Genomic DNA, 142,628 nt, shown 5'->3' on the forward strand with positions numbered 1-142,628 from the left:
AAGGGCATTCAGCCTAATCAGAATCTGGTCAGGGGATGAATAGAAAAACTGCTTTTTGCACTCAATAGGGACACTTAAAATATCTTATGATGCCTTAGGACTTACTAATGCACCCATGACCTTTCAGCATGTAATTAAAGATGTCTTTTGAGATATGATAGACCACTATCTGGTTGCCTGCTTAGATGACATCCAGATTTACTCTGAAGACCAGCCTATGCACAACCAGCATGCGCACGAGGTCCAAAAAGGCTCTGTCAACAAAGTCTGTGTGCTAAGCTGGAGAAATGCATCTACAGTCAGCCCACTGTGGAAATTCTTAGGTTACATTCTCTCTGCCGAGGAGTCTTTATGAAATCTGCAGAAGGTAGAAGCGGTTTGAAAGTGGGCAACACCATGAAGCAATTGGGAAATTCAGTGCTTCATTGGGTTTGCGAATTTCTGTAAACTCTGTATACGAGACTACCCCCAAATCCTGGCCCTTATAACTTCTCTGTGGGAAAACCCGCCCAGGTCTCTTGGACACAAGAAGCACAAGAAGCCTTCACTCATCTAAAGGCAGGGTTCACCTTCACGCCCATCCTCACGCATCCTGACCCAAGTCAGCTGTTTATCCTGGAAACCAATACTTCCACCATCGCCATTGGGGTAGTGCGGTCCCAAAATCAGGGCCTCAACAAAGAAGTTCATCCTTGTGCATATTCCCGCAAGCTCACTCCTGCCAAGTACAATTATGAAATGTCAGACAAGGAGCTACTTGCCATCAAAGTGGCTTTTGAGACCTGGAGGCATTATCTTGAAGGAGCCAGCCACCCAGTTCATGTGTTCACTGATCACAAAACTCTAGATTATCTGTGCTCTGCGAAAGCTTTAACCCAATAACAGCTACACTGGGTTCTCTTTAAAAGGAGTCTTAAAAAATCTAGTTTGGATAACACAGATGCCTATTTTAGCCTGTTGGACTATTGGAATACACTGATGGGAGATATGCTATCATCTGCCTAACTCCTCATGAGAAGATGTCTAAAAGCCAGATTGCAGACTTCATCATAGTTGTTGCAACCTAAGCGGATTCAAGGAGACACACAAACTAGCCTAAAATTGAGACAAGCAAAGCTATTTCTTTGATAAAGGTGCAAAGCCTTTATCACCACTGGAAAATCCAGAGACTGTTTGTATTTGGCATAAAGGAGCATGGAAACCAGCAAAGGTGACAGACCAACACACTGCTCCAAGATCTTATCTTGTTGAGACAAAGGAAGGAGATCTCTGTAGGAAGAACAGAAAGGATTTGATGAGCACTAAAATAAATAAAAGAAACGTGCAGAAAGGGAATGGAAACATGGAACAAATAGAAACTGTGTCAACATCCAACTCAGAAATGCAAGCAATGCCAGACCAGTTTACTGAATCTCTGAGTCTCAAGTGGTCAGATCAAATTCAGGAAGAAGAAAAAAAAAAGGGGGGGGGGGGGAGGAAACACACTGATACTATTATCTCTAAATGCAGAATGATAGGAAAACCTGCTAGATAAAGAGACTAATTGTTCTAGACTCTTTAAGGATTCAGAGTAGAGTTATGGATGCTAAATTAAATTGATATATTTAAGTAAAAAAGTTGAAGTTCAGTTAAATTGTATGTCTTTATTTAAAAAATAAAGGAAGATGTAACGATATTAGGAACTATTAGGAACCAAAGTTACCCACACTGTTGTGGGGGGCGGAATCGTAGTGAGCATTATTAGCAGAAGCATGTGGCTAAGGCACTTGGAGCCAGGCAGGTAGCTGTATGGTTTGACTTGGTAAGTAAATTGTTTACTGTTACTTAAAAAATCTCCAATATCTTTTTGTATGTTATAATAGTAACTTGGCAGTAGCTCTTACACAAGCTGAATAATCACAGTAGGCTTCCCACCTCATTTGGGCTTTTATCAGTATGTCTGAAGTAGATGACCCAGTACAATTTCTAAAGAACTTTTACAGCACTTCTAGAGAGAGAGAAAAATTTTCAAGGAATCCTAAAATGAGGGGCTTTTCTGTCTTTATCTCCATTACCTGCAATGGGAATGGAGGATGTTCAGTTTCACACAGGATCAGGTCTTATGCTTTCTGTAAATCCTGGCAAGTCCTTGCTTGGTTCCCGAATCACTCTTTTTCATGTGTTAATGAATATTGTAGTTTATTACTGATTGATATAATAAATGATGCAGTGACCAAGCAGAGGATGCTTTTGAAATGGAGTCAGAGGGGTTGCGTGTGTCTTAAGTGAAAGCAAAATGTGGCTCAGTTACTACAAACTTGTGTTTCTCCCAGGCCCTCTGAAACCACAGTGATGGGCATGGTATAAGAACCTGAATAGAAGTGTGATTGGGGGTGCTGCAGGGTGCTCCTGCCTAGTGGTCACAGTTCACTACAGTGGCCGTTATGCCTAGTAGCGGTAGTCCAAGGAGGCGTCAGTCCCGCCTAGTGGCACTAGTTCAAGGTGGTGGCAGTCCCGCCTTGTGGCTGCCGTTTGGGTGGGAGCAGGGGAGCCCAGGCCTGCCTTTTTCCACCGGGTTCCGACTCATGGCCCTGTGAGGCTGACTCTGCTGCTCACCTGTGTTCGTGTGATGTGCAGCTTCCTGTCAGCTTCCCTGGGTTACTTTGTGCTCCAGTCCACCTCCCATCTGGTTGCTGCCGGACTCTGGAGGATGTCGCCTTCAGGCTTTTGGTCCTTGTCCCCTCCAATGGGTGCTGTGGCTCCTTTCGCTTACCGTCTCGATACTGGCTCTACTCTGGTCCTTCCTGGGAGCTCCCAGGTATGTCCTGCTCCCTGGCTCACCAGCTCCAGATTGAGCTGCCTGACTGGCTTTTAGACCCCAAATCCCCCCCAGCCTCCGCAACACAGCCTTCACAACGTCTTCTGGCAAAGAGTTCCACAGGTTGACTGTGCGTTATGTGAAAAAATACTTCCTTTTGTTTGTTTTAAACCTGCTGCCCATTAATTTCATTTGGTGATCCTTAGTTCTTGTGTTCTGAGAAGGAGTAAATAACACTTCCTTATTTACTTTCTCCACACCAGTCATGCTTTTATAGACTTCAATCATATCCCCCCTTAGTTGTCTCTTTTCCAAGCTGAAAAGTCCCAGGCTTATTAATCTCTCCTCATATGGAAGCCGTTCCATATCCCTAACCATTTTTGTTGCCCTTTTCTCAACCTTTTCCAATTCCAATATATCTTTTTTGAGATGGGGCGACCAGAACTACACACAGTATTCCAGATGTGGGTGTACCATGGATTTATGTAGAGGCAATATGATATTTTCTGTGTTATTGTCTATCCCTTTCATAATGATTCCCAACATTTTGTTCGCTTTTTTGACTGCCGCTGTACATTGAGTGGATGTTTTCAGAGAACTATCCACAATGACTCCAAGATCTCTTTCTTGAGTGGTAATAGCTAATTTAGACCCCGTCATTTTATATGTATAGTTGGCATTATGTTTTCCAATGTGCATTACTTTGCATTTATCAACATTGAATTTCATCTTCCATTTTGTTGCCCAGTCACCCAACCATACAACACAATTTCATAACTTCATATGCACTAATGATATACGTATTTAGATAGAACAGTGACTTTCAGCAGATCCTAATCTTTCCCGATACCTTACATGGCATGCTTTATATGCAAGATCACAATTATATATAAATGAGGAATATGGGGGTTACAAAGCAGTCCCCCAAGGAATAGAGTGTCACAGTAGGTCTCTATCCTGCTACAAGGGGGCACTAGCAGACAAAGGCCCCCATATTATGCATTGCAGTTGCAAAACAGAAGGGTCATATTGTGCCCGGTCCTTTCATAGGTGCACAAGATGGTGGGATGACACAAGAAGTGCCCCGCACTGTCCAGCAGAGATCTTCATAACTCCCTAGCTAGTAAGTAGGCCCTTCATATAGCAGCTCCTGTCTGCATTCCAAAGGGAAGTTGTTTATTTTTCAATCCAGCCAAGCTCTTGTGTTCCCTACTGCCTCAGGTAGATACTTACTGACAAAACCCCAAGTTTTATTGATGTGTTGATACCATATTAAAAAATATGAGAAATAAAGTGATTTTTGTCTATTAAAGAATTGTTTCCATTCATTGCTTCCCAAGGGCAGGATTTCTACTGTAAGCAGAGGTTAGGAGTGTGGTGGGGAGTTGAGTGGTTTTGGCAGGTCCCTCACACAAATCCAGATCACCACAGGAACCTCCCCAAGAACTACTTGGAGATGGATACACTCACATGTCAATGCAGAATAGGAACACTGGGCACATGCAGGTCTCTAGACTTGGGCCTGAGCCTATGATGCACAACTGAGCAGTTCTGAGATTGTCCAGAAGATGGCAGGGGTGTGCACATACGCTCTCTCTCCCTGGCTCATGCAACCCTAGTTAGACAGAGTTCATCCTCAAGTGGCTGGGGGTCACTCAGCGGTAGGGTGACCAGACAGCAAATGTGAAAAATCAGGACAGGGGTGGGGGTAATAGGAGCCTAGATAAGAAAAAGACCCAAAAATCAGGACTGTCCCTATAAAATCGGGACATCTGGTCACCCTACTCAAAGGAATTAACCACGTCATCTCTCTCTGCTTTTTTCAGAGTAGCAGGCGTGTTAGTCTGTATTCGCAGAAAGAAAAGGAGTACTAGTGGCACCTTAGAGACTAACCAGTTTATTTGAGCATAAGCTTTCGTGAGCTACAGCTCACTTCATCGGATGCATTCAGTGGAAAATACAGTGGGGAGATTTATATACACACAGAACATGAAAAAATGGGTGTTACCATACACACTGTAAGGAGAGTGATCACTTAAGATGAGCTATTACCAGCAGGAGAGCGGGGGGTGGGGGGGGGGAGGGGGAGAAAACTTTTTGTAGTGATAATCAAGGTGGGCCATTTCCAGCAGTTAACAGGAACGTCCGAGGAGCGGTGGGGGAAATAAACATGGGGAAATAGTTTTACTTTGTGTAATGACACATCCATTCCCAGTCTCTATTCAAGCCTAAGTTAATTGTATCCAGTCTGCAAATTAATTCCAATTCAGTAGTCTCTCCTTGGAGTCTGTTTTTGAAGTCTTTTTGTTCTAATATTGCAACCTTTAGGTCTGAAATCGAGTGACCAGTGAGATTGAAGTGTTCTCCGACTGGTTTATGAATGTTATAATTCTTGACATCTGATTTGTGTCCATTTATTCTTTTACGTAGAGACTGTCCAGTTTGACCAATGTACATGGCAGAGGGGCATTGCTGGCACATGATGGCATATATCACATTGGTAGATGTGCAGGTGAACGAGCCTCTGATAGTGTGGCTGATGTGATTAGGCCCTATGATGGTGTCCCCCGCATAGATATGTGGGCATAATTGGCAACGGGCTTTGTTGCAAGGATAGGTTCCTGGGTTAGTGGTTCTGTTGTGTGGTGTGTTGTTGCTGGTGAGTATTTGCTTCAGGTTAGGGGGCTGTCTGTAGGCAAGGACTGGCCTGTCTCCCAAGATTTGTGAGAGTGATGGGTCGTCCTTCAGGATAGGTTGTAGATCCTTGATGATGCGCTGGAGAGGTTTTAGTTGGGGGCTGAAGGTGATGACTAGTGGCATTCTGTTATTATCTTTGTTGGGCCTGTCCTGTAGCAGGTGACTTCTGGGTACTCTCCTGGCTCTGTCAATCTGTTTCTTCACTTCAGCAGGTGGGTATTGTAGTTGTAAGAATGCTTGATAGAGATCTTGTAGGTGTTTGTCTCTGTCTGAGGGGTTGGAGCAAATGCGGTTGTATCGCAGAGCTTGGCTGTAGATGATGGATCGTGTGGTGTGGTCTGGGTGAAAGCTGGAGGCATGTAGGTAGGAATAGTGGTCAGTAGGTTTCCGGTACAGGGTGGTGTTTATGTGACCATCGCTTATTAGCACGGTAGTGTCCAGGAAGTGGATCTCTTGTGTGGACTGGTCCAGGCTGAGGTTGATATTGGGATGGAAATTGTTGAAATCATGGTGGAATTCCTCAACGGCTTCTTTTCCACGGGTCCAGATGATGAAGATGTAGCGCAAGTAGAGTAGGGGTGTTAGGGGATAAGAGCTAAGGAAGCGTTGTTCTAAGTCAGCCATAAAAATGTTGGCATACTGTGGGGCCATGCGGGTACCCATAGCAGTGCCACTGATTTGAAGGTATACATTGTCCCTAAATGTGAAATAGTTATGGGTGAGGACAAAGTCACAAAGTTCAGCCACCAGGTTTGCTGTGACATTATCGGGGATACTGTTCCTGATGGCTTGTAGTCCATCTTTGTGTGGAATGTTGGTGTAGAGGGCTTCTACATCCATAGTGGCCAGGATGGTGTTTTCAGGAAGATCACCCGTGGATTGTAGTTTCCTCAGGAATTCAGTGGTGTCTCGAAGATAGCTAGGAGTGCTGGTAGCGTAGGGCCTGAGGAGGGAGTCTACATAGCCAGACAATCCTGCTGTCAGGGTGCCAATGCCTGAGATGATGGGGCGCCCAGGATTTCCAGGTTTATGGATCTTGGGTAGTAGATAGAATGCCCCAGGTCGGGGTTCCAGGGGTGTGTCTGTGCAGGTTTGTTCTTGTGCTTTTTCAGGGAGTTTCTTGAGCAAATGCTGTAGTTTCTTTTGGTAACCCTCAGTGGGATCAGAGGGTAATGGCTTGTAGAAAGTGGTGTTGGAGAGCTGCCTAGCAGCCTCTTGTTCATATTCCGACCTATTCATGATGACGACAGCACCTCCTTTGTCAGCCTTTTTGATTATGATGTCAGAGTTGTTTCTGAGGCTGTGGATGGCATTGTGTTCTGCACGGCTGAGGTTATGGGCAAGTGATGCTGCTTTTCCACAATTTCAGCCCGTGCACGTCGGCGGAAGCACTCTATGTAGAAGTCCAGTCTGTTGTTTCGACCTTCAGGAGGAGTCCACCTAGAATCCTTCTTTTTGTAGTGTTGGTAGGAAGGTCTCTGTGGATTAGTATGTTGTTCAGAGGTGTGTTGGAAATATTCCTTGAGTCGGAGACGTCGAAAATAGGATTCTAGGTCACCACAGAACTATCATGTGTATCATGTATCATGTTCATGGGGGTGGAGGGGCAGAAGGAGAGGCCCCAAGATAGGACAGATTCTTCTGCTGGGCTAAGAGTATAGTTGGATAGATTAACAATATTGCTGGCTGGGTTGAGGGGACCATTGCTGTGGCCTTTTGTGGCATGTAGTAGTTTAGATAGTTTAGTGTCCTTTTTCTTTTGTAGAGAAGCAAAGTGTGTGTTGTAAATGGCTTGTCTAGTTTTTGTAAAGTCCAGCCACGAGGAAGTTTGTGTGGAAGGTTGTTTTTTTATGAGAGTATCCAGTTTTGAGAGCTCATTCCTAATCTTTCCCTGTTTGCTGTAGAGGATGTTGATCCGGTGGTTCCGCATTTTCTCTGAGAGCATGTGGCACAAGCTGTCAGCATAGTCTGTGTGGTATGTAGATTGTAATGGATTTTTTACCTTCAGTCCTTTTGATACGATGTCCATCTGTTTGCATTTGGAAAGGAAGATGATGTCTGTCTGTATCTGTACGAGTTTTTTCATGAAGTTGCCTTTGTTTCCCCATCAGTTAAAGTGTATAATCCTTACTTGCCTCTCAGGGAAACGGGGAAGCTAAATTCATGAGTGTTTATAAAGCACTTTGAGACCCTGGGATGAAATGGGGTCAGATACCAGTGTGATGGGCATGTGAGGTTACCATGAACTTTAAAAGTGCAAAGTCTCATATAAGATGCTAAATAGCAATATTTAGTTGATTGAGAGTCCAGGGCCACATTCTTCACCTCAGCTACAGCGGTGTGAATGTGGAACAACCCCACCAACCTCAGTGAAGTTGTTCTGGATTTACACTGACTGGGTTTGTAAAGGCACCACTCAATGCAGCAAAAACAAGCCTACTCTCAGGACTGCAGGCTAGGAACTTGCTGCTTTATTAAATGCACGCCCCCTAACACAGCTGGGGGAAACTCCCACTAACTAACCAATGATGGGTAGGGGTTGAGCATGGCTCCATCCCCTAAAACTCTGAGTAACCCAATTAACCCCTTGATGACCGTGTTACTACAGTTGGTGTAAGGGGAGAGCAGAAACTGGTCCCCATTTTTTCAATTTAATTGAACTCACAGGTAATATTCTCTTCCTCTTGTGCTCTGTGGCCCCAATTCATCCATCCAATTCAGTGGAGAGGAACTTGGGTGAATTTAATCCTCTGACATGTTAACTTCATTGAGCTTAGCCTATTAAACACCAGAGGGAATAGCTGACATGGCAAGCCTGCGCTGAAAGAGACGCCAAGTTTCTGCAGTCCTTCCAGCATATTCCCCATGCTGCTACAAGCCACTTGGCTGGCATTTGAAAAGCGACTTTTCCAGGCCTGTCTTCTCCAGCAGCACTCGGGGCAAGTATTTGACTATGGCCTCCTCTCTCCTACTGTAAATCTCACTGAGGGGGGAAAAGAGAGCAGCATTGTTTCCTTACTGAAAGAGACCAGATGACAGCGCAAGGGATACACACCAGCCCACCACTTACCACTGTCTCAGCTGTTGGCTCCTGACAGACAGAAGCATGTGGTTTCTAAAAATACCCTCCTAAAGAAAATATGTGCTCTTTCCAATGGGAGAGGGTTAATTAGACACTGTGGTCATAACATATACAAATGCTTTCAGCTTGGGGAAATAATTCCAACGTGTTTTTCAGACAGGCGTATCCTAATGAAGCAAACAGTGCTGGTCACACGGTACCAGCCCCTTTGATTTCCGGGCTTACAACTATATTAAGTAAAAAGCTCCCTCCACAAGTGGAAAATGGTACAGCCTCATGTAGGTGGGTGTGATGGGGACCATCTATTTCTAGGATTGGTCCTGTGGCAACCCAAAGGTGCTGAAAAAGCAGGAGTGACAAGGGACCTGGCTCACAGTGGGACACCTGCGTTGCAAGCCCAGTTTCCCTGACATGACACCCAGGGAGATGGAGACGGTAGAAGTGTTCACTTCGGAAGGCAAAGGCAGGGGGTTGAAGGCAGCCAAGGAATTCTGGGCTGGAGATGTCATCTTTGCGGAGCCAGCCTACGCCGCAGTAGTTTTTGACAGGTAAGAGAGAAGTTATTACACAGCAAAAAGCCAATCTGTGCTTCTTGTGAAGCCTGATCTGGCTGCGGTCGGTGAAGGCTTCCTTAGAGTCTGGATAGCATCAAGAAAGGCTGAGAATCGCAGTCAGCAGCGCTCCACTGTGAGTCATTCTGTGGAGATGCAGCTCACAGCGGCTGTCCTCTTGCTATGATGGGATAGTCAGTCTGCTTGCCTGTTTTAAATACAGTGTGCCTGCTTCTGGGACATGATCTTGGAAGGTGCTCAGTGCCTTTAGCTTCCACTGAGAGCAGAGGGAGTGGAGGGAGCTCAGCGCCTCTCAAGATTGGTCCCCAGCAAATTATTCAAGTGGATTGCAGTGTGCAAGCTGCGATTCTAGTTACAATGGGCCTCTAACTGATTTTGTTATAGGAGGCTTCCACTATATACTGTATGATGCGGGTACAATATGCCATTGTGCTTTGTTTTCACATATAACCCCTTTGACTATATACATAGAGAGGGCACTAATGCTGAAAGTCAGTAGATACATTCATGCCACTGACAGTTTGTAATAACTTGAGATTCTTTCATCCTGTGCCCCTTTAAAACCCATTGCCCCCAAACAAATAGCCTAATACATGGAATTTGGCAGCATTTGGCCTGCTTTAAAATGGTGTTATACTCGTCAGTGGATGAATTAATGGCCTGGGCTGGTGCAGTCATCTTTGAGAGGAGAGATCAGATTTCTGTAACTTTCCTGCAATATTGATGAAACCTGAAAGTGAATCCTGATGAAGATGCATTTTCCAGTGATGTCACTTGTTGTGCGCTTCTTATTTTTACATGAATAATATTTGATCAACTTCTCTTGTGGATGTGGACATTGAGGGCTAGATCTGCAAAGGGATATAGGCACCTAACTGCCATGTTAGGCACCTAAGTCCAAAATGTAGATCCTCACAACCACTGCTCAGATGCCGCCTCCCACAGTAGGTGCCAATTTTTGCTGCTAAAGTCCCTTAGGCACCTACATTCCCACCAGTGGCCATGCAAAAAGCTTCCTGATTCCTGGCACCAAGTGTCTAGCTCGTGCTTAAGCCCCAGTGGGATCCTCAAACTAGGCATTTCTCCTGCCTATGTGGCCTGTGGGGTCTGGTCCCTGGGCATTTTCAGATGCCTCCTAAGAGCACAGCAGATCAGATGCAGTGGGCCAGGGGCTAGTTGAGATGTGGGAGGCTTAGGTTCAAATCCCCTTTGCAAGGACTTGTACCCATGTCTCCAATTCCTATGTGAGTGCCGTAAGCCTTGGGCTAAAGGTCATTCTGGCCTGGGGGTTTCTCAGTCTCTCCTGGTGAAGCTGTTCCACTTTGTATGAAATCCTTAAATACTCAGCAGGGCAGGAACTGGAAGCTGGTTCTCCCAGGTGAGTGCCCTAAACACTGGCCAGCAGAGTCATTCTCACTCTTTCTCTGGCCCCATGAATATGAGATAATAGAGTTACTCTGGATTTGACATCAGTGAAATTACTCCACATTTGTATTGGTGTAACTGAGAGCAGCATTTGGCCCAAAGTTCTTAAATATGAAACTAACCTTCAGCTGCTGTTTTTCATTCTGCACTTAGGAAGAGTCTAAACTTTCCTCAAGTGCAGCACAAAAATGAATTCTGGCATTGAATTTTGCTCAAAACTGCCATTCATTTCAGTGAGGGTTCTGCACATGAAATAAAGGTAGAATGTGATCTTTCCTATTAAAGCTTTCCACGAACAAATGGTTTCTTTGAATGAGGTCACGGGTAGCATCTAACCTTTCACTGTGCTTTTTAACTCTCGTCATCTGGGATATTTTAAATCACTCACTTGAAGTGAATTTGCTTGGCAGCTCCATGTCGCCTGACATGAAAATTACGTATTGAATGGAAAGAGTAGAAAAGAAATGTGTGGAGTTGTTCGTGTTTGCATCTTTTCACTCCTTCTTTCCCTGCCTTTGCAGTATCAGTGGGAGAACATGTCTATGAACCTAGCACAATGACAATGTAGAGGTTGAGGCCCAGATCCACAAAAGGATTTAGGCGCTAATTCCCTGAGAGAGGCGGGGCTTAGGCCACACCCTCTCCTTGGCATCTGCTATTGGTTAGCTCTGCTCAGCATGCTGGTTGTTGTGGATTTCATTCTTAGGCACCTATCTCTCCCCATTCATTGTATAGAAAGTCTGGGAGTCTAACTCAGGACTGTGGATTCCACTGGGTGGCAAGACGTCTCAAAGTTAGATGCTGCAACACTGAGCATTGCGATACCTTATCCCTTTGTGGATTTAGTCCCTAGGTTTTATTTTGCATTTTAACATGTCATTGCAAGAGCTGCTGTTTTAAAATGTAACTGCAAATGTAACACCGACAGATCCCGGCTGTCGGCGGGTGAGAGCAAACCTGGGACCTCTGAAGCTAAATGCATGAGCCTCTACTGCATGAGCTAAAAGCTACATAGCCCTTAGCTAAGGCTGTAGAGCAGACTCATTAATCTCTCTCTAAGTGGTCTCGGTGCCAGTAGATGGGACAGAACACCATACCCAGGCGGTGTGTGGGTTACACAAACATAACTGTACTTGAATTATGCCTAAATACCACAGTGGGTAGTGCTATATAAATGCCCAAATAGATTAGACTGACAGACTATGGGCGCAATTCTGCTCCTGTGACTAGGCCAGATTCTGCCCCCCGTTACATTGGCCCTGATCCAGATCCCATCAAAGTCAATAGGGCTCTTTCCACTGACTTCAGTGGGCGTTCGGCCAGGCCCATTGAGTAACTTACTCTGCAATTAGTCCCACTGGAATCAATGGATCTAATTGTGGAACAGGTAGTACTCACTAAGAGTTGGGGTGGCAGTACCTGGCCTATTGAACTCAGTGGAAAAATGGAAGCACGATAGGATTAAGAGGTGATTTTATAGTGATTTGCTCCTAAGCATGGTCGTTTGATGCCTGTTAATCATTCTGGCCAAAGCTGAACTAGGCTGGGTCTGATGGATCCTTATAATGAACTTTTTTTAAAAAAATAAGCAGCAGGCTAATTAAAATATCTCTGGAAGAATGTTTTGTCTCAGGCAGAGACAGCAGTAGCTTGAACAGAATGTTCTAATCATATCTTTAAAATAAAATGGTTTTATTTAGTTAGGGTTTTTTTTAAAATATGTTCCTAGTAAATGGACACTGCCCATTGAGACGAGTCTTAAAGATTGTAGCTGCCTTGCAGACTCCTCTAGAAATGGATGGTTATGATTATACACTGTTCTTGGAGTACTGTTCTTGGGAGCCAGTTATGCTCATGTTAAAGGCCTAAACCTTCTTCAGTCGGCTCTTTGCATACAGATCCGTATCTCTATGATGAGCCCCTTTGACTACAGCGAAGCTACTCCACTTTACACCAGCTGAGGTCAGGCCCTTAGATTGTTTTCTTTGACAAGAAAAGGCTGCTTGGTCTCTTGCAGCTAAGGATCTCAAAGATCTTCACAAGCCCTCATTGATTTGCACAGCGCCTTGTCAAGGTAGGTATTATCCTATCAATGCTCCATTTATTCTACATTGTTCTATCTACTGAACACAGCAAGCCACATCCCCACATGGTGTAAATTGCCATAACCTATGTCTGTGTATGCCAGCTGGGGATCGGGACCAATATACGGAGCTTTGCAGGCTTATGTGTGGAAGCAGTGTGTAAGGCGGGGGCGGGCAAACTTTTTGGCCTGAGGGCTGCATCCGGTTTCTGAAATTGTATGGAGGGCCGGTTAGGGGAGGCTGTGCCTCCCCAAACAGCCAGGCATGGCCCGGCCCCCGCACCCTATCTGACTGCCCCGCTTCTTGCCCCTTGATGACCCCCGCTGTTCCCCTGCCCCATCCTCCCCCCCCCCCCGCTCTCGGTCTAACTGCCCTCTGCCGCCCCATCCAACCCCCCGCCCCCTTCCTGACTGCCCTTCTGGGACCCCTGCCCCATCCAACAACCCCTTCTCCCTGACCTCCCCAGGACCCTTTGCCCCTAACTGCTCCCAACTGCCCCCCCACCCCATTCAACCCCCCCTCCTTCCTGACTGGCCCCCCCCCGGGACCCCTGCCCCATCAACCATCCCTGTCTCCTGACCACCCCCCGCCGCCCCATCCAACCCCTCCTCTCCTTCCTGACTGCCCCCTGGAACCCCTGCCCCCATTCAACCCCCGTTTCCTCCCCTCTGACCACCCCGACCCCTATCCATGCCCCGACCACCCCGGAACTCCCCTGCCCTCTATCCAACCCCCCCCCCGTGCCCCTTTACTGCGCTGTCTGTGGAGCACCAGTGGAGGGCAGCGCAGCTGCACCATGACAGGAAGCTGTGCCACGCCGCGCCGCCCAGAGCACTGGGTCAGGCCGGGCTCTGCAGCCCTGCCGCCCAGAGCATTGCGCAGCGTGGCTGCGGGGGAGGGGAAACAGCCTCCTGGGCCAGGAGCTCCGGGACCGGGCAGGACGGTCCCGCGCGCCGGACGTGGCCCGTGGACCATAGTTTGCCCACCTCTGGTGTAAGGCATTTGTATAAAAGTCTTGTGTCTACACTAGATTATTTTTCTTAACATTTCCTACCCTTGCTGCTACCAGTTCAGCTCCCCCTGTGCTAATGACTGTGGGGGGCTATGTGCTAGTGTAAACAGGCTACCTGTTTTGCCAGCATGTTTATCTTCCAGGTAAGGCCCATGACTGGGGGTGTGAATTGCCAGTGAAAGTCCTGTCAAAAGAAACTTTCCATTTTCTTCCCTTCCCCCCAACACCCCACCCCCCCAGCAACTCCTTTTTTATTTTTTGAAAAATGATCCTTGGAAAATTTCAGTTATTATTGGGACCCTACCCCCCCCAAGTTGTTTTCAGTGTAAGCAGAACATAGTAATCTCTAGCTATACAGCAGTATATTTATAGTCAGACTCCGGGGGCAGCTGTTTCAAAGCCTTGCAGGTTTTGAAATAATAGTTTAAAAAAATCAGTTCTATAAATAATTCCAAAATTGCCCCCTCCCCTCAAAAATGTTATCTGGATGCAATAGCTTATACAGCCTGTAGCAAGGGACTAGACTTTACGTTTGCAATGGGACGGATTTCCTAACCTAACAGACCTTTTCCTTCCCGAACCTCTATCCACAGAGCAACAGTCCATCTAGTCTACTCTGTTTCTAAAAGTATTTTAGAGCAAAGACGATCCCCTTCTGCCTCTGTATGATGCACCAAACTGTGCTATATTATACCAAAGAAAGACATTTTCCCCTAATCCCAGCTGGTGAGTGGTTCACCCCCTTGTTATTTGTATTACAGTACTGCTTAGAGGTCCCAGCTGAGCCCAGGGCCCCATTGTCAGGTAATGGGCAGATGCATAGTAAGAGATACTACTTCACTGCTCCAAAGAGTTTACAATCTAAATAGACCTGGCAGAAAAAGGAAGAGTTGTTATCCCCATCTTACAGAAGGGGAGCTGAACCAAGCCACAGAGGATTAAGCAATTTGTGTAAATTCCGATGAGAGGTCGAAGTGGCTCACTTAAAGTAGTTGTTGCTCAGGTGGCTGTCATTGGGTCCTTAGAGCATATCGGTAAAGTTCAGCCCTCAACTACATACATGTGACTGCTCCCAGTGAGTTGACTAGCTTTGCATAAGTGAAGGATAATAGAGTTCAAAATTCCTCTTGCATTTTCATAGAATCATAGAATATCAGGGTTGGAAGGGACCTCAGGAGTCCAGCTCCCTGCTCAAAGCAGGACCAATCCCCAACTAAATCTTCCCAGCCAGGGCTTTGTCAAGCCTGACCTTAAAAACTTCGAAGGAAGGAGATTCCACCACTTCCCTAGGTAACGCATTCCAGTGCTTCACCACCCTCCTAGTGAAAAAGTTTTTCCTAATATCCAACCTAAACCTCCCCCACTGCAACTTGAGACCATTACTCCTTGTTCTGTCATCTGCTACCACTGAGAACAGTCTAGATCCATCCTCTTTGGAACCCCCTTTCAGGTAGTTGAAAGCAGCTATCAAATCCCCCCTCACTCTTCTCTTCCGCAGACTAAACAATCCCAGTTCCTTCAGCCTCTCCTCATAAGTCATGTGTTCCAGTCCCCTAATCATTTTTGTTGCCCTCCGCTGAACGTTTTCCAATTTTTCACATCTTTCTTGTAGTGTGGGGCCCAAAACTGGACACAGTACTCCAGATGAGGCCTCACCAATGTCGAATAGCGGGGAACGATCACGTCCCTCAATCTGCTGGCAATGCCCCACTTATACATCCCAAAATGCCATTGGCCTTCTTAGCAACAAGGGCACACTGTTGACTCATATCCAGCTTCTCGTCCACTGTAAGCCCTCGGTCCTTTTCTGCAGAACTGCTGCCGAGCCATTCAGTCCCTAGTCTGTAGCAGTGCATGGGATTCTTCCATCCTAAGTGCAGGACTCTGCACTTGTCCTTGTTGAACCTCATCAGATTTCTTTTGTCCCAATCCTCTCATTTGTCTAGGTCCCTCTGTTTCCTATCCCTATCCTCCAGCGTATCTACCTCTCCTCACAGTTTAGTATCATCTGCAAACTTGCTGAGGGTGCAATCCACGCCATCCTCCAGATCATTAATGAAGATATTGAACAAAACCGGCCCCAGGACTGACCCTTGGGGCACTCCGCTAGATACCGGCTGCCAACTAGACATGGAGCCATTGATCACTACCTGTTGAGCCCAACGATCTAGCCAGCTTTCTATCCACCTTATAGTCCATTCATCCAGCCCATACTTTAACTTACTGGCAAGAATACTGTGGGAGACTGTGTCAAAAGCTTTGCTAAAGTCAAGGAATGACATGTCCCCTGCTTTCCCCTCATCCACAGAGCCAGCTGTCTCATCATAGAAGGCAATTAGGTTAGTCAGGCATGACTTGCCCTTGGTGATTCCATGCTGACTGTTCCTGATCACTTTCCTCTCCTCTAAGTGCTTCAAAATTGATTCCTTGAGGACCTGCTCCATGATTTTTCCAGGGACTGAGGTGAGGCTGACTTGCCTGTAGTTCCCTGAATCCTCCTCCTTCCCTTTTTTAAAGATGGGCACTACATTAGCCTTTTTCCAGTTGTCCAGAACCTCTCCCGATCGCCATGAGTTTTCAGAGATAATGGCCAATGGCTCTGCTATCACAGCCGCCAACTCCTTTAGTACTCTCGGAAGCAGCGCATCCGGCCCCATGGACTTGTGCTCGTCCAGCTTTTCTAAATAGTCCCGAACCACTTCTTTCTCCACAGAGGGCTGGTCACCTCCTCCCCATGCTGTGCTGCCCAGTGCAGCAGTCTGGGAGCTGACCTTGTTCGTGAAGACAGAGACTTAAAAAGCATTGAGTACATTAGCTTTCTCCACATCCTCTGTCACTAGGTTGCCTCCCTCATTCAGTAAGGGGCCCACACTTTCCTTGACTTTCTTCTTGTTGCTAACATACCTGAAGAAACCTTTTTGTTACTCTTAACATCTCTTGCTAGCTGCAACTCCAAGTTTGGTTTGGCCTTCCTGATTTCAGTCCTGCATGCCCGAGCAATATTTTTATACTCTTCCCTGGTCATTTGTCCAGTCTTCCACTTCTTGTAAGCTTCTTTTTTGTGTTTAAGATCAGCAAGGATTTCACTGTTAAGCCAAGCTGGTCGTCTGCCATATTTACTATTCTTTCTACACATCGGGATGGTTTGTCCCTGTAACCTCAATAAGGATTCTTTAAAATACAGCCAGCTCTCCTGGACTCTTTCCACAAGACCTAGGCTGCTGCTTCACTTCCTGTCTTTAAAACCTGGTTTTGTTGTGCATTGTTTAAAAGGCTGCTGTGCTCCTCCCCAGAGGTGGCTGCTTTTCAGCAATGAGTGAAATGCTCCCTGTACATGTTGCATGTCAGTTTTGCTTTGGAATCCTAGTCTCTAAGGTGCCACTAGTACTCCTTTTCCTTCTGCACAGAGATACTATTAATGTGAGATCAAAACCTTTACTACTTCTTCGAGTAGTGTCCCTGTGGGTGCTCCACTTTAGGTGTCTGTGTGCCCCTGCACCACTAACTGGAGATTTTTGGTAGCAGTGTCCTGTTGAACCCGGGGAATGTGCTCTCCCTCCCTCCCTCCTGGTCTGCCTGGAGGCTATTTAGCACTGACCAAAGGAGCAGTTGTCCCTTCCTTATCTGTGTCATTAGCATAAGTAGTGTTTTGTTTTGTTACCTTTGTTCTCCCTAAAAGTACTCAGGCTAGTGTTTTGTTTTATTTTATTTTATTCCTTTGGTTTAAAAAGAAAAGAGAAAAAGGAAAAGAACTTCACTTTCCTTCCCAGTCTGGGGGCATTTCCCCCCCACCCCACCCCGTCCCCAGGCATCTAGTAGACTCATAATTATTTCTTTTTCAGTTAAAAAAAATAAAATAACATAAAGTCGATGTTCTTCTGCATATTCCTCCCTGCTAAAGGATGACAACCCCCTGCCCAGGGGCTTGCCTGGCTCTCTCTGCTCCAAGCGGTGCCTCTCCTGCCGGGGTCAGTCCCTGCAATGGCCAGACACTCACAGTGCCTGGGAGACTCTCACAGAAGTGCTTTACCTGCCATATCTAAAACTGCAGCCTCACAGGAGCTGGGAGCTGAAGTAAAAATTCCTCCCTATGGAGAAAACACTTCAGTCTGCAGGGGACTCTGGTGGGTGTTGACCCCAGATCATCCCCGGAGCCTTCACTTCAAAAGGGGTCGAGTGGTGAACACGAGAAGAGAGAGAGAGAGAGAGAGAGAGAAAGAAGAAGAAGCCACCAGCAGACTCCCCCTGGAAAGGCTCCTCTGAGCAACTGGTCAGCCAGAGAGCTGTTCCCCAGTGCGGTCATCTCGGCACCGACGCCCAAGCAACTGGCCAGCCAGAGGGGTGTTCCCCAGTGCGGCCATCTCGGCACTGATCCTGGAGCAACTGGCCAACCAGAGGGGTGTTCCCCAGTGCGGCCATCTCAGCCCCGACCCCCGAGCAACTGGCCAGCCAGAGGGGTGTTCCCCAGTGCGGCCATCTCGGCACTGATCCTGGAGCAACTGGCCAGCCAGAGGGCTGTTCCCCAGTGCGGCCATCTCGGCACTGATCCTGGAGTAACTGGCCAGCCAGAGGGCTGTTCCCCAGTGCGGCCATCTCGGCCCCGACCTCTGAGCAACTGGCCAGCCAGAGGGGTGTTCCCCAGTGTGGCCATCTTGGCCCCGACCCCCGAGCAACTGGCCAGCCAGAGGGGTGTTCCCCAGTGCAGCCATCTCGGCCTCGACCTCTGAGCACCTGGCCAGCCAGAGGGGTGTTCCCCAGTGTGGCCATCTCAGCACTGATCCTGGAGCAACTGGCCAGCCAGAGGGCTGTTCCACAGTGCGGCCATCTCGGCCCTGACCTCTGAGCAACTGGCCAGCCAGAGGGGTGTTCCCCAGTGCGGCCATCTCAGCACTGATCCTGGAGCAACTGGCCAGCCAGAGGGCTGTTCCACAGTGCAGCCATCTCGGCCCCGACCTCTGAGCAACTGGCCAGCCAGAGGGGTGTTCCCCAGTGCGGCCATCTCGGCCCCGACCCCCAAGCAACTGGCCAGCCAGAGGGGTGTTCCCCAGTGCGGCCATCTCGGCCCCAACCCCCAAGCAACTGGCCAGCCAGAGGGCTGTTCCCCAGTGCGGCCATCTCGGCCCCAATCTCTGAGCAACTGGCCAGCCAGAGGGGTGTTCCCCAGTGTGGCCGTCTTGGCCCCGACCCCCGAGCAACTGGCCAGCCAGAGGGGTGTTCCCCAGTGCAGCCATCTCGGCCTCGACCTCTGAGCAACTGGCCAGCCAGAGGGGTGTTCCCCAGTGCGGCCATCTCAGCACTGATCCTGGAGCAACTGGCCAGCCAGAGGGCTGTTCCACAGTGCGGCCATCTCGGCCCTGACCTCTGAGCAACTGGCCAGCCAGAGGGGTGTTCCCCAGTGCGGCCATCTCAGCACTGATCCTGGAGCAACTGGCCAGCCAGAGGGGTGTTCCCCAGTGCGGCCATCTCAGCACTGATCCTGGAGCAACTGGCCAGCCAGAGGGCTGTTCCACAGTGCAGCCATCTCGGCCCCGACCTCTGAGCAACTGGCCAGCCAGAGGGGTGTTCCCCAGTGTGGCCATCTCGGCCCCGACCCCCAAGCAACTGGCCAGCCAGAGGGGTGTTCCCCAGTGCGGCCATCTCGGCCCCGACCCCCAAGCAACTGGCCAGCCAGAGGGCTGTTCCACAGTGCGGCCATCTCGGCCCCGACCCCCAAGCAACTGGCCAGCCAGAGGGGTGTTCCCCAGTGCGGCCATCTAGGCACCGACCCCCGAGCAACTGGCCAGCCAGAGGGGTGTTCCCCAGTGCAGCCATCTCAGTAGGACAATACCAGCAGAGGAACCTCCTGCTGTGAGCTTGTTTGGCACCCAAGCTCTGGAAGCTGAAACCTGAGAAGGGGCTTCCTGCCGTGAACTCTGCCCTGCTCTGAGCTCAGCTCTCTGCACCGACTGGGGCTTCTGTGAGCTCTGTGCTGCTCTGAGCTCTATTCTGGGCAACTACTGCACCGAGAGGGCACAGTTACCATAACATCTCTAAAAGAGTGGCACAGAGAAGCCCTGCTGTCAGTTCTGCTTCGCACTGAGACACCAGAGGCTTCCACCATCATGCTCTGAGGCAACGGTACTGGTACCGTCCCCTAAGGAGAGGGGACAGTTACCGTACCATCTCTCATCCCCTCCTCAGACGTTCTTGTTAAACCCTGGATTTGTGCTGGAAATGGCCCAACTTGATTATCATACACATTGAAAGGAGTGTGATCACTTTAGATAAGCTATTACCAGCGGGAGAGTGAGGTGGGGGGAGAGAAAACCTTTTGTAGTGGTAAACACCCATTTTTTCCTGGTTTGTGCGTATAAAAAGATCTTCTGTGCTTTCCACAGGATGCATCCGATGAAGTGAGCTGTAGCTCACAAAAGCTTATGCTCAGATAAATTGGTTAGTCTCTAAGGTGCCACAAGTACTCCTTTTCTTTTTGCGAATACAGACTAACATGGCTGTTACTCTGAAACCCATCTCTAAAAGAGCGGCATAGAGAAACCCTTTGGTACCAGATGCAACAAAACTCCCACCTAGGAAGTGTTCTGCACCTTCCCAACCATTGATACCGACTACAGACACTCCTCTGGGGTTCCGGATGAGCCCATGGTAACACAGGTACTCTGATACTCTGGAGACCTACGGCCTCAGTACCCCGGGAGAGACAATTACCACACCGTCTCTAAAAAAGTGGCACCAACAAACTTTTTGTACTGGGCAAAACTCTCATTTAGGGAGTGCTCTGCCCAAATATTGGTACTGACAACGTACCATGGACCCTCCTCTGTGGTACCAAATGAACCCATGGTACTGCATGAGCTCTGGTACCCTGGAGACTTGATGATTCGGGAAGAACCACAATCCCCATTACTTGGTACCAGGACCCTGGTATCGAGCACATCCCAGCACCCAGAATCGCTCTTAGCACTGGACTGTATACTGCCAGTACCCCAGTCAGCGGCACCGTTACCCACTGACCAATCTGACGCTGGCCAAGAGAATATCATTCCCTGGCCCCTCAAGGTGGCCCACCACCACACTACAAGGGTCATCCCCAATTCCATCACGCCAACTGCCTGTGCCTGCCTTCCTGCCTCTCCCTCCCAAGGCCATATTGTAACTCTTCGGGTATATACACACACATGGTGTGTGTCTCCGGTGTCTCTCAGGGAGAGTCCACCAGATGGTTTGCTACAGCCTGGCACCTGAGCCAGGGCAGGAGAAAGCTTTTAGAGAACAGAAAAGAAGGGGGAAGGGGAAAAACAAACAAACAAACAAACAGAAACAAAAAAACCACACCTGAAGAGGTAGCTTCCTCTTCAGCACACTTCTCCTCATCTCTCCCAGATGAGACTGTGCTGCCCACCCCTCATCACTAGGTGAAGATTTAAGAACTTTCTGGATCTTACCAAGAGGGTGGCAGATGAGCTGCAGATTCCCTTGCAGGAGGTGGCAGATACACATCACAAGTTGGTGGAAATTCTGCACACTACCTTCTCATCTAGAACTGTCCTCCCAATTAATGAGCTAATTCTAGATCCTACCAAAATCATCTGGCAGATCCAGCCTCTATCGCACCAACCAGTAACAGAGTGTAAACAAAAACAACCCTACATCTCTACCCAAAGAGGCAGACTTTGTTTTCAAAATCCGCAACCCAACTCCATCATAGTGGATGTGGTTAATGCATGAAGCAAGCAACATAATGCCAAGTCAACTCCATATGATCAGGCTTCACAGGATGGCATATTCATCAACAACTTTACTCTTTAGAGTCATAAATTACCAAACTGTCATGGCCAAAACAATTTTGTTAATCTTGGGAAACCCAGGATGTTTCTGAAACATTACTGGAAACACAAAAAGAACAGATTCAGACCATTCTTAGAGAAGGTCAGTTAATAGCCAGACCGGTCCTAGAGACACCACTGGATGTAGCTGTTACAGCTGCCCGCCAAGTCTCCATGACAGTGGTACTGACGTGGGTTGTGGTATTTTTTTTTGTTTGCTCTACCTCTCTAGATTGCCCAAAGAGCTACAGACTTCCAATTTGAAGGGTCAAACTCTTTGCGGAGAAGACAGATTTTTCTCTCCACATCCTGAAGGATTCTCAGACTGCACTACATTCCTTAGGAATCTACACTGTGGAACAGAAGAGAAGATATGCCTCTCAACCACACCACAGATCACAATCTTCTCAATACTCACCATCTCTGTGCTGTTATGAGCCACAGTGTAAGAGGCCCAGGGCTCAAAAGTGAGAACAGTCTGCACCCCAGTCCATGACCTCTCAAACTGCCTCTTATAAGCACTTTGATGAGCTGGCCGGGGGCCTGAACAATGATATCTTACAGCATCAGCTGCCATCTATACACCTGTCACGCCACTCAAAAGTCACCTTACCTTACTTCACAGCAGTTAGGACCAGCTCTAGAGCAAAGAGATTGATTTCTAGCCCTGAACTTACAGGGTGCCTATTTCCATATCTCAATACAACCATCGTACAGGAGATTTCCTACTGCTTACCTTTGAGGCGGGATCATTATAGGTACAGACTGGTCCACACAGGGTAGTCTCCAAGGTTCACTTTATTGTAGTGGCATACTAACCCCGGTACAGTGACTGGACTTTATCAGCACCAACCTGATGCAGTACAAGCGAGAGTGCTCCTCTCACTACTCACATTCACCACCCGGAGACACGTCTCCCTAATATGCTGGGGAGCTCACATACACAACAACAAGGTTCAGGACAAATGGCCTTCCACAGAAATGACCTTCCATATCACTCTTTTGGGGCTAGGGGCTGTCAGGAGTGCCTGTGCACAAACTCTGCCTTTCATCAAAAACAACACACAAAGGTTATGATGGACTTAATGTGACCTGTATGTTTTGTATAAACTGCCAAGGAGCTGCCAGATCTCCCTCCCTCTGCAAGACAGCATTCAAACTTTGGAATTGATGCACCCATCACAATGTGCTCATCTCAGCTGTCTGTCCTCAAGGGATACAGAACGGTATAACAAACAGTCTCAGCTGGAATTTTCTCACGACAATGAGAGTATACGGAATTCACAGGTGCTTCAAGATATAGCCACCCTTTGGGGAAACATTCACTGGCAGTTGCCCTCATTTTCTCAGCGGACAGGGCCCCCTTGTATGTCTTTTCCCAGTTTCCTACCCTATCCAAGATTCTGTTGAAAATTCAACGAAACAAAGCAAGAGTTATTGTGATTGCCCCTCTTGACTATGACAAGTCTGCCTCCCTTACCTGATGCAGATGGCAATATGCCCTCCTGTTCCTCTGACGTCAGCCCATTCCTCACCCGCTCTCTCAAAACAATGGGCTGACCCTTCACCCCAACCCATGGGTCCTCTGTCTCCAGGCGTGGATCTTTCTTTGTTCCAAGGCTTAGAGGCAGAATGCTCTGACAAGCTGAAACACATGTTGCAACACAACCACAAGTTGACCCTTCCACATACCTATCTACAAAATGGGAACGACTCCCAAGTTTGTACCATTCCCAACGGACAGACCCAACCTCATCTTTCCTCCCTCTGATTTTGCATTACATTTTAAACTCTCACTCAGCTCCCTTAAGGTACATCTCATGGCAAACATGGCTTCCCACTTGGAGTTTGCTCAACCACTAATGCGTAGACTCTTTAAGGGCATTGGGACTCTTTTTCCCCATGTGACACCACCCGCTCCAGCCTGGGACTTTAATCTAGTTCTCAGGCTTGGACTAGACCTCCCTTTGAGTCCAGGGCAACTTGTTCTCTCTTACACCTGTCCATGACGACAGCACTTCTAATTGCCCATCACCTCAGCTAGGCTCATAGGAGAAATAGCGGCCCTGATGGCACACCCATCATTCACGGCCTTTGTCTTTAAAATAAATAAATAAATAAAATAAAAAATAACAACTCTAAGGCCATATCCCACGTTCCTCCCTACTTTTTTGCACTTTCCATATGAATCAACAGATCCATCTCCCTGTTTTCCCCCAAAACCACATTGTGACAACTGGGAGACAATTGTGCATATAATAGATATTAGAAGGACATTAGCATTCTACTTGGACAGGACTAAGGACTTCAGGAAATCCCCTAAACTCTTCCTTTCGTCCACAGAAAGATCCAAAAGCTCTTGATATCTCCTCAAAGACTATCCAAACGGGTCTCTAGTTGCATTAATCACTTAGCAAGGGCACAGCTTGCTTCCGTCCATATGCACTCCATGAGATCAGTTCCTACCTCAGTCACATTCCATAGGGATACCCCTATCTCCCCAATCTATAGAGCAAGGATTGGGGCCTCTGTCCATACTTTCACAGAACATTATGCGATCACTGCAGATTTGGCCGCTGACACCATCTTCGATTCCACAGTACTCTCTGTAGTAAAAGACTCCACTCCGAAGTCCCAGCCTTCAGTGGAGGGTACTGCTCTGGAGTCACCTAAAGTGGAGTACCCATAGGGACACTACTCGAAGAAGAAGAGGAAGTTACTCACCTTGTGCAGTAACAATGGTTCTTCGAGATGTGTGTCCCTATCGGTGCTCCACAACCCACCCTCCTCCCCTCTACTTCGGAGTTCTCTATAGGGCTCTGTGGTAGAGAAGGAAGTGAGGGGGGTTCATCCGTGCAGTGCTAAATAGACTCAAGGCAAACCACGAGGGAGGGAGAGCACATGCGCGGGCTCAATGGGACACTGCTACCGAAAGTCTCCGATTAGAGGTGCAGGGGCACACAGATACCTAAAGTGGAGCACCCATAGGGGGACACATCTTGAAGAACCATCGTTACTGCACAAGGTGAGTAACTTCCTCTTTCTTCCTGCTCTCATGGGGGGGAGGGGGAGACCCCCAACAGCCATAGGTCAGCGGTTCTGCTGCAGCACATCCTCCAGAAAACCTTCCTTTGCTTTGACGGGTACACTGTTTACAAACCCTTTTCAGCTGCTGTCTACATGTGTGCAGCAAGATGGCTCCCCTTAACGACAGTGGGGAGGAACCCTCCATTCCCAGGCATTATCTCTCTCGTTGCTTCCCAGTACAGTACACTTGTGTGTTTTTATCAGTCCTGTGGCTCTTTGCTGCCTTACAAGGAGCGTAATCTCTGCTGCACCTTTCTGCCCCCATGACTTGACAGCTGACAGAACACAGTCTTGCATTTCTGACCAGCACCCATTCTGCCGTTTGACTCAAGAGAGCAGGCCACTGCTCCTGCTATTAGCATGGAACCTGCTGGCCAGCCTGCCTATTGTTAGCATTCCAGCATGCCTGATCATTGTCATCCTACAAGCCACTGTTTAACATGGGACTTTACACTCTGTCTATAATCTTGTTTGTAATTGTCGCTTAATAAAGCTCTGTTTGTGTTGCAAAACCTTGGGTGAAGGGAGCAAGGCATATGTCGTTAGCAGCGCAGGTAGCAATGCTAGACGAATTAGAGCTGGGCTGGCCTTTCCCTTTTAAGTAGCGAGGAAGGATGGCTGTGTGGGTAAGGCACTGGACAAGGCCTCTGAAGCTCTGGGTTGAAGTCTCAGCTCTGGCACAGACCTCCCATGCATATGGCACTTTAGAGACTAACCAATTTATTTGAGCATAAGCTTTCGTGAGCTACAGCTCACTTCATCGGATAAATTGGTTAGTCTCTAAGGTGCCACAAGTACTCCTTTTCTTTTTGCGAACACAGACTAACACGGCTGCTACTCTGAAACCTCCCATGCATAGTTTCTCTCAGCCTCGGTTTCCCATTTGCAAAAGGTGGGTGATAATCATAGGACTGGAAGGGACCTGGAGAGGTCATCTAGTCCAGTCCCCTGCACTCATGGCAGCACTAATAAATAATGCTTCCTTTGCCTGTCTTGTCTATTTAGATTGTGAGCTATGTGGAGCAAGGATTCTCCCTTCTAGGTGCATCACTGTGCCTACCTAGCACAATAATGCATTGCTTGAGGCCTTTGGCTGGTAGGTTAGACCTTGTTACGCTTATTTGGATTCTCTTGTACTCAATAAGACACTCTTAGACTTATTTACACCCACTGACCACTGTCTAAGCAAAAGCTGTGCACAGGCTAGCCTACCTGAACTAGTTTGAACTCAGCTGGTGCAGGTAACAACAGCATTGAAGAAGGCTCAGTGTGAGCTTCAGTGTGAGCAGTACAAGCTCGACATGGCCCGTCAGTACGTACTCAGTTTGCTAGCCTAGGCTGTGCTATATTCATTGCCTTTGTTACCAGTGCTAACCAGGTTCAAGCTAGCACGGGCAGGCTAGCCTGTGCACATAGACAGCCTAAGTTTCCAGTTCATTCATGGTATAACTGTATCAGAGACTGGGGTTGAAGGATCCTGAAGGTTCTGGGGCTTACGGCAGAGGAGAGAAATGGCTTCCCCTTTTTTCCAAACAAACAAGTGACCAGGAAAGGCAGCTATATGGATGAAAGTTGTAGAGTTAGGTGCATTATGGGTGGACTTCTGCCTCCCTCTGAAGTATCTGACATTGGGCACAATCAAAGAAAGGATAGTGTGCTACTGGCACTTCCCATGTGTTTTATGAGAGACACAAATGAAGCCTTTATGCACTTGGAGAGGAAAGTCTAAATCTCACCCTTTGAAGTGTAAACTACAGAGTAGTAAACTACAGAGCCAGCTGGCTGCACCTGTTGTGTCCTCTGGATATAAATGTCCCTTGCATTTCAAGTGAACTTTCTGGGGACAGCTGGTTCTTCTGAGAAACCTGCCATCGCCAGCCAGTCTGCATGAAAGAGGAAGGTGTTCTAAAGAGCAAACACAAGGGTATAAAATCCTCTTGAAATGTGTGGCACATAAGCTAGAGAGGTTATTCGTTACCTTTTAGGTTTAATAGTAGGCTGGTGATGAGCATATGAAGACATCAGTGTCAAGTTCTAAATTGCTAACCTTTCAATTTGCCAAAGTGCACTTGATTCATTACTAACATCCTATCATGGTTATTAATGCTAGTCGCCTGGCTGCATTTGGCTAATATTACAGTCTGTCACCTAAAATCCTACCTGCGGTCAGTAATTTTGCAGTTTTTCAGAATTCTTCTTTATTTCCTGGCCTCAGCTATGGTTTAATGTTGCTTGTATACTGCTAGACAGCTGACACATTGGATCCCACTTCAGTGATAGGTAAACAGATTCCTATGTGTATATATGGTTTTATTCAGGAGAAAGCAAAGTTAGCTCCTTTTTAGTGCCTGATTTTGCTGCCATGGAACCAATGGACAAACTTCCAGTGATTTCACTGGGAGCACAGTCAAGTCAGTGTGAGGCAACATTTCAATCATTACATATATAGGACCTGATCCTGCATATCCTTACCCTGAGTAGTACTTGTGATGCTGGAGGACCAGGTGCCAGCTCATGCCGAAGCCCTGGGTTAATTCACTTGTGTGTTAGTATAGATCAAAGTAATTGTTAAATGTAGAAGAGTGCATTTGGTGTTTAAACTTCTTGAAAACTAATGGGATGTTAGTTGCATTGTTTTCACTTATCTGTATCCTGTTATACTATAATAGCAAACGTTTACATTGTGCATATCCCATAACGAAATAACCCATCAAACAGGAAGAGGCCTTGTGGAATACAAATGATGAAATTTAACAGAAAAGTGCTAATTTCAAAGCAAGAGGTCATTGTGTGTAATGATCGGAGGCAGGGCCGGTGCAAGGATCTTTTGTGCCCTAGGTGAAACTTCGACCTTGCACCCGCCACCCCCCAGCCCTGCGGCAGCTCCCTGCCCCCCCTTGCCCTGAGGCACCCCCCCTGCAGCAGCTCCCCGCCGCCCCCTCCCTGTCTCCCTCCCTCCCTCCCCTCGGCCCGGGGAGCCGTGTGGCAACTCCCTGCTGCCCGCTCTCTCTCTCCCTCCCTCCCCTTGGCCCGGGGAGCCGTGTGCGGCAGCTCCCCGCCACAGCTCACCTCTGCTCCACCTCCTCCCCGAGCATGCCGTCGCTTCTCCCGTCTCCCAGGCTTGCGGCGCCGATCAGCTGTTTGGCGCGCAAGCCTGGGAGGGAGAGAAGCAGAGCGGGGCAGTGTGCGCAGGGGAGGAGGCAGAGCAGAGGTGAGCTGGGGCAGGGAGCGGTTCTCCTGTGCGCCACCCCACCCCACCCCTGTTACTTGCTGCAGGTGGCCCTCCCTGCGCCCCCCTGCCCCAGCTCACCTCTGCTCCACCGCCTCCCCAGAGCGCGCTTTTGGCCGCCCCCAACCATTTGGCGCCCTAGGCGACCGCCTAGTTCACCTAATGGTTGCACCGGCCCTGATCGGAGGTCAAAGACTCTAAATGAGTTCCTCACTCTCTGTCCTCAAAGGAAAAGCCCATGTGGGTACTGACACTGTCAGCTTGTTTTCTGTGAGTATGGATTCAAAGCAGGATCTCTGGAACTGTTCAGACTCTTACAGAGAAATGTACTAGATGCAAACTGGAGATCCCCACAGATAATCGGGGTACCCTGAAAGACATTTGGGAAACTGGCAGTTTATTACATCACTGCCACCATTTGAAATGACAAACCATGACTCACCTGTGAATATAACCTCTCAATAACTCTCACTTCCTTAGCTAATAGACCTTTAGTTAGTTTACTGTAGAATTGGCTGCTAGTGTAAGATCTTTGGTGTAAAATCTGGAGTACCAATTGATCTAGGGTAAGTAACCAGTCTCTTGGGACTGGGAGCAACCTGATGTGGTGTGATTTTTGGTGTAAGTGACTTTTCATCATAAAGTCCTCTTTGTCTGGGTGGGAGAATGAGAGCGCCTCACAACCTTTAATATCTTTATTTGTCCTCACAGCACCCCTTTGATGCAGGGCACTACACCCGCAGCTTCCCTGCTATTGTCGTTTGGCAGCTAGATCAAAACAAGCTCAGGTCGGTTCATGCGTGCTCTGATTACCGTGTAGACCTCTTCTTAGGGTACATCTACACTGCAGCCAGGGCAGTGAATAGCAGCTTGGATACAGGTACCCACACTTCTTTAATCTAGTAGCTCACTGAAAGTAGTAGTGAGGACACAGCGGTGTGAGCTGCTGACCCTCCCCCTCCTCCTCTTCCTCCAGGCATGTGCTCGCTTGTGCAGCTCACGCTGCAGCATGCTCGCTGCTATTTTTAGCAAGCTAGCGAGATGGAAGCTAGTGCAGGTAATTGCCCATCACGCACCTGGCTGCAGCGTAGATGTACCCTAGATGATTCACCCAGGGTCACGCAGGACAGAGAACTGAACCCATGACTCTAAAGTCCCAGGCTAGGACCTGAACCACTGGATCCTTCCTCCAGCTGTCCCTAAGCTTGTGGTCAATGTCTATTTCTACCTATTGTCAGCATCATGGCAGAGAGGCCATTACTGTTTTACCCATTTGGTGCCATACCCACTTCACATTACAGACTTTTTTTTTTAATTAGTGCTTTCATGTTTTCAGTTCCTGCCAGACCGAGGGTGAACTGGATTAAAAAAGTGCATTTGTTTTTCTTATTCCTACACCATAAGTTATATGCTGTGTTTCAGGTGGAACAGTCGGTAAGGTTTCTAGGACATTTTCCTTGTTTCCCAATCCGACCTATGTGCTGGAAACTCTCAGGCTCCTAATATTTCTTTATGCAAAGGATCATGTCTGCAATGCACCCTAACAGTCACAAACCTGTTTTTCCAGGAGTTAGACATGCTCTTAGAGGAAAGGAAAATGACGCGGTAAACATTAGCCAGGTAGATGGAGGGAGCTACAATTGTGACAAGGATTAATTGCAGAGAGAACATGGTAAATGCTTTGTAAACAATGGTAGTCAGTCATATGGTAACAAGCTGTACCGTTCCCATGGATTGTCCTAAGAGTGTGCACTTTACTCGGACAGGCCCCAATTCAGCAAGGTACATGAGCTAACTTTAAGCATATGAGTGGCCCCTTTGATTTCTGTGAGACAGCTTACATACCTAACCGGTGAAGCAGAGCTGTAGCCATCCATTAGAAGGCAGTGGCGCATATCAACGCTAGCCATCTGGTTACAAATATCTCCAGGTGATTTATTGCTATCCAGTGCTGTTGCCATGTGTCTATGGTGGCGGGTGGGTTACGGACGGCTTATGCCCTAGGCAAGTTCTCTGTCTCAGCCCATCCAGTAGAGTTGCCACCTATGCAGGTTTTTCCCAGTATTGTCCCCTTTTTGGCGGTAGCTTTCCTCAGAAATCTGTAAGGATGCTCAGTAAACACTGTCCCGTTTTATGGTCCCAGGATCATCCCAGATGTCCCCCTTTTTTGTACCTCAGAGGTGACCAGTTCTTAATTTGTGCCGGGGCTTGCCAGGGCTGAGCCCTGACACCTCTAGGCTTGGCAGCTCATAGTCCTGGCTCCTCTGCGCTTCCCGTGTCAGTTATGAAAGTAAAAAAACTGCTTGAGCCCGGGTACCTCTTTCATTAGAAATTAGGCACTGGAGGTGGCAACCGTACCTCTCAATTAAAATGGGAGATAGAAACTGGTATCCCCAACGGGGTGCCCAAAATCAGGACCCTCCCAACTATTGTGGGAGACAGAACAGCTCTGGCTGGGGCCTTTGGGTACTATCTTGTGTAGAGGGAGCCAGGGAGCCCCATGATACGTATCGCTGGGGTGTGTGAAGGTGGCAGAAATGTCCCAGTGGACAGAGCAAGCACGCCTGTCTGTCAAAATAGATTTGCTAGCAGCAGCCCCTTATGGGAGACGTGTAGAATCATAGTAATCACTTTCATGAATTCATGGCTGAGGGAGGGTGAATCAGTGGGGAGGGAGGAAGGAGAGGGAATAAGTGGGGGGTGGGGACTGGCTGGGGCAGCACTCCTAGGTTTTAAACCTCAGGTTGGCAGCTTTTCATTCGACACACAGGGGAAAAAAATTTGGGAACATTGGTGAGTGTGTGAGTGTCTTTACCTGCTTCCAGGGAGAGTTGGAGAGAGTGAGGGGGGGAGTTCTCACCTCCTGCCTCCCACTCCTCTTTGTTCCCAGTGCACTGAGGGATTTAGGCCTGCCTGTCCCACCCCTGCCATTGCATGGGGGCGAGAGGGGGTGAAAATTTGTGCTTCTCTCTTGCCTGTGAGAAATGCCCCCCATGGAGCCACAGAGAGCTTGGCAGCTGCGTTCTCACGCAGGTTTGAGCTCAGTATAATTTGTTGAATTCAGAGGAGTTACTCTTGAGTTACACCAGTGTAAAGAGGTCAGGATCAGGTCCTCTGCACTGACTGTGGCAGTTTTTTTCTGGTTCTGCTGAGTGACAGACTCACTAAAACAATGAAGAGTCCTTGTGGCACCTTAGAGACTAACAAATATATTTGGACATAAGCTTTCATGGACTATAACCCACTTCGGCTATAGTCCATGAAAGCTTATGCCCAAATAAATTTGTTAATCTCTAAAGTGCCACAAGGACTCCTCGTTGTTTTTGCTGATACAGACTAACATGGCTACCCCTCTAAAGACTCACTAAATGAATTTTTAGAGGGAAATTCTCAGTGGACAGGCAGCTAATGTTTTAACAAGGGCCTACCAGGAAAACAGTGTCCCTTTAGCAATGATGATACGAACCAGGAGTGCATATGCTGAAGACAGGAAGATTGGAGGACTGGGGAATGCATCCATTTGTTCTCTCTTTTAAACAAAAAGCTCTCTCATACTTATAGCCCAGGAAAGAGGCAACAGAACTTGGCAAAGACATTGATATTAACTGCACTTTGCTTGAAATGTTTATCCTTCCTTCCCGATAGGCATGTGGAATATATTGCTCAGCATTATTCAGTTTATTGGGTGTGATGACCTCATGGGGCTGGTGTGATGGGTTCGGTCACAGAGACCCCCTTGGGACTGTCACCTGATGTGCTGAAATTACTCTGAGCCCATTTTCCCTGCCAGCTTGGGACTCCAGAGCCCTGCCTTGTTGAGCCAGACACGCAAACCTGCTGCAGCACAGACTCAGGGTCTGGACCATGCTCCCAAAGCTGCAGACTTTAACTAAAATCAGCTCCTCATGTTACCTACTTCCAGCACCCAGACACCCAGCTCCCAGTGGGATCCAAAACCCAACTAAATCTGTTTTACTCCGTATAAAGCTTATACAGGGTAGACTCATAAATTGTCCGCCCTCTATAACACTGATAGAGAGAGATGCACAGTTTTTTGCTTCCTCAGGTATTATATACTGTATGTTATATATATATATATATATATATATATTACTCTGGGTATATTAATAAACAAAAGTGATTTTATTAAGTATAAAAAGTAGGATTTAAGTGGTTTCAAGTAATAACAGACAGAACAAAGTAAGTCACCAAGCAAAATAAAACAAAACATGCAAGTCTAAGCCTAATACATTAAGAAACTGATTTCAGGTAATATCTCACCCTCAGAGATGTTCCAATAAGCTTTTTTCACAGACTAGACTCCTTCCTAGTTTGGGCCCAATCCTTTCCCCGGGTACAGTACTTGTTAGTTCCAGCAGACATCTTAGGTGGTAAACAGGGGTTTTCTAATGACTGGGATTCTTTGTCCTGCTCCACCCCCTTTAATAGCTTTGGCACAAGGCGGGAATCTTTTGTCTCTCTCGGTCCCCACCCCTCCTTCTAAATGGAAAAGTACCAGATTTAAGATGGATTCCAGTGTCATGTGACATAGTCACATGTCACTGTAAAACCTCATTCTTCATTACCCATGGGCTGGCCCACACATACTCAGGAAGGCTTGCAGGTAAATAAACTATTTACAACCAATTGTCCTAGTCAATGGGAGCCATCAAGATTCTAAACCACCATTAATGGTCCACCCTTTGCATAATTACAATAGGACCTCAGAGTTATACTTCATATTCCTAGTTTCAGATACAAGAATGATACATTCATACAAATAGGATGAATATATTCAGTAGGTTATAAGCTTTGTAATTATACCTTAAAAGAGCCCTTTTGCATAAAAAAAAGGAGTACTTGTGGCACCTTAGAGACTAACCAATTTATCTGAGCATGAGCTTTCGTGAGCTACAGCTCACTTCATCGGATGCATCCGATGAAGTGAGCTGTAGCTCACGAAAGCTCATGCTCAAATAAATTGGTTAGTCTCTAAGGTGCCACAAGTACTCCTTTTCTTTTTGCGAATACAGACTAACACGGCTGTTACTCTGAAACCTTTTGCATAAAGCATATTCCAGTTACATCATATTCACACTCATAAGCATATTTCCATAAAACATATGGACTGCAACGTCACAGTTGGGACTTAGGCTATCCTCCCAGGGAACATCTCCATGGAGCCAGGGACAAGCTGGGAAGTTTGGATTGGGAACCGATGGACTTTTCCTGGGTGCTGACTGCCATCTCCTTTTGTCTTTTTAGCCTTACTCACCTGGTCTGCCACACCTGCTTTAAAAGGCAGGAGAAGCTCCACCGCTGTGGTCAGTGTAAGTTTGCCCACTACTGTGATCGAACCTGCCAGAAGGATGCCTGGCTGAACCACAAACATGAGTGCTCTGCCATCAAGGCGCATGGGAAAGCGCCCAATGAAAACATCAGGTGAGAGGGCGAGAGTGCTGATTTTGGTCTGGTTCTTGAGTAGGCCTGAAGAATGTAGGCTTGAGAGGGGCCTTCCCTTCTATGGTTTGGAAATCAAGATAGAGCCTAAATCAGATCTAGGCAGGAGTGATGCCTCCACAAAGAGCTGGTGACAAAGAGCTAGGAAGAGCCCAAGGATCATAGCCCTAGGCCAAAACCAGTACCGGGTTTACAATGGCAACAATGGCTCCATCGTGCTGGGCCCACACTCATATGTTTGCCAGGCAGGAGTGCTGGAAGCTCCCTAGAAGTGTGTGCGCGGGGGGGGGGCCACCGGTGCCTGGACTGTGACCCTGCCCCCCCACTGGCTCCACCCTTCCCCCCAAGGCCGTGCCTGCGCTTCGCTCCAAGGCCTCATCCCCATTCAGCCTCTTCCCAAGGCCCTGCCTTTGCTCCATCTCTTCCCACTCCCATTCTGCCTCTTCCCTGAGGCCCTACTTGCCGCTCGCTCCTCTCCACCCCTCCCTACCTGTCGTTTGCCCTTAAGGTAGGGAAAAAGTGGGAGGGCATTGCTTCCCACTTTTAAAGGTGACCCCTGACGCCCCTGTTCCAGCGCCCCTGTTGCCAGGTGTCCGGGTTTCGACTGGAAAGTCCAGTCAAAAAGCAGACCTGGTAGCGTCCAGTCAGCAGAGCTGACTGGACACTAAAAGTTCGGTTACAGGAGTAACCACAATCAGCCTCCCCGCCAGGAGGGCAGGAAGAGCAGCTGCTGCTGCTTGGAGGAGCTGCAGCTCAGTTGGAGAGAGAGAATTGGCTCCCAAGAACCCGGCTCTGGTGGAGAGAAGTAGGTACTGGCTCTGCGCCACTCTGGGGGGATCCTGTCTCTCCCACCCCCACCCTCCCGCCGCCCTGCTATGCATGTCCCCAGCCCCTGCCTCATTCTGGGGACAGACCCCTCCTTCTGCCCCACAGTGCTTGCTCCCAGCCCCTGCCTCACTAAAGGGACTGAGCCCCTTCCCACTCCATGGGGGCCCACAAATATGTTTGGTGCCAAGCCCACAAAAGGTTAAAACAGACTTACAGGGTGTCACTCCATCCTCTGCCTACCAAGTCCCTACCTTTCTGTGTCTTGCTATTATTTGTACCACTGTGGTTCCTAGCATCCTTAGTCACAGACCAGGACCCCACCCCTAAGAGCTTACAATCGAAGTATGAGGCAAGGAACAACAGGGAGATATAGGCAGACCAACTGGAGAGCGCAAGGAAACAATGAGACAAGATTGGTCAGCAGGATAGGCTGCATCTGCTCCCAAAGCATCACTCTTAGCAGAGCCTACCAAGCCAAACCCAGCCTGAATGGTTTGGTCAGGTGAGGAAATGTGGAGAGAGATCCAAGCAGAAATTTCACTTGTGTCCAACTGGACACACTGATTTTGATTCCTGTCTGAATCCTGGAGGCCAAATCCCAAGGTCAGTGATTTATTTGTGAAAGTCCTGGGTGACGGGAAGCCACAAGAACGTTTCAAAGACTAGGGGAAATAGCGTAATGTAGTATATAAAATATGGCTGTGAATTGGTGAGTGTGTGCACCACTGCCCTTTAGAGCAGTGGTCTCCAACCTTCTTACGCCCAAGATCACTTTTTGAATTTAAGGGCAACCCAGCATCTACCCTGCCCCCTTCCCTGAGACCCTGCCCCTTCCCCAAAGCCCCACCCCGCTCACTCCACCCCCCACCCCCATCTCTCACTCTCCCCCACCCTCACTCACTTTCACTGGGCTGGGGCAGAGGGTTGGGGTTCTGGAGGGGGTGTGAGCTCTGGGCTGGGGCCGAGGGGTTTGCGGTGTGGGAGGAGGCTCTGGGCAGAGCCTGGGGCAGGGAGTTGGGGTGCAGGAGGGGGCTCTGGGCTGCGGCAGAGTGTTGGGGTGCAGGAGGGGATTCGGGGTGCTGGCTCTGAGAGGGGGCTCAGGGCTGGGGGTTGGGGTGCGGCCTCCTGCCAGGCGGCACTTACCTCGGGCGGCTCCCGGGCGGTGGTGCAGCAAGGCTAAGGCAGGCTCCCTGCCTGCCTTGGCCCTATGCTGCTCCCGGAAGGGGCCAACGCACCCCTGCGGTCCCTGGGTGGGCGGGCGGGCAGGCAGGGGGCATGTGGCTCTGCGCACTGCCCCTCTCTGCAGGGGCTGTGCTTGCAGGCAGGACAGTGTGCGGAGACCCCTGCCCCCTGGGGCTGTGGGGGTGCGGGGCCAGAGCAGGCAGGGAACTTGCCTTAGCGGCAGCAGGCAGCCCCGCTGCACCACTGGAGATTGCGATCTACTGGGAGTCTCGAGGATTGACCAGTCGATCGCAATCGACCGGTTGGTGACCACTGCTCTAGTGTATGGAATCAGAACTGCTCACTTGTGTGTCCTAGATTCTACACTGGATAGAGCAATAGGAGATTCCCTTTTAGCTCAAGTGGTAGGGGCCTGTGATTTTTGGAGCAGGCAGATCAGAGTTATTATTATTTATTATTTGTATCGTGCTAGCACCCAGAAGCCCTCATCCTGGACCAGAACCCCATTGTGCTAGGCACTGTACAAACATAGACCGTCCCTGCCCCAAGGGACTTACAGTCTCCATCCCTGCTGTCTCTGTGAAGGTCTGAATGGCTGTGGCATGCAGCATGGTGAGGATCATTGGCAGCTAAAGGTCCGTCTACAATACACAGTGGAGGAGAATGCAAAACAAAGAATTAGTCAGCCTCCTTCCCCTCTCAGACCATTTCCTCACTCGTCCCTAGAAGGAGTTGAGCCCTCAGAGGTGCACATGGCTGAGTGTGCTTTGCATTGCATCATGCTGTACTGACCGCACACAGTGTTTCAGCTGGCAGGCGAGGGCCACCAAGGAAAGGAGACAGAAGGAGTTTCTGAAGGCGCTCTGGGAAGGGGTTATGCTCTGTGTACTGCATCACCCAGAGGGATAGTATGGGGAGAGTCCCTTTTCTCCCTTCCCCACTGAAGTTGGAAACACCTCTGCTGTGACTCTCAGGTCTTGGCTTGCCCCATGCACTGCCCACCTGCCATTTGCTGCCCCGGGTGTTTGAATTCAGCACGTAAACATGCTGGGCCTTACAGAGTGTCTCGGGTAACGTAGTGCAGTAGTATAACCCACTAATTCAAGGAGGATATGAGTTGTTACAGCCCCCAGCTTGGGAGCTGGGCTCTAGCTCAAACTGTATCAGCTCGTGCTTGTAGCTGTGGAGGCCCCCGGTGTGTTGGCTAAGAGGGTGGCTGTCACAGAAGCACACTGTATTCGAACACTGGGCAGCTGAGTCCAGCCTGACCCCAACTGAATCCCTGTCCTCACTTTTCTCCAGCAGTCGGGCCTCCTGCGATGGAACTGTGGCTTGAAGTTCTGTTGGGCCCTGGACTCTGCGTGTGATCTGCCGTTGCTTGGAAGGGTTTTGGGGGCCTTTGAGGCCTAGGGCCTCTTGGGAGATGGACCTGTAGTACCATCTGACCCTGACCGTATACCACTCTGTGTTTGTTTTGTATTGTGTCACACTATTGTACCCATACATGCTCTTTGGGGCAAGGAACTGTTATTTGTCCAACCCCAAACACCTACTGAACAGTGCTGTGTATGCTTCCAGCCCTGTATAAATAACACAGCAGAGGAGTGGAAAATCCATTCATTGCTTGGGAAGCTACTGAATATTTGGAGCTGGGGGGACAGACAGCTTCGAGCGGTGAGGGGATCTGGGAATAGCTTTGGCCTTTCATTTGCCCACTCCAAATAAATTGGGGAATCTGCTGGTAGCCCTAAGGAAGGTATGTCTAAAAGCCGTTCCTTCCAACAGCAAAGTTGACAACTCTCGCCATCCAGAAAATAACAAACATCTCTACAATGAAGGAAGTTAATCTCCCCTTAAAATATGAAGTTAAAAGGCAGGTTGGCTTTCGCTAGGACATGGAATTGCCACCTGCTTTCCCTGGGTTTAATCTTTGTCTCACTGTAGAGTTTCTTCACTTATCAGGCTAGCTATTAATAGCCTCTGTATAAAAATAAACCTTTGTGATACATGAGACTGAAAGGTATTGTTAGCTAGTGGCAAACATAGCTCCAGGGGTTAGCAATCACTCAGACGGCGCTGGCATTGGAGTGTGTGTTGCCAACCACCAGTGTGGGTGTTCAGCCTGCAGGACAAGCAGAGGAAGGGTGGAGACTGCATTGCCACTTTTAAACTAACTTGTTAACAGTCGCACTCTGCACATCGTCCACCCACGGGGCCTGAGGAGCTTAGGGTGTATTATCCTTCGATGGCTCCACTCCACAGGGGGATCCCCCTTCATGAGGGGTCCACTAGGCAGCCACTAGCTGTGGGAGTTCTGTCAGGCCTTCCATGCTGCCAGGGGTGGTGCTGGAGTCCCAGAGGATACACATAGAGTGGAGAGTGGGTGTGGTGAATAAGAAGGTGCCATTTCTCAGCTTAATGACTCTGTAGAGGAAGGATTGACTAATGGTTAGAGTGAGGGCTGGAGACCCAGGTTCAATTCCCTGCTCTGCCCTGGACATTCTCTGTGATTTTGGACAAGTCACTTAGTCTGTTTCAGTTCCCCATCTGTAAAATGGGGGTAGTAGCACCCACTCCCTACCCTTGGAGGATGTATACATTAAACAGTGTGAGGTGCTCAGATACCCAGGTGATGAGAGCCAGGTGAGCACAGTAACTATAGTCACAAGTTGATACATTTCATACCATATTTTAAAAATGAAAAAATTACTGAACTCCCTGGTTTAAAAGTTTCGTGCTTTACACAACTAGAGAGGGGACACGAATAACAGAAAAGTGTCATCACTGTTCTGGTTTAAGACTTTGCATTGTTTTCCTTCGGTGCTTTGAAGGCCGTGTTCAGTTATATTGGTAGCTACCTGCAAAGGGAGCCAGGAGCCATTGAATGAACTAATTCCAGATGAGAATCCTCAAGGCCAAATCCTACCCCTGCTTTGCCCTAGTGCAGTGTGATGCCTCCATTCGGTCCCTGCCGCCTTGCTGGGCCTGGGTTTGATTGTCTGTGGATTGCGCTAGCACACTGGAGTTTCCTAACATGCTTCTGTATTGGCCAGGCTGGCAGCCCGCATCATGTGGAGGATAGAGAGAGAGGGAGGTGGCCTTACGGAGGGCTGCTTGGTCTCCATCGACGACTTGCAGAACCACGTGGAGAACTTTGGAGAAGAGGAGAAGAAAGAGCTGAGGGCCGACGTGGAGAGTTTCCTCAACTTCTGGCCCCCACAGAGTCAGCAGTTTGGCATGCAGTACATCTCTCATATATTCGGAGTGGTATGTCAGCCTCCCGGGAGAACAAAGCGAGAGCTATTTATAATGCTCAAGGACAAGGGCTATGCTGAGTTCACAAAGAAGGTTGAAAATGAGCCTTCTGCCATTGACTCCTGCAGCCAATTAGTTCATTTTATCATCCATTTATCATTGTGCTATGTGGTGTTCTGGTCAATGCATATGCTATTGCATATATAATCAGTGTATGCTAAATAGATTTAAATTGTAGGATTATAGAAGTATAAGGCTGACAAGTATTTAGGAGTGATGAGTGTGTATTAGATACATAAGTAAAGCATGGCTGGAATGCAAGTCCTACAGGTTGAGGCCTGTAAGATTTTTGTTTAGCCAAACTAGGCCATAGACTTAAGAACACTTGACATGAGTGGATGACCTTGGAATAACCCTATGTCAGTAAGGTCACAAGATTACTGAAAAAGATGTGCCAATAGTTAACATTATGGAAACTTAGATGGCAATAAACTGCAAGTTGTCCAAGATCATGAGACACCTGATTGTAACATCATGGAATGTCCTGTCCTGACCGCAGGGTCCATGTTATGTGTAGCTGCTATGAGAATAAGAGGAACTAAGAAACAACCTATGTAAAACGGGCCACCCCAGTATTCACAGGGTGTGGATGTATAGATAAGGAAAAGAGAGTTGAAACCCTCATGCATATGCATAAGCTGTTAGGTGTGGTCAGAACACCATTTCCCAGTAAAGTAGTTTGCTCTTTTCACCAGAGGCTCTCCAGACCCTTTACAAACAGTGAGGAGCTTCCCCCAATACCAGAATTCCTATGTGACATGGAGCAAGTCATTTAGTCTCTCTTTGCCTCAGTTCCTCATTTGTAAATGGGGAATGAGGCGCAGAGAGTCCAAGTGACTTGCCCAGTGGTAAACTGTGCTCTGCTTGGTGTAGCAGAGAGGCAGGCCTCAGCATAGGCGCTGACACTGTGGGTGCTCCGGGGCTGGATCACCCAAGGAAAAAAAACAGTGGGTGCTCAGCACCCACCGGTGGCCCTGTCGATCAGCTCCTCCCCCTCCCTCCCAGCACCTCCCACCTGCCGCGGATCAGCTGTTCAGCAGTGGGCAGGAGGCACTGGGAGGGAGGGGGCAGAGCAAGGGAGGGGCGCACTCCAAGGAGGAGGCAGAAGGAGGTGGGGTGGTGGCAGAGTGGGGGTGGGAAGAGGCAGGGTGGGCTGGGGACCTATCAGGGGCGGGAAGAGGCGGGGTGGCGGTGGGGTAGGGACAGGAAGAGGTGGGGTGGGGTGGGGCCTTGGGGGAAGGGTTGGAGTGGGGGCAGGACCTGGGGCAGAGCAGAGGTCGAGCAGACCCGTGGAAATGAGAAAGTCGGTGCCTGTGGGCCTCAGTGAACCAGTTATGGCTCTGATTCTCTGCCTGGCCCTGGTACTGGTGAGAGTTGACATGAGGATGCTGTAACATACACCAGTGGGCAACAGTCCCAAAGAACCATCGCCAACTGAGGCTAGATGCATAGAGTGTGCTCCAGTGATTCCTTCTCCCTGCACCAGGGGCTGATGGGAGGGTTGCATAGGAATTGGCTATGCTGACTCTCAGTTTGCTGGGGGAATCCCCAGCTAGGGGGATGCAGCCAGTCTCTGCTCCGTCTGTGCTGCTCCAGCAGAGGGAACGTGTCCAATGGGTCAGTGGCAGAGCCAGGAATTACAGAGTCCAGACTCGCTCACCTCTGCTAAATGCTAGACTATGCTCTGCTAGTCCTTGGCTGGAGGATAGGGTCAGGGAGGCCAGGAAAGGAAATAAAACAGATTGTAGTTGAGTGAATTATTTCCTAGTGAACAGTTCATTTGACAGATTTCCGCTCCTTTTCTGTCTCTGAATTGTCTGAGAACACCTTATGTTTTTTTTGGTTTCAGAGTAGCAGCCGTGTTAGTCTGTATTCACAAAAAGAAAAGGGGGACTTGTGGCACCTTAGAGACTAACAAATTTATTTGAGCATAAGTTTTCTTGAGCTACAGCTCACTTCATCGGATGCATTCAGTGAAAAATACAGTGGGGAGATTTATATACACAGAGAACATGAAACAATGGGTGTTATCATACACACTGTAAGGAGAGTGATCACTTAAGATAAGCTAATACCAGCGAGAGAGCGGGGAGGTGAGGGGACACATGGGGAAGAAAACCTTTTGTAGTGATAATCAAGGTGGGCCGTTTCCAGCAGTTGACAAGAACGTCTGTGTTTTTTTGTTACTGAAATTAGTCCCTGAATAATGACTGCAAATAGTTCTCAGTTTGTTGGTCATTTGGGAGTTGCCAGGATGCGATAGGCGAAAGCCATTACAAATGGTGTTATTTTTATTTGGATGCATAGGTCACGTGACAATGTTGTGTTCTCAGATTGGGTGAGGGTGGCCTGTAGAATTAGGTTGACACAGATACTCTCACAAATTTGGAATTTGCTTCCTGTGACTATTCTGCACAAATTGCTTAAAAGTCCCTTTCCCCATGAGACTCGTTTGCTGGAATATTTGCAAAAAGTGAACACAAAAGGGGCTTGAACACGCTCAAAGCAACAACATTTAAAAATGGGAATAAATATTAGCAGTGTTTTGCAATATTTGCTCTGCTCTGCTCATTAGATCATGCAGTCTATCTGCTAGAGTTCTGCATTGTGAACTTTCTCTTGCTTTTTCCAGGCTAAAGGATGCTGTTTCTAGCACTCCGTGTGTGTATCTCTCCCTTGTTCCCAAAATTTGAAGACCACGCCCCTATGCCTAGAGCACAGAAAATACACATTTTATGAAGAATCCGTGGAAAATATTCTAAAATCTAGGGTGCTATTTGGGCCTCAGTGAAGTCAATGGCAAAACACCCGTTGAATTCAATAAGGCCAAGATTTCACCATTATTTTCCTCCACTGACACTTTTTTTGCCTATGTTTTGCGGCCTAGATAAACTGCAATGGCTTCACCCTGAGTGACCAAAGGGGACTGCAGGCTGTTGGCGTGGGCGTCTTCCCCAATCTCTGCCTGGTGAACCATGACTGCTGGCCTAACTGCACTGTCATATTCAACAACGGCAAGTGAGTACATTTCCATTCTAAGGGACAGGGGGGAGACGTCGGCCCCAATGCTTGACTCATTTCCCAGAGTTGGTTCCAAGCCTCGCATTGTGCACCTCGGGAAAATCCCTTGGTTTCCTCTTTTTCTGGCTTGTTTGTGGAAAACAAAATATTAGACGCAGGAAAGCCAGACCCCTTAGTGGCGAGCTGCTGCTTTTTCTGTCTTTTGTTGTTGTTGTTCTTATTGTTTTTTGGTGCACAAAACAAATACGCAAAAGACACCTAGAAGGCTTGGTCCAAACCCATTGAAGCCAGTGTTTCAATTGATTTTAGTGGGCTTTGGATCAGGCCCATAACACTCAAATGGAGTAAAATAGTAACAAGACATATGGGTTACACTTTATATTAAGGTTCCACTTAGAAATAATTTACAGTTAATGGATGATTATGGTAAAGCAATTGTTATAAGAGTCCAGGTCAATAGGTTGCTTAGAACTGTGGCTTGTAACCACTTATAATACCTTGATGAGTTTATAACCATCTATAACACAACATACTCATGTGGCTGGCATGCTTATAATATCTAGTAATCATTTATTAACCCTTAATAAACCATTTATAAATGGAACCTTAATATAAATTGTGACTGACGTATGTGAGCTGAGACCCCCATGCAAATATGGTGCTGAGCACCCACAATTCCTCCTGAGGTTACTTAAAGATAACAGCTGAGGCTGAAAGGGATTGTGCAAGTTAGAGTGGAAAACACAGCACCAGCAGACCAGTTGGACAGGGCTGGTAGGTTGCCAGCTGCCAGAACATTTGTCTAGCCAAGTCAAAGGGGGGGGTGTGTGTGTGTGTTCAGCACCTCTTGGGATCATGCCCGCAGATTTTAACATACAAGGAAGGCCAGATCCTCAGCTGGTGTGAATGGGCATTGCTCCACTGACTTATACTGACTTATGCTAAATTACACTAGCTGGGGATCTGGCACACAGTGTATAAATCTGAGCAAAAACTGCTGTCACTTTAATTAAAATAAGAAAACCTCAGAACATCTGTATTGTTCGTAGGGTTTGTCACAACTTGTTCTCACAAAAACTAAATGTTGGGCCTAAATCAACCCAACAGTGTCCTCTTAATTATCTTCCTCGTGCACCGAAACAAGGAGCTTTAGGGGTGCCAGGAATCGGATTGAAACCCTCGCAGCATCTACCGACCATTCAAGCTTCTACGCCCACCAGTGGGGAATAAGAAAAGAGCAGGAAACTGCTTTGTAACTGTTAGATTTGGAGAGATAGGGCCTGATCCAAAGACTCTCATGTCAATGGGAGTCTTTTAATTGATTTCAGTGGGCTTTGGATCAGACATATGTCATGGCGATGGGACCTTATAAGAACCTAGATAGATAGCGAAGTAGTGAGGTCAACAACTCTCACATCTGATCTTGGCTCTTTGGCAGCTATGTAGGGGAGTTATTGATAGTTTTGTTTGTTTGGCAGTATGTTTATTTTAAGTGTATGCCCTTAGACACATTCTGTTACTGAATTTAAACCATTTGGTTATTTTTTTAAAAAGGCATTTCAGTTCACTTTCAATAGGCACTGCACACCAGGCCTGGGTTACTTGCAGTGCTATCTGTCATGTCAAGTGTTTGCCTTCAAAAGATGGAGACCATTTTGAGCTGCATTCTCATCTCAGATGTGTGGCAAACACTGGCTTATTTCTTTAGGACTCCACTACTGTGCATATACCCCACATACTCCCCCGTGAATGAGGGTACATGCATTGTTTCTTTAATCTGTGGCAGGAAGAGGGCTGGGGATGTTCTGAGGCAGACACTCTCCAGGGAAACAAAGAAAGAGTAGATTTCAGGACAACACTGTTTCCCTGCTCCTAATAAATGTCCTTGTTCAAGAAAGTGACTCCTTCTGTGATTATATGCCATTGCCACATGACACGGCTGTAGAGACCTGGGCTGCACGCTGCAGATCTACCTAGGGCCTGGGCTGCAGGAACTTTTCCTCTCTGCCCCCAGGATGGCAGTGGAGGTTCTCTACGCTTGCTACTCCAGCCAGAGCAGTAGGACCAGCTTCCATACAGCCCTCTCCATTCGGAGGGATGGCCCAAGAATCCATGGGACAACTGATCCCCTCACCCTGATCCAAAATGCTGACTGTGCAGCCATGGGCAAGGACTCCTTCTGGAGCTGGCCTCTGCAACGCACAGGGGAAGTGCACTTGCCCCATGGGCTCACCAGAGCCTGCCCCTCTGTACTGTGGCATAAGTGAGGTTCTGCCGCAGACAAGGTCTCCTGGGCTCCCATACTCCGGGCTGTGCTGAGGAAGGAGTTGCTCCAAAATGTGCGAGCACACTGGCAATCCGTTACATAGACACACACATCAACGCCCACCACATGTCTGAGCTTAGAATCTGCTCCTTTGCTTTGAACATTGCTGTTTCTCATGTGTCCTGAGGCCTATTACTATTTTAGTTCTAAATTTCCAGGGCCCTGTGTGGAGTGAGTTGGAGGTCTCAGTTCAATGCTTAGGAAACCAGTGTTCATATGGCAAACCAAGGGACACTACAGCTGGCAGCTTCAGCTGAGTTTCAGAATTAACTTCCCTGGAAAATGTGGAGGGTTTTTCTCCATGAAAAGCCATACATTTAAGATGGTTTAAATCATGACTTTCCAGATGATATATTATCTGGTTAGTTACTGCTCTCCCAAATCCCTTCTCAAAGAAAATGTCCCAGACACTGGTATTCTCCAGATCTCTATGCACAGTTTCCCCCCGCAATGAATTTACCAAGACTTGCAAAGTGGGTAAACACGTGAACAAATATCATGTTCAGGACATCTGCTGACCACTTGCGGGAGTCAGGAAGGACACTCTCCACCCCTCTTGCAATTGGCCAGGTGCTTTATGGCAGTTTCTTGTCTTCCTCTGAAACCCGAAATAGGTAATGGGGCCTGCTCCCATAAAAGTCAATGGGTATTTTGCCATTATTTTTAATGAGGCCGATCAGATATGATCATTTCTATGTTTCTAATGACTGGGGCTGATTTTCCTTTCACGCTGGTTTTAAGCCAGTGCATATCTATTGGTGTCAATGGAGTGATTCATGATTTATGGAAAAAAAAATCCGATCCATTCTTTTCATAATGTTGCGAAACATGAGTCTCTCTCATCCCCAGTGACTAAGGTTATCCATATATGCCCAGTTCCTTGCAGATAACACCTGTCGGTGGCTAAACTAACTGCAAACAGAGCTGATTTCCCCTTGACACTCACATGCACTCTTGTGCAGAATGCTCCTTAAGTCACAGTGCCAGGACAGCTGCCAGCTGAAATTGCCCCGGGCCTAGGGTGACCAGATGAAATGGACAAAATATCGAGACACATGGGGGGAGCAAAAAAAAAAAAAAAAAAAGTGGCCGGAGCCTCCAAAGCCGCAATATTGGGACAAATGGCATCCCGACCTTGCATCAGTCGGGACGCGAGACAAAGAACTAAAAATCGGGACAGTCCTGACGTCCGGTCAACCTACCCGGGCCACCTATGGCAGATTTGGTTACAGCTGCTGTATAGTGACAGCAGAGAGCTACATCGCTTCAGACTCCACCCTGCAACTGGATACGCATCTGTCTCTGGGGCCTCTGTATGTCCCCCGGACCGTGAGCAATGAATGTGCCATATACTGTATGTGCTGATTCCATTTTGCTTGTGTCGTACGTGTACCTGTGTAAACTGCAGATGTTTGTTTTGTCTTTCAGTCATGAGGCTGTAAGATCAATGTTCCACACACAGATGAGGTGGGTTGGTGTTGTAAGCATAATCCTTCCCCTTTGACTTTCCCCTCTGACCCTGTGTAAACTAAAAGCCACAAGTGACAATGATGAGGCTTGAAGTTGCCTCGGTTTGTGAATAGTTTCACTCTCCCCACTGTCGGAATGTAAATGTTTTTTCACCCCCCATGTGTAAAGCCCCACTAAACCCGAAGCCTCCCTTTGTAACCTCTGCATTTTGTAGTAGATTAAAATAAAAGCTGACATTATTCAGTATGCTCAGACCTGCCACTTGTTAATGCCCTCTCTGTCTCCTCATTCCTTCCTTCCCCTGCCCTCCTTCTGTATTTGCCTTCTGCACTCTTCACTCCTGTTCTCTCAACTACAGCAAGGGCATGAAAGTCCAACAAGGCCTCGCTAACCTTGCCCAGCCCCAAATAATTGCAATAAAACCTGGTTTATTATGAGATGAGAAGTGATTGCATTACTGACAAACTAAATACTCTGTGTTTCTTTGTAACAAAGAGTTCCCTCTGGATGCACTGATTACAGTGGCAACACACTGAGATTTAGATGTCATCCATTTTTACCTTTACAGTTGTTCTTGTTATGCCTTTTTATGATGCCACTGTTAGCTGTTCAAAATATTTTTCTGTGTGGTGTTTTAAAAGGATTTTTAAAGGTGCATTTTGTTTTTTAAATTCTCTGGTTACCTCATTGCACTTGATATATTGCAATCTGTTTAGTTTAAAGGGACACTGTTGTCTTAACCAGGGCTTTGGAGCTGTGCTCCGGCTCCGCTCCAGCTCCAGGCAAAAACCTGCAGCTCCACTGCTCTGGAGCTGCTCCGTGGGCTCTGCTCCAAAGCCCTGGTCTTAACATATAGGATCCAGAATCTCAACATATGTAAACCAGCATAGCTCCATTGGCTTCAATAGGATCTGCATGCAAAACAAGCAGGCGATGCATTGTCATAAATTAGAACAGAAATATTTTAAAATGATTTTCACCATTAATGTTGTTTGTTTCCTCAATGTATTTCCATGAAAATAGACTAGTGAGTTTCATGTTTGTTTACAGACATTATATCTGGTCAACTTCACTTTCTGGCTGTTTTGTGTCAGCACACTGGGGCAATGCTCCAGGTATAAACACTGCAAGTTCATTGGAATTTTGGCGGAAGAAGGGAAGGTCATGGGAGCAGTTTTGTTGATCTTAAAGTCTTGTAAAAACCTTGTTTTGAGCCCTTATCAAGCAGACAGTGTCCCTGTAACTGTATAGTTCCAAACAATTCCTTGTATTTCTTTTTTCCCCCAAAATGTTGCCAGTTCCTTCTATGGTACGGCTGGCTGGTTAAAAATATCTAAACCTCTACTGTGCTTGGGCTGCCAAAGCACCATCAGAGTTCAAAAGCTTGATTTTGTTTCTCTAAGTTTATGAAAGGCCCTAGATAAGGCCCCACTAAGTCTGAAAAGGGATGTGCATATATGTAAACCTTCACCATGGATACTGTACCTCATGCATTTTTCTCCTTAGACTCACAGCTGGTTGCATCTTACTCTATGTATATGTAGTACTTTCTCATGACATAACTAATAGCTGTCCTTTTTGACGGCATGTTCAGTGGTGAGTCTAGTCTGAAAGAGCCTGCTGATATAATCTAATGCCAACAGGTGGTCAGGGCCAGCCTCACAGGATGAGTAACTTAGGTAGCAGCCCTAGAATTTTATGGCTGAGAGATTCAAGATGGCAACCCCTGCATAGTTATGGTCAAACATAGTTATCCTCTGCAAATTTTCATCCTCTTGGAAAAATGCAGTAATGAAAATCACTGAAGTAGATTTGCTCCATCCCTTGAAAATTCTCCAGGTATGCTTTTGGCTGTATTTGCCTTAGGTGCCACTGTTTAAATGAAAGTGAGGAGTTCTCATATGACCTACCCTGTTCTACTGAAGTCAGTGGGAATTTTGCTATTGACTTCAATAGGAGCAGGCTCAAATCTTTACTAAAAGAGGATAACTGTTTGAATTGTTTCAGTTCCCACGGCCCCACCTTCCTCCCGCTCAGGTTTGGTGTGCTGCTCCATTTAGCTCTGCCGTTTACAAACTAATTTAATTACGGCTGCTCTCAAGGCAGTGAACACTCCCGATAGTGCTTTATCCTGCTCTGACAGCTGGGGGTTCTCTGGACATGATTTGCTGAAGAATAGACTTCATTCGCTACAGATCCCCAGGCCTCGTAGAGAGGTACGCAGCCCTTGATGGGTCATGCAACTAACCAGCTGAGTCAGAGCAGGATTGGGAGCATGGCGGATAGATTAAAACAGGGTAAAATGTACTGTAGATCCGGTCACTGGACTAGCTCCATCTTGCTGATATGTAAGCATGCTTAGCTATGCACAAATACATTTTGCCTGCTAACTGGGGCTCTGTTCCCAAAAATGTAGTGATCTAGTGTTAAGGATGGCCAGAGTTGCTAATAGGTGAATGGGGAGAAGGGTCAAAAAGGGTAGAATAAAGGAGATATATATATAAACAACCTAGTACTTTTAACCATCTCCAAGGGCCTTATTTACAGTCACTTGGTGGAGCTTTCCCCACCTTAGGGTATGTCTACACTACGGAATAAGGTCGAATTTATAGTAGTCGGTTTTTTAGAAATCGGTTTTATATATTCGAGTGTGTGTGTCCCCACAGAAGTGCATTAAGTGCATTAACTCGGCGGAGTGCTTCCACAGTACCGAGGCTAGAGTCGACTTCCGGAGCGTTGCACTGTGGGTAGCTATCCCACAGTTCCCGCAGTCTCCGCTGCCCATTGGAATTCTGGGTTGAGATCCCAATGCCTGATGGGGCTGAAACATTGTCGCGGGTGGTTCTGGGTACATATCGTCAGTCCCCCCTTCCCTCCTTCCCTCCCTCCGTGAAAGCAAGGGCAGACAATCGTTTCGCGCCTTTTTTCCTGAGTTACCTGTGCGGACGCCATACCACGGCAAGCATGGAGCCCGCTCAGGTAACCGTCACCGTATGTCTCCTGGGTGCTGGCAGACGCGGTACGGCATTGCTACACAGTAGCAGCAACCCATTGCCTTCTGGCAGCAGACGGTACAGTACGACTGGTAGCCGTCCTCGTCATGTCCGAGGTGCTCCTGGTCGCCTGTGTGAGGTCGATCAGGAGCGCCTGGGCAGACATGGGCGCAGGGACTAAATTTTTAGTGACCTGACCAGGTCATTCTCTTAAGTCCGGCAGTCAGTCCTATTGAACCGTCTTATGGTGAGCAGGCAGGCAATATGGATTGCTAGCAGTCCTATTGTACCGTCTTCTGCCGAGCAGCCATGAGATGTGGATGGCATGCAGTCCTTCTGCACCGTCTGCTGCCAGCCAAAGATGTAAAAGATAGATGGAGTGGATCAAAACAAGAAATAGACCAGATTTGTTTTGTACTCATTTGCCTTCTCCCCTGTCTAGGGGACTCATTCCTCTAGGTCACACTGCAGTCACGCACAGAGAAGGTGCAGCAAGGTAAATCTAGCCATGTATCAATCAGAGGCCAGGCTAACCTCCTTGTTCCAATAAGAACAATAACTTAGGTGCACCATTTCTTTATTGGAACCCTCCGTGAAGTCCTGCCTGAACTACTCCTTGATGTAAAGCCACCCCCTTTCTTGATTTTAGCTCCCTGAAGCCAACCCTGTAAGCCGTGTTGTCAGTCGCCCCTCCCTGCGTCAGAGCAACGGCAAACAATCGTGCATCTGAGTTGAGAGTGCTGTCCAGAGCAGTCACAATGGAGCACTCTGATTGGGCTAAAACATTGTCGTGGGTGGTTCTGGGTACATATTGTCAGGCCCCCGTTCCCTCCCTCCCTCCGTGAAGGCAAGGGCAGACAATCGTTTCGTGCCTTTTTTCCTGAGTTACCTGTGCGGACGCCATACCACCGCAAGCATGGAGCCCACTCAGGTAACCGTCACCGTATGTCTCCTGGGTGCTGGCAGACGTGGTACAGCATTGCTACACAGTAGCAGCAACCCATTGTCTTCTGGCAGCAGACGGTGCAGTATGACTGATAGCCGTCCTCGTCATGTCCGAGGTGCTCCTGGCCACGTCGGCTGGGAGCGCCTGGGCAGACATGGGCGCAGGGACTAAATTTTTGGTGACTTGACCAGGTCATTCTCTTTAGTCCTGCAGTCAGTCCTATTGAACCGTCTAATGGTGAGCAGGCAGGCAATACGGATTGCTAGCAGTCGTACTGTACCATCTTCTGCCGGGCAGGCAAGAGATGACGATGGCTAGCAATCGTATTGTACCATCTTCTGCCAGGCAGGCAAGAGATGAGGATGGCTAGCAGTCATACTGTACCATCTTCTGCCGAGCAGCCATGAGATGTGGATGGCATGCAGTCCTTCTGCACTGTCTGCTGCCAGCCAAAGATGTAAAAGATAGATAGTGACCCCACAGCTGGGCTAAATTCTCCTCTCACTCACACCAATGCAGCCTGTTAACTTCAGTGGGGTTTGTACCAGTGTAAAGCAGAGGAGAATTTGGCCTGCTCCAGTGAAACAAACTATGGTGGACTTTTGAGTATCCCGGGTCTTTTAAACACATGGTAGGGGATGAAATGATGATGCAAAGTACTGGCTCTTTAAGGGGGTGGTCTGGCATCGTCCCGCAGCTTTCACCACAGTACTGTAGTAGCAATTGGTATTTTCTGAATAGTCAGTGAAGACAATAGTAACACGCTGGCAGTTTTGGAGCAGTTTTGTTAGGAAACCTGAAGCCTATGTGGGATTGGCCTCACTGTACATTTGAAGCATGGCCATCTTCACTGAAGGGTTTGCCAAATCTTTGAGTAGAGATGGGTGAAGCGACGTGGGGAAGTCACTTTCAGATTCCTGATCCAGGGCTTTGGAAAAAACAAAGAGTCTCCCACCTTTCAGGGATCCACCCCAAGTTTTACACTGAGTCCAGTTTGGCCAGGGTGGGGTGGGGTGGGGTGGGGCGGGGAGGCAGTTTAGTCAATGCTTTGTGAATATTCACATGGGGCAGACAGGATCAGAAAGGCTAGTTTCAGTGGTAGCCGTGTACTATCAAGTGTAAGTGCCTTCATTTGAGGAGATTCCCCAGTAAACTGGGACACATCAATGGCCCGGAACCAAAGACCCACATCCAGCTCCCCTTAAACATAATAAAAGTTTGTATCTTAGATTCAGCCCCTAACTATATAAGCAGATCCAGATCTGAATATCACAGTTCATTTACTACTTTCAAGTGAACTTCTGGTTGGGACAGAGAGAGGGGCAAGAGGCAGCGAAGGGTTTGGACGAGGCGTTTTGTAGTGGGCGTTAGAATAGCTGAAGTGCTGCACAGCTGTGTATTTTCTTCAGCATTCGAAGGGTTCAAGTGGTCCTTTAAGATAACGGTTTGCCTACCGGAGGCAGGATCTTTAGTGGAAATTGTCCCTTTCAGTTTTACAAACAGTGTCCTGGACTTGAGATGTCACTGTCTAACTCCACATCTCTTCTTGTCTGACACCAGAATCGAGCTGCGTGCGCTGGGCAAGATCTCACCGGGGGAAGAGCTGACTGTCTCCTATGTTGATTTCCTCAACGTCAGCGAAGAGCGGAGGCAGCAGCTCCAGAAGCAGTACTATTTTCGCTGCACGTGTGAGCACTGCCAGAAAGGGATCAAAGATGATCTGATGCTGGCTGTAAAAGAAAGTGAAAACAAGGTACATCACTGACTTTGTTAGCTGCTCTCAGTCATGGGGCGATGCTTCTTCTTTACTATTTGTATTGCAGCAGACAAGAGGGGCTACCGCCCAGGCAATAGGAGACAGGGTAGGCCAGAGCTAGCCCAAGCAGGTTAAAAGGAAGTTTCCCTGGTTACAAACATGGGGTCTAGGTCAGCGTTTCGGCTGCCAGGGACTTTTCTTGGGTAGTGATTGGGGGAAGGGGCAAAGCAGCAGTCCCCCCCTCTGGGGCTGCCAGGAGGAGATGGGCCCTGGCCTCCCCTGGAGCCACAAGCACTGGAGGAGCAGACAGCCAGTGTGAGTTCTCCACCTTCCCGGGGGAGGTGGGACTCACGCTTCTGGCTTCAGCGCTGGGGTGGCGGATGGCAGGGTCTGGCTCCGCGGCAGTGGGCTCCTGCCACTTGCTCTGACTGTGGGGCTTTGAGCTCCAGGCTTTGGCTGCACTGTGGTGGGCTCCATCCCGCGGCTGCAAGACTCTATCCCCAAGCTTATCACCCCCCTCATCGCCCCTGCTGCCTCCCTACTCACCTCCCCATCCAAGGCTTAATTTGTGCCCCAGCTTGCCGGGGCTGAGTAAGTCTGCTGTGAAAAGTGATATTTGAATATTTGTCAATATCACTTTCACTGCCTCCCTGCTAGCTAACAAGTCTGCTGCTGTGAAAAGTGATATTAACAAATGTACAAATATCACTTTTCACAGAAGCAGACTTACTAGCTAGTAAGTCTAAAAAAATGCAACCAAAATAAGCAAATGAAACAATAATTTAAAAAAAGGACAAGAACATGTAAAGCCTCTATATTTGTGTTTCTATTCTGTTTAGGTCAAGTAAAGAATAGAGACAACTTACATTATTTTTATTATTGAGTCTGCAAAAAACCCCTACATCGAATAATAGAATATTAGGGTTGGAAGAGACCTCAGGAGGTCATCTAGTCCAATCCCCTGCTCAAAGCAGGACCAACCCCAACTAAATCATCCCAGCCAGGGCTCTGTCAAACTGGGCTTTAAAAACCTCTAAGGATGGAGATTCCACCACCTCCCTAGGTAACCCATTCCAGTGCTTCACCACCCTCCTTGTGAAATAGTGTTTCCTAATATCCAACCTAGACCTCCCCCACTGCAACTTGAGACCATTGCTTCTTATTCTGAATGTAAATAAATAAGTTGCTATGATATGTATATGTGCATATGTATATGTGCATATTTATTTGTTTTTCATAAAGTTAATTAAGTATTTTAGGAAAAATTGTCTGAGTGATCACCAGCAAGAGTTGGTGGCCGCACTCTGAGGCCACCAAAAAAATTGTTGTGAGAACCTCTGGCTAGGTCTTTGTGGGTGACTGCATTGGGTCGATTCTCTGTGGGGAGTTCACACGACAGGCTATTTATCTTTTGCGCAGAAGCATAGTGACTTGTATTTGTTGATTATTCAGTTTCACATGAGTTCTTGGAAGAATGGATTATGATAGCATGGCAAGTTTGTGGGGTGTCTTGTAGGTATTAAGCTGTTTTCCTTGACAGGCTGTTTTACTTTGTGACGGTGCTGATAGCTCCTGATTACATGTAAGTGGGAATTTTTTCCCTTGATTGCTGTTCTCTTTCTGAGCTAGCTTTATTCACACAATGATCAGCTCCTCTCTAAATCAAATCACAGCTGAACTACGTTAAGGACCTAGTCCTGCAACTTTGCACTCATGCAAGTAGTATCCCTGGAATCAGTAAAAGCTTGATCCTGCAATGTGAGTCTTGCACTCGATTTTGTTAGGACTACTCCCACAAGTAAAGGTTTACAGGATCAGGCCCTAATTGAAGTCAAGGGGACTACTTGTACAAACAGGTACTACTCACATGAGTAAGGGCTGCATGCAGCCTGTAACTTCTGGGAGACCACTGCAAATTAAACTGTTGCTTAGTTTCTATTATTTGCTATAGTAATTCATCGTGTACTAGTAAATTACCTGTCTTTATTCTGTATCTGTGGCCACTTGTACCACACTTATCACCGTGGCGTCGGACCACTTCCAGCAATATCTTCAGAAATATAAGATCTTTCTACAGCACCTGCTGTTAAACCTTTAGGCTACATCGACACAAGGAGCGAGGGGATGCGATTCCCCTGCTCATGTACATATACTCTTGTTAGTTCCTATCCAGGTAGCATGTGTATAAATAGCACTGCAGTCATGGAAACACTGACACAGGAGTGGAGGCGCAGTTTAGCTGTACTGAATACCTACCCACTGGTTTTCAGGTGGGCTTATACTCAGCATGGCCTCTGCGACTGCTCATAGTGTAGACAGAGCCTTAGTGAGCAGCGAGGGCTTGTGTGTCTCTGTGTGTGTGTATGAGTGGGGATCTGCTGTACACACAGTCAGCGTGTGTCACTTTCAGGGTGAATATTTTCCATATCTTTTAGTGCCCTCATGGAAAAATCTCCCTGTACCTATGCAAGGCCTGGGATTTTACGGATTAAAAATACTCTCCATACATAGGTAATAAATCTTGGTATTGACCTTAACAGGAGACAGTGCCTGCTTGCTGCCCAGCTTGTCTACATTCTCCGAATTCAGGCTCAGTCCCCAGTTAGTAGCAGCCCTCACAGCTGCATGGAAAATGCCCTCTGAATATATGCTGGAATGATAGTTTACATACTTGACAGCCATTCCGTTCTCTGATCCTTCACCCCTTCAGATTAGTGGCAAAGCTTCCATTGATTTCAATGGGACCGGGATTAGGCTCTTAGTGAAGGCAGGAAACAGCTTTCATTTGACAATTCACATAGGCAAATGGGATAACCCCTCTTCCCCCCGCCCCGCATGCATGTGCTGCTACTGTTTAAGTGACATTTCAAGTGCCCATTATAGGCCAGTGCCCTTACTCAGACAAAACAACTTGCATTGACATCAAAATTCCTTTTGAACAAAGTCTGCAGGACAGGATAGGACCCCAATAGGTCTACACAGCAGCCGGGAGGTGTGATTCCCAACTGGGCTAGAAAGGACATACGCTAGCTCAGCTTGAATTAGCATGCTAAAAATAGCCGTGTGGGTGTTGAGGCACAGGTAGTGGCATGAGCTGGCTGGCTGAGTCCAAGCCTGGGCCCCCTGACCACACTCTGGTGGCTAGCCCGTGTCACAATGTCCATACTGTTATTTTTAGTGTGAGTTTGAGCAGAGCTAGCATGTGCCTGTCTACCTGGGCTGGGAGGCATGCTCTCACTTGCAGTGTAGACCTATCCCAAAAGCACTATTCAGGCTTAAACCCTGGTTAAAATATTAAAACCTGGTTACCTTCAGTAGTTTCAGTCTTTTAAGCTATAACTCTGTATATAGGCTCCGAGTAAAAGACCATTCTTGTTCCTTGTATTGTAAACTTTCAGGGCCCTTTCTAGCCTGGCTGTCATTAGGATCACAGGTGGCTTTCTTCACAAATTCAGCAAAATCTAACACAAAGATTCCCCAAGCCTCCCGCAGTCCAGATGTTAAAAGCAAACAACAGGACAAACCTAGAGCACTGAATCCAAACCCCTTCCTCTTTCAGGAGGGATCAAAATCTATTCCTCAGGTCCAAATCCAGGATTACTGCTTTGGTTCTTGGTCATATAACAGTGTTGTCAATTTTATCATGAATTTCACAATAAAGGGTGGTTGGTTTTTTTTGAAGCCCCAGCTCAGGGCACCATGTGATTATAAAACAACTTCAGCTTTCCTTAGAAACAAAAAAAAAGTAGATTTCTAGCCCTTGTGATTGTGGGGAAAACTGTAGCATTTAATTTCAGAAAGGGGGACTACACAAAAATGAGGAAGTAAGTGAAACAGAAATTAAAATGTACAGTGCAAAAGTAAAATCCCTGCAAGGTGCATGGAAACTTTTTAAAGATACCATAATAGAGGCTCAACTTAAATGTATACCCCAAATTAAAAAACATAGTAAGAGAACCAAAAAAGTGCCACCGTGGCTAAACAACAAAGTAAAAGAAGCAGTGAGAGGCAAAAAGGCATCCTTTAAAAAGTGGAAGTTAAATCCTAGTGAGGAAAATAGAAAGGAGCATAAACTCTGGGAAATGAAGTGTAAAAATATAATTAGGAAGGGCAAAAAAGAATTTGAAGAACAGCTAGCTAAAGACTCAAAAAGTAATAGCAATTTTTTTTAAAGTACATCAGACGCAGGAAGCCTGCTAAACAACCAGTGGGGCCAGTGGATGAACGAGATGCTAAAGGAGCACTCAAGGACGATAAGGCCATTGAGGAGAAACTGAATGAATTCTTTATATCGGTCTTCATAGCTGAGGATGTGAGGGAGATTCCCAAACCTGAGCCATTCTTTTTAGGTGACAGATCTGAGGAACTGTCCCAGATTGAGGTGTCATTAGAAGAGGTTTTGGAACAAATTGATAAACTAAACAGTAATAAGTCACCGGGACCAGATGGTATTCACCCAAGAGTTCTGAAGGAACTCAAATGTGAAATTGCAGAACTACTAACTGTAGTCTGTAACCGATCATTTAAATCAGCTTCTGTACCAAATGACTGGAGGATAGCTAATGTGATGCCAATTTTTAAAACGAGCTCCAGAGGTGATCCCAGCAATTACAGGTCAGTAAGCCTGACTTCAGTACCAGGCAAACTGGCTGAAACTATCATCAAGTACAAAATTGTCAGACACATAGATGAACATAGTTTGTTGGGGAAGAGGAAACATGGTTTTTGTAAAGGGAAATCATGCCTCACCAATCTACTAGAATTCTTTGAGGGGGTCAACAAGCATGTGGACAAGGGGGATCCATTGGATATAGTGTACTTAGATTTTCAGAAAGCCTTTGACAAGGTCCGTCTTTGACAAGGCTCTTAAGCAGAGTAAGCTGTCATGGGATAAGAGGGAAGGGCCTCTCATGGACTGGTAACTGGTTAAAAGATAGGAAACAAAGGGTAGGAATAAATGGTCAGTTTTCAGAATGTAGAGAGGTAAATAGTCATGTCCCCTAGGGGGCCTGTACTGGGCCCAGTCCTATTCAACATATTCATAAATGATCTGGGAAAAGGGGTAAACAGTGAGGTGGCAAAATTTCCAGATGATACAAAACTACTCAAGATAGTTAAGTCCCAGGCAGACTGCGAAGAGCTACAAAAGGATCTCTCAAAACTGGGTGACTGGGCAACAAAATGGCAGATGAAATTCAATGTTGATAAATGCAAAATAATGCACATTGGAAAACATAATCCCAACTATACATATAAAATGATGGAGTCTAAATTAGCTGTTTTACCACTCAAAAAAGAGATCTTTGAGTCATTGTGGATAGTTTCTCTGAAAACATCCACTCTATATGCAACAGCAGTAAAAAAAAGCTAACAGAATATTGGGAATCTTTAATAAAGGGATAAATAATAAGACAGAAAATATTATATTGCCTCCATATAAATCCATGGTACACCGACATCTTGAATAATGTGTGCAGATGTAGTCGCCCCATCTCAAAAAAGATACGTTGGAATTGGAAAAGGTTCAGAAAAGGGCAACAAAAATGATTAGGGGTATGGAACAGCTTCCATATGAGAAGAAATTAATAAGACTAGCACTTTTCAGCTTGGAAAAGAGACGACTAAGGGGGGATATGATAGAGGTCTATAAAATCATGACTGGTGTGGAGAAAGTAAATAAGGAAGTGTTATGAGAAGGAGTAAATAACACAAGAACTAGGGGTCTCCAAATGAAATTAATGGGCAGCAGGTTTAAAACAAACAAAAGGAAGTATTTCTTCACACAACGCACAGTCAACCTGTGGAACTCTTTGCCAGAGGATGTTGTGAAGGCCAAGACTATAACAGGGTTCAAAAAAGAGCTAGATAAGTTAATGGAGGATAGGTCCATCAATGGCTATTAGCCAGGATGGGCATGGATGGTGTCCCGAGCCTTTGTCTGCCAGAAGCTTGGGAATGAGCAACAGGGAATGGATCACTTGATGATTCCCTGTTCTGTTCATCCCCTCTAGGGCACCTGGCATTGGTCACTGTTGGAAGACAGGATACTGGGCTAGATGCACCTTTGGTCTGACCAGTATGGCCATTCTTATGTTCTTATTGCAAAGAAGTGGGAACCCCAGAAACTCAAAAACCAGAAGGCAAAGAAAAAGAATCCAACATTAATTAGTTTTTAAATCTCATGACAATCTCAATATTTTGGGGGCCTGACTTGTGGTTTTGGAATGCTTGCAGCTGTCATTCCAGCATGGAGAGCTGGAAGGGGCCAGCTTTTAAGGCCAGGTGGGAAGTCATGTTTTGGCCCAAACGCTGACATTTTTTCAAGTATGTAAATGAAATAAAGGGTTAAATTCCTCCCTGGTGGAACTCTGTGGAAGTCTCAGTCGATGGCCCCAATCCTGCCATACGCTGTGCACATGCAGTATCTGGTGACTCCGTGGAACCTCACTGAGGGTGGCCTGTTCTCTGTCTCCCATGTTCAGTCTCTTCCATTCCCCCGTGAGGTTTGCAAGAGTCTCCCAATTGCCAGTCACTAACTTTTGACATTTTGCAGGAACAAACAAACCAAACCAAGCCACCCAAACCACTCAGGTCCCTTCCTGTCCCCCTACCCTCCTACACCCTCGTCCCAGTGAGAGCACAATCAGGTCATATCTATTCAGTAGCAGCACTGAGTGACACTGTAGATTACAGGTAGGGGGCTGATCCTGCTCCCATTGAAATCAGTGGAAGTTTTACTATTGAGTTCAATGGTAGCAAGCTTCAGGACCTCAGTGTGGCAGCTGGTTCTATTCCGGGGAGCATGGGTGTAACTTCAGAAGTGAATTCGTTTCAATAGCTTTCCAATGCTGTCCCCAGCCCTCCCAAGACGTAGTGAAGGAAGTTCTCCAGTTCTCCAAGGACACCCTGGAGAAGATCAGCAAGGCCCGATCCGAGGGGGTCTACCACGAAGTAAGTCCCGGTGTCTTTGGTCTCTTGTTGCTGTGGAACTTCAGGGGAAGGAAGCAGGCAGCTGATCTCACCAAGCCACCGGGCAGACTCAGTCAGCCTTTGTGTTGTCGTATTAATGAAACAGTCCTGCAGACATGGGCACTCGTAGCACACTCAAGCTGACGGGTCAGTTTGCTGATGTCAGTGTTTATGGGGCAGACAACGAATGAATACACTGAAATTAATTCACCAGTATTCACTTCCTTCCTCCCTGGCTCATTCATTCTCCTCTGCCCGTCTTGGCCTCCTCCACCTCTCTGTCCACAGTCTGGCAGTGGGTGATCCTTCCACCGGGGCTGCCCATCTTGCTGGAGTGCTCTTGTTCTCTCTCCATGGCAATAAAATAGGGATGGGACCAAGTCACAAGGGTTCTGGGCTGGATCCAAACTCCCCCAGAGTCCAAGGGAATCAGATCCAGTCCTTCCCCTCAGATCCATCTTACAGAGGATGAGCCTGAACCTCCAGGGATGACACTGGATCCACCCTTCACCAGCATGTGAGAGGTTCAGAGCTGGTGTCAATCTGGTCCCATCTCTCTGCTGATGCCCTTTAGTGAGGTGGGGAAGTTTGTGTGATGGCAGCCATCTTTGCCAACACACTAGGGATCTCCAGAACTAAAAGCATGAACTAAGAGCCAAGACTCCCTAGGTGAGGCTGCAATAATCTCATGTCCTTTGCGGATGGGGACAAAGGGGAAACCTGTGATTCACTCACCAGTGGGTTACATTTGCACCCTTCACTCTTACTTTCCTCGCTTGTTTATGACTGACTCTCTTTGGAGAGCAGCTACTGAGCAAATAGGATAAACGTGAAACATACAAGATACAGCACTCTGTCATGGTAAATGTGCAATTCTAGGGCAGGTGGTGCTGTGACATTCTCTTGAACTCATTTGCCTTTCATGGGTACCTAGGTTGTGAAGCTCTGTCGTGAGTGTCTGAAGAAACAAGAGCCTGTGCTGGGAGACACTAACATCTACCTGCTCAGGATCCTGAGCATCGCTTCGGAAGTGCTCTCCTACCTCCAGATGTTCGAGGAAGCAGCAGGCTATGCGAAGAGGATGGTTGATGGTTACATGTATGTGATCAAATCACCCATTTTCATGGTGGCTCTTTTTGACTCTATAATTTAATTAAGACATTTCTACAAAGAATCTGGACCTGACTCTGCTCTCACTTTACAATGGTGTAAAACAGGAGTAAGTCCACTAAGGTCAGTGGAGCAACACTGGTGTAAAACCTATATAACTGAGCTCAGAATCAGGCCCTGCTTTTATCACCAAAGAGAGAGAGAGAGTTTTGCTCACTTTGTGAATGGAAAGCTCCAAAACAGGATCATTTTTCAATTTGTCTACATATAACTTCAGAGGGCAACTGGACAGGTTTAATTAACCCATCTCTTTTGTCTGAGAAGCTGCCCAGAGCTGCTTAGATGGTGTCAGAGAAATTAGACATGGAGAAAACCTATCGTTATGTAAAGAACACACTGTGCTCCTGTAATGTGATCTCTGACTGGTAAAGAGATGCTACTGTGATAAGAAAACTGCTGGTGGATTGCACAGGTGTCCCCAAATGCAAATTTTTGTCTTGCCCTTTTACTTTGCACCACTTCAGGTCACATCTAGCCCTTGCTCCTGCTAGTAACTGTTCCTTGCAGTTTATTCCTGAGTGTCAATCAGTGTTTAAGGCCAGAAGGGACCACTAGATCATCCAGTGTGACCTCCTGTATGGCACAGACCACCAACACCCACCCAGGACTCGCACACTAAACCCAACAGCTGAAGTCAGACCAAAGTAAATGAAACCCATGGAAGACTAGAGTATTATGTGCAACAGGCAGAGAACAGGAGGGACTGAGGTGCACCCATGCCCGAGGCCCCCACAATGGCAGGGAAATAATTAAATGAGATACACCCAGATAATCCTGGCAAGTCACCTGCATCCCCAGCTGCAGAGGAAGGCACAACATCCCCCAGGTCCCTGCCAATTCGACCTGGGAGAAAATTCCTTCCTGACCACACACATGGTGATCAGTTAGACTCTGTGCGTGATGGCAAGAACCAGTCAGCCAAGCACCTGAGAGAGCAAATGCTTGATGCTACCCCAGAGCCCTGGCCCACCTTGCCCAGTGTCCCCCGTGGCATCCCTGAAGCTTCAGAGGAAGAAGATAAAAAAAACCCTCCCAGAATACACTGGGGGAGGAGGGGGAGAATCCCCTCCTGACCCCGTGCAGCTGGCTTGGCCCAGTCCCATTTTAAAGGACTCAAGTGACGGGGGTAGGGGACAGGCATTTAGGAAATAATATATATTCAACTTTGTTTCGGCTGTTGACATTTTCCATTGTGAAATAGTCTCTTGCTTTGCTGGGGCATCTCCACCTGGAAGCTGCTTGCCTTCCTTCCAACAGTTGGCCATCAAGAGGTGATTGGCCAGAAACACCCAGTTGGTCTAGAAAGAGCCTCAAACCGTCTAGAATTTCCTTCCATCTTAGCAGCCCAGCAGCATCTTATCCAGGCGCTTCCCCCATGTTGTGATAATTTTAATGTGATCTCCTTTTGGACAGCCCAATCACACATGATGGAAATTGCTGTCTCCTTTGCACACTCTGTAGCTACTTCTTTACTGAGTAAACCAAGTTTCTACTGCAAAGCCAGGAAAGCTATGGATTGGGTTTTATTCTGTTCAGGCTAAGGCGCTCCAATTTCTGTTTTTCCTCCCTCGTGCTAAGTGTAGCTCAAATGACAAAGTGAGCACAGATTCTTAGAAATCACAGGTTTTAAAATCATAGACATTAGAAGTGAAAAAGGCCTATTGCATCACCTAATTCATCCTCCCTTCAAAGAAGAATTGTTCCCAGGAGTGTGTTGTTTGCCATTTTGTCCAGTTTCATTTTAATGCCTTTGACCACTGTTGTTTGATGAGAGGCAGCGTGGTCCAGGGGAAGGGTCATAAGCCTGGAAGTAGAACCTGCATTCAAGTCCTGGCTCTGCCGCTGATCTGCTAGGTGACATGGGGAAAGTCATTTCACCTTGCTGTGAGTCAGAGTCCCCATCTGTAAAATGGGGACAATGATACTTTCCTTCCTTTGCAAAGTGCTTTGTGATCCACAAATGAAAAATGTTACATAAGAGCTAAGCGTTAGGTTTAAATGTAATTTCAAGCAGTTGCTCACTGTGCTGGAACTGCAATGTTAGGAGCATAGCATCTGATCCTGACTGCGGTTATATCGATGGAATGTGGTGTTACAAACCTTCGGAGCCTGTATCAGACCCTGTCAGCATGTTGTTCCTTCCCAGCCAGGTTCTGCCACACCGAGTAGTAGCTCCCACTTCCAGCAGTTCGACGGCTTTCAGTGGGGCTACTCATGGATTGAGGTACCGCTCAGTGTGAGTAAGCGTGACAGAATCTGGCCCTCAGTAAACAGTGTTTTCAGGTAATATTTACATTTGGAAAGTTAGACGCTCCCCACAATGAAATTTCTCAATGTTTTCCCAGGAAAATATACCATCCCAACAATGCGCAGTTAGGGATGGCAGTGATGCGGGCAGGGGTGACCCATTGGCATGCCAGTCTCATTGAAGCAGGGCATGGCATGATCTGCAAAGCCTATGCTATTCTTCTGGTGACCCATGGACCTACCCACCCAATCACCAAAGACCTGGAGGTAGGTGGCCAGCGTCTCTTGGACAGTTCCTACTTTGACATGTGTCTGTGTAATCTGGTTTGTTGTCATTGTATATGAAAAGTTAAATTTAAATAAATGGTAGAAGCAGATGCCTAAAAAGCTGGGAATTGATCATATAAAGCTTGCTTCGTGCAGTGTGATGTTAATATGTTTTCCATCAGATTATACTGGAGCTGGTTAGAAAATGGAATTCCTATCCTCTGGGACATTCCAACGTTTTAACATTGGTTTTCATCCCAAATGGGGAGAATAAGTCAAAATACAGTATTGAAAACCTTCATGGAATGAAAAGCGATAAAAAATTGGAAATGTTGAAACAAGACGTTGATTCGAAATGAAGTGTTTCATTTTGGAATGTCGATTTGAAATGAAAATGTTCATATCTAACAGACATTTGGACTAAAAGTTGACATTTTTAAGTAAAAAATTGTCAATTCAAAACAAAGTGTTTCACTTCCAAATGCAGCGTTGAGAAACTGAAAAATGTGACTTTTTCCGATTAAGTTGTTTCGCTCACCTCTGTATTAGCCACAGAGCGGGATGTACGCTTTGCTGTGCCTTTGGAGAAGTGACATGTTCTCCTGCCAGCTCTGTCCTCACCTGAACTTGGCTGGTGGCACTGTGACTGCTAGGTCAGGGATGTGTGTGTGTGTGTGTGTGTGTGAGTGAGAGAGAGAGAGACATGCATAGGTCTTTATGCAACTGCCCCAGTAGCATAGGGCTAAAGCCACTGCCAAATGTGCATTTTATTTCCTCAGCCCATAATAAGGGGCAGTGCGTTGCTGTGCTCTCCCAGGAAAAGAATTGTCCTTTAGGGACCCACTTCATTCCATTGTAACGCTGACGGGCCCCAGTCTTCGGTGGGCGGGATCGAACCTGGGACCTCTGGAGCTTAGTGCATGAACCTCTACTGCATGAGCTAAAAGCCATAGGCTCCTTAGCTAAGGCTGTAGAGCAGGCTTATTTTATCTCTCTCTCTAAGTGGTCTTGGTGCCACTCAATGGGACAGAACCCCACACCCAGGAGGTGTGTGGGTTACATATGCTCTCCCTTTGCTCCCGGGATAGTAATTTGTTGCTGGCCTACAGAAGCAGCAAATTACAGCCCTCCTTTCTTCCTGCCCGCACTGACTTAGCTCAGTTGTCTGGTGTATTGGAGGATGGAGTCAAGGCTCTGCCCATTCCCTGTTGTTCCCTGCCGAGCTTCTCCAGGAGGAGGGCAGTGGGCTCACAGCACCCACTTATCCTTGTGTGCCTGGATTCAAGGCCAGCTAGCCTGCAGAAGGGTGTAAAGGGAATCCTCAGCACCCCTTCTCTGCCTGTGCAGGCACAGAGGCAGCCCTGTAATCTAGCACTGGCAGTGAATTTGTGCTCATGAAGAACTCTGAGTTGACAACTTTGGGAATGGGAACCTGTATTTGTCTGCAGAAGAACCACAGCAGACAGTGGCAGTGCAATCTACCCCACACTGCCTCACCACTAGTCAGCCTGGTCTAGGAGGGACCATGATTGGCTTTGGGAGAGCAGCTGAGTCTCTATGTCTAGACAGCCTTTGGCCTCCTGGATGAGGGACAGGTTATGGAACTGGACTGATGTCATCCTCCCTTGTCACATGGGCCACTGAATACTCATTAGATGGCACCGATGTTCAGCCATCTAACAGAACTGGGGAGCAGGAGGCCACTATCCTACCTTAGAAGGTACTTTATTTCTTTACTTTGAGAGATATTGTAGAGTTTTCACCACTTGGCCTGCCCTTCATCCCTGCAGGTCATGCGTGTCCAGTCAGAGATGGAGCTGCGCATGTTCCAACAGAACGAGTTCATGTATTACAAAATGAGAGAAGCAGCCCTGAAAAACCAGAAGATCCAAGTTATGCCTGAGCCCACCAATGAAGCTTCATCGGGCCTCTTCCACACGAAACAGTAACCCCAAAGCTTCCAGTTATCTGTATTCCTGCACATCTCGTAGAACAGCCACCCTTTTCTTCCAAATCTGAAGAGGTTATTTGTAATAAGCACCATGCCATCTATTTAAGAACACTTATATCTCCTGAGACAAGTATTCTTCCAGGAGCTCAGGGCACCAGCTAAGAAATATTTCACAGGAAATAGATCGTTTCCACAAATATTAAAAAGGTCATTATAGCTTCGCTTCCACAATAATTCATTTTAGGTCTAGTTCTCTTCATGTAAGGCCAAATCCTGAAGTCCCTCACTTAGACTTTCAGTCAGTTCTTTCTCAAGCAAAACTTCCACTGGAGTCAGCAGGTGCTTGCCCAAGTGAGGATGGGGATAGAACCCAGTAAAAATGAGGATGGACTACAGTGTTTGACCCAAAGGGAGTCTTGTCTGTGTGAGGATTGAGTGAAAACTGAGGAAAGCTATTAGGATTTAGCACTGAGGAAGTTTTAAGTAAAGACACTTTTCCTGCCATTTTTCTATAGTTCAGAAACGATTCTGTAGTGTAGGAACTAACCTGCCGAATGGAGCAGACTTTAGGCAGAACTGTGACCAGTATGCAGATTACTTAGAGATCCTACCTTCGGTAGAAGAATTTAGGTGCCATTAGGACCGTATAAACTATGGTGACAATGGCTCAGCTGACATTGCCCTGCCAAGTAAAAAGTGCATAGACAATGGTTTAAATCTCAGCATGAATGAAGTCAAAGCAGGTTAGGTTTCAGAGTAACAGCCATGTTAGTCTGTATTCGCAAAAAGAAAAGGAGTACTTGTGGCACCTTAGAGACTAACCAATTTATTTGAGCATAAGCTTTCGTGAGCTACAGCTCACTTCATCGGATGCTGAGCTGTAGCTCATGAAAGCTTATGCTCAAATAAATTGGTTAGTCTCTAAAGCAGGTTAGGACAGTGATCAGAAATGGGGCTCTGGTGTTGGTCCAAACCAGTGGCCAAAGCAGATTGAAAGAGAATTGGGAGCTTCCATCACACCAACCAATGGGGCAGGGAGTGGCGGGGAAGCACTGCTTCCCTCGGCCACAGTGTGGGAACTCCCGTCTGCTGTTAGTGGAGGATGGGGAGTTGTCCTCCTCACTGCTCCTACTTCCTTTAGTTCCCAGTCCCAACCTGGGCTAGAGCAACGTCGGTGTTCTAATGTGCTTTGGACCCCTTCATGCTGGCCGACCAGACTCTGTCATGCTTACCCTGTTTCAATACAAGAGCATTTAAACCATGCTTAAGCCTGGTGTGTAAGTTAATTTATGAGGCATGTGTAGCTGGGGCCTGCAGTGAGTACCACAGATGGATCTAATGTAGTATATAGCCAGGGGGTGGCTTTAAGGCTCATGTGCCATAGGAACTGAACCCTGATGGGCGGGGAGTGGGTAGAAGGACAATTCCTTTAGGAAGAGAACGACAGATGTCGTTGCCAATATCTTTCCTGCGTACTTGGTTTGATTCAAGAAATGTCAAGTTCAGCTTGGACTTATCTGGTGGTAAGGAATATGGTTTAGTGTAATGGGCAAGGAAGCCAGCATCATCTGTGTTCCAATCTCGCCTCTGTCATTGACTTTGGTAAAGTCAATTATTCTCTCTAGCCAAGTTCAGAGTTGAGTCTAAATTTCAGCTAAAAAAATGTGAACTCTGGTGAAGCTGGAAAGAAATGTAGATTACATCAGTTTAGATTCACCTTTATATTTGACTTTCTGTGCCACCATTTAATAGGCAGCAGGTTTAAAACAAACAAAAGGAAATATTCTTCACACAACGCACAGTCAACCTGTGGAACTCATTGCCAGGGGATGTTGTGCAGGCCAAAACCATAACTGGATTCAAACGAGAATTAGATAAGTTCATAGAGAATAGGTCCATCAATGACTATTAGCCAAGATAATCAGGAATGCAACCCCATGCTCTGGGGGTCCCTAAGTCTGTGCTAGAAGCTGGGAATGAGCAACAGGGGATGAATCACTTGATGATTGCCCTGTTCTGGTCATTCCCTCTGAAGCACCTGGCATTGGCCACTATCAGAAGACAGGATACTGTGGTAGATGGAACATTGGACTGACCCAATATGGCCGTTCTTATGTTCTTTCGTTCACCATCTGTAAAGTGTAGGTTCATAGATTCCCAGGCCAAAAGGAACCATTGTGCTCATCTAATCTGACCTCCTGTATAGCACAAGCCAGAGGATTCCTCTGAATTAATTCCTGTTTGAATTAGATCATGTCTCCTAGAAAAATGTCCAGTCTTAATTTTAAAATTGCCACTTATGGAGAATCCATCCCAAACCCTTGGTTGTTTGTTCCAACTGTTAATTACTCTCATTGGTCTAGCCTGAATTTGTCTAGCTTCAACTTCCAGCCAGTGAACCTTGTTCTACCTTTGTCTGCTAGATTGAAGTGCCCATGCAGGTACTCATAGGTTGTGATCAAGTCACCACTTACCCTCCTCTTGATTAAGCTAAACAGACTGAACTCCTGGAGTCTAACTGGATACCAATCCCATCTCACAGGAGTGCTGGGAAGATCAATTAGATAATGTTTGCAGGGTGTTAAGTGTTGTTGATTTTCACTGCTGTAGAAGATGCACAGCAATCTGACAACCAGCTTTGCCCCAGCGTGTATTAACACAGTGTCTCTTTAAAACTTCCTGTAACTCAGGCTATACAACAGATGCACCTACAAAACAATTCTCATCCACTGTTAATGAATGCTAGACCGTGACCATGCTGCTAACATCATCCTTGGGACTGGTTTGGGTTCTGTACAGTGCCATTAGCAGGTTATGTCACTAAGGCTTTCAGTTTTATGTTAAAAAGGAAATACATTAGAAACAGCATTTTTAAACAAAAAGGTGTTTTCTGTCTGTCTGTATTTCAGAAATCAAATTCTCCAAATCTTCAGTGGTGAGTAGCAGATAAAATTAATGGCATATTCAAGAAGTTTCTCATTACTCCTGACCGGAGAGGCCAGTGAAATAAGGCCAGGTTCTTATCTCATGTTATCCATTGACTTTGCTGCAGTTACTCTAAATTAAAATGGGTGTAATGCAGATGAGAATCTGTCCCATAGGGCCCACTTTACATTAGTCCATTGTGTGTGTGGAATCTGGACTCCAGCCTGGCCAATCCCTGAGGATTCAGGGGGTGAAATTCTTTCTTGAGCCCTACAGTGAACACTTTACATCTTTAAGCATGAGAATTTCCTACCTGTTGCTATTGTCCACAGCTGCTGATGTTATTAAAAGTCATAAAACTATTCAGGGAGACAAGGTGGGTGAGGTGATATCTTTTATTGGACCAACTTCTGTTGGTGAGAGAGACAAGCTTTCAAGCGTTACACAGCGCTCTTCTTTAGGTCTGGGAAACACAGGGCAAGTCTACACTTAAAATGCTGCCCTGGCGCAGCTGCGAGGTTGTAGCACTTTAGTAAAGATGCTCTAAGCTGACGGGAGAGAGCTCTCCTGTCGGCATAGTTAATCCACCTCCGCAAGAAGCAGTAGCTCTGCTGGTGGGAGAAGCTCTCCTGTCAACACAGCGCTCTCTGCATAGTTTAGGTCAGTATAACTACGTCACCCATTAGGTGTGGATTTTTCACACCCCGAGCGATATAGTTTGGGTGACCGGACAGCAAATGTGAAAAATTGGGATGGGGGTGAGGAGTAATAGGAGCCTATATAAGAAAAAGACCCAAAAGTCGGGACTGCACCTATAAAATTGGGACCTCTGGTCACCCTAGATATAGTTATACCGCAGGGGTTCTCAAACTGGGAGGTCGTGACCCCTCAGGGGGTCGCGAGGTTATTACATGAGGGGTCACAAGCTGTCAGCCTCCATCCTAAACCCTGTTTCACCTCCAGCACTTATAATAGTGTTAAATATAAAAAAAAGTGTTTTTAATGTATATGGGGTGGGGTGGTCACGCTCAGAGGCTTGCTCTGTGAAAGGGGTCACCAGTATAAAAGTTTGAGAACCACACTCATATTGGGGCCATAATACTGGATAGAGGTAGGGGGACAACTTACCACTTTGGAAACCATCTTGTTCGGCACATGGTCAACTGCAATGGGCATGCCTAAGTGTTCCCTTTTAGCCCAAAGCTGCCCATCCATATGGGATGGTTTAGGTTGTGTTCCTGTGTTCTGCTGCCCTCTGCTGGCCTGGATCTGCACACCCAGTCGGTATTCAGCATACTGGACGAGCTGACAGTGTTACTTCCGAGTTTTATGACTGACCGTGGTAACTTTTTCCGCTTCTTTAGTGCCTGCCATTGGTTGATGACCCGGGTCTCTGTCTGCACACGTCTCCACTGATTGCTCGTTACATATCATTCTTTATCCCCACATAGCTGGATGAACAGAATGTTGGGAATCATTAAGAAAGGGATAGATAATAAGATAGATAAAGGGATAGATAATAATATCATATTGCTTCTATATATCTCAGGCAGGGTCGTCCCTAGGGGGCCCAGGACATAGGCGCTGAGTTTCCTGCGTGCTCTCCCTGGCTCCGTCCAGGCCCTGACCCCTCCCCACCCCTTCCCCCAAGGCCCCACCCCCACCCCACCTCTTCCTGCCCCCACCCTACCTCTTCCCTGCCCAGTTCCGCCCCCTCCCCTGACTGTGCTGCACCCTCGCTCCTCCCTCCTCTCCCCCCCCCCCGTGCCTCCAGACACCGCGACACAGCTGATCGGTGGTATGCACTGGGAGGGAGTGGGAGGCGCTGATTGGCAGGGCTGGGTGGCGGGCAGGAGGCACTGGGGGGAGGAGGAGGTTGGTAGAGGGGCACCCCCTCACCTGCTGGTGCCCCGCCTCACCTCCCTGCCAGCCTTCTCACGAAGCGCGGGGCCCTCCAAAGCACGGGACCCAGGGCTGTCGCCCCATTTTGCCATACCCTAGGGATTGCTCTGCCTCCATGGTACACCCACATCTTGAATACTGCATGCAGATGTGGTTGCCACATCTCAAAAAAGATATGTTGGAATTGGAAAAGGTTCAGAAAAGGGCAACAAAAATGGTGAGGGGTATAGAACAGCTTCCGTATGAGGAAAGATTAATAAGACTGGGACTGTTCAGTTTGGAAAAGAGATGACGAAGGAGAGATATGATTGAAGTCTATAAAATCATGAGTGGTGTGGAGAAAGTAAATAAGGAAGTGTTGTTTGCTACTTCTCATAACACAAGTCTCCAAATGAAATTAATAGGCAGCAGGTTTAAAACAAACAAAAGGAAGTATTTCTTCACACAATGCACAGTCAACCTGTGGAACTCTTTGCCAGAGGATGTTGTGAAGGCCAAGACTATAACAGGGTTCAGAAAAGAGCTAGATAAGTTCATGGGGGATAGGTCCATCAAAGACTATTAGGATGAGTAAGGATGATGTCCCTAGCCTCTGTTTGCCAGAAGCTGGGAATGGGCGACTGGGGATGGATCATTTGATGATTCCCTGCTCTGTTCATTCCCTCTGGGGCACCTGGCATTGGCCACTGTCAGTAGACAGGACACTGGGCTAGATGGACCTTTGGTTTGACCCAGTATGACCGTTCTTGTGTTCTTATGTTGATGGGCTGACAGATACAAGCACCTGTCTCAATTGGCATGGGAGATCACAAGAATTTCTCTGAACCCAAGTGGTATTGTTGTTAGGGCTGTGGGAACAAATTCTGCCCACCAGCAGAATCAGCAAAAACTCACATTTCATCAAACATGCATCATGATTTTTCCCCATGGCAAAAGGGAGGTGAAAGAAATGATTCTCCATTTGTTTGAAGGTACATATGAAAGATGAATCAGGCACAGCTTTGAGCTAGAGGCATGAACTAATACCCCTGATCCCAAAACTGGGGGCCAGGAACTCCTGAGTTCAAATCCTGGGTCTACCACAGTTTGCTGCCTTGGCCAAATCACTCACCACTGCTTTATCTGTGCAAGGGACATGATATTCACAACTGGATTAGGGAATCTTGAGGATTGGCCAGGTAATATCTGTACAAGATGCTGAGGATTAAAAACGCTAAGTAGTCTATGAAGGAATAGAACAAAAGAGAGAGAGGAAAAAACAACCCAACTTCTGTGGGCGGGGGTCATCAGAGCGACAGCTGCGGTGAGCTAGTGTCAGGAGTAGATGAATCAGTTAGACAAGGGAGCTGACAATGGACACTAGAAATCAAAAAGATGGACCAGAGAAGAGATGAATCTTGTCTGAGTAGAGCCCCTCCCTCCAAACCTGATTGGCTGGGGGGTGTGCCGCTTAGGATGACCAGATGTCCTGATTTTATGGGAACAGTCCTCATATTTGAGGATCTCTCTTATGTAGGCGCCTGTTACCTCCCACCCTCTATCCTGATTTGTCACCCCTCCTATCTGGCAGCCGTCTGGGAGGGTTTGAGCTAATAAGAGATTGGGGCAGGGGCAGGCAGGGTCGCAAGCCCGGGAAATTTGGAAGGAGGAGAAGAAAGAAGGAGCAGCTGTCCCAGGAGGAGCAGAACAAGCAGCACAGAAGAAGGGGCAGGCAGGCACCAAACAGCCACCTGGACAGCTGAGACCATGCAGCAGGACTCACCGTTCTGAGTGCATGGTGCATGCCAGCTAAGTCTGGGGGCAGTGTGCTGTATGGTGTACCAGGGCAAGGGACTCTATGGAACCTCTGCCAGAGATCTGTCCCTGGGCTGTTTCTTTATGGTATACTGGGGGCAAAGCAGTCTGTAACACCACCTAGAGGTCTTCCCCTGGGTTTGCTACTGGGTTTGCCTGGCATAAGGGAAGGTGGTGTTCTATCATTAAGTGTGGTACTTTTCCCAGAAACTTAACTCTGATGCACCTAGGAGGGAGGGTTCGCGTGTGCATGGGGCTTGGACCCCTTCCCCAACCCTGGGAATCCCCAACCTGACACTTGCAAGTAAATTGGAGAAAATTCCTCTGCAAGGTAATTAAGGTTTAAAAATAAATTCCGGACTCTCCAGCAGAGAGTCTGAAACTATGGTTCTGAATGGCTGAATTCATGTCAATGGGTATAAACTCAGAGGCCAACGGAGACACTTTAAATCCCAAAACTGTTCACTGTTTGAACGCCCATCACATGTAAGGCAGGAAGAGGGAAGATTGTATTATGAAGATCTACCATAGTGTTTCCCAAAGTATGGGGCATGCCCCGCTGGTGGGTGCAAAGGACTAGTGAGGGGAGAGGGTTGTGGAAGATGTGTACATTAAGATGGTCAGGCCTTTAACAACCCAGTGAGGTTGAAGGGTGTGTGTGTGTGATTGGTTTCGTCTTCCTGAAGCTGTGTTCAGCTGTATAAATGTTTGGAAACATCATCTTAATGGGACATTTGATACCTGAAAAGATACTGGAACAAATTATTCAACAACCAGTTTGTAAGCACCTAAAGGATAATAGCGTGATAAGAAATAGCCAACATGGATTTGTCCATATCAAATGATACCAAACCAGCCTAACTGCCTTCTTTGACAGGGTTATTGGCCTAGTGGGTTGGGGGGCGCAGCAGACATGATATATCTTGATTTTAGTAAGGCTTTTGACACAGTCCCACATGACATTCTGATAAGCAAGCTAGGGCCGTGAGGTCTAGAGGAAATTACTCTAAGGTGGGTGCACAACTGGTTGAAAAAAACATGGTCAAAGAGTAGTTATCAGTGGTTCACTATCAAACTGGGAGGATGGATCTCGGAAGGTCCTACATGGAGGTCTGTCTTGGGTCTGGTATTATTCAATATTTTCCTTAATGGCTTGGCTGATGCCGTGGGGAGGACACTTATAAAATTTGTAGATGACACCTAATCTGGGAGCGGTTTTGCAAGCACTTTGGAGGACAGGCTTAACATTCAAAATGACCTAGATGAATGGGAGAATTGGTCTGCAATCAACCAGATAAAATTCAATAAAGAGAAATTCTTAGGAAGGAAATAAATCAGCTGCACAGCTACAGAATGGGACTATCTGGCTAGGCGGTAGTACTGCCGTGTCTGGGGGTTCTGGTGGCTCACAAACTGAATATGAACCAACAGTGTGATGACTGTGTTTAGCAACAGAACAAATACTGCCTGGGCCACAGCAATGGGCCTCAGCGCTGACCCGGAGGAACCAATTCTGTGGAACAGAGGGTAATTCAGTCTCTATAGCCCATTCATACTGTGTCCTCCGTGTAGAACTTGCTAGCCAGTTTGTGCCAATTGTGGTGGTGGCTTTTGTGATATGGACAGTTGTTCACTAGGAAAATGGATAGAAACCACGGCCAATACAGCTCTTACAACAGGCATCTGCGAATCACAGCATTGCCGCCAAATGACAAGGAGGATGCTAATAATCATAATAATTAATAACAACAAAGGGGCTTTAATACAAACTGTACTTTATTGGGCACACTTTACACAGTATAGGAAATGCACAGGCTAGCTAGATTCTCTTGCTGATTCGCGTGTAGCTGATGTCTCCCACGGTCATTGCCTAAAAACCACACAAAAAGCACAAAGTGTTAAGTCTTTCACTGAAGTAGTCTGCAAATATCACACATATCAAGGCCCTGATCCCACAGACCAGAGACCCACACTTCAGGGTGGGGCCCAAGTCCAACCATTTAAATTGAAATTTATCTAATTTAAATTGCACTGCTCATCCTTTAACTATATTAATACTCTAAAACGTGTGTGTCCAGTGTGACCTTGCTTATTTGAAACCAGTCAGCTAACCCTCCCTTTTTTCCGACCCCGAGTCATGCCCCACAACTTCTACTATAATGAGCGTGAAAACATTCTTCACTTACCTGAAATCTTAATTATTAACACTTTTCATTGGATAATTAAGGGTGTACAGCGTGTAGCGTACTGCACGTTCTCATTGAAAATGGCCTTAAATGGCCACTTGATTGACCAGCCAAACTTAAGCACCTGGGGTAGATGTTGGTCATTACCAAAAGGCCAAATTATGCACATGCTTGTACATGATATATTTAAAATTCTCACAGATTACTACATAATAGGCCAGATCCTTAGCTGGTGTGATTTGGCATAGCTCGACTGAAGTCAGTAGCACTATGCCGATTGATACCTGCGGAGGTTCTGGCCCAATGTATAAATCAGTACTTTGGGTCAGTAGTCTATGCTGATAGCTACTTGCTCTTGCTGGTCTCCATTAGAAACTCCCACCGTAGTCTCATGCTGTAAGTGATGACATTTTTCTAAAGTTATATAGAACCTCATGTACTTACATTGGTGATTATGTCTCCCTTTATTTCAGTGACAGATTTGATTTTGCTCAAGTTCGTGACCAGTTTATTGTCACCTTCCATTTGAACAACAGCCTGAAAGAGAGGGGGTGGAGGGGAAGAGAGAGACATGAACATTATTGCCTGTGGAATAAAGAACAATTTGCACTCTCACGTGTCTAATTACTAGATACATTAGGCAAGTGTAAGACTCCAAATTAACTAAAGATGTGAATTTGAAGTGGATTAGTTAAATCACATTAAATCCCTGTGTGGATGCTGTTATTCAGAATTAAAAGTGGCCTTAATTCCATTTAGTTTAATTCACTTTGGAAGTAAACTAAATCAAGTTAAGGCCACTATCATTTTGAATGAGGGTGTTCACATGGGGGTTTAATGCGGTGTAACTAATCCATTTCAAATTCACACCTTTAGTTCCTTCAGACTAACTTTCCCAGGTGTCCCCGTGTAGACAAGTCCTAAGTGGTTTAACATCACTGCTAACTGAAATTACACAAGTAAACCCCTTCAATAGGAAAACATTATTTATCTGTCTACCTCCTTAGATTTGTACTCTTTGGGGCAGGGAATGACCTTTTGTTCCACGTTTGTATAGTGCCTAGCACAGTGGGGTCCTGGTCCATGGCTGTGGCTCCTAGGCAGTATGATAATACAAATAGTATCGACCTACATGCTCCCTAGTGGCTGTTATATAGAAGGTAAAACTCTTATAGCCACACTTGCAGAGAATTCTCCTTTAGCTCAAGTGCTGGTGGCCTGTGGTTTGTTCCAGAAGTTCATGATGCTATCCCTAGTGCAACACGTGTGGGATATCAGTGACCTCTAGGTGTGTAGCCTTGCAGTGCTATTTCAGGTGACAGAGAAATTCCTCCAGTCTTCAGAAGATCTAGAAAGCTACCTGCTGATGAGATAAAGAAGGTGAGGGGCAGGATTTGCCAATACTGGGGTTTTAAGTGAACCACTGGATCTGTCCCTTTTCTTCCAGGAACAGGAACCATCCAGTTTTAAGAGCTATGAACCCCAATTCCACAATCACCCACCAAATGCAAACAAGGGCAGAGGAAGGAGCAGTCAGAGCTGCCAAAGAGCCTGTGCATGTTCCTTCTTTAAGAGGGAAGATTTTTGTTTTATGACTGTACATCTCCTCCCACATTTCATCATCCCCTTTTTTAAAAATAAAACAGAACTCCGTGTCTCTTTTGTAATGCAACAGACCACATGAAGTCAAACCCGATTCAGCTGGCTAGTTTGAAAGAACAGTATTTAGCACTTTTACAGAATTGTTCATCTGTGGCTCTCGAACATGTTACACGGGGAAACTGAGGCAAAGAGAGGCTACCGCCCGCATTTTCAGGGGCAGCCTATAGTTTTGGGCATCTAACGTTAGAACTCCAAGGCCTGATTCTCAGAGGTGCCAAGTGATGAGTTTAAGTAGGAATCTAGTAACAGTGAGCAGCCACACATCCAACCGAAGTCAATGGAAAGTGCTTAGCACCTCTGAGAATTAAGCCCTGGGGCTCTAAAATAGGGCACTAGAAACAGAGGCACCCAACATTCGAGGTCACTTTTGAAACTTTGCTGACACATAGCCAATGGCAGCCAGCGGCAGTGAGCGCCACACCCAGGACGACAGACTCGGGCTCATGCCACAGAGCCAAAAATAGCCGTGGTAGATGGCGCCCTTAAGCTGCAGTTTGGGTTCTAAAGCCCAACCCATCCCTAGGTTTCAGAGCCTGAGCACCAGCCTGAGCTGCAACGTCTACACAGCTGGTTTTAGCACTTTGGCGTGACTGAGCCCAGTGAGCCTGAGTGTGGTGACCTGGGCTCAGAGGCTCACTGCCACGGGCTGCGTAAGAGACTTGCTGACGTCCTGTCTAAAGCAGAGCAAGGCATGGCCCCCAAGTGGCCAGACGTCCTCTCCATTGTGCAATGCTTCCCTCGGCTACCATGTGGAGCTTTACTTCCCCTCCACTACAATAAATCACACATGGCCAAGCTGTGAGCCAAGATCAATCCATGAAGTTACACAATACAATCCATGGCCACCTAAACTTTACTACCTGGGACTCAAGCCACAGCAATTACAGGTCCCAGCGTGCAGTGCTCCACTTTGTATGCTGGGAGCTCTAATCGTTGAGGGCCACTCATCCCTTTTACACACCAGGGGCCAAATTCTTTGCCAGTGTAAATGGGTGCAATCCCACTGAAGTTAGAAGAGCTGCCCCCGTTTACACGAGCAGAGAATGTAGCCCAGCAGCAGTTATGGGCTTTGATGCATCTTGCGGATCTGCAGGCAAGCTGATGGTGTGGCTATTAGTTGTGCAAATCTGGAGCACCTCTGGGTTAGATGAAAAGGAAGGAAAGTGCTACAAGTCCACTAGAAATCAACTGCCGTGTACTGGGAGCAATGTCAGTTCAGCCCTTTCTGTGGGATAGTGTAGCTGGGATGCGGCGTCAGGGCAGGATCCTGCAAGGTGTGGAAGGCCCCTTCCAAGGGACTGAGCACTCTCAGGGCGCTCAGCACCCCACAGGAGATGCTCAGCAACCCACAGCCCTACACGAAGGGAGGACCAGGCACCTACCTTGACCTTCTCTCCAGTGGGGGTCTCCAGCTCGGCCTCCTCTCCAATAGTGAACTCATTGGTCAGCACTTTGCTGCCAGTTGTCACGGTGACCTTGAACTTTTTGCCATTCTGCACAATTTCTGAGATGCTCTTGAGGTCCTTGCCCTTTTCGATCAATTCATCAGAAAGACCTGGCCAAAAATAAAAGCCTAGGCTTAGTGAGTGTTCTGAGAAGCGCTATTTCCGGGGCAGATGGGGAAGCCACACAAACAAAGCCAGCTTTCAGGGCTGTTAAATCCACGGCTGAGAGGGCTCCTTGACTGGTACACACTCTGAGGGACACTTCCTACGTTAACATAGGACCATGCGGTTGGCTGCTGTTTGAGTGCAATGAACAATGTCATTCATAGTCGAGTCTGGGGAAAGTCTCCAACCCAAGGATTTGTCCCCTGTCCTACATGGCTGGTTAGAAAGAGGAAGAAATGCCATCCCCGCCCCCACCTTGAAAATCTAAGGGGAAAGAAAAGATCCAGCAGAAGAAAGTGGATGGAGGAGAGGAGAAGACAGGAATTTTTGTGGGAGATGTGGGATGAATAGGGACCCCAAGAATATCCTGGTTGGGATCCCTCAAAATCCTGAAGCCAATTGTACATATGAAAGGTAAAAAGAATATCACAATACATGGAAGAAATGATACAGCAAATCACTGATGAATACCTAATGAGACTGGAGAAAATACAATCCCTTGTTAGAAAGTGATTGAAAATGTAAGCCAACATTTTTCAAACTTCAGTGTCTAAAAGTAGGCACCTAAATAAGTGGCCCATTTTACCTAGTTCTTGGCAAGCAATTGAATCAGAGCTTCCATACAAAACGAACACAGTGACAGATTAGCAGAGTCAAGGCAAAATCAACAGAGATTCATTTAATAGATTCCTAGGACCAGCTCCTCAGCCAGTGTAAATTGGCATACCTCCACTGACTTAGGGGAAAATTCACACCGGTCTGCTGTAGAGGAGGATCTGGCCCGCAGACTCTTAGGGCAGAAGGGACCATTATGGTATTTTAGACTGATCTCCTGCATAATACAGGGCAGAGAATTTTATGCAGTGTTTCCTACATATCAATCATAGAGAGAGACTCATTCTATTATGTGTTCTTTTCATGAATGCACAAGATCACATGTACACTATTATGTATTTTTAAAACATATTAATGTGTAAAAATTAAGGACAGTAACATTCAATATTAGAAATTAAAATTATTTTCATCTAAATCCTGAATGCCTGCAAGCCATAGACTAATTTTAACCAGTGGTGGCCACTACATACAGATAGAGGCAACACACACTAAACATAGTTACATTTATCTGATACTTACCAAGGGCTTTCATGAAAGGCTCAAAATTTTCATGGGACTGGAGTTCAAACTTTCCATTGAAGCTCATGATGGAGATGTTCTCTGTGGGCCTGTCAGGAGAGAATGTAGCTTGTCAATAACCAGCACTTGGGCTTTATAAAGATTCATTGCCTTGAAAGTTGGTCAGAGGTAATATGATGTAATTCTTTTATGGCCTTGCTCAAACATTAACATATGACTGAGCAATAGTCAGTGATAAACTGCCCTCAGCTGCTGACCTAGGTTTACAAAGTGGGGGTAGGTTATTTTTGATAAAGACACAGAATTACAGAGGTAACAAAATACAAAGCAGCATCTGTAAAACCAAAGAAATGAAAAAAAGTGCAGAGAGATCTTGCCTGCTGATTGTCAGAGAAAAAAACCAAATGATTCAAACCAGCTAGAGCAGTGGTTCTCAAACTGCAGATCAGGACCCTAAAGTGGGTCATGAGCCCATTTTAATGGGGTCACCAGGGCTGGCTTTAGACTTGCTGGGGCCTGGGGCCAAAGCCCGAGCCCCACCGCCTGGTACCAAAGCTGAAGCCCGAGTCCCACTGCCCGGGGCCGAAACCAAGGGCTTCAGCCCTGGGTGGCAGGGCTCTGGCTTTGGCTTCGGCCCTGAGCAGCGAGTCTCAGGCTACAGGCCCCCGACCTGGGGCTGAAGCCCTTTGGCTTCAGCTTTGGCCCCTCCCACCCAGGGACTCAGGCTATAGGCCCCCCCCACCTGGGGCTGAAGCCCTTTGGCTTCAGCTTTGACCCCTCCCACCAAGGGTGGCGGGGTTCAGGCTTTGGCTTTGGACCCCCACCCGGGGTGGCAGGGCTCGGGTGGGCTCAGGCTCCAGTCCCCTCTGGGGTCATGCAGTAATTTTTGTTGCCAGAAGGGGTTCGCAGTGCAATGAAGTTTGAGAACCCCTGGACTAGAGCTCTGGAAACACGTTAGAGAGAGTAGGGCAGCTGGGAAGATATTTTGACACCTGAACGTGGTGCTGTGTGAGACGCTGGGATTTTCATTTCTTCTTCCCAACATATTGGCACAAAGAGCAATGGCTATGGTCCAACAGCTACACATATCACCCGGTTGTAATGCTTGGCAGCGTCAGTGTAACTGCAACTTGTGTTGCAATCCAGGGTTATCCCTGGATCTCACAATAGTATTAAAAAGCTGTGACCATCCTCCAATAGGTCAACGAAGATACAGATGAGTCTGAACCAACACCCCAGATCCAAACTTGGAAAAACTTTGTTTCAGATCCAAGCTTGATCACTGGCCTTTGTCTCCATATCCAGGCTGATCTTATGAACAAAAGAGCTAGTTGCCACTAAATCAGTGATGGCAGCGGAGGTGATAATGCCATGTGCTACCATAAATGCAAGGGGAAAGAAACAGCAACAAGCCATCTGTAGACTCCCCCTTCTCTCCCCGCCCCCTGCCCCCTTCCACTGCCAGACCTGCATATTAGTCTCTCTAAAAAGCTGCATAATTTGTGAGATGAGCAGCAACCTCCATGCTGAACTGTTGCATGATCCGTCCAACCAAAATGCTGCTTTGAAAATCCTCCTCGCTGCTTGGAATCATCCTCCCTCGGCTGGTCTCTGCCTGGTTTGTGCATCAAGTCCAGGCTTCCATTTGTCACCCTTAGAGCTCTGCCCAGCTCTGCTCCTTACTCCATCTCTGATCTCATCTCTTCCTATGGTCCCTGAGGATTTCTGTCATTCTCCCTAAGCCACCAGCCTAATTACTCTCTGCTTTTTCCATCTTCCATTCTCACCCCTGTTGCTCCTTACGCTGAGAAGAGTCTCCTTGCTTACTAGATGACCATTAGGGCTAGGAAAAATTTTCTGTCAAAACTTTTCTCTATGGAAAATTGAAGGGTTGACTCAATGTACATTTGTGCAGTAAGTTTTTGCTTCCCTCTAATTTTTTTTGTCCGAAAATCAAAAAACCAAAAACCCCAATTTTGTGATTTTCAGCCAAAAATTTTCAATTTTTCAATGAAAAGTCACACATTTCCACAGAAAACAACCCCATTTTCCAACCAGCCCTACTGACCAAATTCGCTTCATCTGAACCCCTCCTTAAACTTCACAGCTTCCATTAAGCCTTTCAGGGATGACCTGCTAAAGAAATCCATAACTCTTCACTGTCTGCGACAAGACCTTTCTTTTTTCAGCTGGTTTATCACAGCGTGTGTCTGAGCGGCATTGTCTGGGCTATATTAATCCAGTTAGCATCTGCTGGGGTAAACTTTGTGTTAGCCCTTTTGACCCAAGCAGTTAGTTAAAAACCTGGACTCTTGCAGGCTGTTCCAGTTACAAGAGGAAATTGATGATGGGGGCAGGTATCTTTGATGCAGTCCTATTTATGTACAAAGTCCTGTTTCCCTGAACACAGGACGAATCAAACCACGGGAACCAGCTGTTTTTCTCACAGCTCCAAGCCTCTTTCAGCCAGCTCTCAGCCCCAAAAGCTCGGTCTCTCTCGGCTTTTCTCAAGGCCTTGCTCCCAGTTCTTGTTCAGGCTTTGTCTGTTGCTTCCTTGCTGCCTTCTCTCTCAGCTTCTCTGGTCTTTCTTCTGTTTCTCTCACACACACAAACCTGCACAAAACAATAGCCAGAGAACCCGCTTCTCTCACGGGTGCCTTTGTTTGTGTTCTGTCCCATCTAGTGGGACCGAGACCACTTACAGAGAGATTAATGAGTCTGCTCTACAGGCTTAGCTAAGAGCTGCATGGTTTTTAGCTCACGCAGTAGAGGCTCATGGATTTAGCTTCAGAGGTCTCAGGTTCGATCCCACCCACTCATGACCACGACCCATTTCACCTCCTCCAGCCAGCTTCAGGGCATCTGGCCCTCTGCGTAATTCAAGTAATGAGCCCCTCTGGGCAGGGGCCATGTTGCACTGAGAAGGGGTGAGAACACCAAGAGTGCTTGGTAGATAAGAAATGCTGCTAATATTTATGCATGGCTGTCTCCTTTGTGAGAGAGGATCCCCCAAACGGACTCTGAAGCAAGAGGTTGCAGCCCTGCCTGCATCTGTTGTTGGTAGACTGTTATCAGAAACAGGTTGTCTCCTGGGTGTAATTTATCACTAGCTCTTGCTGGAAAGACTAGTATTCCAGGACCTATAGTGTTTGACCAAGTCCGGCCTCTGATTCTGACACCAAACTCCCACCCACTTCTGCGTGTGGGTGGAGGACAAAATGTGGATTTTGAGTCACCAGGGCTTTGCCAGGCCGCAGGAGTTTTAACGAGCCTCTCAGCCAATTTGAGATCCATTTACAACATCCTGAACTCAGGGACTTTGCATGCGTGTGCCACTCCCTGGAGATTTGGCTTCATTACCCAATGAGCAGATCCCAGTGAAACAGCAGAGCTGGGCCAAATGAAGCCAATGGCCCAAGCCTTTTCTGCCTGAGAAAGGGCCATGTAAAAACACCAGGATCTGACAGATAGTGTTTTAAATTGTGACAGGTACAAATCCTAGAGAATCAGTCGAACTTCAAGTGTAGACTAGGACAGATTTCTGAAACCATGGTTAAAGCCTGCTCTAGTCTTGCACTCATAGGCGTGGGAACTAGGGGTGAAGGTTTTGTGCGGGGTCCTGGCTGCCGGCCCCACGCCTGGGGCTCTGTTCCTGGCCCTGCACCCGGAGTCCTGGCTGCAGGACCCGCGCCCAGAGTTCTGCTCCCATCCCAGCTGTGGTCCCAGCCTCAGCCCCTTTACCCCTGTCCACGTCCTCCCCACCCCCCGGAGCCATGGCCTGGTCTTGGCCCCAGCTCTGGGGAGAAGGGGCACAGACAGGGGTAGGGGTGGGTGTGAAGTAAAACATTTGGGGACCCCTGGCTTTCAGCACCCCCACCGTAAAAAGTCTTCCAGCGCCTCTGGTTGAACTACGATGTGTTCATCCCCATTTCAATTTCATTCAGCCCTGACACCCAAGGCCTGCTTATGAGTGTGTCTTCCCTGCAAAGTTAAGTGGTGATTGTCATGTGGGGGCTGGGTATGCCTACCTGTGTTAGCTTTAATCCAGCAATAGCCGTGAAGATGTGGTGGCATGGCTCAGCTTTTCCCCACCCTCTCCCTATTGCCAGAGTCTTTCCCTGGACCCTTGCCCGCTGCAGGGAAAGACTCTGGCAGTAGGAAAAGACTCCGGCAGCAGGGAGCTGCTGAAGCTTTTCCTTGCTGTCTTCCCCTGCCAGAGCCTTTCACTGCCCCGTGTAGCTACACTCCATAGTGTGGACGCAGCAGGCTTTTCACTGCGGTATGTAGCTTGACATACCCTACAAGCACCTCCAGTGCAGTGCAGTGTAAAGTCAGGTGAGCTGAACCAGATTTAAAGCAGTTAGAGTTTGGGGGAAATTTCCCCAGTGTACGCCCCATCATCAGCAACTGGTAGTTTTCCTAGTGTAGACCAGGCTTTAGAGAAGCATTTTTGTCTCATCTTGGTATTTACTACAGTGGATTTCACTCTAACCTGATTATCTCAAGGCTGTTCAAATAAATTGCTGTTCATGAGTCTGGAAAACCAAACCCAAGCCCCTATTCATATTTGTTGTAAGTGGTTTACAATAATTGATTGATCACAATGCTAACACCACTATTGAGTGTGTCTGCAAATCCTCTGGGGGCTTTAGGTTCTTTTATTATACTCAGTTATACAATAAAGAAGAACATTCTTTAGAAAAGGGAGAAGACTTGACTGAATGAATTTTGGCTTGGGTAATTATTACCTAGATAGGCTTGCTGACAAGTGAGATAAACTTAATCTCAATAGCAAAGGTCAGCCAACTTCTCCTTGTTGCAATGTGGGTTATTTTAAAAAATGAGGTCAGTTTAACCTCTCTAGCCCAAGAAAGGGTGTCCTGAGCTGCACTATTATGGGATCCATAATTGATTGTTGGGTTAAAATTAATTCATTCATCCCTAAGCTTGAAATCTCAAGGTCAGGTTCCCAGTTTGGGGGAGGGGTGGGGAAAGGGATGGGGAGAGAGAAAGAGAGAGAGGGATAGGCCAAGATTTTCAAGAGTGGCTAGTGATCTTGGGAGTGTCCATTTTTGGGTGCCCACCTTGGGACACTTTAAAGTGGTCTGATCTTCAGAAGGTGGGTACTCACCCCTTTCTGAAGATGACGATTAAAATTTTCAAAAATACCGAATACTGTACATATTGTAGTTGTAGCCGCGTCAGTCCCAGGATATTAGAGAGACAAGGTGGGTGAGGTGATATCTTTTATTGGACCAACTTCTGTGGTGAGAGAGACAAACTTTGGAGCCACACAAAGCTCTTCTTCAGGTCACCCAGAGAAGAGCTCTGAGTAAGCTCGAAAGCTTGTCTCTCTCACCAACAGAAGTCTTGGCCATAAGTTTGGTCAACATATTCGTAAATGATCTGGAAAAAGGGTGAGGTAGCAAAATTTGCAGATGATACAAAATTATTCAAGATAGCTGAGTCCAAAACAGACCAAAGGGATCTCACTAAACTGGGTAATTGGGAAACAAAATGGCCGATGAAATTCAATGTTGATAAATGTAAAGTAATGCACTTTAGAAAATATAATCCTAACCATACATACAAAATGGTGGGGTCTAAATTAGCTGTTACCACTCAAGAAAGAGATCTTGGAGTCATTGTGGATAGTTCTCCGAAAACATTCACTCTATGTGCAGGGGTAGTCAAAAGAGCGAACAGAATGTTGGGAACCATTAGGAAAGGGATAGGGATAAGACAGAAAATATCAGAATGGCTCTATATAAATCTATGGTACACCCAAACCTTGAATATTGCATTCAGTTCTGATTGTCCCATCTCAAAAAAGATATGTTGGAATTGGAAAAGGTACAGTGGAGGGCAACAAAAATGATGAGGGTATGGAACAGCTTCCACATGAGGAGCATTTAAAAATAATGGGAGTTTTCAGCTTGAAAAAGAATCAACTAAAAGGGCTATGGTAGAGGTCTAGAAAATCATGACAGGTGTGGAGAAAGTGAAAATGAAGTGTTATTTATTCCTTCACATAACACAAGAATCAGGAGTCACCCATTGGAATTAATAGGCAGCACGTTTAAAACAAAGAAAAGGAAGTATTACTTCATACAATGCACAGTCAACCTGTGGAACTCACTGCCAGGGGATGTTGTGAAGGCCAGAATTATAACTGTGTTCATAAAAGAATTGAAAAGTTCATGGAGGATAGTTCCATCAATGGCTATCAGCCAAGATGCACAGGGATGCAACCCCATGCTCTAGGTGTCCCAAGCCTCTAACTGCCAGAAGCTGGGAATGGATGACAGGGGATGGATCACTCGATACGTGCCTTGTTTTGTTTATTCCCTCTGAAGCACCTGGCATTAGTCAGAAGACAGGATACTGGGCTAGATGAACCATTGGTCTGACCCAGTATGGTCGTTCTTATGTTCTAAACCATCAGTTTGTTCACACCAGGAGGATAGTAAGGTGATAAGTAATAGCCACACTGGATGTGTCAAGAACAAATCATGCCAAACCATTCTAATTTACTTCTTTGACAGGGTAACCAGCCTAATGGATGGGGGGGAAGCAGTGGATGTGATATACCTGAACTTTAGTAAGGCTTTTGATACTGTCTCTAGTGACATTCTTATAAACAAATGAGGGAAATACGGTCTAGATGAAATTTCTATAAGGTGAGTGCACAACTGATTGCAAAACCATACTCAAAGAGTAGTTATCAATGGTGTGCTGTCACACGGGGAGGATGTGTTAAGAGGGGTCCTACGGGGTCAATGGATGACACCAGGCTTGGGGAAAGGGGGGGTTGCAAGCACTTTGGCAGACCAGGTTCGCCAAACTCCTGACAGGGATGGTCTAGGTTTATTTTATCCTGACTCAGCACAGGGGGATGAACAAGATGACTTCCCAAGGTCCCTTCCAGCCTTACATTTCTATGATTTCCCCCACTTTATAGATGGGGAACCTGAGGCAGAGAGTGGCAAAGCGACTTGCCCAAGATTATCCAGTAGGCCAGTGGCAAACCCAGTATTACAACCCAAAGCTTCTGAGTCCCAGGCCAGTGCTCTGGCCACTAGATCATACTGCCTCCCCATGTTTTAGAGGATGTCACCAGTGGATTTGGGAGAAATTTAAAGGGCAGAGCCCCAAACCTGGTGAAATCAGGTAAGGTGAGCTATTACCAGCAGGAGAGCGGCGGGGTGCGTGTGTGGAAACTTATTGTAGTGATAATCAAGGTGGGCCATTTCCAGCAGTTGACAAGCACATGTGAGGAACAGTATGGGGTGGAGGGGAGGGGAGGAAAGGGGGAATAAACATGGGGAAATAGTTTTACTTTGTGTAATGACACATCCACTCCCAGTCTTTATTCAAGCCTAAGTTAATTGTATCCAGTTTGCAAATTAATTCCAATTCAGCAATCTCTCCTTGGAGTCTGTTTTTGAAGTTTTTTTGCTGAAGAATTGCCACTTTTAGGTCTGTAATCGAGTGACCAAAGAGATTGAAGTGTTCTCCAACTGGTTTTTGAATGTTATAATTCTTGACATCTGATTTGTGTCCATTTATTCTTTTGTGTAGAGACTGTCCAGTTTGACCAATGTACATGGCAGAGGGGCATTGCTGGCACATGATGGCATATATCACATTGGTAGATGTGCAGGTGAACGAGCCTCTGATAGTGTGGCTGATGTGATTAGGCCCTATGATGGTGTCCCCCCTCCAAAAACCACACACACAAACTCACTCTCCTGCTGGCAATAGCTCATCCAAACTGACCACTCTCCTTACAAAGGAGTGGTCAGTTTGGATGAGCTATTGCCAGCAGGAGAGTGAGTTTGTGTGTGTGTTGGGGGGGGGGAGGTGAGAAAACCTGGATTTGTGCTGGAAATGGCCCACCATGATTATCATGCACATTGTAAGGAGAGTGGTCACTTTGGATGAGCTATTACAGCAGGAGAGTGAGTTTGTGTGTGTATGGGGGTGGGGGGGTGAGAAAACCTGGATTTGTGCTGGAAATGGCCCAACTTGATGATCACTTTAGATAAGCTATTACCAGCAGGAGAGTGGGATGGGAGGAGGTATTGTCTCATGGTCTCTGTGTATATAATGTCTTCTGCAGTTTCCACAGTATGCATCCGATGAAGTGAGCTGTAGCTCATGAAAGCTCATGCTCAAATAAATTGGTTAGTCTCTAAGGTGCCACAAGTACTCCTTTTCTTTTTACACAAAGTAAAACTATTTCCCCATGTTTATTTCCCTCTCCCCCCCCCCCCAAACTGTTCCTCACACATTCTTGTCAACTGCTGGAAATGGCCCACCTTGATTATCACTACAAAAGGTTTCCACCCCCCCATACGCGCTCCCACCCACCCACCCCCCGCCCCCGCTCTCCTGCTGGTAATAGCTCACCTTACCTGATCACTCTTGTTATAGTGTGTATGGTAACGCCCATTGTTTCATGTTCTCTGTGTAAATAAAATCTCCCCACTGTATTTTCCACTACATGCATCCGATGAAGTAAGCTGTAGCTCACGAAAGCTTATGCTCAAATAAATTTGTTAGTCTCTACAGTGCCACAAGTCCTCCTTTTCTTTTTGTGGATACAGACTAACACGGCTGCTACTCTGAAATTACACATGGAAATTATTCCAGAAGAAGGTAGAGTATGAATTTAAAGCAGAATAGGTATTCCTGAATTACTCCATGCGTGAACAGTCTGATTCTGTAAGAAAAGGCTTCCCCACATGGTGTTATTCAGGAATAGACAAGCTCTTAATATGGGGTTTCTTGTATCACTATCTTCTTTGATTTCACTCTATGTTAATTACCGAATGCCTGTCCCTGATGTATATTTCCTAGATTAGATTACATCATTATCAGCTGCCTGATAAGTCCTTGCAAGCGCAGAAGCTTGTTCAGAAGACTGCAACATGATTTACTTCAGTGATTAATGCTCATAAGGGGTAAAATTCACCCCTGTGCAAAAGGCCAGTCCCAGGCCTACATACCATGTAGGTCCCTATTTTGAAGGCTTAAAGGGGATTTATGCAGGGTGTAGCCGTTGTGCTGGCTCACGGTGAACAGGGCTGAATTTCACCCAAACAGTGTGACACACCAAATCTTAACTTATTTTCTTAGCTTCTGTTTACCCAGCACTCATACTTGAAAGCAGAACGTATAGAGTCAGTAGCCTCAAACAGCAGGTTCTCCTCGAGAATCTTCTCTCCTCTTACAATGGATGAATGTGACAAGGTGGGTGAAGTAATATCTGTCATTGGACCAACTGCTGTTGGTGAGAGAGACAAGCTTTCGAGCTTACACAGAGCTCTTCTTCAGGTCTGGGAAACGTACTCCGAGTGTCACAGCTAAACACAAGGTAGAGCAGATTGTTTGGAGTAAATAGTTAACACATATTTCAAGGGACCATTCAAGGTGAAGTGGCCCATGAACAGTGACATTAAGTACATTTCCCAGACCTGAAGAAAAGCTCTGTGTTAGCTCCAAAGCTGGTCTCTCTCACCAACAGAAGTTGGTCCAATAAAACATATTCCCTCACCCACCTTGTCCCTCTCATATCCTGGGGCTGACACGGCTCCAACAGCACTGCATACAACAATGGAGGAATGTGTGCATTCAAAGTTGTTGGGTATTCTCTTGTACTCTCCAGTGTCCTTGCTCGTATTAACATCTGCACTGGTGAGATGTCACTGACTGTTGGGATGGAGATGCCCGGCGTCCTGAAATTCACAGAACAGTTCTGACTTCCCTGGGGCTGTCCCTTATTCTGCAGCTGGAGTCCTTCCTTGATTTCGGGAGTGCTGGGGCTGTGGTGCAGTGACATGACTGTCACTGCGTAGGGAGGCTCTTTCCTGATTGCAGGAGGAGAAGATCATGATTTTGTGGTGGCACTGCTTCGCATGCTTGTTTTGTTCCACCAATCAATGGGAAAGGCACTGAAACATTCTACGGTCTCATGTTTGAGAAAGATGGTCTCCCCCAAAACCTGCCCTTGTTGGGGTTGCCTTAATCCGAATGCGGAATCTGAACTGACATCTGGAGTTACACTCTATGTGGAATCAGCCTGGGCCCATTTTACAGGGCACAATGGCATTTTCCTTTTGAGAAGTTCTTATCTGTGAAGCACCCTCACCAGAGGATCTTGGAGAAGCTGGAACATATTAGTGTTAATGAATCACCATGATGCATGGGTAGTCAGTAAGAGCCAGATTGTCCCTGGTGCTTAATGGGGGTGCAGAAGGGTGTGTGGGAATGAGGAGACTTGCCACCCCTTGAATTCTATGAGCAAGGATCAGGGACAAGTGCAATCTCTGCCCTTTGGGGAGCATAGAACCTGCTCACTCTGTGCATCTAAATGTACGATCTAGCCCTAATTTATCCTCTTCCCTGCTATGTCACTTGGATAACTGTGCTGTTACGGTCTCGTGCACTACTTGATATTCAGTGAAACTTGGTGACTCCAGGACTTCACGTGCTGGGAGCATCACTGCTGTCATCAGTAGGGATCTTCTCAAGCCCCACCATTTGCATCTGAATTTGGAGCATGGACCATCTTTTTTGTCTGTTTGTACAGTACCTAGCACCATGGGGTCCTGGTCCATATCTGGGGCTCCTGGGTGCTACCACAACACAATATAATAAATAATAATAGGTTCCGATTTATATCTGCCCCCTAATTCAGGAGGGTCAGCTCTGCGCCCAGTCCAAGTCATGAGCTTGATTGTAACCTCGCTTACACCAGTTTGACTCCAATGCAACTGCAGTAACTGCAGCAGAGTCACTTCTCATTTGCACTGGTGCAAGTCAGACCTGAATCAGGGCCTCTATATGTAAAGTTTCCCTTTTAAGGCTTGCATATGTATAGTCATTAACTACTATTAAGTGGTTACTGTTATTAATCAGTATAATTAAATGTACAAGTGTTAGTAATCAAATTATTTTCCTTCTGGATGTCAATTGGGAGACAGCATGATCTAAAAGATGCTGTATGGATAAAGATGACTTGTACATGTCCTCTCTTTGCATTGGAACACCTCATTTCCTACCCCAAACCATGCTTTGTGGACCCCATCACTAGGATCTGAGCACCTCACACTATTTAACCTATTTCTCCTCAAAACACCTCTCTGAGGTAGAAAAGTGCTACTGTCCCCATTTTGTAGGGAGGGAAATGACACACACAGAGATGAAGTAACTTGCCCAAGGTCATAAGGGAAGTCTGTGGCAAAGCAAGGAATTGCACTGGGGTCTCCCAAGTATTAGACTATTGGGCTAGCCACTGGACTCTCCTTTCTCTCTGGTTTGGAGCACAGGGCCCAACAGGCATTCCTCACTCATTTTCATTCACCTGCAAAAACAGCTCTTGAGATAAAATTTAGCCCTTGGATTTAATGTAATTGCCAGACTTTTAGGGCTGGGTTGTACAACCCTTCCTTTGGTGAATCCTTACCCACTCAAATAGTCCCATAGACGGGAGTAAAAGTTGCACAATTTCTCCCTCAAGCTTCCGGTGACCTCTGTCTCCACAGCTGTGTCTTGCACTTTGCTCTACTGAACACAATCAGACGCAGTGGTGCCTTGGAACCCATTGTGAAACTCATTTCTGCATTGAGAGTCTACAGTGAGAAGCTGAGATGAAAGGACTAGAATCCTCTTTCAAATTCTGCCAGCTTGTCTTTTTCCCCACAGTGATCTTTGGCCTGATTAAGTGTTGCCCTCCAAAATAATAACTGGGGAGGAAGTGGGGAAAAAATCACCCACGTGGACATGTTATCTCTGAGCCCATGTCAGATGATAGTCATTCTTTAACACACACTATATCTGGAAGAGGGGATGTATATTTGTCATGCCAAAAGGGCAATTTTGTGCACTTTGGTTTGTTTGCAGATTTAATAATATATCCATTGTGACAAAGTTCCTCCTCTGCCTTGGCGGATCCTGCACTTATTGGCGGATTTGCTCACCTCAGAGATACACGGCAGCCCTCAGTTTGGCCACTTTTGCTCGTGGCTCAAACCTGCCATTCACTCAGCTAACCTCATCCCTGGCCAGCATGGGGAAAAGGAAGGAGAACAATCCCCACAGTCTCTACTGGTCCACCTAGTGGGTTGGGGGACAGGCCAGGGACCTTCCCCTCTGGTGGGACCCACAGTCCAGGTCAACTCCTCCTGTATCCAATAGGGAGTTGGGGGGATGTGGGGAACCCGGGCCCGCCCTCTACTCCAGGTTCCAGCCCAGGGCCCTGTGGATCACAGCTGTCCACAGTGTTTCGTGTAACACCTGTGTGACAGCTACAACTCCCTGGGCTACTTCCCCATGGCCTCCACCCAACACCTTCTGTAACCTTACCACAGGACCTTCCTCCTGATGCCAGATAGCATTTGTACTCCTCAGTCCTCCAGCAGCACACCCTCTCCCTCTCAGCTCCTTGCGCGCTCCGCACTTACTGAAGTGAGGTCCTTTTTAAACCAGGTGCCCTGATTAGCCTGCCTTAATTGATTCTAGCAGCTTCTTAATTGGCTCCAGGTGTCCTAATTAGCCTGTCTGCCTTAATTGGTTCCAGCAAGTTCCTAATTGTTCTGGATCTGCCCCTGTTACCTTACCCAGGGAAAGGGGACCTGCTTAACCTGGGGCTAATATATCTGCCTTCGATCACTCTCCTGTAGCCATCTGGCCTGACCCTGTCACACCATATAAATATATCAATACAAAGGCATTAAAAGAAGATTAAAGGTGCACAGTGACATGATCCAGAGGATATATCTACACTGCAATCACAGGATATGATTGCATCTCACTGAGACATCCCTGAGCTAACTTTAATCCAGATAGTCCAAGTAATTACCTAATGTCCTGGGCAGGCATTGTACACACAATGTTTCCCTATAGATGTAGATACAAATGCACAGAATCTTCCAGTGCTGTCTATTTCTCAGACAGAACCAGAGGATTAGACCAGTGAATCACACTGGATTAGACCAGTGAATCATCTATTTATTTACGTACTGTTTAGATTTGTTTGATTTTAGTTTGGGGGTTTAACATCTAGCTAGCTAGTACTTACCTGAGGGGAAGGCTGGGGTTTGTAGTCCCTGTGCTGAGGCATACCTGTCAAATTTCTTTATGATGTGTGAACTGTAGAAGAACTTAAGATATGTTTCTGACATGAGGATTTCTAATGACACTTGAGTTGAATATGTTATGTTGATGGATGACTGCACAGAAAATTAGTATTTAACCTACAAGATCTTAGAATCATAGAATATCAGGGTTGGAAGGGACCTCAGGAGGTCATCTTGTCCAACCCCCTGCTCAAAGCAGGACCAATCCCCAACTAAATTATCCCAGACAGGGCTTGGTCAAGCCTGACCTTAAAATCCCCAAAGGAAGGAGATTCTACCGCCTCCCTAGGTAACCCATTCCAGTGCTTCACCACCCTCCTAGTGAAAAAGTTTTTCCTAATACCCAACCTAAACCTCCCCCACTGCAACTTGAGACCATTACTCCTTGTTCTGTCTGTGGCCTTGTGTTTAACTCTGCTCCTGATGGATGAGTTATTAGTTGTTTTACTCTACAAAGGGGAAAACATTGCAAGCTTTTTGGGCCAGGGACCTTGTCGTCTTCTGTGTTAAGAATGGGCCCAATTTTCTCAGATCAGCAGTTTCTGCTGGAATCATGGTAGGTGCTCATCGTCATTGAAAATCAGGCCCCTCTGATTTTACACGTCTATAGAAATGTTAACTGAAGGTTTTAAACAACACCAAGTTAGATCTCACAACAGGAAAGGGTATTGGATATGGTGGGATTGCTTTCTCCCACCCATGAAATGCAGCCACCTCTGGGGAGGGGAGGGAATAAAGCAGCTCTGCACCTCACAGCAACACTACACCAGCAATTAGGACAGGAGGTGGAGAATATCTTTTCCCAGTCAAAACCGATGAGGGAGCTGAGGTAGGGAAAATGTAGTTACTTGAGTTTAGCCAGAATAATGGAGGTGACACCCCCTATTTTAGAAAAAGTGCTGTGGGAACTTGAATACCACAGGAGGTCAGGACCTGGATTTATGTCTTAGCTACAAGAAAGAGGAACAGGACAACAAAGGCTGGGTTAAAGCAAAGACACAAGTGTACGTAAAGCCACTGCGGAGTGGTCTCCTGCATTCTCAGTTCTTGTGGTCTCCAGACTGAGGAGTGAGGAATCGAAGCAGGGGAAAAGTCAGTGTCTGAGTTATCCCACCTAGGGGAGTTGGTAACGCTGGTTATGCCTAGACGGACACCGCTGTTGGGATCCTGCTTGCCTTTCCATCAGCTCCTTCCAGCCCTGTCCATACTCAAAAATGGCTCTGATCCAAGGCTAAGTGTTACAAGTAAGGGTTTCTATCACCCATTGGACTTGCATTACTAGCCTGGCTCTGTAAATCAGTTCAGTGTGTCCACACTCAGCACTCTGTGGCCTGGGCTTAGTGGTTCCTGCCCCATAGTTGAGGGGGCGGGCCTTTAGTTTTGTGTGGGCCTGGACCCGACTGTCCTAGTATCTGCAAATAGTACACAGCACTCCTATGCTGTAGCGGGTTTCCCATTCCACAGCTCCCAGCACGGCTCCCCAACAAGGGGTTGTGGGAGAACCTGCAAATCACTGTGGGAGCAGAAGGGTATTCTGAGAAATAGGGTGAACATCCTACAACCTCCCTCCAGCCCCCACTAGATGCACTAGGGCAGCTGTCGATGACTGCAGGGCATTATGGACAGGTACAAGGCATTTCATTTACTGCACGTAATGACCTGGGAAGGGGCCCACGAAGTTCAGGAAGGTTCCTGCAGGGTGAGGCAAGAGTAGTGAGGGATTGTGCCAGAAAATGGCCGCAGTGCAGCTGTGACACCTTCCCAGCCTCTCTAACTTGGGAATGGTTTGACCAGAACCAGTTTGGGTGGAGGCACTCATAAGACCAGCCCAGAGAAGGTGCAGTCATTATCTGGCAACAGGTGCTTGTGTGTGCAAACATCAGCCTGCCCATGTTAGCACACAGGATGTCCCTTTCTCTAGCAGGGGGTGCAGGAGCCTTCCATGTCATGCTTAGAAGTGAGATTAAAGCTAACTAGACCCGCATATTCCAACCCAGGCAGAGAACAAGGAGTTCTGATTGCTCTCTTCAAACTAGCTAGCTCCTGAGGAGGGAAATCCCAGTCATAAGGCATGGTGAAGAGTTACACCATGGGCCAGCTCTGCAGATGGCATACACTGGTGTTGTTCCCTGACTTCAGTAGAGTCTTGTTGACGAACTACACCAGCTGGGGGTCTGGCCTATGGCATCCGAGCACAGAGTCAACGCACGTTTGGAGAGTGTGGCAGCCGGCGGTGGTGGACTTGGGGCTCATCAAAAGCACGGCTTCGAGCCTGATTCTGAGGGGTGAGCACTCGCAGCTCTCACTGAAGGCAACTCATTGCCACCTGTAAAGTTCAGGCTGCTAGTGATCAAGCCCTCATAATCCATTCCCGTTCTCTTCTTCTCCACCCACCTTCCTCTCAGGGAGCTCTGAAAGGCCTGGGAATTTGGAGGCCGGCCTGAGAAATCTCTGAGAAGCCCGAGTGTGTGGTTGAAAGCTGGTATAGTGTGGCCTAGTGGCTAGGAACCTAGACTAAGAGGAAAGCTTAGTTTTATTGCAGGTGCTGCTGTGTGACTGCCCTGTGCCTCAGTTTCCCTAGCTGTAAAAATGAGGTTAATGATACTTACCTTCTTTCTAAAATGCTATGTAAGAGCTCAGCAGGATCATTAAGGTTAAATGTGTATGCAGGCACCCATGTTCTGTAAGTGCTGTATATCCCCGCTGCGCTCTGTAAATGATACAAAAGACAGAACTATCATTGGTAGGGTCAGCACAATACAGAGAACTTGAAGGTATAAGAGAATTAAAAGGGAAGGGGGAGAAATCTGGGCAGAATCAAGCCCTGCTCCCCAAAATTTTATCATTTACAGGGTGGCGAATAAACCACCTCTGCCCAAGGAAACGCCCTGCATAATTCTCACAGAATCTGATTAGGGGGACGAAAGGATCTGTACAATGAACAGCTGGCCGGACCCCTGCACTTGCATTTCATTGTTTGCAATTTGTAAAATAGGTACAGGATAGCAAAATGCTAGAGCCTCATGGCACTATGTGTGGAAGTAGAGGTTGCTGTCACCTACTCTTTAATAAGAACAGTACATGTTGCTCTGGTAGAATAAAGCATATGGAGTCCTGCTGGGTTTGGTTCTTGTGGGTCACATTATTTGATCCCTGCAGCATCTTTTCTTTGGGGTTGACGCACTTTTGGTTTGCTTGGCGTTTATGGTTCAACTCACCCTAAATCTCCAAGGGGAAAGTCCCCAGGGATTAGCCCTCCCCACCCTTGCTCCTTCCTTCCTCCCCGCAACTTTGCCTTTAGATGATTCTGGAGGATGGAGGGACCGAACAAATCAAATCCATCTTAATGAAAGCCAATGCAGTATTTAAAATGCTATGGATGCCTAACAGTGACTAGATGCTACTGCGACTGGTGCTCTGTACATACAGAAGATTGTAATCAGCAAGCACTGTGATCGATTTAACTCCTGTGTACTCTTAATGGCAAGCACCAGGTACGTGCACCAGAATAGAAATGCAAACGCAGCCTGAAATTAGGGTTGCCGGGTGTCCGGTTTTCGACGACCCTGGTGGCTCCGGTCTGCACCACTGACCGGGCCGTTAAAAGTCCAGTCAGTGGTGCTGCGGGTCTAAGGCAGGCTAGTCCCTATCTGTCCTGGCACCTTGCTGCACCCCAAAAGCAGCCAGCAGGTCTGGCTCCTAGGTGGGGGGGGCCATGGGGCTCTGTGTGCTATCCCCACCCCAAGCACTGGTTCCGCACTCCCATTGGCCGGGATCCTGCCTTAGCCCCACTGCACCGCTGATTGGGAGCCACCCGAAGTAAGCCCATGCCCATGCCCCAAACCCCTGCCCCGAGTCCTCCCCCCAAACCCCTCATCCCTGGGCCTACCCCCATCTGCACCCCCAGATGGAGCCCTCACCCCACCCCCGCACTCCAACCCCCTGCCCCAGCCCAGAACCCCCTCCTGCAGCCCGAACCCCTCATTTCTGGCCCCACCTCGGAGCCTGCATCCCCAGTTAGAGCCCTGACCGCCTCCCATAACCCAACCCCCTACCCCAGCCCAGTGAAAGTGAGTGAGGGTGGGGGAGAGTGAGCCACCAAGGGAGGGGGAATGTTATGAGCAGGGGGCGGGGCCTTGGAGAAGGAGCAGGGCTAGGGTGTTGGTTTTGTGCAATTAGAAAGTTGGCAACCCTACCTGAAATACTGGGACACTAGCCAACATTGTGGAATCTATCACCGGAGATTTTTAAGAGCAGATTAGACAAACACCTGTCAAGAATGGTCTAGATAATACTTAGTCCTGCCATGAGAGCAGGGGACTGGACTAGATGACCTCTCCAGGTGCCTTCCAGTCCTATGATTCTACGATTCTAATATCTTGCTGTTAAGTGTTCAAGCTTGTAATTTACTAACGAGGTTGGTAGGGAGCCTGCTAATACACCTAGGGAACTGAGCACTTCCCCCCCGACCTCAACCCCTGTGCCCACACTTTTTTTTGTAATCAAGAAAAACACCTGACAACCCAGGAAATTAAGTGCACAAATACATTAATCCAACACAAAGGGTTAAGCACTAAAAGGTCAGGAAAGGCAAAAGTTATGACTGGGTGCACAAACCACTTCCTTTTGTGCATAGGCTTTATGATACAACCTTTAAAGACATGAACTCTGATTATATGAATTACTTGGGGAGTATGTGAGGTTGTAGCAAATGGTGAATTATTCACAGTTATCAGAGAAACCGTATGTAATCACAGTCAGAGACTACCGTCATCATGTAAAGGCGCAAGGACAGTCACAGAGGAGCTGCCGGAACAGCCCTTGCTTCTGCAGTTCCTCACTTTTGCATGCTGAATTGTGCAACTTTAGGCCTGGTCTGCACACAGTGTTTGTACTGATTTAGCTATTTCGGTTAGGGGGGCTGCTTTTATACTGCCATAGTGAAAACAGTACAACACCTGCTGTGAATGCAGTGACACCAGTGTAAAGGTGTTTAGACCAGGATAACTTTATTTCCCAAAATTTAGGGGAATAAGTTATACAGGTATAACCATCCCCACACTAGGAGGTTCTGCTTTAACTATAGCGGTGTCTGTAGTTAAAGCAGTAACAAGCTGTGTGTTGACCAGCCCGTAGTGTTGCACTGTCCCAGGTTTTGCATTCAATAGCCTGTGGTCTGTTGTCAGTACGGCTGCAGGGGTGTAAGCATCCGGCCTACGTTGCTGCCAACCAACTCTCACTGGCAGAAGCGTTACACACGAGCCGAAGTTGGCTGATCATTTGCACAGTCGCTAAGGCTTGCCTTCACTTCAGCGTTCGATCCAGGTGTAGCTCAAGCATTACCCCTCACCTGACTCCGGTGCGCACACAAAAGTTCGGTGGTGCTTTCAACTCAAGCTAGCTGGCCTGTGAGGGGGTACGAGTTGGAATTCAAGTGGGGCTGTTCCAGCTAACAATGCAGTGGGGATGCAGCGCCTCTGTGCTGCTAATGCAAACACTCTGCTGCTAATCGGATCAGTCTGTGCAGCTCGGAGTGTTGTTTTGCCGTGTGAGCGCTTTCACTGGAGCTGGCTAACTCAGGGAGAATTAACTCAAGTGGAGATAACTTGAGCTAACGCTGCAGTGAAGACAAGCCCTTAGTTACACTGGAGCATATTGATATCCAGCTGGATGAAAGGTCCCATACAAACGCAGTATCGATATCCCCACTTGGTGCGCTCAGGTTTTTGCCAGCCATTGCTGGGCGGCCCATTTGTCGCTTCTTGATGTTTGCTTGTTGTGTCTGCTAAAGGAGCTGCGTAGACTTGAAAATGCCCACATGCATATCTAAGCAGGACAGTTTAGCTGTTCTTTTAAGCGATGGTCAAAAGCATCTAGAGTTTGCGAACTGTGCCTCTTTTTGGTGCATTATAAATCTAAATAAAACTAATTCAAAGCTGAGCTTGACATCCATCTCCAAACAATGGTTCAGGAATAATGAAATGAGACACACGTTTTTAACATCAAGGGCAATTAATCATTGGAAGGGTTACCAAGGGATGTAGTAAATTCTCTACATCTTGGGAGTCTTTCAATCAGGATTTGATGTCTTTCTAAAAGAGAAGCTCTCATTCAACCACAAATTGTTGGGCACCATGCAGGAATTCCTGGGTGAAATTCTCTCTCCGTGTTATGCAGGACTAGCTGATCAAAGTGGTCTCCTCTGGCCTTAAGATCTATGACAGCTAGGAAACCATTTCTACCACAATGTACCGGGGAAAGACGAGACAACCCGTTAGAGCAGAACTTTCTTGCAGTTCTAATTATTCTGTGACATCACAGCACTAATGACCAAGGCAGCTAGATGAACCCTGATGCTCTTTTAGGCTCTAATCCTGCAAACTTTTGTGCATGTGCTGAACTTTACTCATGTGCATAAATGAAGTACTTGCATAGGTGTTTGCAGGACTGAGGCTTTAGATTTAATTGTAGTTGTTATCAACATTGGATCTGATTTTACCTTTGGATCTGATTTTTCTGGGTCAAAGTCCCATTAGGTGCCATAGCAGTGCTTGGGCTGATATATGGTGACACTGATCAGCCATGTGCTGCTCACAGCAATGTGGCATTATCCTGATTCTTGATCCTATAGAAAAGAATGAGTATTTTTCTCAAAAACATAGAATTAGAGGTGGAAACTATCTGTTAAAACCAATCAGGGAAGCACAGAGTCACAGACAGAAGACATATAACATGCTAAACGGATTTAAAATTTTGTATTAAAGCTAATGCTAAAATTATGTAACACACAGGTTAAGGAAAGCATGTCTGTACATCTGGGTGTAGTGCTTATATTATCCAAAAGTACAAAGTTTGGCTTAAAAGTCATAGAATACTTATCGTACATAATCTGCAATATTCCAAATTAAGGTTAATAAATTTAACAATACAATTTAGATATTAGCATACAACTATCTGGGTACATCACTCATGAAAAGTTATACAGAGAGTTGGTTGTGGAAAGCAAATATAGCAATGAGTGAAGATTGTCTCTCGGTAATGGAGAATTTAGGATAGGTTGTCTGCTAGAAAATACAATCCATCAGGAAAGTATTCCAGTTACTTTCCCGATTGCGCTTCTCATCGGCTCTCCAGCTCATCTCTGATGGTATTGCTGATGTCCGGTGATGTGTTCTACGTAGATGTCCCTCGACTACCTGATGGCATCCGACACATGAGTTGCCGCATCAGCCGAGTGTAACGCTGACCAATTCTGCATTCCCGCAACACTCGCTTGTTGCTGGGGTCCTATTTGCTCAGGGCTCCAACGATCAGAGCGTGAGTTTGAACCTGGTAACGCTTAGCTCTCAAAGTGTCAGCCAGAGGAGTGTATTTCTCCACCTTTTGAGCTTGAGCTTTGGAGAAAGCCAAGGTCCTGTTCTCAAAGGGCACTGTGATGTCCACCGTGACGATCTTCTTTTGGTTCTCATTGGTGATGACAATGTCCGGCCGCAGTTGGCTGTCTGTTCCAGGGATGGGGGAGTTCACGGCCACCTAAACTGAATCTTAGCCTAAAAGGTCAACTATACGTAAAATGGTTTCTACAGTCAACTCTATGAACTCTTGCAAATAGACTGTATGAGATTCTCAGGTGAAATCTTGGTTGATCCAGAGCTGTCTATGTGCCAAGGATGTCCCTGTCTCAAGTTTCAGAGTAACAGCCGTGTTAGTCTGTATTCACAAAAAGAAAAGGAGTACTTGTGGCACCTTAGAGACTAACCAATTTATTTGAGCATAAGCTTTCTCAAATAAATTGGTTAGTCTCTAAGGTGCCACAAGTACTCCGTCCCTGTCTCAGTTATTCCTGTATGACAGCTGAACATAATCTAAACAAATATTGTATGTAGCACAACTCATTTCCTTGTGCAGAGTTTATGATCTACCTGTTCAAGACATATGGATTCCCTTAGTTACAAATATGTTATTGTTCAGAGTACTTCACCAAACATAGACAAGAACCCTGCCCCTAAGCACTTATCATCTAGCGATGCCTGAGGTAACAGCTAAGGTATAAGGACTTCTGATAGCAGTGGCCAAGTAAGTCCCACACTATTTGCACCAGGCACATTCATAACTCACTGGGAGATGTGATTATACACATTTATTTCTCTATGGAGATTTTTATGCCATGCACCTTGCTGTAGTATCTGAGCACTTTACATGGAGATTGTGGAATAATTTCCTCTCTACTTTCCCTGGGCTAATCATAACAATTTGCAAGTCAATAATTATTTCTCTGTGTCTCTCTCTGGTCCCTGTGCATGCATACATACACACAGAGGAAACGTCCTGGAAGACTTGGGAGTGCATTTTTCCAAATATCCAGTGTGAAGCTCACTTTGAAGCATCCATTCTGTACTCACCTTCTCCCCAAAATACAGCCATGTAAAAACAACCTTATTTAAACTGATGCAAGAAAAAGAAGATAGAATAGAGAGGAAGGATTGTCTTGTGGTTAAGGCTCTAGGAAAGCTGGGTTTTAGCCCTGCCGCTGCCACTAGCTTGTTGTCAGACTTTGGGCAAGTCACATCACCGCTCTGTGCCTCGGTTTCCCCATCTGTACAATGTGGATTTTAATTGCTTGCCTACCTCCCGGGGGAATGTGTAGCTTTATTCATTATTGTCTGCAACGAGTCCAGAGATCTACGTAAATACGTAATCCTACGTAATAGTAAACATGGCAAGCGACCAGCTTGGCTTAATGGTGAAATCCTAGCGGATCTTAAACATAAAAAAGAAGCTTACAAGAAGTGGAAGGTTGGACATATGACCAGGGAAGAGTATAAAAATATTGCTCGGGCATGTAGGAAAGATATCAGGAGGGCCAAATCGCACCTGGAGCTGCAGCTAGCAAGAGATGTCAAGAGTAACAAGAAGGGTTTCTTCAGGTATGTTGGCAACAAGAAGAAAGCCAAGGAAAGTGTGGGCCCCTTACTGAATGAGGGAGGCAACCTAGTGACAGAGGATGTGGAAAAAGCTAATGTACTCAATGCTTTTTTTGCCTCTGTTTTCACTAACAAGGTCAGCTCCCAGACTGCTGCGCTGGGCATCACAGAATGGGGAAGAGATGGCCAGCCCTCTGTGGAGATAGAGGTGGTTAGGGACTATTTAGAAAAGCTGGACGTGCACAAGTCCATGGGGCCGGACGAGTTACATCCGAGAGTGCTGAAGGAATTGGCGGCTGTGATTGCAGAGCCCTTGGCCATTATCTTTGAAAACTCGTGGCGAACGGGGGAAGTCCCGGATGACTGGAAAAAGGCTAATGTAGTGCCAATCTTTAAAAAAGGGAAGAAGGAGGATCCTGGGAACTACAGGCCAGTCAGCCTCACCTCAGTCCCTGGAAAAATCATGGAGCAGGTCCTCAAAGAATCAATCCTGAAGCACTTACATGAGAGGAAAGTGATCAGGAACAGTCAGCATGGATTCACCAAGGGAAGGTCATGCCTGACTAATCTAATCGCCTTTTATGATGAGATTACTGGTTCTGTGGATGAAGGGAAAGCAGTGGATGTATTGTTTCTTGACTTTAGCAAAGCTTTTGACACGGTCTCCCACAGTATTCTTGTCAGCAAGTTAAGGAAGTATGGGCTGGATGAATGCACTATAAGGTGGGTAGAAAGCTGGCTAGATTGTCGGGCTCAACGGGTAGTGATCAATGGCTCCATGTCTAGTTGGCAGCCGGTGTCAAGTGGAGTGCCCCAGGGGTCGGTCCTGGGGCCGGTTTTGTTCAATATCTTCATAAATGATCTGGAGGATGGTCTGGATTGCACTCTCAGCAAATTTGCAGATGATACTAAACTGGGAGGAGTGGTAGATACGCTGGAGGGGAGGGATAGGATACAGAAGGACCTAGACAAATTGGAGGATTGGGCCAAAAGAAATCTGATGAGGTTCAATAAGGATAAGTGCAGGATCCTGCACTTAGGATGGAAGAATCCAATGCACCGCTACAGACTAGGGACCGAATGGCTAGGCAGCAGTTCTGCGGAAAAGGACCTAGGGGTGACAGTGGACGAGAAGCTGGATATGAGTCAACAGTGTGCCCTTGTTGCCAAGAAGGCCAATGGCATTTTGGGATGTATAAGTAGGGGCATAGCCAGCAGATCGAGGGACGTGATCGTTCCCCTCTATTCGACACTGGTGAGGCCTCATCTGGAGTACTGTGTCCAGTTTTGGGCCCCACACTACAAGAAGGATGTGGATAAATTGGAGAGAGTCCAGCGAAGGGCAACAAAAATGATTGGGGTCAAGAGCACATGACTTATGAAGAGAGGCTGAGGGAGCTGGGATTGTTTAGTCTGCAGAAGAGAAGAATGAGGGGGGATTTGATAGCTGCTTTCAACTACCTGAAAGGGGGTTCCAAAGAGGATGGCTCTAGACTGTTCTCAATGGTAGCAGATGACAGAACGAGGAGTAATGGTCTCAAGTTGCAATGGGGGAGGTTTAGATTGGATATTAGGAAAAACTTTTTCACTAAGAGGGTGGTGAAACACTGGAATGCGTTACCTAGGGAGGTGGTAGAATCTCCTTCCTTAGAGGTTTTTAAGGTCAGGCTTGACAAAGCCCTGGCTGGGATGATTTAACTGGGAATTGGTCCTGCTTCGAGCAGGGGGTTGGACTAGATGACCTTCTGGGGTCCCTTCCAACCCTGATATTCTATGATTCTATGATTGTATGATACGGACGGATCGAAGTGCAAAGGTTCCTTACGCAGATTTTTGACTTACAGCTGGAGTCCTGTTCACAGAGGAACCTGCCGTCCCCGTGTGAGTTTGCGCAGGGAGCGTTTTCAGGGAGCACACGCAGGCAAAGGCTGGCTTGCTGCCTGGACAGCGGGTTGGTACTGGCTGGTAAATAAAGCAAAGCTCCCGTGGCTGGCTGGGGGTGCCTGGTTTTGCTCTGTTCCGGAGTCTAGCCGGCTTGTGCATTAGGTGGCTGACGCCTTGCTAATCAGTAAGTAAAGCCCAGCCCGCTTTGGGCAGGGCCAGGCGGCTCTGTGGGGCTGCTTTGAGCCCTGCTCGGAGGTGAGAGGGCATTGCTTTCTGCTGCCGGGGCGTCTTTGCAGCCCGCTGGCTGGGGCTGGGCTCGCCTTCCCCGCTCACACTCCGCGGGATCGGCTGGATCCAAAGCTCCAGGGGGCTGAAGCCGGTAACTGACCAGGGGAGTATTTGCCTGGGCTCCTGCACCCCACAGCCCGCCTCCTGCTGGGGCCAGCGGCTCCCAGGGCTTGAGTGTCTGCAGAGCGCCCTGTTGCCGGGTGGTGACTGGCTCTGATTTCCGCGGCTGGCGTAACAGCGCTGGGCTGCGCTTTGATGGTTCGGTTCCCCGGCCAGGCTCATTCTGGGGCCCTCCAGCGTGTTGCGTTCTCCTGCTGTTTGAAGTGTTTTTTCAAATCAAATTGAAGGAGATTTTGAAGTAAAACGTAATTTTGAATTAAAAAATCGAATGCCAGTATTCCCCCCCACCCCCCCGCCGACTGAACCAATCTGGTGAATTTAACACAGTTTTGGAAGTGTTCTGGTCGACCCAAATCTGTATTTTTTGGGGGAGGGGGAGTTTAACTGAAACATCTCACCCTGCTCTGCCTGGGGACCCATCCTCCTTCCAAGGCTGCATGCCTGAATCGGAAAGCCAACGGTTTGCCTACGCTGTATGCTGATTTATTATTTGTATTGCAGTGGCGTGCCTAGGGGCCCCAGTCATGAACCCATTGTGTTAGGCACTGTACAGACGCGGAACAAAAAGATGGTCCCTGCACCAAATTGCTTACAGTCTAATACTGTGTGTGTGTAATGTTGTCCTCCCCAACACTGAAATATCATGATCCAGGCCTCTTGAAAAATCATGAGCTTTTAAAAAATAATGAGTTTAGGCTCTTTTTATCTGCTGCGTTTTTAACGTCTTTAGTGTTCACATTTTGCAGCTTTACTCCACAAACATGAGGGCTAAAAACTTTGAGCGTGCAATTAAAGCTGAGATTCCGAGGCATTTGTACATTCTAGGGATGTAAAATATCATTTAAAAAGTTAACTGTTTAAACGATTAAAATTATATTGTTTAAATGGTTAACCAGTTAAAGGGAGAGGGGCTGGGGCTGCTCTGGCCAGCCCGGGCCTGGGGTTGGGGTTGCTCCGGCCGGCATGGCTGGGGCTGGAGTTGAGTTCAGCTAGCGAGGCTGGGGCTGCTCTGGCTGGTGCACCTGGGGCTGGGGTTGGCTGGTCGGCGTGGAGCTGCTGGGGTCGGCGGGCCTAATGCTTACCGGCTAATATTTTACATCCCTAATACATTCCAAGGCCAGAAGGGGCCATTGTGATGATCTAGTCTGACCTCCTGCATAGCACAGGCCAGGGAACTTGCCCAAAATAATTCCTACAGCAGATCTTTTAGAAAAGTTATTGAATTCTCTTCCTATTGCATTCAGTGGGAATCTGGCCATTGACTTCAGACAGTGGGCCTAGGCCTTGTGCTAGCATCATTTTTAGAAGGAGCTGTGTTTCAGTGTCTGGGAGCGCTAATGTGGTCCCCTGGGATGCAGTAAGCAGGGTCTCTCTGATCCAGTTGGTTTCCACTGGCTTGTGAACTTTACTTACTAGGCAGTCCCCTTGCCGGGTCTCTGGTGTGGTGTCATCTTCTGTTTTGGCTGTGCTAAAGTTATATAGGCCTAAATTCTCAGGATAAAGTTAGGGGCCTAATTCTCAAAATGCTGACACCCCCCACCCCCACAGCTCCCTCTGGCTTCAGTAGGACTGGAGTGGTGCTCTGTGGACAGGAGCAATACCAAGAGAAGTGTTTCCATAGTGAAATAAGTTCTCTCCTTCCCCAGATAAATCTCCCAGTCCCCATGGAATGTGCACAGTCCCTCTAATCTCCTCAGAGAGTCCTGGCCTGAGAATACCCCACTGCACTTCCAGATAACTAGTTGCCTTGGTGAATCAGTCTTGAAGCCAATCTTGTTCCCAGTTTCCATGACACTGATCAGTAAAGGGCACAACAGCAGCATCCACAAAACACCTGTCTGTCTGTCTCCCTGTCATGTGATACCCCAGACTTCTCCCCCAGGGCACCCTGGTGTAACTGTCACGTCTCTTGCAGCGACGCTGAAAACATGAGGTATGTCAGCACTCGAGGAGAAGCCAGGAGCGTTGACTTTGAAGGAGCCCTCTTTTCTGGCTATGCACCGGATGGTGGCCTTTTCATGCCCCAGGAAATCCCTACCCTGGACTATAACACCCTGCGAACATGGAGTGCCTTCTCCTATCCAGAGCTGGTGAAAGAGCTGAGTTCACTCTTCATCTCGTCTGAACTAATCCCACGGAAAGAGCTGAATGGTAAACACAAGCCAGACAGCAATTCAAGCAGTGTGCTGTAGGGTTCGCTCTATTTGTATCAAAGCTTTTAGATGACTATTATTTTATCCTGTATTAACCCATCAGCCTAATAACCCTGATCCTCACTGGACCTTTGAAGGCCCTTAGTGGCCAGAATCTCCATGGTTATTATAATGTTAGCCTGTCCTTTCTCTCCTCCAATTGTTTCATCCACTGGATGTGTCTTGTTGTTAAACTAGATTGTTGGAGATCTGCTTCTCTTCTGAAGACTAGCAGAAGATTCTCTTTAAATGAACACAGGGCCAAATTCTGTCTATGTCTATAAATGTCATTCTCGTAGAGGGCTAATGCAGTTTCCAAGGTTGCTGTAGGACAAGTGGGTGCCAATACACTGTGTATAACGTTTCAGAATCGGTGCTATTTTATGCTGGCTGCAGCAGCCCCTGCCCATATGGCTGTTCCATGTAGAACATGGGATCGTATCAGATGAAACCTTTGGTGTATCCCAGGATGTGCATGGAAAAGATAAGCTGGCTCTGTCACCTTTGTGGCTCGTATCATAGAAGACCTGTAGAGCCCTAAGTGGTTTTTGATTGGTGTAGACAGGATTAAGGAGAAATTTCCTCTCTTGCTGTGTGTGTGGTTTTTCTCTGCCTTGGGTAGCACCCTGTCAGAATTTGGCCCAGACTGTTTTAAGTAACACATGTTTGTAAACAGAAGTAAAAGCAAATGTAGCAAATCGATTCCTTCTTCTACCAGAAGTTCCTGGTTCTATATTTTCCCTTGGCAAAATGGATCACAAAACAAGCATGTAACATGAAGCCAGGTGTAGGTTTTGGTAAAGAAAACTTGTAACAAATCAGTGGCCTCTTGGTGCTTCAGAGCTGTCACTGTGGTGCACTCCATGGATGCCCAAATTTTTCTCCGACAGTGGGAAAAGTGTTTGGATTCTCCTGCTGTAAAAGCAGCATCTCCTTAGCTGTCAGCTGTAAATGGCCTCTGACAGACAGTTGCGCAGTTCTGTTTGTACAGTTAGATTTTAATCTAGCACCTATCCAAAGTCTCACTGCGTCCATTAGAGGGCAGTGGGGACCATCCACCTGAGCTGGGTCACTGCAACATTGGTTGATTCTTGTTTTAATTGTTCAAATAGTTCTGACTGGGTCAGATCCTCAATTGGTATAAATCAGCACGGCTCTGTTAAGGTCAGTGGAGCTGTCCAATTTACGCCGAGGAGCAGACTCTTAATTTGTAAGAGAATAATGTGTTGGGCTTCTGTCTATCACTTCCTCAGCTCTGCGGTACTGGAGAGTCTTTGGTTTTTCAGTAAAGATTCTCATGAGCTTGGCAAACCATGATCATGCAGGTGATGTGTTGGAGGTTTGTTCCTGGTGCCTGTTCTAACAGTCCCCTTCAACTGCTTCCCTCCAGATCTGATTGACAGCGCCTTCCGGAGGTTCCGGCACAACAACGTTGTGCATCTGGCCAGGCTGAAGGATGGGTTGAATGTTTTGGAGCTCTGGCATGGTGTAACTTATGCCTTTAAGGACTTGTCCTTGTCCTGCACAGGGCAGTTTTTACAGTACTTCCTGAAGAAAAGGAAGAAGCACATCACTATTCTAGTCGGTAGGTTACAGCTAAACAGATGGATGCAAGCAATGTACTTGGAATTTATGCCAGTGAGAGGTTGTGTGTGTGTGTATACACATAATACCATCCTATTCGTGCTTATGAGTGGAACTGGATTGATAACCCTGGAGGCTTACATCCTAGATATCTCCGGAACAGGGCAGCCAGTATGCCTCACTTGACCTAGAGGGCATCTTTACTGGTTCAGCCTCCCATTCATTCCTTGGTGCCTCTGCTGGTAGTGGTTTGTGATGCGGAGACTTGCCTACTGGGAGGTGTTCATTCTCCAGCATTAAATGCCATACAACCGGCACTAACCGAAAGTATCCCAGACTGAGAACTGCACCCTTCTTCTGTGTGAAAACACAAATGTGGCTGATCTTTCAGTCTTTAAATAACTCTTAATTAGTAGATATAATTATTTTCTCCTTGATTATTTTCATGTGAAACAGGAACTTCGGGAGACACCGGTAGCGCGGCAATCGAAAGTGTGCGAGGGGAAAACAACATGGATATCTTTGTTTTGTTACCCAAAGGTCTCTGCAGCCAGATACAAGAACTGCAGATGACGACGGTGATCGAAGAGAACGTCCATGTCTTTATTGGTTTGCATTTTGTTGGATGATCTACTTTATACTATTGCTGGGTTGATGTTAATGTCAATCCCAATGTGAATTGGCCATTAATTCTAGAAAGCCTGGGGGGCAATTGTGTTACATGCTGCTCCCACTGTGGGTGTACCATGTTGGGCCATCAATCACCATGACTTGTGTGCAGTATTGTTGTAGCCATGTGGGCCCCAGGATATTAAAGAGACAAGGTGAGTGAGGTAATACTTTTTATGGGACCAACTTCAGTTGATGGGAGAGAAAAAAGTTTTTGTGTTTACACAGAGCTTTTCTTCAGGTCTGAGTAGGTTTCCCAGACCTGAAGGAGAGCTCTGCATAAGCTCAAAAGCTGGTCTCTCTCACCAACAGAAGTTGGTCCAGTAAAAGGTATTACCCCACCCTCCACCCCGTCTCTCTGATCAGCATGACTGTTACTTCAGTGTTTGATTTTTTTCAGCACCCCAGGCCTCTGACTAATGGGAGGCTAGTTGGAGTTGCTTTACTCTCTTGACTTGTTCACCAGTTGACTCAGAGCTGCCCAGGATTCCTTCTCTTCTAGTGATAGTTTTAAAGCCATTCCCCTGCAGCTGAATGGGTATTTATCTGTGCTACACAGACTGTTGGTTTGCACTAAAAGAATGAGAATTTATCCTCCTTTCTGCTCAGTTTTTCCCTCCCTTGTAAGTGGTTTGAGTTGTTCTGATGAGTTTCTTCTTCGAAGGATCTCTCATGACAAGGGCCCTACCAAATTCATGGTTGTGAATAACATGTCATGGACTGTGAAATGAGCCCTGCCCCCTGAAATCTAGCTATTGGAGGGGATGGGGGAAGGGAAGGGCTGAGGGTTTTCCCCAGGCTCCGGCTGCTAGTCCCAGCCAGGTTGGGGAGGAACGGCATTTACTCTCCCCCTGAACAGCTGCTCTCGGTGGGAGATCAGACCCACGTCCACCTCCAGGAACCTCCTGTGGCTGCAGGAAGCTCTGGGACTGCTACCTTCAGAGTCCAGCTCTGAAGGCAGCACAGAAGTGAGGGTGGTAATTCCGTAACCCTCCTACAACAGCTCTGTGACCCTCCCACAAACCCCTTTTGGGTCGGGACCCCCAGGGTTACAACACTGTGAAATTACAGATATAAACATCTGAAAACATGAAATTGACCAATTTTCATATCTGTGAAATTGACCAGAATGGACCCGGAATTTTGTTGGGCCCTACCATGACTCACTTTGGACCAGGCAGCGCTCTGAGTTACTGAACAGAACTGGGAGCCATAAGACATTGGTTCAAGACTGACTGTGCTGCTGGTTCATTTTATGACCTTGGAATAACCTGTAGATGGGCCCAAACCAAAATCCCAGATCCAAACATCCTTAAAAGTTGGGAATTCTGAGTAATTCAGAATTGGAACCCACATCTGGATCCAAATATTGCTGTTGGACCCTCTGTATGTGCGATGGCTGAACCAAAACCCCAGCTCCCACAACTCCAGTTCGATGGCTAGAATAACCCGTCAGTCTTGAATCCTCTTTGGTAGGCGAAAACAACTATTTTATGCCTAATTCACTAATTTCAGCAACACTTCAGTTAATACTCCTGATTGTTCCTTCCTCTTTTCCACAGCTGATGGAAATAGCGATGAAATTGACGAGCCGATCAAAGAATTGTTTGCTGATGCAGATTTTGCCAGACAACACAATCTGATGAGTTTGAACTCAATCAACTGGTCTAGGATTATGGTGCAGATCGCTCACTACTTCTATGCTTACTTTCAATGCACCCCATCCATGGACATGACTCCACTGCCGGCTGTGGAAATTGTTGTGCCAACAGGGGGTGGAGGAAATATCACAGGTTAGGTTGGGGGGGAAAAGACATTCTTTGGGTCTAAAAACCAAAAAGTGGCTTGTGATAAAGAGGGAGGTTGTATTTTTTTTTCTGAACCACTTAAATCATGATTAGCAATATTTAAGTACCAACGGCATTGTTGGTGCCATACAAAACACAGAACAGTGCTATGGTGCCATATGTAGATAATACGGGGATAAGCATGTTAGAAATACACATGAACAGAATGAGTTGGATACTGAAGAGAGAAAATACTGAGGATCTGATTATTTAAATTAGACACGAATACAGAATCATAGACTCATAGGACTGGAAGGGACGTCAAGAGGTCATCTAGTCCAGTCCCCTGCACTCATGGCAGGACGAAGTATTATCTAGAGCGCCTCTGACAGGTGTTTGTCTAACCTGCTCTTAAAAAAATCTTCAATGATGGAGATTCTACAACCTCCCTAGGTAATTTATTCCAGTGCTTAACCACCCTGACAGTTAGGAAGTTTTTCCTAATGTCCAACCTAAACCTCCCTTGCTGCAATTTAAGCCCATTGTTTCTTGTGCTATCCTCAGAGGTTAAGAAGAACAATTTTTTTCCCTCCTCCTTGTAACAACCCTTTACATATGTGAAAACTGTTATCACGTCCCCCCTCAGTCTTCTCTTTTCCAGACCAAAGAAACCCATTTTTTTTTCAATCTTCCCTCATTGGTCATGTTTTCTAGACCTTTAATCATTTTTGTTGCTCTTCTCTGGACTTTCTCCAATTTGTCCACATCTTTCCTGAAATGTGGTGCCCAGAACTGGACACAATACTCCAGTTCAGGCCTAATCAGCATGGAGTAGAGTGGAAGAATTACTTCACATATCTTACTTACAACACTCCTAATACATCCCAGAATGTTGTTTGCTTTTTTTGCCACAGCATTACACTGTTGACTTGTATTTAGCTTATGATCCACTATGATCCCCAGATCCCTTTCTGCAATACTCCTTCCTAGGCAGTCATTTCCCATTTTGTATGTGTGCAACTGATTGTTCCTTCCTAAGTGGAGTACTTTGCATTTGTCCTTATTGAATTTCATCCTATTTACTTCAGACCAGTAGTAGTACAACTAATCTGGCCTGTGTGTACCCAGGGCTCATTATACATCCATTTGCACACGAACGTTATCCTATTTGGGAGAGCGGGGGAGGGCAAACATGGTAACAGCTCTCTCCTAACTTTACAATTCTGGTCTTTTTAACTTTAGGGGAATCATATCTACTGGAAAAGCAATACAAGGGGTGATGTAAAAAGTTGCATTCATGGTATTGCAGGAGCATCTGCCTGAAGCTGCATTAGCATGTTGCCAAGAGTTCAAAAGTCACATCCTATTTGAATGAAAAGCATCTTCCAGAGGCCCCTCTCTTCACATCATCTCTTAATAGGATGGTGGGGGCCACAGAGAGTCCAGGAGCGACCATGCGGTGGTCTCTCTTGCTGTGAGGCTGCTCAAATGGAGCATTGTATACAGGGAGCTGTAGTTTCTTTGCACTATACCCGTATTATGAAACATAATTTTTGGCTCCTCCTGATAAATTTGCTCAAATGGAGGAAGAATGATTTCATTGGTAAATCTGACTAAACAGATAAATCTGGTAAATCTGTTTTATGAGTGTTTCATCGCAAGGCTGAAGCCCAGGTGTAATTGCTTTCTTTCCCAGCTGGATATATCGCCCAGAAAATGGGACTTCCAGTCCGACTCGTCGCTGTGGTGAATAATAACGACATTATGCACAGGGCAATTCAGCATGGAGATTTCTCGTTCTCGGGGAGCGTTAAGCCAACTTTAGCTTCTGCAATGGATATTCAGGTACGTGTCTGCTTAAGAAGGAGAGATCACATATACTATATGGACTGATACAGCTACTAAAATTATTTTGCTGTCCGTATTCTGTTCTACAGTGTTCTGACACCACCCTCATTACTGCAGAGTCTGAGTGCCTTCCAGTAGTGCATGAAGTGATGTGAGTAACGTGCCACGTGTGGTTCATTCTCCCTCTGATTGTCTCCCTAGTGGGAGAATTGTGTGTGCAGTGTGGTGTTCTGTTACGGATTTTTTTGTTTGGTTTATGTGTTGTTCCTCTGTGTTTACTACCAATGGCAGGCTGGAGAAGTGTCCCTGGCATTTGGAGAAGGTGGGGAGGTTTGTGGTGGTCGGTAGTTCCAGATAGGTCATTCCACAATCTCAGACCATCTTTGAGACAGCTCCGTCTCCTGTATAGACGAGCTTTTCCCCTGTGGTAGAAAGTCTCATTGTGCCTGAGAAGTGGCGTTGTCGACCATGTTCTTCATCCGGGAGCGCAATTAAAAAATCCTGGGTCTCTGCCAAGATGTCAGTAATTCTGCTAATCTTCTTCCTGACCTCTAGCCAGGTCACCACTACATCATCCCCCTGTTCTGGGGTAACAACGTCCCCCAGACAAGCTGTTCGTATGTTGCCTCAGGCAGTCTTCTCTTCCAATTGCAGGACATGTGCCGCTTTGCCCGTGGCTGGTAGGGGAGCCCCGGCTCACCTACTCCTTAGCTCCAGCCCCCGGACCCTGTGACTAGCAACCTAGATCTGTTCAATCTAAGACTCTGTTGCTGTTTCCCAGGTCTCCTACTCCACCTCTCTATTTCCTTGCCTATCTCTGGTTTACCTCCGGAAGTTCCTGTGCTCTCTATAGCTAATTTACCTTTCTTGGGCTCTTGCTTGAACCCCCAGTCTAGGGCAGGACCCCAGGCTTACTCTCCATCTGTATCTCCTCCTTTCTTTTTCCAGCCCTATTTATTTTGACACAAATATACAAGGCCTGATCCTGCAAGGAGCTGAGCATCTCCAATTCCCATTGAGCACACAAGAGGTGCTGAGCTGTGCGGTACAGTAGTATCTACCGCACTAAGTATCCAACTAGAGATCACCGGTGCTCCAGATTCTGAATTTGATCCTTTGTGGATGGAGGTTCATGTGTGTAGTGTGTGTTTTTATAGGAACCTTACAATATGGAGAGAATCTTGTGGCTGCTTTCGGACTGTGATGGCAGCTTGATTAAAACTCTGATGGAACAGTTTTACACGTCGAAAAACCTTACGCTCCCAGAAGAAGTGCACAGAAAGGTCAGTCCCTTCATGTGTGTTGAATAAATACTCTTCCATCACAATTTTTTTTAAATCAACTGTTTTCAGAATAAATATTAATATTGCAAGTGCATTGAAGGGATCATGCCATGTCTCAAACCTAAAATGAAGGTATCTTAGATCGGTTGGTGGAAGACAGGTGTTTACAAAACCTGTGTGCATAGGTATCTTATCAAATAAGCCTTTCTTTTAATATTACAATTACAGTATATTGTTGGGATTTAAATATTCCCCTGCAGTCCTAGAACCCCCAGTCCAGTAGCATGTGCATTATTTGTACATAGGACTAAAACGCTCCCCGACAATGTAATTTCACTGTCCAACACCCTGAGCCAGCAAAGCTTTTAATCAAGTCCGTAACTTTAAATATGTGAGTGGTGGTATGGATTTCTGTGGAACTGCATGCATGCTTAACCTTTTAAGCAAGAGCTTTGGTGAATCAGGCACCAGGCTGGAGAAATACAAAAAGGAGAAAAATCAAAGGTGAAAAGTAAACTAATGGTTTCAATGTTTATCTCCATGGGAAAGAAACACTAGCAAAGTCCTTGTTAAATCATAAAAGTTATGTATTAATGCATCCATCACATACATCAGGGGGTTCTTTAGACGGTTTGGGATCGATACCCTCAAATACCAGCGTCAGTTGCATTGTTTCCACCAACAAAGGGCAGTTATTAACTGATAGCTGGACTGACTCTGGTGATGATATTAATGTGTCTGACAGAAGTACCCGTCTCTCTTGCATTCAAGATACTAACAAATAAGAAGGTCTTATGTACAAGTGGTAGCATCACAGAATGAACTTTTAATACATTTTTAAAAATGATTTGACATTGATCTGTAAATTCTAGTGTGGTTTTTGTCTATGATTTTTGGGGATTTGTTTCCATTTCCTCCCCCGCCCCCCCTTCTTGGTTCTCCAGCTTTCTGAAGCGCTGAGCTCATGTTCAGCATCTGACGAAGACATTGTTCAAGCAATGAGACGCTGTTGGGAAGATAATCACTACCTGTTGTGTCCCCACTCAGCTGTGGCTGTTCACTACCATTATCAGCAGTTGGACTGCCATGTCAGCAAGTAAGAAGCTACTAATGGAAGGCCAGATTCCTTTCAGGAAATGGCTAACGTGCTTTTTATGGCGCCGGGTGTGTGTGGGGGGAGAAGCATCCTTAAAGGGCCCTAATATTTAGTAGGAGGCTTTGGCATTCTGCTTTTGCTCAAGTCTTTCCAATTCTTAGAGGAGGCTGTTTGACACTGATGATGCACATGTAGTTGGCAGTAGGATAATTTTGCTTATAATTGTTCAATGAGAGGCAGTATTTAAGGAGAGGTGTAACACACATGTTTGAGGCTGGAGCTCAGCCAGCTGGCCTGGCTGGGATTATGGGCTAGAGTCTGCTGTTGCTTTCACTCAGGCTGGTATCCCACACAGTTTGTAGTGAGGATGCAGGCTAAACCACTCGAGTGCTGATAGTCCTCAAGGCCTCCCCTCAGTCCCTCCCACCCCGTGTGCCCAGATTAACAAAGAAGTTCTCCCACCATTCACTGAGAGAGAATCATAGAGTGGTTTAGTTTACTTCAGCACAAGGAACCAGGGGAGTTTTAGCAGCACACATGTAAGAAGGCAGCACCCATGAGGACAACTACACTCTAAAGCCAGGGCCGAGTTACTGTATCCTCACTGGTGCTGCTCACTTGTGTGTATGTTGCTAAAACTCAGGGTAGGCTAACCTCATTGGCTGCATGACATCCAGCTGGTCTGCCTCTGAACTGCGTCCAGGAAACATCTGTACGCGCTCGTGCTCCATCCTGTTTATTTCCTCGCCCTCGTGTCCCGCCAACTGGTGGGATGTATTGCCACCTGAAGAGGCAAGGAACTCCAGGACCTCCACTCTATTCCCACGGCCCTCCAGGGATAGAAGCTGGCGGCTCCTTCATGGAGCCATGAGCATGGACATGTACCTGGTGTGGTTCATGAACTCCCCTGCCCTCTGTTCCTTCTGCGGCAAGAGGGAGATCCTGGCTCACATCAGTATGGGTGCATCAGGTTGCAGCCTCTCTTCCAGCTTCTTCATAACCTCTTACTGAGGTTGTGCCTGCACCTCCTGATCCAATTACACCCCATCTGTGCCCCACAGGATTGCGGGACCTTCTTGTCAACCTCAATGGCCAGGTCAACCATCCATCTGTGCATGCATCCAGTGGGAGGAGGAAGCTGGACAAGGGGGTGATCTGTGACCATGGGGCCTATTTCCAGGGCCTATTTCCGGTCCCTCCTCAGATCAGACTTCCAGGCAGAGTTCCTCTGGGCAGTGTCCATTGACTCCTTACACACCTTTGAGGAGCTGTGGGCGCTGTCTGGAGTTCTCTGCTCAGTGTCTCTTTAATTGTCCCCAGAAATCACTTGTAGCCTAGGCTTGGTGGTTCTTCCCCTTTAGCTGAGGGGACGGGCCTTTTATTTGGGTGGGTCTACACCCAACTGACCCCAGAACTACTAATAGTAAACGACATCCTCTGTCTGTCTCTGTCGCAGCAGACCCAGGTGCTGCTTAGCACCCGCCTCAGCTGCAAAGTTCCTGGATGCCGTGCTCAGAGCAAACCTTGTTCCTGAAGTTCCACCTGAGATTCAAGCTTTAAACACGATGGAGACCAGATCCACAACACTGAGGAGAGAAGATGACTGGGCAAAAACCCTAAGAGACAGAATAGAAGCCATCGCCATGCGCAGACACACATAGGTGGAGTTCGTCTGATCCTGAATAGTGCCATGCCTGGGCAGTTCCATATAAAAGACAAGGCTGACTTAATGATGCTTAAGCTTTCTGATGATTTCCCTCCTAAGAAAGTCCTAATGAACTCAATAGAGGATTATAACGTCTCCACATAGCGTGTAACCTAAGCGATAGAATTCTGTAACAGGAATATAATTCTCAATCAAATTCTATAGAATGGTTTAAAAAAATTATAGAAAGGATCTGTCTGTCAAATTCTATAGGGTTTTTAGAGTAAGTTTGATAGAATCCTATTTAAAGTCTCTGGACTCATATTTTATCCCTGTTAACCCTTATGGAAAAGTTTCTTTTAAATTTATCTTCAAAGTGCCTTACAAACATGAATCATTAACTGACTAAGGCTTTACACAATTATTATAAGCCCATATCTTTTCTTCCCTAGTAAAAAATCTGTAGAGGAATATAATACAAATTGCTGTAATGATTTTTTTTCCCTAAAAAGTTGTGTTGTAATTTGAATAAGTAATACAAATGAACTGTTGTCCAAAGTACATTAAATAAAATCAGTGCTGCATTCTGGCTTCTGTATCCGTTTTTTGATATCTTGATAATGCTGAATTTTATCAGTTTCTTTGAAGTGCCCTCTGGTGGGCAGGTAATCTAATTTTTTTTCTGTATTTTAAAATGGATCATAAATTGAAAGAGTGAGGAGGAGTTGTCACCTGTATACTGTTCAAGCAGCCTTAGAGGGTCTTTGGAGACTCGGATCTCCATTTAGGTGAACAAAAAATGCCAGACGATGCTTCAACAATAGTTCCAGGGACTAATCTTCACAATTCAAGATGTGAATTTTTCCCCTGGCAATTCCATGCCTTATTTGCATGGACAGACATTCAATGCCTGCAGGTGGGGTACTTGCACAGTCGGTAATGCAGCTAGCTGGCCATTTGCATACACAAATAGTGGAACTGTATGGGCAGTTGGGGGTAATAGGGCCCACAGGCTAGGCAGGCAGTTTGGCACTTGTGAATGTGGGCAACTAACTTTTAAATGCGGAATAAGTCACATCTCTGAAAATAACAGAGGGTAGCCAAACAGTAAGACTCTCCGCATGTGGAGGATGAAGCCATTCTGTGTCCAAAGAGGAGAAGCTGTTTCAGTTAAGGGAAGGTAGGTGCTATGGATGTGCTCACAACAAGGTGGCATTATCCACGGTGAGAAAAGATTCCTGGTCCTATAGAAAAGAGTCAGGGTTTTTCTCAAAAACTTAGTTTCTGTCTCTAATTTCTATTATTCAATCTGTGAAGACCAATCAGGGAAGCACAGAGTCATAGGCCATATAACATGTTAAATGGATAATCTTAGTCTAAAAGATCAACTATATGTAAAATGGTTTCTACAGTCAACTATATGAACTCTTGCAAATAGACTGTATGAGATTCTCAGGTGAAATCTTGGTTGATCTAGAGCTGTCTATGTACCAAGGATGTCCCTGTCTCAGTTATTCCTGTATGACAGCTGAACATAAGCTAAATAAATACAGTGTGTAGCACAACTCATTTCCTTATGCAGAGTTTATGATCTACCTGTTCAAGACATGGATTTCCCTAGTTACAAGTATATTGTTGTTCAGAGCACTTGACCAAACAGACAAGATCCCCGCCCCTAAGCACTTATCATTTAATGATGCCTGAGGTAACGCTAAGGTATAAGGACTTCTGATAGCAGTGGCCAAGTTAGCCCCACACTTGCATCAGGCACATACATAGTTCACTGGGAGAGGTGATTATACACATCGGTTTATCTATGGAGATGTTTGCACCATGCACCTTGCTGTAGTATCTGAGCACTTTATATGGAGATTGTGGAATAATTTCCTCTCTAATCAGAACAATTTGCAAGTCAACAATTACCTCTCTGTGTGTCTTTCTGGTGCTCAGTTGCATGTGTATACATACATAGGAAAAGTCCTGTAAAGCTTGGGAGTGCATTTTTCCAAATATCTAGTGTGCAGCTCACTTTGTAGCACTGAGGCATCCATTCTCAATTTACCTCCTTTGTTGGGATGGTGCTGAATTATTATGAATTACTGTGGTTGACATGAGTGTGGTAAGCTTGATAAGTTTGAATTTGCTAGAGGATTCTGGGAGCGGGATTCTCATCGTCAGACAGGCCACGCGGAAATTTCTTGAGAGTGCTGACATTGCACTTGGTCGTTGACTCAATGTGATACTCTGTGCCCCATATTCACCACGGTGATATGATTATGATGATATACCTTTAACAAAATATGTCATGTGAGGTGTCAATGAAAAAGTTAGGGTTTGCTTAGTATGATTATCCTATTTGTATGCATGTATCATTTTGGTATCTGGAGTTATGAATATTGACTATGCATCGGTATCTCAAATGTACTTGCTCCTGGGTAACTCCCACAAGTTAGTTTACATCCAGTCTAGCCAGCACATTGTGAATGTTCTATTCATGGTAAGGGCCCATCAACAAAAACAGTGGGCCATGGAAAAAGCTTATCCTCATCTGAGGAGCTTTCCTGTGGATGCTTCAGCCAATATATGGGTAATGGCTGCTATGACTCATCGAAGCATGCAAAGGCAGGTGACCAGATAATGTGATTCTAGAGTCCATCTAGTTTCTGTATTTTTCCATAAATTTTGCTGGGAACTTTGCTTAGAACAATGAAGTTCCCTCCACATGAAGCTATAAAAGGGGGAAGTGACATCATCACTGGGCCTCACTCTCGTCCCCTCACAACTCAACACCTGGAAACACCTTAGGAACAATGACTGAACAGGGGAAGAGGGTCCCAGGTGGGAAAGAAGAAAGTCGTACATGTGTATGGAAGATTGGTGGACTGTTTGTACCATCAGAGTGAGACACTGCTTAATACAAATCATGTCTAATGTATAGAACGGGGTGGCCAACCTGAGCCTGAGAAGGAACCAGAATTTACCAATGTACATTGCCAAAGAGCCACAGTAATATGTCAGCAGCCCCCCATCAGCTCCCCCATCCTGCTTCTAGCGCCTCCTGCCCACAGGCAGCCCCGCTGATCAGCGCCTCCCCCTCCCTCCCGATCAGCTGTTTCATGGCATGCAGAAGGCTCTGAGGGGGAGGACGAAGGTGCGAGGGCACGGTAGGCTCAGGGGAAGGGGTGGGAAGGGATGGAGTGGGGGCAGGGCCTGTGGCAGAGCCAGGAGTTGAGCAGTATGCACCCCCCCGGCACATTGGAAAGTTGGCGCCTGTAGCTCCAGCCCTTGAGTCAGTGCCTATACAAGGAGCTGCCTATTAACTTCTGAAGAGCCGCGTGTGGCTCTGGAGCCACAAGTTGGCCACCCCCGTATAGAACTTTCATTGTGATTTTGTTTATTTCTTAGGCAAATAACTTTGATCTGTACACTATTACTTATAGTCACTTAAAATCTATCTTACTGTAGTTAATAAATTTGTTTGACATTTTTTACCTAAAACAGTGTGTTGCTTGAAGTGAACAAAAACTAGTGCATATCCTCTTCACATTGAGGACTAGGTATTAATCTTATACGGGTCAGGCTTTTGACCAGGGCAGGACGGTACAGTGCAAGTCTAGGGAGCTTCAGGGAATTGGCTGAAGTCTTTCTATTGTTAGGTCATGAGTGGTTGAGGAGAAGCATTCATGTAACTGCAGCTGGGTGCGCCCTGCCTGTGTAACTGTCTGTGTGAGTGCAGGACTGGGAGCAGTCTGCAGCTTTTCACAGCCTCACAGTCTGAGAGGGGACCCAGATTGGTACGCCAGAGGGCTCAGCATTCAAAAATAAAACAATGTAAAACTTTAGAGCCTACAGGTCCACTCAATCCTACTTCTTGTTCAGCCAATTGCTCAGACAAACAAGTTTGTGTACATTTGCAGGAAATAATGCTGCCCGCTTCTTGTTTACAATATCACCTGAAAGTGAGAACAGGCGTTCACATGGCACTGTTGTAGCTGGGCATCGCAAGATATTTTCATGCCAGATACATTAAAGATTCATATGTCCCTTCATGCTTCAACCACCATTCCAGAGGAATGTGTCCATGCTGATGACAGGTTCTGCTCAATAACGAACCAAACGATCGATGCATGTTCATTTCCATCATCTGAGTCAGATGCCACCAGCATAAGGTTGATTTTCTTTTTTGGTAGTTTGGGTTCTGTAGTTTCCGCATTGCAGTGTTGCTCCTTTAAGAATTCTGAAAGCATGCTCCACACCTTGTCCCGCTTAGATTTTGGAAAACACTTCAGATTCTTAAACCTTGGGTCGAGTGCTTTAGCTGTCTTTAGAAATCTCACATTGATACCTTCTTTGTCAAATCTGCAGTGACAGTGTTCTTAAAATGAACAATATGTGCTGGGTAATCACCTGAGACTGCTATAACATGAAATATATATTCCAGAATGCGGGTAAAACAGAGCAGGAGACACAATTCTCTTCCAAGGAGTTCAGCCCCAAATTGAATTAACAAATTTTTTTTTAACGAGCATCATCAGCATGGAAGCATGTCCTCTGGAATGATGGCTGAAACATGAAGGGGCATATGAATGTTTAGCATATCTGGCATGTAAGTACCTTGCAACACCGGCTACAAAAGTGCCATGTGAACACCTGTTCTCACTTTCTGGTGACATTGTAAATAAGAAGCAGGCAGCATTAGCTCCCGTAAATGTAAATAAACTTGTTTGTCTTAGCGATTGGCTGAACAAGAAGTAGGACTGAGTGGACTTGTAGATTCTGTTTTACATTGTTTTGTTTTTGAGTGCAGTTATGTAACCAAAAAAATCTATATTTGTAAGTTGCACTTTCACAATAAAGAGATTGCACTACAGTACTTGTATAAGGTGAACTGAAAAATACTATTTCTTTTGTTTGTTATTTTTACAGTGCAAATATTTGTAATAAAAAATAATATGAAGTGAGCACTGTACACTTTGTATTCTGTTACAATTGAAATCAATATATTTGAAAATGTAGAAAAACATCCAAAAATACAATATTTAATAAATTTCAATTGGTATTCTATTGTTTAATAGTGCTATTAAAACTGCGATTAATCACGATTAATTTTTTAAATTGCGATTAATTTTTTTGAATTAATCACATAAGTTAACTACGATTAATCGACAGCCCTAAAAACCACATATAGATGGTAAACTTAAAACGGACTGACGTTGGTCAACTGACTGTGTAAGACCTGCACAACCACAAAGCTGCCTCAAAGAGCGATTGATTACTGACTTAATGATTGATGAGAGAGTAAATGTCAGCTGGCCTTCAGTCTGTCCATAGTGTCCCTTCTGAAAACATTCATTAGAAAACACAGGTTATGTCACGCCAACGTAGCATATTCTGGGGACATGTGACTCCTCCGAAAAAGGGGTATAAATACCGGGGAATATCATCTGCTCAGTTCTCACCCCAATTAACATTTGAAGAGGCCTGTGATGCTGTAAGATGAAGGACACATGGTAGCCAACACCCTGCTACAAGGGACTTATGGGGACTTTTGAGCCAGACAGTTGATCCAACACCCTGCTCCAGGGGATATTTAACAGACCAAGTGCTTGAGAGGAAGAGAAGAAAGAAGGGCCTTCATCTAAGACTGGTAGCTATGCTTGCTTTGTTTGCTAATGAGGATACTGTGTAGGGCCAACATAGTTACTCGGGGTTTATGCTTGGGGACTTATTAGGAAGAGGCATTGTATAGCCATTTTGCTGCCTGTTTGTGATTCTTTCAAATAAATAGCTTTGCATTCAAGAAAACTGAATCCAGGTTTTTACTGGTTTCAGAGTAGCAGCCGTGTTAGTCTCTATCCGCAAAAAGAACAGGAGTACTTGTGGCACATTAGAGACTAACAAATTTATTGAGCATAAGCTTTTGTGAGCTACAGCTCACTTCATCGGATGCATGCAGTGAAAAATACAGTGGGGAGCTTTTATATACACAGAGAACATGAAACAATGGGTGTTACCATACACACTGTAACAAGAATGATCAGGTAAGGTGAGCTACTACCAGCATGGGGGGGCAGGGCGGGAAAGCCTTTTGTAGTGATAATCAAGGTAGGCCATTTCCAGCAGTTGACAAGAACGTGTGAGGAACAGTAGGGGGAAAAAATAAACATGGGGAAATAGTTTTACTTTGTGTAATGACACATCTACTCCCAGTCTTTATTGAAGCCTAATTTAATGGTGTCCAGTTTGCAAATTAATTCCAATTCAGCAGTCTCTCGCTGGAGTCTGTTTTTGAAGTTTTTTTGTTGTAATATTGCCACTTTTAGGTCTGTAATAGAGTGACCGGAGTGTTCTCCGACTGGTTTTTGAATGTTATAATTCTTGACGTCTGATTTGTGTCCATTTATTCTTTTACATAGAGACTGTCTGGTTTGGCCAATGTACATGGCAGAGGGGCATTGCTGGCACATGATGGCATATATCACATTGGTAGATGTGCAGGTGAATGAGCCTCTGATAGTGTGGCTGATGTGATTAGGCCCTGTGATGGTGTCCCCTGCATAGATATGTGGGCACAGTTGGCAACGGGCTTTGTTGCAAGGATAGGTTCCTGGGTTAGTGGTTCTGTTGTGTGATGTGTGGTTGCTGGTGAGTATTTGCTTCAGGTTAGGGGGCTGTCTGTAAGCAAGGACTGGCCTGTCTCCCAAGATCTGTGAGAGTGATGGGTCGTCCTTCAGGATAGGTTGTAGATCCTTGATGATGCAGTGGAGAGGTTTTAGTTGGGGGCTGAAGGTGATGGCTAGTGGCATTCTGTTATTTTCTTTGTTGGGCCTGTCCTGGTGTAGGTGACTTCTGGATACTCTTCTGGCTCTGTCAGTCTGTTTCTTCACTTCAGCAGGTGGGTATTGTAGTTGTAAGAATGCTTGATAGAGATCTTGTAGGTGTTTGTCTCTGTCTCAGGGGTTGGAGCAAATGTGGTTGTATTGTAGAGCTTGGCTGTAGACAATGGATCGTGTGGTGTGGTCTGGATGAAAGCTGGAGGCATGTAGGTAGGAATAGTGGTCAGTAGGTTTCCGGTATAGGGTGGTGTTTATGTGACCATCGCTTATTAGCACTGTAATGTCCAGGAAGTGGATCTCTTGTGTGGACTGGTCCAGGCTGAGGTTGATGGTGGGATGGAAATTGTTGAAATCATGGTGGAATTCCTCAAGGGCTTCTTTTCCATGTGTCCAGATGACGAAGATGTCATCAATGTAGAGCAAGTAGAGAAGGGGCATTAGGGGTAAATTCTGCCCAGCTGTGAGCCAATAAAGGTCCCAGTTCTTCATCCTCCCCCAAATACAGCCATGTAAAACCAAACTTATATAAACTGATGCAAGAAAAAGAAGCTAGAAGAGAGGAAGGATTGGCTTGTGGTTAAGGCAGAGGAATGGGCTCTAGGAAAGTTGGGTTTTAGTGACTCTGCCACTAGCTTGTTGTCAGACTTTGGGCAAGTCACATAACTGCTCTGTGCCTTAGTTTCCTCATCTGTATAACTTGGATTTTAGTTGCTTACCTACCTCCCAGTGGGAGTGTGTAGCTTTATTCATTATTGTTTGTGAAGCATCCTGAGATTTGTGGACGGACGGAAGTGCAAATATCTTTATGCAGATTTTTGGCTTACAACCGGATGGAGTCTGCAGTCCACATTTGAGTTGAAGTGGGGGCTGTTTTCACACACAGGCAAAGGCTGAGAGCAGTTTGCTACTGGCTAGTAAATAAAGCTTAGCAGAGCTCACTGACTGGGGGCTCCTGATTTCGCTCCACCTTGGAGTCTAGTCGGCTTGTGCATTGGGTGGCTGATGCTTCATGCCTTGCTGATTAGTAAGTAAACCCCAGCTGCTTCGGGCAGGGCAAGGATGGCTGTATGGGGCTGCTTTGAGCCCTGCTCGGAGGTGAGAGGACATTGCTTTCTTCTGCTGGGGCATCCTTGCAGCCCACTGGCTGGGGCTGGGCTCTCCTTCCCCACTCACACTCCGTGGGATGGGCTGGATCAGCTGCCAGTTTCCAAAGCTCCAAGGGGCTGAAGCCAGTAACTGACCAGGGGGGTATTTGCCTGGGCTGCTGCACCCCACAGCCCGCCTCCTGCTGGGGCCAGCGGCTCTCAGGGCTTGAGTGTCTGCAGAGCGCCCTGTTGCCGGGTGGTGACTAGCTCTGATTTGAAGGCCAGTGTGATTTCCGTGGCTGGAGCCAGCAGACGCTACCCCTGGCAGAAGCTTTGGATTGTACGGGGCTGCTGCTTCTGGCTTGAACAGGGTGCAAAACGCTGCCCCAAAGCTGCAAATAAACATGGCAAGGGCGAGCGAGCCCCCTGCTGGCGTAAAAGTGCTGGGTTGCTCATTGATTTTTCTGCTCTCTGACCAGGCTCATTCTGGGGCCCTCCAGCATGTTGTATTCTCCAGCTGTTTGAAGTGTTTTTTCAAATGAAATTAAAGGAGATTTTGAAATAAAATGTAATTTTGAATTAAAAAATTGAATAGTTTTGTTTTTGAAAGTGTCCATTTTTTCCCCCGATTGAACCAATCTGGTGAATTCAACACAAATTTGGAAACATTCTGGTCGACCCAAATCTGTATTTCTGTGGGGGAGGGGGAGTTTAACTGAAAAATCTCACCCTGCTCTGTCTGAGAGCTTTCTGGGTGGTGCGGGGACACCTCCTGCTTCCAAGGCTGCATGCCTGAATCGGAAAGCCAATGGTTTGCCTACGCTGTATGATGATTTATTATTTGTATTGCAGTGGTGTGCCTAGGAGCCCCAGTCATGAACCCATTGTGTTAGGTGCTGTACAGACGCGGAACAAAAAGATGGTCCCTGCACCAAATTGCTTACAGTCTAATACTGTGTGTAACCCCCCAAATAGAAAAATCATTATTCAGGCCTCTGAAAAATCATGAGATTTAAAAAAATAATAAGTTTAGGCTCTTTTTCTTTGCTGTTTTTAAGCCTTTAGTGTTCAGATTTTCCAGTTTTGATCCACAAACATGATGGCTACAAATCTGATTTTTGCAATGAAAGCTGAGATTCTGAGGCATTTGTACTTCCAAGGCCAGAAAGGACCATTATGCTTATCTGGTCTGACCTCCTGCATAGCACAGGCCAGAGAACTTCCTCAAAATCATTCCTAGAGCAGCGGTTTTAGGGAAAAAACATCCAGTCTTGATTTCAAAATTGCCAGTGATGGAGAATCCACCACAACCCTTGGTAAATTGTTGCCATGTTTAATTACTCTCACTGTTTAAAATGTATGCCTTATTTCCTGTCTGAATTTTTCTAACTTCAGCTACCATCCACTGGATCGTGTTACACCGTTCTCTCCTAGATAGAAGAGCCCATTATTAAATATTTGTTCCCCATGAAGGTACTTACAGGCCAAAATCAAGTCAACCCTTAATCTTCTCTTTGTTAAACAAAATAGTTTGAGCTCTGAGTCTATCACTGATGAGGCATGTTTGGTATCCTTTAATCATACTTGTGGCTCTTTTCTGAACCCTTTCCAATTTATCAACATCTTTCTTGAATTGTGGGCATAGAACTGGACACAGTATTCCAGCTGCTGTCACCCCAATGTCAAATATATTGGTAAAATAACCTCTCTACTCCTGTTTTAGATTCCTCTGTTTATGCATCCCAGGATCGCATTAGCTCTTTTGGCCTCAGGGTCACCCTGGTATAACATGATAATCATGTTCAGCAGATTATCCACCACAACCCCCAAATCTTTTTCCAGTCACTGCTGCCCAGGATAGAGTCCCCCATCCTGGAAGTATGGCCTCCATTCTTTGTTCCTAGATGTATATATTTACAGTTAGCTATAATAAAACGCATAGTGTTTGCTTGTGCCCAGTTTACCAAGCGATCCTGATTGCTCTAGATCAGTGACCAGTCATATTTATTATTCACCACTTCCCCATTTTTGTGTCATCTGCAAACTTTATCCATGATGATTTTATGTTTTCTTCCATTGTTTAAAACATTAAATAAAGTAGGGCCAAGAACAGATCCCTGTCAAACCCCACAACCCCACTAGAAATATTACTTTTCTTCAATTCTTTATTAATTAACTTCTGTGTCAGCTGCTCCATTATCTTGCCCGGGTTGATGTCAGAGACTGACAGGCCTATAATTACCCGGGTCATTCTGTTTACTTTGTTTAAATATTGGCACAACATTCGCTTTCTTTCAGTCTTCTGGAACTCCCCCAGGCACTAGGAGTTATCGAAAATCAACATTCATGGGCCAGTGATCTTGTCAGGCAGCTCTTTTATACTCTTGGATGAAAGTTATCTGGATCCACTGATTTTAAAATTTCTAACTTTAGTAGCTGCTGTTTAACATCCTCCTGAGGCATTAGTGGAATTATGTTATCATTAAGGCTGAGAGTCTGTCACGGAGGTCACGGATTCCATGACTTTCCATGACCTCCGTGACTTCTGCAGCGGCTGGTGCTGGCTCAGGGACTGCCTGAGCTGGGCAGCCCCAGACGAGCAGCAGCAGTTTGGGTGTGTGGGAGTGGGCTTACGGCTAGGGGCAGGGCTTTGGGGAATGCAGGGGTGGGGTACTTAACTTGGGGTGGGGGGCTTTACACAGGGGGGTGCTTAACTTGGGGGTCCAAGTGTAGACATGCCCTGGGTCAAATTAATCCTTGGTGTAATCCATTGAAGCAGATTAAGTTACATTCTAGAGGTGAACTTGTCCCACTTTTAAATTTTAAAACACACTCTTGCTCATGTCAGAATAAGTTATGTTACTCAGGGAGTGAATAAGCCACCCTCCAAGTGACATAACTTACACCGACCTAAGTGCCGGTGTGGACAGCCCTATATTGTTGGGAGAAGCAGGTATAGCACTAGAGCGATCCCTATAGGCCTAAGAGAGTAGTTCAATCTCCAGTCCCATCCAGTCCTTGGCTTCTTGCTGGAGGCCTCAGGGTCTTGCTACACCCTGTCCCACAGAGGAGCAGAAGAGAAGTCCTCCAAGCAGCCTAGAGTGGCTGCAGGGGACGCAGCCAATCAGAGGAGCTGCAGGAGCTGGCAATCGGCCATTTAAAAAGGAGCAGCAGGGACAGAGTCCGTCAGTTGCTGCCCAGAGCTGGAAGACAGGGGCCTGAGTTCCTGCCTGGCTGAAAGAGCAGCAGAACCCTGGACAGCCCAGTGTGGGCAGGGACCGGGGGGGAGCTAAGAAGGAGCTCCGGGCTGGCTGCTGGGACTGAGCAAGGACTGAGCCCAGGGAGAGCTGCAGGAAGACAGGGAGGAAGCTCTTGGTTATGGCCCTATACCAGGGTCACGAAAAGTGAAAGACTGAGTACCCCGGAAGGGGTTTATTCTGTTCTACCTACAGACACCGCGTGTGACTCAGCCAGAAGTCTGATAGATGAACACATTGATTTGAACCTGGCTCAGTGGAGGCAGGCTCAGAATTTTCCCATACAACTGACAGGCACAAAACCCATGTTCCAGGTCCAGGCCTCTCATATGGGTCAAACGTTGTAGCCGCTCTTATGCTGTGCTTGAGGGAGGACTAGAGCAAGGTTCTGTCCCTTATCACTCCCACAGCTGCAAAACCAAACAAATTCCTGGCTTTAAACAGCGCTGCTGAAGTTCTGAAATGCTGTAACTCCTGCGAATAGTTTTCTAACTTGCAGGGTCAATAGTTCTCTGGGTGGGGCCATCATGTCCCTTGTATCAATTTGGTATTTTGTTTGCAATGAAAAGTCCCTTCAGGTTATGCTAGAAAGGCTCAGTGAAAGGGTGCAGAAAATGCAGCTCTTTTACATAGATTACAAGGCCAGAAGGGAACACTATGATTATCTACCCTGCCCTCCTGCGTAACACGACTGTGGCAGTAATAATCATGCCGCCTTCGTGCAGCCAATTGAGTGGTGTTTCTAATGCCTGCTAGATGCTGAATCCACTTCTGCCTTGACAGCATCAGAAATACGCAGTGAGCCAATGCACAGCAAATAATACTGCTCGGCCACCTCTCAAAGAACGACCAGCAATTGGGATCATACTGCTGTGAAGGGGACTCCAACAGGCTGCTTAGAACTGGACACAGAAGGAAACTGAATTGCAAAGCATTTGCTGTGGGGAGGGAGGGAATGTTTTGGATGGGAGTTGCTGGGAGCATTGCGTCAGCCAGGAGGGAGAGTCTAACCAGAGGCTTGGGGGCCATTACTCAGGCTGTCCTGTACTGCTTCCAAAACTGTACGTCCTTAGGCTGCACTGCAGCTGTGGCTGCCAGAGGCACGGCTTTGAAGAGAGTGGAAAGATGGGTCCGGCCCAGGCAGGTTGCCTGGGCCCTGTTATTGCCTCGGTCCTTTTAAAGACGGGGAGACATTTATTTTTCTGATTTGAAAATAAGTGAATTTAAATATATTTGGGGCATGTACGGAGGGGAGGGGGTTCAAGCTGCAGAGAACTAAATGTGGTAAGAGGAGAATCCTCTGGAATTTTGGTTTCCCAGTGTTAAGTGTGTAAGGCTCCCCCTGCCTTGTTGGCTCAGGACACACTGGGGCTTGGAGTTCCTATCTGCACTCTGGGTCTCATTCTGAGGTGTGGGTGCTGAGCGCTTCTTGGGATCAGGCCCTGCATTCGGAAGCCATTGAATTCTCTTCTTCCCCAAATAAATTTCCCAGGCCCCATGGAATATGCGGAGTACCTCTAATCTCCTCAGGGAGTCCTGGCCTGAGAATACTCCTTTTTACTTCCACAGAACTAGTTGCCTTGGTGAATTAGTCCTATTCCTTGTTTCCATGACACCGATCAGTAAACGGCATAACAGCAGCAGCCACAGAATACCTGTCAGTCTGTCTCCCTGTCTTGCGATACCCCAGACTTCTCCCCCTGGTGTAACTGTCACGTCTCTTGCAGTGATGCCGGAAACATGAGGTACGTCAGCACTCGAGGAGAAGCCAGGAGCGTTGACTTTGAAGGAGCCCTCTTTTCTGGCTATGCACTGGATGGTGGCCTTTTTGTGCCCCAGGAAATCCCTACCCTGGACTATAACATTCTGCGAACATGGAGTGCCTTCCCCTACCCAGAGCTGGTGAAAGAGCTGAGTTCACTCTTCATCTCATCTGAACTAATCCCACGGAAAGAGCTGAATGGTAAACACAAACCAGAAACATGCTGTAGGGGTCACACTATTTGTATCAAAGCTCTTAGATGAGACTATTATTTTACCACAGCGGTTCTCGAAATGGGGGTCGCATCCCGTCAGGGGGTTGTGAGGTTATGATGTGGGAGTCATGAGCTGCCCAGCTCTGAAGGCAGTGCCATAAGGGTGGCGATGGGGTGCTAAGTCTGCTGTGAAAAGTGATATTGGCAACGTTTCTTCGCACCCCCAGTATTAAACAGTAATGATTTAAAAAATCCTTTTCCGCTTATAACAATAATTCAATAAAAATGTGTGTTAGTCTTAATGTGAAAGTGATGAGAAAAGGTAAATCCATTTTGAAGAACAGGGTTATAAAGTTACCATTTAAAATAATGTTAAATATTAAAAATGTTTTTAATTTATAAGGGGGGGGGCTGCACTCGGAGGCTTACTGTGTAAAAGGGGTCGCTAATACAAAAAGTTTGAGAATCACTGTGACCCTGTATTAATCCATCAGTCTAATAACCCTGATCCTCAGTTGACCTATGGAGGCCCTTACTGGCTAGAATCTCAATAGTTATTTTAATAAAAGGAAAAGGAGTACTTGGCACCTTAGAGACTAACCAATTTATTTGAGCATAAGCTTTCGTGAGCTACAGCTCACTTCATCGGATGCATACATGGAAAACACAGAAGATGTTTTTGTACACACAAACCATGAAAAAATGGGTGTTTATCACTACAAAAGGTTTTTTCTCCCCCCACCCCACTCTCCTGCTGGTAATAGCTTATCTAAAGTGATCACTCTCCTTACAATGTGTATGATAATCAAGGTGGGACATTTCCAGCACAATGTTTTTAATGTTACCCTGTCCTTTCTCTCCCCCAATTGTTACATCCACTTGTCATTGAACTAGATTGTTGGAGATCTGCTTCTATTCTGAAGACTAGCAGAAGAGTCTCTTTAAACAAACACAGGGCCAAATTCTGTCTCTGTCTATAAAAATCATTCTCTTAAATGGCTAATGCAGTTTCCCAGGTTGCTGTAGGAAAGCAGATCTCTGCTGCAAGTGGGTGCAAATACACTGTGTATAAAGCTGCAAAATCAGTGCTTTTGGGCACCTTTATGCTGGCTGCAGCAGCGCCAGCTACACACTGCTGTTCCATGTAGAAAACTCCTAGGAACATGGAAGCATATCAGATGAGACCTTTGGTGTATCCCAGGGTGTGCATGGAAAAGATAAGCAGGCTCTGTCACCTTTGTGGCTCCTATCATAGAAGACCTGTGGATTCCTAAGTGGTTTTTGATTGGTGTAGACAGGATTAAGGAGGAAATTTCCTCTCTTGCTGTGTGTGTGGTTTTTCTCTGCCTTTGGGTAGCACCCTGTCAGAATTTGGCCCAGACTGTTTTAAGTAACACATATTTGAAAACAGAAGTAAAAGCATATGTAGCAAATCGATTCCTTCTTCTACCAGAAGTTCCTGGTTCTATATTTTCCCTTGGCAAAATGGATCACAAAACAAACATGTAACATGAAGCCAGGTGTAGGTTTTGGTAAAGAAAACTTGTAACAAATCAGTGGCCTTTTGGTGCTTCAGAAATGTCACTGTGGTGCACTCCATGGAAGCTCAAATTTCTCTCCGACAGTGGGAAAAGAGTTTGGATTCTCCTGCTGTAAAAGCAGCATCTCCTTAGCTGTCAGCTGTAAATGGCCTCTGACAGACAGTTGCGCAGTTCTGTTTATACAGTTAGATTTTAACATAGCACCTATCCAAAGTCTCACTGCGTCCATTAGAGGGCAGAGGGGACCATCCACCCGAGCTGGTTCACTGCAACATTGGTTGATTCTTGTTTTAATTGTTCAAATAGTTCTGATTGGGTCAGATCCTCAATTGGTATAAATCAGCATGGCTCTGTTAAGGTCAGTGGAGCTGTCCAATTTACACCGAGGAGCAGACTCTTAATTTGTAAGAGAATAATGTGTTGGGCTTCTGTCTATCACCTCCTCAGCTCTGTGGTACTGGAGAGTCTTTGGTTTTTCAGTAAAGATTCTCATGAGCTTGGCAAACCATGATCATGCAGGTGATGTGTTGGAGGTTTGTTCCTGGTACCTGTTCTAACAGTCCCCTTCAACTGCTTCCCTCCAGATCTGATTGACAGCGCCTTCCGGAGGTTCCGGCACAACAACGTTGTGCATCTGGCCAGGCTGAAGGATGGGTTGAATGTTTTGGAGCTCTGGCATGGTGTAACTTATGCCTTTAAGGACTTGTCCTTGTCCTGCACAGGGCAGTTTTTACAGTACTTCCTGAAGAAAAGGAAGCAGCACATCACTATTCTAGTCGGTAGGTTACAGCTAAACAGATGGCTAAGCAATGTACTTGGAATTTATGCCAGTGCAGAGGCTACCAAAATGGTGCAAAGGTCCATATACTCTAGCCTCATATTAGTGCTTATGAGTGGAACTGAATTGATACCAATATGTAAGTCTCCAGGGTTATCTCCAGAACAGGGCAGCCAGTACGCCTCACTTGACCTAGAAGGCTTCTTTACTGGTTCAGCCTCCCATTCATTCTTTGGTGCCTCTGCTGAGACCAGGAAAGGTGCCACTGGTGGTAGTGGTTTGTGATGCAGACACTTGCCTTTTGGGAGGTGTTCATTTTCCAGTATTAAATGCCATACAACCGGCACTAACCGAAAGTATCCCAGACTGAGAACTGCACCCTTCTTCTGTGTGAAAACACAAATGTGGCTGATCTTTCAGTCTTTAAATAACTCTTAATTAGTAGATATAATTATTTTCTCCTTGATTATTTTCATGTGAAACAGGAACTTCGGGAGACACCGGTAGCGCGGCAATTGAAAGTGTGCGAGGGGAAAACAACATGGATATCTTTGTTCTATTACCCAAAGATCTCTGCAGCCAGATACAAGAACTGCAGATGACGACAGTGATTGAAGAGAACGTCCATGTCTTTATTGGTTTGCATTTTGTTAGATTATCTATTTTATACTATTGCTGGGTTGATGTTAAAGTCAGTCCCAATGGAACTGGCCATTAATTCTAGAAAGCCTCGGGGGAATTGTGTTACATGCTGCTCCCACTGTGGGTGTACCATGTTGGGCCATCAATCATCATGACTTGTATGCAGTATTTTGTAGCCATGTGGGTCCCTGGAAATTAGAGAGACAAGGTGGGTGAGGTGATACCTTTTATAGGAACAACCTCTGCTGGTGAGAGAGAAAAGCTTTCGCATTTACACAGAGCTTTTCTTCAGGTCTGAGTATGTTTCCCAGAACTGAAGAAGAGCTCTTTGTAAGCTTGTCGCTCTCACCAACAGAAGTTGGTCCAATAAAATATATTACCCTCTCCCGCTTCTCTCTATTCAGTGTGACTGTTACTTCAGTGTTTCACTTTTCAGAACCCCAGGCCTCTGACTAATGGGAGGCTAGTTGGAGTTGCTTTACTCTCTTGACTGTTCACCAGTTGACTCAGAGCTGCTCAGGTTTCCTTCTTTTCTAGTCATAGGTTTAAAACTATTCCCCAGTGGCTGAACAGTATTTACACAGAAAATTGGTTTGCACTAAAAGAATGAGACCTTCCCTCCAAGGTAATTTATCCTCTTTGGTGCTCAGTCTTCCCCTCCCTTGTAAATAGTTTGAGTTGTTCTGGTCAGTTTTCTTCTTAGAAGGATCTTTCATGACTCACTTTGGCCCAGGCAGCACTCTGGGAGCCATAAGACGTGTGTTCAAGTCTTGACTCTGCTGATGGTTCATGTTATGACCTTGGAATAACCTAGAGATGAGCTCAAACCAAAGTCCCGGATCCAAACACTCTTAAAAGTTGGGAATGCTGAGTAATTTAGAATTGGAACCCACATCTGGATCCAAATATTGCTGTTGGACCCTCTGTATGTGCGATGACTGAACCAAAACCCCAGCTCCAGTTCGATGGCTAGAATGACCTATCGATCTTGAATCCTATTTAGTAGGTGAAAACAACTATTTTATGCCTAGTTCACTAATTTCAGCAACACTTCAGTTAATACTCCTGATTGTTCCTTCCTCTTTTCCACAGCTCATGGAAATAGCGATGAAATTGACAAGTCGATCAAAGAATTGTTCGGTGATGCAGATTTTGCCAGACAACACAATCTGATGAGTTTGAACTCAATCAACTGGTCTAGGATTATGGTGCAGATCGCTCACTACTTCTATGCTTACTTTCAATGCACCCCATCCATGGACATGACTCCACTGCCGGCTGTGGAAATTGTTGTGCCAACAGGGGCTGGAGGAAATATCACAGGTTAGGTTGGGGGGAAAAGACATTCTTTGGGTCTAAAAACCATCTAAGTTAGATGTGAATACATTTGTAGTAGTACAACTAATCTGGCCTGTGTGTACTTGTGACTTATTATACGTCCATTTGCACATGAACTCTATACTGTTTTGCAGGAGGGGCACTCATGGTAATAGCTCTCTCACCTAACTTTACAGTTCTGACCTTTTTAACTTTAGGGGAATCGTATCTACTGGAAAAGCAATACAAGGGGTGATGTAAAAAGTTGCATTCATGATATTTCAGGAGCATCTGCCTGAAGCTGCATTAGCATGTTGCCAAGAGTTCAAAAGTCACATCCTATTTGAATGAAAAGCATCTTCCAGAGGCCCCTCTCTTCACAACATCTCTTAATATGATGGTGGGGGCCGCAGAGAGTCCAGGACCAACCATGCGGTGGTCTCTCTTGCTGTGAGGCTGCTCAAATGGAGCATTGTATACAGGGAGCTGTAGTTTCTTTGGGCTATACTTGTATATTAAAGATAGAGCTGCATTATGGAACATAATTTTTGGCCTCTCCTGATAAATTTGCACAAATGGAGGAGCAAAGATTTCATTGGTTAATCCGCTTTCTGAGCGTTTCATCACGGGGCTGAAGCCCAGGTGTAATTGCTTTCTTTCCCAGCTGGATATATCGCCCAGAAAATGGGACTTCCAGTCCGACTCGTCGCTGTGGTGAATAATAACGACATTATGCACAGGGCAATTCAGCATGGAGATTTCTCGTTCTCGGGGAGCGTTAAGCCAACTTTAGCTTCTGCAATGGATATTCAGGTATGTGTCTGCTTAAGAAGGAGAGATCATATATACTATGTTGAATGATGAATCTACTAAAATTATTTTGCTATCCAGATTCTGTTCTACATTGGTTCTTACACCACACTCGTCACTGCAGAGTCTGAGCGCCTTCCAGTAGTGCATGAAGTGATGTAACTAACTTGTCATGTGTGGTTCATTCTCCCTCTGATTGTCTCCCTAGTGGGAGAATTCTGTGTGCAGTGTGGTGTTTCGGTAGAGATTTTTTTGTTTTGTTAACGTGTTGCTCTGTGTTTATACTATCAGCAGCAGGCTGAAGAAAGTGGCATTCCCTGGCATTTGGAGAAAGTGGGGAGGTTTGTGATGGTCGGTAGTTCCAGATAGGTCATTCCACAGTCTCAGACCGCCTTTGAGACAGCTCTGTCTCCTGTATAGACGAGCTTTTCCGCTGTGGTAGAAAGTTCCATTGTGCCTGAGAAGTGGAGTTGTTGACCATGTTCTTCATCCAGGAGCGCAATTAAAAAATCCTGGGTCTCTGCCAAGATGTCAGTAATTCTGCTAATCTTCTTCCTGACCTCTAGCCAGGTCACTATATTATCCCCCTGTTCTGGGGTAACAATGTCACACTGGACAAGCTGTTCATATGTTGTCTCAGGCAATCTTGTCTTCCAATTGCAGGTCCTGTGCCATTTTGCCAGTGGCTGGTAGGGGAGCCCTGGTCCACCTGCTACTCTGGGTTCCAGCCCAGGGACCTGTGACTAACAAACTAGGGCTTCTTGCCCTCGGACCCTGTTGCTGTTTCCTAGGGCTCCTACTCCACCTCCCTACCTCTGGTTTACCACCGGTGGTTCCTTTGCTCCCCATGGCTACTTTACCTTTCTTGCCTGAATCCCCAGTCTCGGGCAGGGTCCCAGGTTTACTCTCCCCCTGGATCTCCTCCTTGTCCATGGCCAACACCCTTTCGCTCTAGGGAGTGACTGCAGATCTCCCTGCAGCTGTCTTCTGCTCTCAACTTCCTGGCTTTATACTATCCAGCCAGCCCCTACCCAGCAGGCTTCATGATCAGCTACACCTGAGTATTTTGCCTCTCAGGCCCACATTAACCCCTTCAGGGCCTATTAGGATGCACACCCCATCACAGGGCCATATAATGGGGTCCTCTTTCTCTTTTTTGTCCTCCTGTTGTATGCTAGGACTGGCCAACTCTAAAACATTAGGTTGACCCAGCTACATTGCTCAGAGGTGTGAAAATCCACACCCCCTGAGCAATGGACTTAAGCAGCTCTAACCCCTCGGTGTAGACAGCAGTAAAGTCTTCATCAGCCTACTTACCAGTTCTTGGGGAGGTGGATTAACTAGGCCGAGGAGAGAATCTTCCCCTCGGCATCGGTAGTATCTACACTGAAGTGCTCCAGCAGTGCAGCTGCAGCTGTGCCACTGCGGTGTTTCAAGTGTAGACAAACCCCTAGACTCTGAGCTCTCTAGGGTCAGGACTATCTTCTTTCTTTGTCCAGACAATGCCTAGCACAAGGGGGCCCTAATCTTGAATTTCCCATGGCACTGGTGGTTTTCATGGTGTGGTTTATAGGTTTTGATTAGCAACTAGACTGAGACCAGTCCCTTAAAGAATTTCTTCCACATAAGCCACTAGATGGCTGTCAGAGGGTACCTACTTCATTATGACAGGTTTCAGAGTGGTAGCCGTGTTAGTCTGTATCAGCAAAAATAACGAGGAGTCCTTGTGGCACCTTAGAGACTAACAAATTTATTTGGGCATAAGCTTTCGTGGGTTAGAACCCACTTCATCAGATGCATGGAGTGAAAATACAGGAGCAGGTATAAATACATGAAAGGATGCAGGTTGCTTTGAATAAATTCGTTAGTCTCTAAGGTGCCACACGGTTTCCTCATTATTTCTACTTCATTATGTTTCTCCATGTACAAATGAAGATTAAGAGAAATATCGAATGTCTACTCATTCAGCGAGCACCCTCCATTGTTTGCCACGGAATGAGGCTGGAATCCTGTGCGGGGTGAGAGTGAAGGCCGACAAAACTGAAGCTATACCAGAAAAGTGTCTCATGTAGGCAACCCCTCTCAATGTGAAATGGGCTGTGAATTGTTTCATAGGAGGAGAAATTCCAGGACAATAGTGACAGCAATGTACAGGCCAGTAAAAGCTCCAAAATGTGCTGACATACCTTTATAAATGGCCTGGAATAGAGCCAGGTAGCTGGGTGTTTCCAGCCCTATTTATTTTGACACAAATATACAAGGCCTGATCCTGCAAGGAGCTGAGCATCTCCAATTCCCATTGAGCACACAAGAGGTGCTGAGCCGTGCGGTACAGTAGTATCTACCGCACTAAGTATCCAACTAGAGATCACCGGTGCTCCAGATTCTGAATTTGATTCTTTGTGGATGGAGGTTCATGTGTGTAGTGTGTGTTTTTTAGGAACCTTACAATATGGAGAGAATCTTGTGGCTGCTTTCGGACTGTGATGGCAGCTTGATTAAAACTCTGATGGAACAGTTTTACACTTCGAAAAACCTTACACTCCCAGAAGAAGTGCAGAGAAAGGTCAGTCCCTTCATGTGTGTTCAGTAAATACTTTTCCATCACAATTTTTTTAAATCAACTGTTTTCAGAATAAATATTAATATTGCAAGTGTATTGAAGGGATCATGCCATGTCATCTCAAACCTAAAATGTAGGCATCTGTAGGTAGGGTGGTGGAAGACAGGTGTTTCCAAAACCTGTGTGCATAGGTATCTTTTAAAATTGCAATTATTTTGTTGGGATTTAAACATTCCCCTGCAGTCCTAGAAACCCCAGTCCAGTAGCATGTGCATTATTTGTACATAGGACCAAAACACTCTCCGACAATGTAATTTCACTGTCCAACACCCTGAGCCAGCAAATCTTTTAACCAAGTGCATAACTTTAAATTTGTGAGTGGTGGTATGGATTTCTGTGGGACTACATGCATGCTTAACCTTTTAAGCAAGAGCTTTGGTGAATCAGGCATCAGGCTGAAAGGGAGAAAAATCAAAGGTGAAAAGTAAACTAATGGTTTCAGTGTTTGTTATCTCCATGGGAAAGAAACACTAGCAAAGCCCTTGTTAAATCGTAGAAGATATGTATTACTTCACCCATCACAAACATCAGCATTTGGGATCTATATCCTCAAATACCGGCATCAGTTGCATTGTGTCCGCCAACAAATGGCAGTTATTAACTGATATAGCTGGACTGACTCTGGTGATGATATCAGTGTGTCTGACAGAAGTACCCGTCTCTCTTGCATTCAAGATACTAACAAATAAGAAGGTTTTACATACAAGTGGTAATATCACAGAATGAACTTTTAATACATTTTTAAAAATGATTTGACATTGATCTGTAAATTCTAGTGTGGTTTTTGTCTATGATTTTTGGGGGTTTTGTTTGTTTTTTTCCCTCTCCTTGGTTCTCCAGCTTTCTGAAGCGCTGAGCTCATGTTCAGCATCTGACGAAGACATTGTTCAAGCAATGAGACGCTGTTGGGAAGATAATCGCTACCTGTTGTGTCCCCACTCAGCTGTGGCTGTTCACTACCATTATCAGCAGTTGGACTGCCATGTCAGCAAGTAAGAAGCTACTAATGGAAGGCCAGATTCCTTTCAGGAAGTGGCTAACATCCTGGGTGATCTTATGAGAGCAGCATTTGTGCTTCCTTCTGCAGCAAGAGGGAGATCCTGGCTCACATCTGCATGGGTGCCTCAGGTTGCAGCCTCTCTTCCAGCTCCTTCATAACCTCTTACTGAGGTTGTGGCTGCACCTCCTGATCCAATCACACCCCATCTGTGCCCCACAGGGTTGCGGGACCTTCTTGTCAACCTCCTCCTGGCACTGGCCATGTCCACCATCCACCACACTGGGAGGAGGAAGCTGGACCAGGGAGTGCTCTGCGACAACGGGGCCTATTTCCGTTCCCTTCTCAGATCAGACCTCCAGCCAGAGTTCCTCTGGGCAGTGTCCATTGGCTCCTTAGACACCTTTGAGGAGCCGTGGGCGCTGTCTGGAGTTCTCTCCTCAGTGTGCCCCTCTGGCTCCCTCATTATTAACCTTTGACCTCACTCCTGTTTTCTCTTTAATTGTCCCCAGAAATCACTAAGAGCCTAGGCTTGGTGGTTCTGCCCCTTTAGCAGAGGGGGTGGGCCCTTTATTTTGGGTGGGTCTACACCCAACTGACACCAGAACTACTAATAGTAAACGACATCCTCTGTCTGTCTCTGTCGCAGCAGACCCAGGTGCTGCTTAGCACCTGCCTCAGCAGCAAAGTTCCCAGATGCCGTGCTCCGAGTGAAGCTTGTTCCTGAAGTTCCACCCGATATACAAGCTTTAAAAGCGATGGAGACCAGGTCCACGACACTGAGGAGAGAAGATGACTGGGCAAAAACCCTAAGAGACAGAATAGAAGCCATCACAAAGCGCAGGCACACATAGGTGGAGTTCGTCTGATCCTGAATAGTGCCATGCCTGGGCAGTTCCATATAAAAGACAAGGCTGACTTAATGATGCTTAAGCTGTCTGATAATTTCCCTTCCTAAGAAAGTCCTAATGAACTCAATAGAGGAATATAAAGTCTCCATATAACTTGTAACCGAAGCGATAGAATTCTGTAACTGGAATATAATTCTCTATCAAATTCTATGGAATGGTTTAAAAAATTATAGAAAGGATCTGTCTGTCAAATTCTATAGGGTTTTTAGAGTAACTTCGATAGAATCCTGTTTAAAGTCTCTGGACTCATATTGCTTTTATCCCTGTTAATGGTTCTGGAAAGTTCTTTCACATTTATCTTCAAAGTGCCTTACAAACATGAATCATTATCTAACTAAGGCTTTACACAATTATTACAATCCTGTATCTTTCCTTCCCTAGAAAAAAATCCCTAAAGGGATAGAATACAAATTGCTGTAATGATTTTTTTCCCCTAAAAAGTTATGTTGTAATTTGAATAAGTAATACAAATGAACTGTTGTCCAAAGTACACTAAGTAAAATCAATGCTGCATTCTGGCTACTGTATCCATTTTTTGATATCTTGATAATGCTGAATTTTATCAGTTTCTTTAACTGTCCACCAGAGGGCACTGCAATCTAATTTTTTTTTCATATTTTAAAATAGATCATAAATTGAAAGAGGGCTCACCAGTTGTCACCTGTAGATTGCTCAAGGAGCCATATAGAGTCTTTGGAGACTTGGATCTCCATTTAGGTGAACAAAAGATGCCAGATGATGCTTCAACAATACTTCCAGGGACTAATCTTCACAATTCAGGATGTGAATTTTTCCACAGGCAATTCCATGCCTTATTTGCATGCACAGACATTCAATGCCTGCAGATGGGGTACTTGCAGAGTCAGTAATACATTTAACTGGTTTTAGCCCACGAAAGCTTATGCCCAAATAAATTTGTTTGTCTCTAAGGTGCAACAAGGACTCCTCGTTGTTTTTGCTGACACAGACTAACACGGCTACCCCTCTGAAACCTGTCACAGTTGGTAATGTAGCTAACTGGCCATTTGCATGCACAAATAGTGGAGCTGCATGGGCAGTTGGGGTAATAGGGCTGTAGCGAAGTGATGACTCACCGGTGCGGCACCTCCTGCTGGTCGTTTGGGAATTAGCTCTTTTTCAGTTCTGGAGCGCCTCCTTCTGGCCGGTGTCTCGCCTGCCGCTGGCCCCATGTCCCTCCCGGACCCCAGTGCCCTTTTCCTCAGGGTTCTGCCCCAGCAGTACCCCCACGCCCTGGGTCTCCCCTCCCAGGGGAACCTCCAACCCTCTAAACCCACCTTGCCTCAGTGGCTACTGCCAGTTGTCATCTAGCCCCTGCTCACTGGGGCAAACTGCAGTCTGTGAGAGCCACTTATCATTGGCAAGGAGTTTGGACCAGGTGCCTATCTCTGGGCTGCACCTCCCAGCCCCAGTACCTGCATAGGCCTTTACCAAGCCCTCAGCCTGGGGAGTTGCCAGGCTAGAGCTCCCCAGCTCCTCTGGCCTTTCCCCAGCCCTGCTCTGCTCTGCTCCAGGTGCCCTTTTCTCTCTGGCAGCTAGATTCTTCTCTCTACAAAGTTAGAGAGAGACTTCCTCAACACCTGGCTCACAGCCGTGGCCTGACTGGGGTGTGGCCTCAGCTGTGGCTGCTTCCCCAATCAGCCTAGCCTTTCACAGCCCCAGCCCTCTCCAGGGCTGCTTTTAACCCTTGTTCTACTGGAGTGGGGCAGTTGCCCCACTACAAGGGCACACAGGGTAGGCAGGCAATTTGGCACTCGTGAATGTGGGCAACTAACTTTCAATTGCGGTATAAGTCACATCTTTGAAAATAACAGGGGGTAGCCAAACAATGAAACTCGCCGTTCTGCATCCAAAGGGGAGAAGCTGTTTCAGTTAAGGAAAGGAGATGCTGTAGATGCTGGGGAGAGGTTTTTTTGTCTTAAAATGTGGATGCGTGCATGACCAGAACAAAACAAAAAACCGAACCCAACCTCCAAAAGGTAAATTTTAATTTATGGAGCACCCAAGGCTTGTAGTAACTTCATGAACTCAAGCATGGTTTGATGTCACCATAGCCTGATGATGGGAATTACAATTTTGTGTGTGTCCATGTGGAAGACAAATGATCATCATCCAGATCATTAAATGAAGATGTTGAACAAAACCGGCTCCAGGACCGACCCCTCGGGCACTCTGCTTGATACTGGCTGCCAAGTAGACATCGAACTGTTGATCACTACCCATTGAGCCCGATGATCTAGCCAGCTTTCTATCCACCCTCATCCAATCCATACTTTTTTAACTTGCTGGCAAGAATACTGTGGGAGACCACATCAAAAGCTTGCTAAAATCAAGGTATATCATGTCCACTGCTTTCCCCATATCCACAGAGCCAGTTATCTCATTATAGAAGGTAATCAGGTTGGTCAGGCATGACTTGCCCTTGGTGAATCTATGTTGACTGTTCCTGATCACCTTCCTCTCTTCCAGGTGCTTCAAAATGGATTCCTTGAGGACCTGCTCCATGATTTTTCCAGGGACTGAGGTGAGTCTGTAGTTCCCCGGATTCTCCTTCTTCCCTTTTTTAAAGATGGGCACTATATTTGCCTTTTTCCAATTGTCCGGGACCTCCCCCGATCGCCACGAGTTTTCAAAGGTAATGGCCAATGGCTCTTCAATCACATCAGCCAGCTCCCTCCTCACAGGAACAATGTATTAGTGCATTGTAGATTGGAAGCTGGAAGCTTTGGCAGCTGGACAGATTTATTTTATTTTATTTTATTTTTTTTGGTCAGCATGGGAGTATGTGGAATTGGTTTGGGATTAGAACTAGGGAGGTCCTGGTCTTGGCTCCAGATGAGATTTAGTTGAGTTTTGCAGCTAAAACCGGGATTCCATCTCTCTGTTAATAGTGTATTCTCCCCCAATTTACTGCCCTTGGACCCCAATTCCGGAAAGCACTTAGAAGCGTACGCTTCGCTTTCCGCACATGTGAAGTGCTTTCTTGATTCAGAGCCCTACTCTACTTAATTGTACGGGAATTTACAAATAAATCCGTTAATTAGCTTGAGTTAAAATTCATTGAAAAATTAGTCCTTTCGGTAATTTGAGTCTTTTGTTCTGAATTACAGTAATAAGAGAATAACATAGGGCATGTCTACACTACAACCTTTTGCCCATGCAAGTTGCATGGGCATAAAGCCCCCACAGTTAGTATATCGCTTGTGCGTGTATGTACTTGGCTTCTTGCATGGCACAGTGCGTACTGACCAGCAGTGCTTGTATTGATGCACAGTATGGTGCACAATGGGGTAGGTATCCCAGGGTGCAGCTCACCACCATCCAGGGCACTGACTTTTGGGAAGCTTTGGCAATGCATGGTGGGGCAGAAACGAGTCGCACAGGGGTGACTGGGACTGCAGGGTCAAGTTCCCGTCCTGTAACTTTCTGTGCCCCCATAATGCCACCTCTAGCCCATAATTTTCACTCCTATTTTGAAAATCCCATGAACCCGTGCAGGATTTGTCACGGGCCACTATCTCTGACAGAAGCATGGAGCCTGCCCAGCTCTGCACTATTGTCAGGAGCGCTGCGGGCACAGGACGCCTTATGCTATTTGCAGAGCCGCTGGAAGACCTGTGAGGAACGTGACGATTTCCTGGAGGGCAGTCTGCTGTGGGATGTAGCAAGAACCAAGTCACGGCTGGTGGTGACATTCGCATAACAGCTGCAAACAGTGGAGCCTGAGAAACCAGCATTGACTGGTGGGATTGTAACCCACACACCTCCTGAGTGTGGTGTTCTGTCCTCTCTAGCGGCACCGAGACCACTCAGAGATTAATGAGTCTGTTCTGCAGCCTGAGCTAAGGGCCAGTTGGCTTTTAGCTCATGCGGGAGAGGCTCATGCACTAAGCTCCATAAGGCCCAGGTTTGATCCTGCCTGCCGACGACCGGGGTAATGACCAGCGACCGCATCGTAATGCAGGCTTGGGATGACGAGCAGGGGTTGCAGAACTCTGGGATGTGCCAGGCTACGTTCCTGGCTCTGTGTGCCGAGCTCTCCTCAGCCCTCCAGAGCAGGGACACCTGCATAAGAGCTGCCCTGACAGTGGAGAAGCATGTGCTGCATCGGTGCCGACTTTCCAAAGTGCCGGGAGGTGCTCAACCCCTGGCTGTGCCTCAGGCCCTGCCCCCACTCCACCCCTTCCCCCCAAGGCCCTGCCCCTTCCCGCCCAGTTCCGCTCCCTCCCCTGGGCGTCATGTGCTTGCTCCTCCCCCCAAAGCCTCCTGAATGCTGCAAAACAGCTGATCGTGGCGGGCAGGAGGCGCGGGGAGGGAGGGGGAGGTGCTGATCCACAGGGCCCACCGGAGAGCAGGGCGCGCTGGGGAGGAGCTGATGGGGGGCTGCCAGCGTGGCTCAGCACCCGCCATTTTGGAGCACCCATGGAGTTGACTTTCCAGATTGCTACCAGTCAGTGGGAAACCATTTTGGAGTTGGAAAATCCACTGTGGGGGCCGTTGTAAATCATGCAAGGGTGCATTTTGGGTTGCGGGGGGCATGCCAGGAACATGTGAGAGGAGGAGGTTAGAATAATCCAGAGGGGTGTTGAGCAGGGCATGGCCAAGTGTTTTAGCTGTTGGGAAGGGAGGAAGGGTTGAACATTTTAACTGCCGCGGAGGAAGGAGATGGATACATTTTATGCTAAGTATCAGAGGGGTAGCCGTGTTAGTCTGTATCCACAAAAACAACGAGAAGGCCAGTGGCCCTTTAAAGACTAACAGATAAATGACTTCTCGACATTTTATACTACTACACACTTGCAATTTTACTTCAGTGCCATGCTCTCGGGGCCAAACTCTCTTGATTTACATCTGCTCAATTCAGCTGATTCTGACTCGCTGCGTGGGCATAACTGAGGGCAGAATCTAGTACTTAATGCACGTAACTGGCCCTGGCATTCCTGTAAACAACAATTGAGACAGTTGTGATGCTGGAGTGAGCAGGGATCAAGCAGCAGCCAGGCATTATTTACACCAGAATGAGCTCTTTGGTGGTGATGGAGTCTGAGCGTCAATCAGTCAAGGTGAATTACCTATGAATCCTTTACCGTTAAAAGCACCACCGTCACTGAACCACGGTGCTAGAAGTGCATTTTCCCAGTCACTAACAGAGCCATTATTTACTAATGTGACCATTTTTAGCAGGACTTTGTCATTTACAAACGAGGCTCTTTGTTTTCCGTTTTTATTATTTTAAACATTTCCCAGGAATTGACCAGTATTTATTACAAACATTTAAAAATGGGTGAAAATTGGTGCAAAAAAATTAACATCGCCATTTTCTGGGTAAATATCAGGGTTAATACTGTAGGACAGGAGGGCAGAGTAAAAGCAACAAACAGAAAACAAAGACGATTGAAAGTAAAAGCAGTTTAACGCTGCGTTATATTTAATGATGTCTACGTTCACAGTACGTACACGTGCATGTGTGTGTATCTTCTACTACACAGCCTTACTGTAACAGACAGCCTAATTGATTATTGACACACACATGTAAGTGTAAATGCAAGGCTGTCTGTTGTAATGTATTGGGGGTTTCTTAATAGAATCAGTATTTTCATGTACGTGAGTGGTCCAAAATTCAGGAGAAAAATCTGTAAAAACCAAATAGCGGCTTTGGTAAAACTCAGGACTCTTTTGGAAAAAATCAGTAAAAACTGAAAACGAAGGGCCTTCTCTCCAGGTGACAATGCCCAGGCCTGATTCATAGATTTAAGATCAGAAGGGACCATTCTGATCATCTAGTCTGACCTCCTGTATAGCACCGGCCACAGAATTCCCCCCCAACAAATACACAGCATGTATTTGAGAAAGGCAGCTGGTCTTGATTTAAATGACGTTTCTTAAAGTAGATTGTATCTATAAATTGGTCTAAGTGATGGACACTAGGCCTCTTGGCATTGTGCCTTTCTACACTGGATCCTATTTGCCAGGTACATGTTGGATCACAAAGAACCTCTTTACACCTGGGAGACAATACTAATATTTCACTCTTAAAATCGTTTCCATTTTTCAAAGCCTAGTGCAAACATTTAGATGCCTAATACTGATGGTAAAGGGCAGCAACTGATGGCTAACTGGGTAACCTGAGGGCTAGAAAACCTGCCCCAGTGTAAGTAAGCTGATTTTAAAATTGATCTAGTTAAACTGGTGCCAGGCTCTAACCAGTGATGAGCTGCCAGAAGCTGAAGAACCGGTTCCTTCAGTCACTCCGGGTCTTTGGCGACACTTCAGTGGCACGTCCTTCAGTCGCTCCGGGTCTTCTGCAGCACCGAAGGGCCCGCTGCTGAAGTGCCGCTGAAGACCCAGAGCGACTGAAGGACCCGCCGCCGAAGGACCGCAGGGCTGCCGGGTGAGTAGAAATTCTCAGGGGAGCCTCCCCAGCCGAGAGCTCAGGTGGGACAGACAGGACGG

General features: G+C 46.5%; 4 protein-coding genes across 8 annotated transcripts; 3 read left to right on the top strand and 1 right to left on the bottom strand.

Moving 5' to 3' along the window:
* The first annotated feature begins 8,893 nt into the window (after window positions 1–8,893).
* Window positions 8,894–67,000, top strand: SMYD1 (SET and MYND domain containing 1). Of its 2 annotated transcripts, XM_074951893.1 has the most exons (10): window positions 8,894–9,124; window positions 33,074–33,250; window positions 38,332–38,545; window positions 41,481–41,611; window positions 45,369–45,407; window positions 50,910–51,102; window positions 57,964–58,056; window positions 59,009–59,172; window positions 61,590–61,758; window positions 63,549–67,000. In XM_074951893.1, the coding sequence occupies exons 1-10, from the start codon at window positions 8,988–8,990 to the stop codon at window positions 63,705–63,707; spliced, it is 1,476 nt and encodes a 491-aa protein (XP_074807994.1). In that variant the 5' UTR covers window positions 8,894–8,987; the 3' UTR covers window positions 63,708–67,000. The 2 variants fall into 2 exon arrangements, with proteins under 2 accessions (XP_074807994.1, XP_074807995.1); XM_074951894.1 differs by lacking the exon at window positions 45,369–45,407.
* Window positions 67,001–72,083: 5,083 nt separating this feature from the next.
* On the bottom strand, window positions 72,084–77,054 carry FABP1 (fatty acid binding protein 1). The gene is made up of 4 exons (XM_074950171.1): window positions 76,923–77,054; window positions 75,561–75,733; window positions 72,961–73,053; window positions 72,084–72,200 (listed from the first exon to the last, which is right to left on the bottom strand). Exons 1-4 carry the CDS (start codon window positions 76,987–76,989, stop codon window positions 72,150–72,152), a joined length of 384 nt encoding a protein of 127 aa, XP_074806272.1. The 5' UTR covers window positions 76,990–77,054; the 3' UTR covers window positions 72,084–72,149.
* Window positions 77,055–100,894: 23,840 nt separating this feature from the next.
* THNSL2 (threonine synthase like 2) lies at window positions 100,895–113,858 on the top strand. 2 transcript variants are annotated; one of them, XM_074951895.1, is made up of 9 exons: window positions 100,895–101,056; window positions 103,196–103,431; window positions 104,863–105,057; window positions 105,513–105,665; window positions 107,288–107,518; window positions 109,209–109,357; window positions 110,518–110,643; window positions 111,588–111,739; window positions 113,196–113,858. In XM_074951895.1, exons 2-9 carry the CDS (start codon window positions 103,209–103,211, stop codon window positions 113,398–113,400), a joined length of 1,434 nt encoding a protein of 477 aa, XP_074807996.1. In that variant the 5' UTR covers window positions 100,895–101,056; window positions 103,196–103,208; the 3' UTR covers window positions 113,401–113,858. The 2 variants fall into 2 exon arrangements, with proteins under 2 accessions (XP_074807996.1, XP_074807997.1); XM_074951896.1 differs by lacking the exon at window positions 100,895–101,056 and adding an exon at window positions 101,113–101,251.
* A 12,315-nt stretch (window positions 113,859–126,173) lies between these two features.
* On the top strand, window positions 126,174–137,079 carry LOC141986003 (threonine synthase-like 2). 3 transcript variants are annotated; one of them, XM_074950173.1, is made up of 8 exons: window positions 126,174–126,525; window positions 128,664–128,858; window positions 129,343–129,495; window positions 130,592–130,822; window positions 131,481–131,629; window positions 134,067–134,192; window positions 135,090–135,241; window positions 135,899–137,079. In XM_074950173.1, exons 1-8 carry the CDS (start codon window positions 126,303–126,305, stop codon window positions 136,098–136,100), a joined length of 1,431 nt encoding a protein of 476 aa, XP_074806274.1. In that variant the 5' UTR covers window positions 126,174–126,302; the 3' UTR covers window positions 136,101–137,079. The 3 variants fall into 3 exon arrangements, with proteins under 3 accessions (XP_074806274.1, XP_074806275.1, XP_074806273.1); XM_074950174.1 differs by having other exon boundaries at window positions 126,174–126,307; window positions 135,896–137,079; XM_074950172.1 differs by having other exon boundaries at window positions 135,896–137,076.
* Window positions 137,080–142,628: the final 5,549 nt, after the last annotated feature.

This window comes from Natator depressus, chromosome 4 (assembly GCF_965152275.1).
Source record: "Natator depressus isolate rNatDep1 chromosome 4, rNatDep2.hap1, whole genome shotgun sequence".
Taxonomy (NCBI): domain Eukaryota; kingdom Metazoa; phylum Chordata; order Testudines; family Cheloniidae; genus Natator; species Natator depressus.

Coding starts and splice junctions, on each gene's coding strand:
- LOC141986003 (XM_074950172.1), top strand. CDS start 126,303: ATGAGGTACGTCAGCACTCGAGGAGAAGCCAGGAGCGTTGACTTTGAA. Junction 126,526..128,663: donor CCCACGGAAAGAGCTGAATG/GTAAACACAAAC, acceptor GCTTCCCTCCAG/ATCTGATTGACAGCGCCTTC. Junction 135,242..135,895: donor TTGGACTGCCATGTCAGCAA/GTAAGAAGCTAC, acceptor TCTCTGTCGCAG/CAGACCCAGGTGCTGCTTAG.
- SMYD1 (XM_074951893.1), top strand. CDS start 8,988: ATGACACCCAGGGAGATGGAGACGGTAGAAGTGTTCACTTCGGAAGGC. Junction 38,546..41,480: donor TCTCTCATATATTCGGAGTG/GTATGTCAGCCT, acceptor TTTGCGGCCTAG/ATAAACTGCAATGGCTTCAC. Junction 45,408..50,909: donor ATGTTCCACACACAGATGAG/GTGGGTTGGTGT, acceptor GTCTGACACCAG/AATCGAGCTGCGTGCGCTGG.
- FABP1 (XM_074950171.1), bottom strand. CDS start 76,989: ATGAGCTTCAATGGAAAGTTTGAACTCCAGTCCCATGAAAATTTTGAG. Junction 75,734..76,922: donor GCCTTTCATGAAAGCCCTTG/GTAAGTATCAGA, acceptor ATTTTTGGCCAG/GTCTTTCTGATGAATTGATC. Junction 72,201..72,960: donor AGGGAGACATAATCACCAAT/GTAAGTACATGA, acceptor TGTGGTTTTTAG/GCAATGACCGTGGGAGACAT.
- THNSL2 (XM_074951895.1), top strand. CDS start 103,209: ATGAGGTATGTCAGCACTCGAGGAGAAGCCAGGAGCGTTGACTTTGAA. Junction 103,432..104,862: donor CCCACGGAAAGAGCTGAATG/GTAAACACAAGC, acceptor GCTTCCCTCCAG/ATCTGATTGACAGCGCCTTC. Junction 105,666..107,287: donor GAACGTCCATGTCTTTATTG/GTTTGCATTTTG, acceptor TCTTTTCCACAG/CTGATGGAAATAGCGATGAA.